The sequence below is a fragment of the Desmodus rotundus genome, chromosome 9 (genome assembly GCF_022682495.2).
Source record: "Desmodus rotundus isolate HL8 chromosome 9, HLdesRot8A.1, whole genome shotgun sequence".
NCBI classification, from domain to species: Eukaryota; Metazoa; Chordata; class Mammalia; order Chiroptera; family Phyllostomidae; genus Desmodus; species Desmodus rotundus.
Window position 1 is genome coordinate 35898490 of NC_071395.1, and position 128016 is coordinate 36026505.

General features: G+C 49.5%; 1 protein-coding gene across 2 annotated transcripts; it reads left to right on the forward strand.

The window, feature by feature from the left end:
• The first annotated feature begins 519 nt into the window (after window positions 1-519).
• On the forward strand, window positions 520-104249 carry SCARA5 (scavenger receptor class A member 5). Of its 2 annotated transcripts, none has more exons than XM_053911727.1 (9): window positions 520-1565; window positions 5711-5831; window positions 28244-28372; window positions 62618-63292; window positions 72612-72692; window positions 74885-74983; window positions 76684-76740; window positions 95255-95449; window positions 102151-104249. In XM_053911727.1, exons 2-9 carry the CDS (start codon window positions 5720-5722, stop codon window positions 102285-102287), a joined length of 1485 nt encoding a protein of 494 aa, XP_053767702.1. In that variant the 5' UTR covers window positions 520-1565; window positions 5711-5719; the 3' UTR covers window positions 102288-104249. The 2 variants fall into 2 exon arrangements, with proteins under 2 accessions (XP_053767702.1, XP_053767701.1); XM_053911726.1 differs by having other exon boundaries at window positions 5714-5831.
• The last annotated feature ends 23767 nt before the right edge of the window (window positions 104250-128016 follow it).

Genomic DNA, 128016 nt, shown 5'->3' on the forward strand with positions numbered 1-128016 from the left:
CAAGTTACTGAGTTCCTTCGCCTCTGTAAAGCGGGAATAATAACAGTACCTACCTCACGGGGTTGCTGTCAAAGTTAAATGAGTTAATATGAGAAAAGCACTTGGAATTGCTAGCACGTGGTATATACCATACAGTGTTTTCTCCTCTCCATCATTTCCCTTCTTCTCCTACTGTTATTACTGTTAATATTACAAATATTATACCGTTACTGTTTTCCCCTCTGTAATGGAGAGCCTCATACTGGAGCTGCCCTCAGGGACAGTCAGGAGGCGAAGACACTGCAAATGACTAAGACATTTCTGACTCAGCTGTGGGTGGGCAGCTGGGCTGTGAAGAGGGCTGGGCCTTGGCAAACTGCTCCCCTGCACGAGACCTGACCCTCAAGTATTGAGGCTGGATTTTTAACCAACAAACAGGGGCCTATTTGTAAGTGTTACCTTCAGAGCTCTGCTCCCGGCGGGACTGTTCACAGAACTTGCCAGCGTTGCCATGGCTCAAACTGTTTTTGCAGTTTCCCTAATGCCTTCGCCCATCTTCACCGGGATCGGAATGTGATTGCTCTCCTAACATTTCGGTGAGACCCCCTTTATTGAATGTGATCGATCATGCTTAGGATTATAGTTATTTCTGCCCGAGCCCACCTCTCGTCCTGGATGGCCAGCCCCTGGAGACAGCGAGCCTGTCTTCCTCACTCCTACATCCCCCGCCCTGGTGCAATGCCGTGTTTCCCAAGTGCTGGCTTTGTTGCTGAGTTACGCTGAGGCTGACTTTGGGAGTCAGGGGGCACTCTTCTCAATATCCCCAGTGTGGCCAGTGTGTGTCATTTGGGGGCGGCTGTGACTTTAGGAAGACACAAAGAAATTTTAAGCCAAGTTTGGTGAATGCATTAAAACAACGCCAATTCCGTCCTATAGATAAGTTTACAAGGCTGGTTTCCTTGCATGGCTGGTGAGCCAGGTCTACCTGTCATTCTCCTGGAAGGTTTCCAAAAGGTACTGTGAACCCGGCTATTAGAATAGGCTTATGAAGACCAAGGCTGACTTCGCAGCTCTGGACCTAGCGGCCATTCCTGAGCGTGGCTGTAATGCCAAAACTTGCCACCAGAGGGAGAACGTGTTCCAGACCCCAAGGAGGGGTTTGCCTCCACAGCTGCTCCAAAAACTTTGTATTTAAAGACTGGCCGCCAGAGCAGCGGCAGTTCACATCTCAGTCAGTACCTAGCAGAGCTGCTGGTGCCTCCACAGAACACCTCCTGAGCATTGCCCCTGGCTGGACAAGGAGAGGCACCAAGCCGGGGACACCCCAGCCACAGGCCCCGCCTCCGGCCCAAAGCTGAGTCTTGCCTCCTGACTTGATGCTCCTGGAGAAGTGACTCCCCAAGGCGAGTCACTGCGTACCCCTACAGCCTCTTTCTATGAGTCCGTCTGGATTTGGCTGGCTGTGGGGACAGGCTCCAAGGGGCTGCCTGGGTCTCAGTACGGTGGCAGCAGCCAGCTCTCCAGCCACCGCGGTGAATGCCGGGAACTGAGGGGACAGCCTCCGCAGCCTCAGTGGAGGCACTAGGGTGAGTCTTTATCGCTTTGACACTTTGACACTGACTCTGTCCCAGCAGCTGGGCATGGTGGCCTGGAGGCAGTTGGAGGACTCTGAGACGTGGCGGATGGAGCAGGGCATGGTGTTGAGGGACCCTCAGGCTCTGGAGCATGGAGGTGCCAGCCCCAGGCCGGAAGGTCGCAGGGGCAGCCTGTGGAGATCCTGGGGGCCCTCGTCCACCTGTCTGGACTGGCGAGTGTGAATCCGCAGGTGCCACAGGAAGCTATTGCCTTAGTGACCACTATTCCCGGCTTGTGTCACTGCTTCAGAGACTACTTAGGGAGCAGATGGTACAGGTGACAGTCCCTGTACGTGTGCAGAGTGTGTGTGTCTGCATTTGGGTGCGTGTGCACACGTGCCGACTGGTGGAATATATGAAGGGAGAGCTCATTTATAAAACATCCACACCTTTCCAGCGTTGGGGTATGATTTAGGTTAACTAAGTACAGTTGCAGAAGGAAAGGCCTCAGAACCTCCTCCGAGATGCTGTCTCCAGGGAGGGCTACGTTTGTGCTGATTGGTTTTGATGAGTTTAAAGCCATCCATAGAAGAGCTATGAGCCCTGCAGAGTTAGGTGCTGGAACCCAGAGACAGCATCTTTGCAGCCACAAGCATGGCTCATGCCACCCCGTCAGTGGGGAGAACTGGTCGAGTCTTTCTGCTGCCCGGAGGGGGACTAAGAGTCAGGACCTGGGTTTCGGCTCTGGTCTGCACTCACGGCAGCCTTTTTTGCAAAGGGAGCCCCAAACAGCATTGTTTCTGGCACTGCCACAGCAGGGCGGAGGCCTCGGGAACCGGCAGACCCCCGGCCTCACTGCTTGGCAGAATCAGAAGATGCTGAGGGGGCCGCTGGGTTCTCACCAGACTCTGCTGCCAGCTTCCTGTGTGCCCTTGTCCAGGAAGCCCTTCCACGCCCACCCTCCCACATGAAGGTCTAGATAAGTGAGCGGCTGGCAGATGTGCTCCTCCCCATCACAGAAATGATGACCCAAGGCTGCATGAGCTCAGCTGATTGGGCCATGTTCCCAAGTCGTGAGAAGTGGAGCCAGGCTAGGACCCCAGGTCTGCAGGCCTCCACAGGACCGCCTGGGGAGGGGCTGTGAATGGCTGAAAGCTTTAGCTCTAAAATGCATCATCAGGATGCTTGACTGGGTCAGTGAAGTGTCCTGTCCATGGTGGCGGGGAGGTGTCAGGGAGCCCTACTCTGACTTGAAACACAGAAGCCCAGGTTCCTTGGACTCCATCCAGGGCACTTTGGTGTCCACACATTGCTCACCTTTCCATGGCCCTTGTCCCCTCCCTTCCAGCTCTCAGAGCCTTCCCTGGGCCCCACAGCCCCTGCCTGGCCCTCTTTACTGACTCGTGTGGATGCTAAAGGTGGTTGCTGAAAGGGCTGGATACATCCTTCCTGGACAAAGCAGCCGTGTGGCTGAGCCAGTGCCTTGGTTTGGAAATGTTTGCATGGCACTTCACTGCTCTCCGACATCCATTGGTTCTTGCTTCCTTGTGCCTCAGTTGTCCTGTCTTTAAAACGAGAGTGACGGACTGACAGCACCTGCCCCCTCACAGTGCTCTTGGGAGGACAGAGGGACCCTGGATGGCCAACAGTCTGTAATTTGTGGGGCGTATGCACACAGGAGGGGTTTTGCTCCATCGTCAGCATGCTCGGCAGTTAGTGGTACCTTCCCCGAGAGCACAAACTTGGCCCAAAGCCCCTAAGACCAATGATCGAAGGGTCCAAAAGAAAACCCGGGGCAGACAGAACCTTCTTAGGTTTCATTCCCAAGTTAAAAAATGTAAGCAAAGCTGGCTGAGCATTTGCAGTCTCATCTCACTCACATCTGGCCTCCTGATCGGCCAGCCCCTCTCCCCAACAGGCTCCCCAGGGCTCCTGCTCCACCAGCTGAGGGGTGGGGAAGGAGCAGAGCCGGGGCGGCCCTACAGACACATTCCAGATAACAAGCGGCACGTTCTAGCTCTGGTCCAGGAGCTGATGAGCAGAGAGGAAGACAGAAATGAAGCCCCAACGCCTGCACTCCCAGCCTGGCAGCTCTGGTTCTGTGCAACCTCTGGGCAGCACTGCCTGTTGCCTTTGGCAAAGAGGGGATTACCGCCTGCAGAGGACACTGGCCTCCTGCTTCTCAGCTCTCCAGGATCCGGTGGAGGCCAAAGGGTGGGGTGCCGCACACAGTGCTGTGAGACTAGGGAGGGTCCCCTGCAGCTTAGCAGCGGTGGAGCTGCTCAGGGCCCCACCTAGAGGCCCTTACTGGGTGGAGGACTTGGATGGACGGTGGGTTTTGAGAGACTAGCAAACCAGACACAACCGCAGCACAGAGAAGCTGGGGTGGGAGCTGTCTCCGGGAACCCCTAGGGCAGGGAGGAGAGATCATGGTAGAGCTGTGGGCTCCCCTCTGCCCCTCCCTCCCACAGGCTGGAAGAAAGGCCTGCAGAGACCACGAACACCCTGACTGTGCGTGCATGTGTATGCAGGTGTGAGAGAGCACATGTACGTGTGTGTGTGCACACATGTATGTGGGTGCACACATGTGTGTTGCAAGTGTGCACGTATATTCAGACGTGGCATCTTGTTACCTGAAAAGACAAGAGCAGAACATGCTGCCCATCCCTTCTGGCTGTCAGAAGGACAGCTGGACGGGAACTGGTCATTTATGGCCTCTTCTCCGCCCTGAAGTCAGAGGTGTCCAGAGGCAAAGGTCACGTTGTAAAAACAGGGGATTTATGTTTGCTCTGCTGTCGGGGCCAGTCAGCCAGTCTCCTCCTTCATTATCCCTGTTCATTGAAAGGGTCCTGATGCCATGTTTCCCACCCGCCTCTGAAGGGAACTTGCTAAATGGCTGCTCCTTTCAGTCAGCAGGCGCTGTCCCTCCCCCCGACCCCGTCCTCCCTCCCCCTCTGCTTGCCAGGCTGCTGTCACCTCCTTCCAGGTGGCAGACCCCTACCTAGAAGGCACTCTGGGCCTCAGAACTGAGTTTGCCCCACACTGGACCTGGGGCCCCATCCATCCTCCCAACGACTTTAATCTTCCAAGGGATTCACTTTTTACAAGTGGACTTTTCGGACTCAATATCCATATGGTCGAAGACCATCAGAACACAAGTCATTCTAAAGTGATGGCTAAAGGAGAGAGTAACTTATGAAATCATTGAGTGTATGTGCAAGAAAAGAATATCAAGTATTTTGTGTAAATAAATACGTTGTATTCTGGCCGGAAAAATGAATTCCCTCCTTATACACAGAATGCATCAGAGCAAACCCAGCAAACAGAAAGAGGCACACTTCCCCCGCTTTGCAACACATTGGAAGGACCAGGACACCGCCCCCCCCCCCCCCAGTCTTCCCCGTCACATACACAGGACGTGCGTTACTACAAAATGGGGTGGCATTGCACACACCTGTGTAAATGGGGCCGGTTCACTTCAAATAGCAGGGCGCTTCCCCAGTGCATGGGCGTGCTCCTGGGACAGCACGGGTAGGACCACAGGTTCCCATGATCCAGCCTCATGGGCCCCTCAGGCCCCAGGGCCCTTCCAGAGTGTAAGGCTGTCCAGGTCTTAGTGTCTGTGGGTCCCATGGAGGCCAGCCTGGCTGGATGGGAGTGGTGCTGGTCTTAGCTGTGTGGGCCGGTGGTCTCTGTGCCTGCCTTTGGGTCTAGTTCCCCTCAGTTCCAGCCCAGCGTAGAAACCCAAGTCTCTGACAGGCTCAGGTCTCCAGAGGCTCAGAAACTGCTCCACTTGAGTCAGAAGAATCGGCTCCTCCAGGCGCCACCCAGGATGTTTCTTGGCGGCACCCACCCCCCTCAGCTCAGGGCGCCAGCCCCACCAAGGGCTGTTGAAAGAAGAAGATGGATCCCACGATCAGAAAGGTCCGAAGGACCTTGGCCTTCCTAAGCACGGAGGAATTGGGGGAGGGGAAGTCGGAGTCCTAAGGACCCAGTAGATGCCCCCTGTTAATGAGGACAGGGTCCCAATGTTCAGACTCAGGGTCGCAGGGTGGATGCCTTGTTCTATCCATTCATTTCTGTTTCCACCTACAGTTTGTTTTCTGTCTCCCCCCCTCCCCACTCCTCTTCTCTTGTTGTCTCTCCCGCTGCTGCAGCAGGACGGGATGGAGAACAAAGCCACGTACTTGAACACCATGAGTGACCGCGACACCAGCTCCATCTTCGAGGAACCCTTTGACGGCAGGAGCCTGTCCAAGCTGAACCTGTGCGAGGATGGTGAGTGCCTCTGGCTCAGTCCCAGGGAGAGAGACCTGCCCTGAGCCCCACACCCAACCTCTGCGTTGTCCCAGGGTGGGCTGACCTTCCCCCTAACACCACGTAGGCTGAACTTCATGCTTTGAAAGGTCTTTTCCACATGTCTTCTCATTCATACATCTCAGCTCAAACTTTGTGAGCAGCAACATTTACATTGTAAAACATGAGTACCCATCTTACAGATGAGCTAGTGGAGGCTGAGAAAAGCATTAGGGGTAGTTCAGCTCATCAGGCATGGAGGGCCCCAGCACTGGGTCTCCTGACTCCTTTTGCCTCTGTCCTCCAAGTGAGTGAGGCTGGGGTCAGACAAAAGCATCCGAACGGATTAACCTGGACCCTCTCAGGTGAGGAGCCTCCAATCCATTTCCACAAACTTTTGCGAGAAGAAAACATATTTCTCCAAATGCTCAACTTCCCCCTGGGTCAGAAACCCCAGGTTCCCCAGCCCAGAGACCCAGGTGGCCCTGCATCTTAGGGGGCTGGTTATTTGCTAAAACTTTGGTGATGAACCGATGTAGCTTCCTCCAAAAACAGCCCAGAGCTTTGCCAGCAGCCTGACTCCTATGTGTCCAGCACAGAGCTTGGCAGTTAGTAGGCGCCTTTAATAAATGCGTGCCGCACGAATGCACACACTTCTCTTTGCACTGAGTGTAGGAGCGGAGAGCATTGTCTGCACTTCGAAGAGGAACAGAGGGAAGCTCATGGGAGAGTCTGGCAGAGACTTACGGTCAGCGAGATAGAGATAGTCTGTATTAGCCGAGGTTCTCCAGACAAACAGAACTGGCGTGATGTATACGTACACTCGTAAGGAGATATGTTGTGAGGAATTGGCTCACGTGATTATGGAGGCTGAGAAGCCGCACGATCTGCCGTCTGCAGCTGGAGACTCAGGAGAGCCGGGGGTGTAATTCAGTCCAAGTCGGAAGGCCTGAGCACCAGAGGAGACAATGGTAAGGGTAGGAGAGGATGAGATGAGATGTCCCAACAAAAAGCTGCTGCCTCCACCTTTTGGTCCATTCATACCCTCAACTGATTGGGTGAGGCCCACCCACACTGGGGCAAGCAATCTGCTTTACTGAGCCCACCAATTCAAAAGTTGGTCCCATCCAGAAACACCCTCCGAGACACACCCGGCAGTGACATGTAATCTGGGCGCTGTCGTGGCACGGCCGCGTCACCACCTGGAGTTAACCGCCAGGCAGGCCTTTTGTCGAGCACACGTTCAGCCTCGCTCCACTCGCTGCAGCCTCTGTTGTGAAATTACTCACAATGGGAAATGAGCTTCCCTCGTACTCCAACGGTTCCTTCTCCCACGCTGTGCTGCATGTAGGAGGGGAAGCTGGGTGGGTGGCTTAGGAAGGCAGGGACTGAGAACAGTCTCAGCGCAGAGAAGCGACAAGGTAAAATCGGACTGGTGGCCAATGTGCCCCCTCAGCTGCCCTACTAAACTGCCCACCATTACATCTTCTCCTCTGGATCCCAGTCAACACACATATTCTGCGAACCCACAATGTGTCAAGCTTTTGGTTAGGTGCCAGGGGTGTTGCAAAGAGAAACTAATCCATCCCTGCCTTCAAAGGGCTTATGATCCCAGTGGAAGGGACCGGCTGGGGACAATGGATTACCCATCATTTAAGTAGGCGAACACATGTGTGATGACTGAACTCAAGCAGGGAGCAGCCTTTCTGGAAAAGGCCTTAAAGACTGAATACAATTTGGTGAGAGAAGAGGTGGGTAGGGGAAAGTATGGCAGGCTGAGCTGTACTAATCCCGGCGAGTGTTTCTGTCAGATTAATGCCACCTGGGAAGAGAGGAAGGCCCCCTGGGGCACTCGGTACCTGGCCAGGGCTCAGCCCATCCCCGCCAGCACATCAGCAAAGGCCCAGTTAGCTTTCGTATCCTTCTCCCAGCCTCCTTCCCTCCGGCCCATACATGGGAGCCCTGGTTTAGCAAAAAAGAACAAGGGCTCAGCCCAGGAGGGGTGACTGAAGAACCACCAGGCCCAGCCTGGGTGCCAGTGTGGGAATTACAGGGTGGGGGGCCCACAGGGTGAGGAGAAGCGTTATTGGATCACCATACCCTTTTCCTTTTACCTTATCTTACTGTCTATTTTATGAACCCCAAATTTAAAAAGAGAGAGATTATTGGGACCAGAAGGACTGAAAAGTAACAGTAACCCCAGCCACTGTGCTTCCCAGGCCCCCAGACGTGGGGCGATATGATCAGAGCAAGCATCCTCGGGGGGGCACGTGAGGCCCAGTGCCCCATGGACTGTGGACAGTAGGTCGGAAGATGCGGGACAGAGGTTGACTCACCCCTCCCAGAGTGTGTGGCCTGACCAGGGTACGTCCCATCTCTGGGCCTCAGTGTCTGCATCCACCAAATGGGGGCAGAGGGGTGACTATGAGGTCCGTCCAGTTTTAAAAGTCTGTACATAGAAACGGATTTGGTCACTGCATTGGGGGTGTGGGCCTTTTAGTCGGGACACGTCGCTACCCCAAGCAAAGCCAGGGAAAGGCTCCCACCTCAAGGAAGTAAAAACCCAGGCACCGACCTGGCAGAGGAAGTCGACTTTCACGCTGAACCTGCCAGCCCGCTGGCCAGGGGCCGCGGTCCCCTGGAGGTTGCTCCCCTGACTGGCTCAGCTCCCTCCCCTCCCCTCCTTTCGGTCTTCTTCGCTCAAACCTTCCCCAGTAGGCCTTCCTGTCCCCCCTGCACTCCTGACCCCCTTCCCTGCTTCTCTTTCTTTTTCCCCGTAGTCCTACGTCCTTCTAAAATTACACATGTAATTTCCGTATGATGTTTATTGTTCACTGCCTCTTCCTCATAGGAAGAACAGACTGGACAAGGGCAGCATCTCTGTTTTGTTCACTGATGTCTCCCAGCCGGGCACGTAGTAAGTGCTCACTAAGTGTATGTTGAATGAATGAATGAATGAACAAATGAATGAACACAGGTGTCCTTGAAATTTAAAGGGCGCAACACAAATTCATTCCAAGTCCGGTTTCCAAATCATCTGGATGTCCCCTGGTCTTCACGCCTGGATCCCAGGAACAGGGGTTGGGAGGGGGAGGGGAAGGAACGCAAAAAAGACTAGATTGCTGAGATGCAGCCCGCTACCCCAACGTTCTTGGGTTTCTGGTTGGTTTTTCCCTTCTCCTTCATTTCTAAGAGGAACGTGACCTCTGACTTGGGGAAATTCCAGCCAGGTTTGATTTGTGTCCCCAAGACTTAGCTTTTTCTTGACCCTAATCTCTGGAGAGTATAACAGGACAGGGAAAGAAAGGGTGGGGCTGGCAGTAAGGTGGGTAGAAATTGATAGAAAGGAGGACAGAGGGCAGCGGTGGGGGCAGGAAGGGAGACCCGAGCCACTCATGGCCCTGAGTGAATTAAAACAGCATCTGGAGGGCCTCACAGTGGCTCCAAGTCCTTTCCAGACTTTTCCCTTAAAGGCAGGAAGACAGGGAGGAGAGGGGGTACCTCCCCTTGGCTCTGGTGATACTGGGACCTGGGGAGACAGAGTCACAGGAACGCAGCCCAGACATGAGGGGTGGCCGGGGCTATAGGGGTAACACGGAGTTTCACAGGTGGTGCTTCTCCGACAGCTTCCCCGCCCCTCTCCTCTGCTCTCCCTTCCCTTCTGGTCTTTTCTCCTCCCACCCTGCCTTTATCCCTTCCTTCTTTTCACTTACTAGGTGAGAAGGGGAGGTGAGGTCTGTTAAGTGCCTTGGTTCCTCTGTCCCCTCCATGAGAAGCCATCTTGCCAATGCCTGCCTCCTTCAAAGCTCACTCCCACGCCCCACTGTGTGACATCATTGGGACCTCTCCCTCCTCTGCACCTGCGGCTGGGGCACCTCTCAGGACTGGTATCCTCATTGGAGCCCCCTGTTGATGGGAAGGCCCCAAGGGCAGGGTCTCCACCTGGCAAAAGCATTGGTTCTACCTGTTTTGCTGGACTACCATGGAAGGAGAAACTGCAGAATTCAGCCTCCAAGGTCCTTTAGCCAAGTCTCCTCTACCCCCGATGCCCACCAAACACCTCCCTTTGAACAGAAACCCAAAGAGGGGCTGGCTGGGCCTGCTCGCCCCTCTCCCCTTCTTCTCCTCTTTTCCTTCCTCTTCCTCCCCTCTCACCTTTCCTGGTCCTTTCTTTTCTCGCCTATGCAGCTGTAGGCCTCTCCAGTCTGGGCGCCAGGATGCAGAGGTGGAGGGCTGGGTGTGGGTGGTGTTTGGCTGGGCCCCGCTCCTCCGCGGCCCTTTCCGAGGGTCAGAGAGAGGTGTTAGTGTCAGAAAAACATTGCAGTCAGCTCACCCAGCAGCCTCGGGCCCTCCACCACACTGGTGGCGTCATCCACCAGCCACAAATGGGAGGCTCGCAGAGGTAATGAGTTACACATGTCCCTGGCTGCGCCGGGACTCCTGCTTGCAGAGTTCAGGGCCCAAGCTCTCTGTTCCCGCGTTCCTTCCCTATAAAATTAAATTTTCTCCTAGGGGAACCCCCACATCTACTTTTTCATCAATCAAGTCTTCCCAGTTCATCTGGCGTCGCTGAGCGCTGCTGGGCAGCTGCCCAAGGGGAGGAGTGGATTTCCTGGGAGGGTCTGTCTGGGGCCTCAGTGGGGGTCACCACCCTCTACAGGTTGGAGACCAGCAGAGACTTTAACTCGTGCAGCACCAAGATGCTCTCGCGGGTCTGTCCCTGTTAAACCAGAGCAGAGAGCAAAGTACTGCTACATGAAGGTGTGGTCCCTGGGGGTGGAGGCCAGGCTGGGTCCTGGATCTCCCCTGCCCAAAGGACTGTCCTACCACAAGATGGGGAGCAGCCTGGGGAGGTGACAAAAGCCTGGGCTTCGGAGTCTGGTAGGTTTGGGCTTGATTCCCTTGACCACGCTGGCTGTGTGGCCTTGGGCTCCGTACAGGGCGTCTTCCGCCTGCCCCTCCAATCCTACTCACACTGTTCACCTCTCTCTCTGTGGCACTGGGGCTGACGACCGGGGAGCATCCCTGAGAGGAGGTGAGAGGATGGGAGAAAGGGGGTCTAGAGTAATTATTCGCCCAGCTCCTGCTCTGTGGAATCACCTCAGGCTGCTGTGTCCTTCCACCCAAGGTCATAGCTCCTTGTAAGCCACCCATTCCACACTGGCTTTCTCCACCCAGGTTCCAGTAACTGCTCCCCTTCCTGACCCTGGGGGCCAGGGGTCATTACAGCCCAAGGACACCACTCCAGCCCTTGTGGGCATCTTACACCCTGACCACTCCGTTTACTAGATCCTGTGAAGTTTCCTAGTTTAAGTGGGCTGTTTCCCTGCCCCTCATCCTCAGTGCCCCCACCTGCAAAATGGGAACAGTGTTACTCACTTCATGGGAGTGGTGGGGAAATCAGGTGGCATACCTGCATAAAGCACCCCACACGCAGCCAACCCACAGTGTGCATGGGTTTCACCTCCCTGACCTTTGGGGAGTCCATGCAAATCTTGGGAACAAGGGGGGGTGGCGGGGAAGAGGGAGACACCCATGCTACTTCTCAGGGACCTCCAGCCTGGAGAGCATTTTAAGGCTGGTTCTTACCTTCTGCTAAAAAAGCAGAGTTTCAGTTGGTGGAATTCCTCATTAAGCTTAGATACTCAAAGAAAATGAGCAAGTTCTTTTAGACCTGTTTCCAAAATAGTAGAATCCTTAAGAGATATGCAGGGTCCCAAGGGCTGCTGGTTTGGTGGTTTGCATGAGGCTGCCCATTCCTCCACCCTGATTAGAGCGACTGGCTTCCAGAGACCTTCCTGAATGAGGTTTGCTGCCAGAAGGGTTGAGAGATGCACTTTGTTGTCCCGGGTGGGTGGAGGCTGTAGTCTTGCAGGGGTCAGGGGACAATGAGAGGAGCCCAGACACCCGAGGGCTTCTTCCCACATTGATGGTGTGAAAGGAGCCACTGCCTCCTTCCTTCACCCAAGCCCCCATCGCCCCCATCGCCAAATTACGCCATGTCCTATGGGGCGTTACTCCAGGACGTGTGGGCTGTGAGGATGGCTCTGAGGGGAATCTACCAGCCCGGAACACTCTGGGGTGGGTGGGCTGGAGGGGGACCTACAGTGTGACAGCCCAGCCATAAGTGGGAAGGGGGCTTCAGGAGATAGCCTGAGTGGAGTGCGGTGAGCTGCTTCATTGTATCACCTGTTTCTCCCCACCCAAGGACCTTGCTCTTCTGGTTCCCGCCCTTCATTCCCCTACTCATTCATTCCTTCATTTTTTCATCTTCGTCTCTCAACAGAAAAGATGATTTTCAAGCACGCTGCAGGTGCTACGCACTGGCTAGGGCAGCGAGGGCTGCAAGGAGGCATGAGACAAGGCCCTGCCCTCCACTGTGTTACCCCTTCGCTAGCTGGCCTGCCCCGCTCTCCTCCTGCCCTCCCCACTGCTGACCAGCTTGGTCCAAACGCAAAGCTGACCTGAATGAAGGTGGTCCAGCGGGAAGGACATTCCGGGCGTGGACCACATGGTTGGTGCAGATCACAGACAGCCTCACTCACCCCCGGGCACCTGTGTCCAACTTAACCCCTGAACAGTCTCGCCCTCTCCATGGCGGGGATGGCACTGTACGGTGGCAAAAAGCCCAGACCTCTGAGCCGACAGGCTGGCCTCCAACTCTGGCTGGCCACTTGTTCTCTCACTGTGGACCCTGAGCAAGTTCTTGGCCTCAGCTTCCCCTGCTCTATGAGATGGGGTGCTCATAGCTCCCCAGGGAGCTATGACAGTGGGTTATTGCAAGGGCTACGTGCATTACTCTACATTAAGTCCTCCCCACAGTGCCTGGTATATACACTGAGCACTCACGAATGTTAGATCTTAGAGTGAGAATTGCTGCAGCCCTTCAGTCTGTCTGGTTCTACCCCGGGGCACACCCACGGCGGTCTAGCTCCTCCACACTCTCTGTATTCGGTCTGCAGGACAGCGAGCTCCTCTCCTACCTCCTGCCCAGGCTCACCCAGTGTCCATTCCTCGTGTCAGAGGCTGAGCAGCTTGACTGATGCCCCTTGAGTTCAGAAGCCCTGGCTTCCTCTGCCTCTTTCCCAGGCCTTCTGCTCAGGCCCCCCGGCCCTTGTCAGCTGTCCACTCACACGTAGGCTGCAGCGTGTACACCCAAGTCTCCTCCGGACCCTAAGTCCTTGAGGGCAAATGCTGTCCACCTTGGGTTCATCTTCATGTCCCCAACACCTAGCACTGTCTTGCACATGACTGAACACATTCTTGTTCACCAGGCATAGAGATACAAGCTTAAGACAAATTAAAGGAACTGTGACTTCATTTATCCAGACTGCAGGGCTTCCCTGTGCTGCTGGTGCACGCAGAACCAAAAGGTCCTGGTTCCTGCCCACAGCGGGCTTGAAGTCCCCTGAAGGCACAGACATGTAAACAGACATTGCGTTATAATTGGATTAACACTGGGTGAAGTACAAGCAAAGTGCAGTTAGAGGGGAGAAGGAGGAGCCCTTCCTTCTTCCTCGGGGAGAGAGGAAGGCATCCTGCAGGGACAGACAAGGGAGGAAAATATTGAAGGGCAGGCTGAGGCGTGCCTGTTAGAAAGGGCAGGGAAAGATTTTCCAAGCCAAGGGGAGGAACACTCAGGCTGAGGAAGCATAGCAGTGGGAGGAGGTAATAAACACTCACTTATCAAGCTCTGCCAGGCCAGGCACTGTTCTAAGCATTTTACAAGTATGAGTTCATTTGATCCTCACATCCACCCAGTGAAATGAGACTCATTATTATACCCAAGTGCCATATGAAGAAACCGAGGCACAGATTGCTGATAACTTGCCCAAGATCACAGCGTTAGGAAGGATTGGTGTCTCAGTCCATTCAGGCGGCTATAACAGGATAGCAATGACTAGATGGCTGATAAATTTATTTCTCACAGTTGCGGAGGCTGGGAAGTTCAAGGTCAAGGTGCCGGAAGATTTGGTGTCTGGTGAGAGCCTGCTTCCAGGTTCATAGAAAGCTGTCTTCTCACTGTGTGCTCAGGGGGAGAAGGAGCTCTCTGGGGTCTCTTTTATAAAGGGACTAATCCCATTCATGGGGGCTCCACCCTCATGACCTAATCACTCTGCAGAAACCCCACCCCCTAATACCATCACACCGGGTGTTAGGTTTCAACTATGAATTTGGTGAGGCATAAACATTCAATCTATAGCAGCTGATGTCAGATTCACTGGCTCTACAGCCCACACTCTTAATTATGTGAAGCTAAAGCCAAATCATGGAAGGTCTCCTGTCCCGGATTCTGTAGGAATCCGGGCTTCTGGAGGAACTGGGAAGCCAGCAAATGGTTGCAGAGCAGTGAAAGCATATGGTCCAATTTCTTTTTAGAACGGTCACTCTAGCTGCAGCAAGACGGTAGATTTCCCAGCAGGAAGGTCACCAGTGACCTCTGCACGTCACGTCAGTGGAGTGGGTGAGGAGAAGCCTGAGTGCAATGGATTAAGTCTGACTTGGAAGAGAAGGAGAGGACCCTTGTGTTTGAATGCAGAGTCTGGTTTTGAGGCACCTGGCTGTGAGGCTGGGAAATAATCAGTGGGGTGGTAAGGGGAGTATGGGGTCGAGTCTAGGTAGGATAGTCCAGGTGAGAAAGGCTGGTGCCTCAGAAGGAGTGGAGGAGGGAGAGGTGACCCAGTTCCCATGGTACACTTGTAGCTGAGAGCTGCCAGGTTGGTGGGGAGCGTGAAAACGAGAAGAGGTCTAGGAAAGAGCTCTGGCTCATGCCATGACGGGCTAGGAGACACGGAGGAGCAGCACAGGAGACTGAGAGGGAGCAACCAGCGAAAGAAAAAGCAGGAGTGTTGAGCCCCAGAAGTGCATTGAGGAGGAAGGGGTGACCAACCATGCCGATGCAGCTCAAAGGTCAAGCTGGAAGAGCAGGGAGCATTGGTCATTGGACTGAGCCATTGGAGGTCAGTGGTGACCTGGTGTATTAGCTCAGGCAGTGTAACAAAATACCACACAGACAGTGTGGCCTCAACGACAGATATTTCTTTTCTCATCGTTCAGAGGGCTGGACGGCCAATATCAATGGACTTTCAGGGCTGGGTTCTCTGGAGGCCTCTCTTCCTGGCTTGCAGAGGCTGCCTCCTGGCTGTGTCCTCACATGGCCTTTTCTCTGTGCCGATGTGCCCCTGCTGTCTCTCTGTGTGTCCAAGTGTCCTCTTCTGTTAACGACACAGTGAGATCAGACCAGAGCCCGCTCATTTTAACGTAGTCACCCCTTTAAAGGCCCCATCTCTGAACTCGGCCACATTCTGAGCTGATGGGAGTCAGGGCTTCAACGTAGGAGGACATTTGGAGCAACGCGATTCAGCCCGTGACACCCGGCAAGAGCAGTTTCAGTGACGTCGGGTGGGAGGAGGCTGATGGCAGTGGGTACAGGAGAGGACGTGAGGAAGGAATTGGATGTGGTGCCAACCTGCGATTCTTTTGGGAAATTCTGTACAAGAAGACAAACATGGAGGGGAAGGAAGGTCAGAGAGATTTTTGTTTTGTTGTTTAAGGTGGAAGAAACAGCGGTGTGGTGTCCATTGGTGGAGGGACACCACGCAGGGGGCGACGTGGGCTAAGCGGAATTGCTGGAGTGACATCCCTGAATAAGTGGGAGACGAAGGAATCTGATGTGCACGTGGGGGTGTTGGTCAGCCAAGGGCACAGACAGTTCGACTGCAGCCATCAGACTGTGAAGTCAACGGTTACGTTGTGGTGGGAACGTAAGGAAGCTCTTTCCTCTTTGCTTAAACTGCAGGTGGAGCAGGAGGAGGAGGTCTGGAACAGGCAGCTCAGAGATGAGTGTGTACTGGACTAGGAGCAGGTAGCAAGCCTGCTGGACAGCCTGCCAGGCTCGCTTGGGTTTAGTGATCATGAGCTTAAAGCCGGACCAATCAACGTGTGCTCAGCTCCGTGATGGAGGTGCAGAGAGGCAAAGTTAAATCTAGCCAGGGCGAGAGTGTAGCCAAGGGGTATGAGGAAACCAGAGAGGGACAAGGCAGTGAAGGGCGGGTGTAGAGAATGAATAACGTAGATTACAGAGTGTAGGTCAAATAGGAGGGGAAGGAAGGACGTGAGGGGGAGAGATGGTGGAAAGGCAGCGAGCCGTGGTTTGCAGGTGCTGGTGAGGTCAGGCAGCGCCAGAGGCAGAGCCCTGGAAGGAGTGCGGCAGGACAGGCTGGCTGTAACATGGGACTTTGGAGTCGGGATTATAAAAGGGTCCCGTTATTGGTAAAGCCAATAGGAATGTAATGTGAGCCCCTCAGGCAACATTAAATGTGCTAGTAGCCATGTAAAAGGCTGAGCAGGCACAGATGAAACTAATTTAAAGACAGTAATACATTTTATTTAATCTGATATATCCCAAATATTATCTTTTTGATATGTAATCACTACGGTATTTATATATTTTTTTCTCATGCTGAGCCTTCAAAATCCAGTGTGTATTTTGTATTTGGAGCCCAGGGTAACCCACGGCGTCCACAGTAGGCAGAAGAAGGACTGTCTGCAGAAAGTCCTGTTAAGATGTACTAGACCTGTTGTGGTGACCACACTGTAAGGCATATAAATGTAAAATTACTACGTCAAACACCTGTAATTAACATAATATTGTTTGTCAACCATACTTTAATAAAATAAAAAAATTAAATACATTTTTAAAATACATTAAATACATTTTTCTGTTAAGAGAGGAGGCTGCAGGGAGGGGTGAACTGCTTGCCCCCTCCCCTGACACCTCACCGAGGGCTCGGGCTTCTGGTGTCACCGCCATCATCATCCACACATCTCCATGGGGAGCACAAAGACTCTAACTGATGGAGGAGGGACTAGGAGATGAGACCCACTGGACACCCGAGGGGGGCAGATGGCAGCAATCGTGTAAGGAGGGTCAGATCGAAGACTAATGAGGAGAAGGGGAAACCGAGGACAAGCGTCCCCAGGGGCAGCCACACCTCCCTGTTTGGGAGAACCGTCTGGGTTTATGCCTGCTCTCCCTGCGTGTTGCTTAATCAAGCACGACTCCCTCTTAAAAGTGTCTCTGTTTGCAAGTGATCTCATAGTATGTCCTTGAGTAAAAATGAGGTTGACCTTGTCCCCTCCCTGGGGAGGTTTATCTCAGCAGCTTTGTTCTTCAGCCATGAGGGCCTCGGTGGACTCTTCCAGGACTCTTCCAGCTGTAGGAATTCATTCGGTCCTTCCTGCGTGATGAGGATCACCTAGCCCTGACTTCCATTAACATGCAAATGCAATGTCATAAGTATTCTAAGCATTTCCAAGGTGTCCAGGGGAGTTGCCTTAAAGATGTAGGATTATGTCTGGGATCCCTGAAGGGTGTTTACAGACTAAAGGCAATAAGGGGCTGTCTTGCCAGGGGGTGGAGCTGAGAAGAGCCTGCCTGCTTCATGGATGCCTAGGGGCAGCCTCAGGGACCCTTGACTTGCTGGTGTGTTCTCCCCCCACCTTCTGTGAATGTCCTCTTCATAGGGCAGTTCTGTTTTGTGATCAGAAATATGAAGATGGTTGTTCTTGCTGCTCTATTCCTGGATGTTTTCAACATTCCAAAGTCTTATTCAGGGCCTAGATTCTGGGAGGTGGTGAATCTTTTTTGATGAAATTCCATCACCAAAAGAAACCCAGAAATGCAACAGCACCTAGATCCAATGGTAAACTGTGGTTAAGAGGAGGAAGCTTCTTACCCCATGCTACCTGGCTGCAGTTCCTGTCTTGCGAGAAAGCAGAGACAAAGCAAAGAGCCTTGGGTTCTCTCCCAGGTGTGCCCGCAGCAGCTGGTCTTGGGACTGGGTGCCTGAACAAGAGGGGGCCGCCCTTTTCTTGGCTGCGCTGAATGGGCAGGAGGGATGGACTCTGGAAGTCAGCACTTATAACCATGACATCTTGCTCATGAAGAAATGGCTGCTGGATGAATCTGCGGCATTTCTTCCCCTGGCTTTCCCATTATCACACCACTGTCCCTCCTCCTGACCTCAGGTCTCCTCTGCCTGCAAGGCTGAGCCTCCCAGCTCTGCCACCTGCTTTGGGCAAACCACCTCACCTCCCGAGGCTCAGCTTCGCCCTCTGAAAACAGGAGGAGCAGCACCGCGCATGACGGTCGTCCTTAGAATTAATGTGCCTGAGTGTTCAGCCAGACCGAGTGGTCGGGAAGTGGCGGCTGTTATTCTGTTGTGTCGCACCGTTGGCGATTCCGCAGCTGTTTTAAAGTGTAGGTTTTATGGTTTTTTAGATCTCGTGAGGCCAACAGATCAAGAGTAACTGCCATTGAAAAGATGGTTGGTTACCCGCGGAGGCAGGGGAGTGAGGGGAAACCATAGGCAGGAGTGTTCGTTGTGGTTTCCTTGGGAAGGACCAGGGGAGGATGGATAAACGGGCTTGGGATTGGCTCGTTTGCATCACTTCAGGGCTGTCCCCTTTTGTCTGGTACCTGGTGGCCCTAGGGCAGGTAGATAGAGGCCCCAAGTGTGAGAGCTGATGAAGGAGGTGATGGCGTGAGAGCTCTGGATTGGTTGCTCTGCGTGTGAAAGGCTTGGTTGTGGGAAGAGTCCTTTATGTCTGGCAAGCCTGGGAGCAGCAGTCTCCCCAGTCAGCAAGGCCACAGCGCGTGGAAGCATCACACAGAAGCCAGAAAAAGAGGTTATTGCAAAAGCCTAAGCAATGCCTTGGAGTGTCCAGTCAATCTATATTTAGTTATTAGTCTCATTTACCTACAAATAGCTAACAGATGTTAATTCAGCACCTACTATATGCCAGGACCTGTGGGATCCAGAGAGGAGGCACAGACCCTGCCCTCTGGGAGCTGACCCTCAACAAATCTGTATTCTCATTGATTTGTGGGTTCAGTTCTACTCACGTTATTAGCTACACCATCATTGCCACGTTTTTCCCAACAAAGACCCATGCATAAGAAGCGTTGGTTCCAGGCCTTACCAGGTGACAGACATCCATCGTCTTCTCTCAGATTCACTTAAATCCTGTCTGTGGCTCAGCCTGCTCTGCTTTCTGTGCCGAGGCTGCCAAGCTGGGGGCTTCTGAGCCTGTAAGCTTCAGGGACATTTCCAGCTCGTTCCCATACAGGTGGCACGGGTTGGGACCTCAGACTTCCTGTCTTCAAAACCAGATATGCAAATAGCCCTTCCAACTCAGTGGGTAGCAGAGCCAGAGGAGTGAGGCAGAGGGTGTGTCACCCATTCCTGCCCTGAGGCTGGACTGATTCATCAAACCAAGGGGCCAGGAGAGAAATTGGGACTCTTTTTCAGGGGGACCCAGGCCACTCTGTAGGAGGAGGGTCTGTTGGTCTGAATTTAGGCAGAACCCTTAGCCTGCTGTTGTTTGAGTCTTCCTGCATTGAGACAGCATTTCTTCCTATTCCCGCATGGCCCATGGTGGGCAAGTGCAGGCATCTTCTGACAACCCCAAGATCTATTTCTTCTTCCTGGGGACTCCCTGGCTCCTCTCTTCCTTTCACGAGGGAAGACAGGACCAGCTCACCTTGACTGCCCTCCCCTCCCCTCCCACCTGGCCTTCCCGCCATCCCTCAGCCCCAGCTGCGACATATTCTGCATGCCACCCAGAGCCCCTCCTCCTCCTGCTTCCTCCTGCAGAAAATAAGCACTCAAGCCCTTGGTTGTTGTCAAGAATTTTTATGCAGAGTAACTTGGGAAATCCATAGGGGTTGATAAAAATAACAAATATTGCAGGGAAGCCACAGAAGTATAAGATATCTCTAGAAATACTAGGAGAAACTGTTCTAGGATATCATAGCATCTAAAATGAATGAGCTTTGGCCATCCTCCCACCTTCTCCCCCCTCCCTTTCTTAGGTGTGGATGTGGAAGGCTCAGACTCATCCAGTCTTACATAAGACTACTGTCTCCTTTGTCTGGCACCCTCACTGGGCATCTGCCTGGAAGACTCAGGTCTGTGGTCCAACTAGGCAGAGAAGACTGGTGTTCACTGAACCCCAGTGGGTGGGTCAGGGCCCTCCCACACTCAGGTCAGAAGAAACTGCAGGTGGATGACTGTCCTCTGCAGTGTCCCTACCACACACCCCCCTCTTCCATTTACCAAGTGAAAGAAAACAGAGGTCCCCAACAAAGCCAGAAAGGGATGGCAACTTCGAAGACAGAGGTTATTTGGGGCTGCCTATTACAATGGACAATGTGAGTGGTGAGTAACCAGAGTGAGGATAATGAAGTCAGTCTTCAGGGCTTAAGAAGATCCTTGGATGTGATGAGGTCTGTGGTCCCTTCCAGAAATAAAAACTTCTCTCCACCTGCTGTTTACCAGCTGTGGGACCAAAGAGAACAAAAAGAAAAGGACTGTTGGTGATGCGGATCCCGGCCTGCAGGATCTGTGTGTTGTGGCTGAGATGAGACAAATTCACACGGACGAGTCCTGTGGAGGAAAAGGGACAGCACGGCCACTCTCTCAAGAGAAGAGCGCCTTGACCCTTGCCTCCACAGGCTTTTGTTGCTTTTCTGGGCACATGACATTGAGGATGATCCTCGTTTACTATGCACGGGTTAGCTGTAGGTGGTTACAGAAAACAAAGGAGAGTGTGTTGCTAATTACATCAAAGAGGAAGGATATTTGCAAATGTAAAGGGCAAAGTGGTTAAGCTGGTTACACTGGTCCTTGGAAGGTTTAGCATAGACTTTAGGAAGTTACTTTAGAGATATGCAGTAAACGTTTGCTGCCTCCATTCAGGGTGAGGGAATTTTAGCAAAAGCAAGCCTCATAGTGGCCTAGGTACAATGCAGGCCTGATTCCACACGGGAGAACCTATCCGTGGGTGTGCTGGACCTCGCTCCCCACTGGCCTTTCTGAGCAGGAGCAGGGCCCATGCCACGTGGAACGGTCTCCTGTATGTTTGTCCTTGGTAAAACTCGTTAGGTGACAATGGAGTCATTGCATCCTGTTTTTTATGTTGTTCGTAGGCGCAGGTTCTTGGAATGTGACAAAGGAGGCTTTGAATCTGCCTCCACAGAGCCCCGACCCCATGCTGTCCCCCTGTGGGGGTGTTAGGGAAATGGCCCCAGAGCTTCGAAGGCTCCCAACTTAGTGTGGCATTGATATTGAGGGAGGGGGGAGTGTCTCCTGATTCATCCCCAGCTCAACTGTCTGGGGTTGCGTGGTTTTCAGGTCAACTTTCTTTTTCTGATCTTTAATCCTTGATCCCAAGCACCTCCCCACCCTCTGCAGACAATATTTTAACCAAAGCTCTTGAGGGCAGGACTCTCATTCATTCCCATGATCTAAAGGAACCCTTCGCAATGCTATCCTCCTGCAATAATAAAATGGTTTGAGACAACCCCATTTTGACTGTGTCCTATTAAGAAGAAATCAAAATTCAAAAAAATAAACCAAGCTCACATAACAGCAAGCCTTTTCATTGATTTTCCAGGAATGTGTCTTCACATTCTTTTGATATGACAAATGCCTTACTCCAGAACTGTGCCATAGATGTGGGGTTTCCTCACCGAACAAGCTCAGAACGCCCAGGGGTGGGGCCCAGGCCTCCAGATGTGAGATTATGCTACTCGGCCAGGATGCAAGTGTCAATTCAGTTCCAAGAAATTGCTCCCGGGGGTTACCTGTTTGAGCACCCAGTGGCCGGCAATCCAAAGTCATGGGTGAACAAGTGAAGCCAAGGTTTTGTCTCTTTTTTTCAGACCAAAATTTTGCTCAAAAGCATGTTTTTACAGCCAACAAAAATGTGTCAACTATTTGCATAAGACAAATGTAAGAGATGATCTTTGCAGCAAACAGTAAGTGCCATTCACTGGTCTTTGTTCTGGCAAAGAACTCACTGGGGTGCTGCTGTGTGCTGGTTGATGGGGTGAGAGGTCAACGAGGTACACCCTGCCCTAGAGGACCTTTGAGAGCCCTGGGCAGGTGGGGACGGGGACAGGGAGCTGGAGGTGTGTTCAAGGTGCCAATGTTCTTTCAGTGGCACTTAATCCTTAGTGTCCTGTCTTCTAGCACACTCTAAATCTTGAACACGTAAAAAGTCTGCTTTTGCTTCTCTAGAAACAAAATCTCCTTGGAGCACACCAACTTTTTTCTTGCAATTTGTCACCGAGCTGACATTTAATTACTTTGACTAAAGTCGGTGTTTCTCAGAAGTGACTGTATACAATACAGTGGTACTCAAGAGGATGTGAAGTGATGGATGGGGGTCAATTTGTTGTTTTAATGGTTAGGTATTTATTTTAACGTGTAATAGGGAGATGCTAAGTTTCCACTTGTGATGAGGCTATCACATTTCCTTCTCAAATAAATCAAGTTTTAAAAGTGTGGAGTGACAAAGAAAATAACCGCCTAGGGATACACAGCCATGGTAAAACTGCACGGGCCAGATGCAGACGGGATGGCCAAAGGCGGGAACACCATGCATCTGACAGCTCCCAGCCCACAGGCAGCCTGTGCTCCACGCTGAGATAAACAACATCTTCCCAGCCCAGCATGGGGGACTTGTTCTAGACGTCACTTTGCTTTTTTTTTCTTTTTTTTATGTTCCATTTCCTTTCTTGGAGCCACTGGCTTTGCCCTCTCCAGGCCCCGCCAGCCCCCTTCTCTCGGCTTTCTGATCTCCTGAGATGCCACCCTCATTTCTGGAGGCCACTGCCAGATGGAAAAACCTTTTCCCTTGATTCTCCCACATCATGGAAGAGCTTTGTTTTTGTTTCGTATTTTTGGGCCGTGATCTCCCTTGATCCGGTCTTGTGTGTGACCATGTCTACAAACAACTATATTTAATAACTAACAGATTTGTCTTGTATCTTCTCCGGGACTGTTCTCACAGGAAGGAAGTCTTCTTCTTAAAGTCACAGCTTTCCGTATATAGCTGTCAATCAGATGATAACACAAAGAGGAAAGACAATGAGTTTCAGCCTATCTAGAAAGGCCTAGCCTGTCACTCCCTCCTCGATGCAGGCCCTGGGACCACCTCCCAACACAATGAGTCACAGGTTCTGCAATTCCACGTTCTGCTTGTGCCTTATCTCTCTTAACACATACATCATTTACACCTGTGTAATAGTTACCTGCTCACATGTTTTCTCCTGCTCCGATGTGAGCATCTGAGGGGCAGTGGCCGCATTTTAATTTCTTGATCAACAAATAGTTTCTGAGTGCCTACTATGAGCCAGGCACTGGGCAGTTGCAAGTAACAAGGCTGACAAAGTCTCTCCTGCATGTGGTTTTTTACCTTTGCATGTCCTATTGTTTAACCTAAGTGTGTTAGTCATCAATTGCCATATAACAAATTACCCCAAAACTAAGCAGCTTAACACAACAAAAATTTGGTCTCACCTAGTTTCTGAGGAGGCCATGGGTGTGCAAGGAAAGCCGAGATTTTGTTTATTTTTTCACATCAAAATTTGGCTCAGAAACATATTTATGTATAACACAGTCTGGCAGGAACCTGGGTGGCTTCACTAGGTGATTCTGGCTCAGCGCCTGTCACGACACCGCTGTCGAGACCTTGGCCAGGGTGCTGTCATCAGAAAGCTTCGTTTGGCTGGAGCATCTGCTTCCAGGCTCGCTCCCATGGCTGGCTGAGGGCCTCTGCTCCTTATCATGTAGGCTCCCCATGCAGTGTTCATTGACACAGCAGCCGGCTTCCTTCCAAGTAATCGTTCCGAGAAAGAGTGAGCAAAAAGGAAGAGGCAGTGTCTTTTGTCTAATCTCAGAAGTAGCACACCATCACTTCCGCCATAGTCCATTCGTCACACAAACTTCCCTGGTGCAACTCGGAAGGAGACTACACAGGGGTCAGGGATCATCCGGGGCCACCCTGAAGGCCGTCTTCCACAATAGGGTGCTCAATGGTGGGTGCTCAATAAACGCTTGTTGAAGTATTACCCAAACATTTCATAGGTCAAAGTGTCTTCTTTTTAAAAAATTTACTTTATTTTTAATGCAGTTTAGCTTACACAAAAATTAGTGGAAAGTGCAGAAAGTTCCCATATACTCTATGCACACCCACCTCACCCTCCCGCCACCACCATGCACAGCCTCCCCCACTATCAGAGTCTTGCAGCACAGTGGTATATTTGTTACAATTTATGAACCTACATCGACATATCGTTATCATCCAAAGTCCATGACTTACATAAGGATTCACTCACGGCATTGTACATTCTGTGGGTTTGGACAAACTTATAGTGACGTGTATGTGTCATTACAGTATCACACAGAATAGTTTCACTGCACAAAAAGTCCTCTGTGCTCCCCCCGTTGATCCCTCTCCCCTCCCAACCCCTGGCAACCACTATCTTATTGTCTTCATGGTTTTGCCTTTTCCAGAATGTCATAGAGTTGGACTCAAACAGTATACAGCCTTTTCTGATTGACTGCTTTTACTTAGTAATACGCATTCAAGGTTCCTCCGTGTTCTTTTCACGGCTGATAGCTCATTTCTTTTATTTTTTTAAGAAAAAAGTGAGCATGCTTATACCCTGGCGTTACTGATTGTATCATTCTAGAGTGTTTTCAATCTTCCACTCAGTTTAAATAATTTGAATGGTTTACCCAGCTAACCTGCTGCTGCCATGTTAGATTAAAAAGTCAATGAACTTGGGGAGAAACATTTTCAGGAACTACTATAAGGACACATGGACAAAACCAAGGGGGAGGGTGGAGGCAGGGGAGGGAGGTGGGTTTGGCTGGGGTGGGGTAGAGGGGTGGGGAGAAAATGCAGACAACTGTAATTGAGCAACAATAAAATAATTTTTTAAAAAAGAACCAGAAAAGAAAGTCAGTAAGTGTGTTTCGAGCAGACTAAATACCTTGTCTTTCCCCTCAATTGTCTTCTTTCCCTTGTGGTCATATTCTCTAGCCATCTTGCCAGCACCATTCATGGTCTGCTTGTCTAACAGTTTGTGGAAAATCTCTGTTTGAAACCCTTACTATGTTCTACTTAAAATAGATTTTGTTGTGTGTGCAAAGTGATCGAGTCTTGCTAAAAGAACTAAGCTCTCTCAGAGAAAGGTGTATGTTCTGTGTGTTTGTTGATGAAAGGACCTCGCACCAGAGGTTCTTTCTACTAAATTGAAGTCTCAGGTAGAGGGGAAGGGAGGCACTCCTTTCTGATGGGAAAAAGCAGAGCTACATCATTGCACTGGCCTCTTACAGCAAGCTAGCAACACGCATGCAAAGGATGAAGGCAAGATTCAAGTCAGCAGTACTGTTGGGCCGTGTGATTTTCCTCTTCCTGTTCTGCCAAGATTGAAAGTCAGTGTAGACTCTATTTCTTATCCTCTGCTGAGGACATGCTTATTAATTTTAGAAAGAGTGGGAGGAAGAGAGAGAGAGAGAGGGAGAGAAACCTTGATGTGAGAGAGAGACATCAATCGGTTTTCTCTTGGAGGCGCCTTGACCAGGACCTTACACCCAACCTAGGCATGTGTCCTGACTGGGAATCGAACCCATGACCTTTCAGTTTATGGGATGTCACTTCAACCGACTGAGCCAAGGTGACAGTCAGTACAGACTTTAAATAAAAGTTGCTGTTCTAATGAGCGGGATTAAAGAAAAAAAAAAAAAGTCCTTACCCTTGTGACTGATTGGTTTAGGAAAATGTTTTCATTCCTAGAGGAATGAAGAAAGACTTACTTTTTTGTTTTCCTCCACAAGTGAAAAAATTTCAAGCTGAATGACAATTAGCACTAATCTGGCACTTTATAAATTGTGATGTAGTCAGTCTGTGAATGTATATTGTTTGCACTCAACCCTTAATTGTATTAACATTGAGCTTACTAAATGGATCGCCTTAAATTCAGGCAAATTATGTGCCTTGTGCCTCAGTAAAAATGTTGCGTGCAAGAAAAAAAGTATCAACTTTTTTTCTTGAGAGAGAGAAAAGGATTTCTTGTTGTAATGAAACAGTAAAACAAGATTCCATTGGAACTGAAATAGTTAAAAGAATATAGTTTAACTTAATTAAACCTCCAAAGGAAGTAAGAAGGGTCAAGGGTCAAGTAAGAAGGGTCAAGGAAAGCCAGTGAGTGGAGAAGCTGAGGATGGGCTGGGATAAATCTTTGGATAAGAGCATTTGGGCACGGGTGTCTCCTGACCCACCCCAGCAGGTGGTCTGCCCTCATTCTCATCATTATTAGAGGGGAAGCTGGGCTCAGAGCAGGGAGACTGGAGAGACACCACGACCGTGACAGTGAGAACTCCTGTTTGTACCATACGCAATGCTATGTCTACCACTCGGACTCTCGAAGGAAACAGACTTTCATGCTTTGCAACAGACAGCCAGTAACTCTCACAAAAATAAGAAAAGATGAAACGATGCAAGAAGCCTACATAGTTGGGAGCAAAGCCTTTTCGTCCTTTGCCTAGTGTGTGGCAAAGGATGAAAAATTCTGGCAAAGGAGACTTAGGGGGAGTTAGAAAGATACACTTTGGGTGAGTCTTAGTGGAAAATCAGGTTAACTCTTCAAAACTTGCTAATATTTAAGGGCTGATGAGAATTTGTCTTTCTGGACAACTTTCTCCACATTTTGCCCAATGTTTTATGAAAATATTATGTGATAGTTTTCTCCTCAGCTGCTTTAACAGCAGTACTGTCGATACAATGAGGTAAAGGAGTGAGAAACTCTCCCTCACCTGACCATACCTCTGGGGACCCAGGGCCCCGACATCGTCACCACCATTTCCCTCACGGTCACCAAACCTTCTGAAGGCCACAGAGGAGCTGGTGACACCCAAGAGGTGATAAGTAGCCCCCCAGGTGGTGCCCTTGTAAACCCAGAATTACCAAGGAATTGTAAACACCACACCATCTTTAAAAACATTTTCGGAACATCAGTTATTCCAGCCTCTTGGGGTCAGGCTTTCTCTGCTCCCACCCCGTCCTCCAGGTGCAATGCGCTCCAGCTGCTGCCTGTGAGAACGGGCACACTAGGGGTGTGCACGTTTTGAAAAATGCCCTCCAGTGCTTCTTACTTGCTGTGCTGGGGATCAAGGTGGGTGAGCATCCCTTCCTTTCCGCTGTCATTTGACGTCGCAGGTGAAGGTCAGTGAGCTTCCGGCCTCAGCATGGCTGCAGAGAAGGGTGACTCAAAGGAGGAGTCCAGCTGAAAGATGAGCAGCAGCCAGAGCACCTGGGTCCCACCTACAGTCTGCCGCCAGTATGTGACATCTGTGTTGAAGGGGTTGGACCGAACTATCCATAAGGCCCAGTAGAGCGCTGTTATTCTGCGGTTCCGTTTGGGCAGAAGCTGGTGAGCCTGGACATAGTTTCACAGAAGAAAGTCACTGCGTTTTCCTGTAAATCTAAACCCGAGGGTGCAAGCCAGTGGTCAGATCCAGCACACACACGTGCTTGGCTTATACTCTGTAGCGGCTTTTGCTTTTTACCTTGTTTGTTGTTGTTTTAAATTAGGTGTTAACACTTAAAAACAGGGAGATTTCTCAAAACCCCTTCTGGCTTGCCTTAAAATTTTTGGATCTGGCAACACCCGGCCTTCATAGCTACACTGCAACCTCTTCCAGACAGGGGGTGAGCTGTTGGGGTCCCCAGGCCCACCTGGATCGCTCGGCTCATTTCCATTCCTTCCTGGGGTTTGTGACCCCTGTTTTCAATTCTCTCCATATTCTCCAGGTCACGTGGGACAAGGATGTTTTTATAAAGAACACATATCCCAGGCTATTTGTGCTTTCCCCGCTGCTTGGACTAACTCCAGGAGGAGGGGGGTTGTGTGGGCACGTGAGCAGTAAACATGCCTGGAGGGCTCGTTCAAGAGCTCAAAGGGTGGCCATATGATTTCACTTATATGTGGAATCTAGAGACCAAAATAAGGGAACAACCCAGATTGAAACAGACTCATAGATCCAGAGAGCAGACTGACGGATGCCAGAGAGGGCTGGGGGACTGGGTGAAAAAGGTGAAGGGATTAGGAAGTACAAATTGGTAGTTACAAAATAGTCACGGGGATGTAAAGTACAGCATAGGGAGTATAGTCCGCAACATTGTAATAACTATGTGGGGTGCTTAGCAGGTACTAGAAATAGCAGGGGGAACACTTTGTAAACGGTATGATTGTCTGACCCCTATGCTGCATACCTAAAACTAATACACAATAATATTGAATGTCAACTGTAATAAAAAAATAATTTAGAAATTTTTTAAAAGACTGCAGAGGATGGGAGGAGAGGTAGAAGCTGAAAAGCTCCGCCTCGGTACGGCTGCATCACAGACGTGCGGGAGGCTTGATGCATGTGAGCATCCGCATGCGTCAGGGAGAGGTGAGACCAAAGACGGGAAAAGCTAGTGAGGTTTTCAAGTGTCTTCTTCCTTTTCCTCCTCTTCTTACCCTTACTGTATAGATCCATGCCAGAGAAGACGGGCAGGCGGCTGCTGCACCCAGCTTGGCTCCCTGTCGGCCCTGAAGCACGCTGTCCTCGGGCTCTACCTGCTGGTCTTCCTGATTCTCGTGGGCATGTTCATCTTAGCAGGTAAGAGCACCCTTTTCTGTCCTGGCCTTTAAGGATGTGGCAGGAGCTATGTAGGACATGAGGAACTGCCAGAAAGGAACTGGAGAGCTGAGGCCTCCGCCCTGTTCCCACAGTTGTGAGCCTCAATGCTGCCCATCTCACCACGGAAACGTGAAGGAGGAAGCTTTCCCACCGGGCACCACTGTTAGCAGAAGTGCCTGTTTCATTTGCAGTGAGTCATTGGCAGGGGCTATGGGAACTTGGGACATCTCTGAGTCCAGGAACAGGGACCTAGTTCCCCCAAGTGGCTTCTGACCTTTCCCAAATCATTGTGTGGCACTGTGTGTTGTACTGAGCCTCCCTGGAGCTCTGAACTGTGGTTTGCACAAAGCAGGCTGGGCCCCTCGTCCTGGGCTGTGATGAAAATAGTCATGAGAGACTTTGCTGCTGAGCTTAATCAGGGTCACAGTCAGCCTGCTGTCCTTTTGCTGTCACTGGGGGTGGGATGGGTTTGCCCCAATTCATTTGGACTCTTCTCCCCAGTTTCTGTCTGGGGGACAGGCTGGTGGTGATGGGCTGGAGTTTAGAACACATACTGTAGGCAGGAAGGAGCAGAACACGGACGAGGGAAGGGAGCAAAGGGAGGACTCCATGCTCTGAGCAGCCCTGTTCACAGCCATGGCTCATCCCACTGTGACGGAGGTAGTGAAGGCGTAGAGGCTTGGTGGTCTCTCCTGACTCCCACCAAAAGGGAGAGACGCTCAGTGCCCACCTTTCTCAATGCAGGGATGTATGTAAGGCTTGCCAAAGTGAGTCAACAGGTCAGTTTATTCCAACCTCACTTGTCTTACATGAGTGCCTACTTTGTGCCAGGTTCCCGCTAAGACTGAAGACACAGCTAAATAAGAGCCAGGGGCTTCCTGCAAGGAACCCAGTGTAAGGGACGAGGCAGGGGCACCCAGATGGAGCCCTGCAATAGGGGCTGTGGTGGGGGCTGCATTAGAGGATGCACACACAGTGGAGGTGTGGGTGTGGCGGGTGGGGGGTGCGGTCAGAGCAAGGCTGCAGGCTGGGCAGAGCTGACTGGGAGTGCTGAGGGCGGGGTCCCGGGTTAACTCTAGGGAAGGAATCTGGAGGTTAAGCCCTTGCAGATGACCCTTCGCTAGAAATTCTGAGGCAGATGCTTAGGACCTCCCTGGTCTGGTCTCACCTTCTGGGAAGTGGAAAGGGTCACCTGGGCCTCGTGACCGGATGTTCAATGCTGCCTTTGCTCTCGGGTTTCCGCACTCAGGGAAAAGGGCATCCTCAGGGGTGGTGTCCGTCCACCAACCATAGACCTGAAGGGCAGCCAACAGCAACAAGGAGGGAAACTCATGATTCATCCCAGGAATGATGTGCAGCTGGAGGATGATTTGAACATGTTCTTGGGCTGTTCAGAAAGAGATTGGGATCTGGGTTTTGTGGGCTTAGCGGCCACAACCATAACAAATTTCCAGAATTTTTGGGAAGTTTTTCAGCCCATCAGGAAAGTGGAGCGATGGTATTACAACTTCTCTGCTGAACGGGAAATTTTAGGTAACAGAAGAGGGTCTCGAGGAGAGTCAGGCTGGAGGGGACCCAGGGGCAGGTCTCTGGAGGTCCTGCGGGCCTGGAAGGGCGTCAACTCTTGGGAAGAGAAGACTTGCAGGGGACGAAGTTTCTCTCTCAAGAGCTGCCATGTTGGAAAGAGCCAATATATTCTATGTGGCCTCAGAGGGATTTTATCAAGAGACAGATTTCCATTCAAACGAGAGGAGAGCTAGTGGAGCTGTCCAGAATGGTGAAGGAAGACCTCTCTCTTGGCTTGGGGTCTGGATGGAATGTACGATGACGTCCTGAGAGTTTCAGGAAGGAGGGTGGGACACAGCTTCTCAATCTAATGAAAATACTTCCATTCTTCCTTGGTTGTTCCATGTGGAACCCGGGGGAGAACTTTGATCATTACCACCTTTGAACCTGAAGTTCCTGGGTACCAGATTGCCTGTGTGGGATAAAAAGTTCGGTTGGATTGGAACGGATCTGAAGAGACAAAGCATCATACTTTACCTCTCAGCTCATTGCCACGGCCACAGTCACCTCCCCAGGTTCTCGTCTGAAAAATCAGGTTGGCCTCTGGGAAAGACTTGGTGAGGAGTCATCAGTGGACAATATAGTCACCAGCTGTCTCTCTGTTAAGGAAGGCACTTGGGAATTCAGTGGATAAGTCTGGGGATTTTGAAGGCACCCTACCTAGCCTTAGGTAGAAAGGAAGTTTTCTCAGCTTACTCTGACTGAAGACCTCCAGTGATGCTTCCTTTCAGAAAATACCAAGAGGATGGGGAGATCCATGGTTCAGAGTGAGCCAGACCTTGCCTGGCCTTCCGTTAGGTGTCCTGCTGAGGCCATTTCCCTATCTTGGGCAGGACATGCTCTCCAGTGCCCTGCTGGGGTCACCTTGCACAGCATGCGCTAGGGGCTGAACTGTGTCTGCCCCCTGAATTTACATATCAAAGCCCTAACCTTCAGTGGTACGCCATTTGGAGGGGGGGGCCTTTGGGAGATAATTAGGTTCTGAAGGTTGGGCCCTAATGATGGGATTAGTGCCCTTCTGAGAAGAGAGGAGAGAGAGATCACATGAGGAGGTAGTGAGAAGGGGCCATCTGCAAGGCGGGAGGAGCGCCCTCACCAATAATCAAATCTCCCTGCCTCTTGATCTTTGACTTGCCAGCCTCCACTGCGATGAAAAATGTCTGCTGTTTAAGCCACCTTGAAGGTCTGTGGTGCCCTAGCTGAGACAGGAGGAGTTCTGTTTGAACCACTCTTAGACTTTGAAATCCGTTCATCAATAAAAAGCTCATACATGTCACCACTGGAGGACAAACCTATCCCCCGCAGCCCAGCGGCATGTCTGAGGACCCGATGGTGACGCGACTGGCGTGCAAATGCTTGCACTTACTGTTTGTCAATGTTACGAAATTATAATCTAATCGTACAAAGTCTTACTCTATAAAACCTCACATGGAACTTCTCTCAATTCACCTTTCTATCTCAACATTGTTCCAGATTCATTTTTGAACAGTACAGAAGTCCTAACTTCACCAACAAGAGGCTTGAGATTGAATGGTAATGTGGTCAGGTGGTCCTCAGTCTAGCACTTGAGACAAGATGTTCTCTGACGGAGTTCAAGGGTTAGAGGAGGCTCCATCTTATCCATGACTACTTTGGGACTTCACCGTGGTCATCAGAAATCACCTCTTCCTTCCCTCTCTTCTCATCAAGGAACTTGAACTCCCACAGTGAACATGAAACAGCAGAAAGGGGGAGTGCAAACATCTCAGGGCCTAACTGGTGGGAAGCTGGAGCATCGCAGCAATGTAGGCCACAGAACGGGACGGGGGAGAGTTCCTCGGTGAGGCGTGGGCTCCTCTCACATCTTAATTTACTTCTGGCTTTACAGCAGTAGTCAGACGTAACCATCATTATCCTTAATAAAGGCGCCCTTGTTTATGAGTCCCCAGTGTGTGCAGGGCAATGGAATAAAACCCTGGTTTTTAGTTCATTCGGGCTGCTATAGCAAGTTGCCATAGACTGGGGCATTTATTTCTCTCGGTTCTGAGGCTGAGAAGGCTGAGATCAAGTGCTGGCAGATTTGGTGTCTGGTGAGGGCTCTCTGGCTGGTTCATGAAGAGCCATCTTCTCGCTGTGCCCTTGCATGGTGGAAGGGGCCAGGGTTCTCTCTGGAGTCTCTTTTACAAGGTTGCTAATTCCATAATGAAGGCTCCACCCTCCTGACTTAATCACATCCCAAAGTCTCCAGGTCTTAATTCTATCCTTTGTGGGTCAGGATTTGAACACATGAATTTGGGTGGGGCGTGAACATTCAGTCTATGGCATGAACCATGAGATAGATGTGGTTCCTGTTTGGGGAGCATATGAAGGTATAAACACAGACACACATCAGGGCAGTGTGATGTCACTGATGTTACAGGCCTAATTATGCAAAGGAAAGGCTGGTTCCTGAGAGCTGAGTGCTTGGGGCGGGCTCCGCCTGGGGAGAGCTGAGCACCGAGTGATCCATCCACATGCTGTTCGAACTGAGCACCGCCCCCCCTCTTTTTTGATCACCTTGTTTCAGGCAGGTGTGTCCATGACTCCACGATCGGAGCTCAGTGGGCCAGAGCCCATACCCCTTTATCCGGCAGATCACTGATGCCGTCAGGCATCTTGCAATTAGGAACACGGCGCCCTCAGCCTTTCTTGGGACACTGTCGGAAGCAGTGCTTGTTGTGGTGGTGAGGGTGCTTGGCGGACATTGCTCGTTCGTCACAGGTTAGAGGGCCCGTGGAGAAGTTATTCTCTGTCTTAGAAGGAGGTGTGCTGTCCTTGAGGAATTGGTTTCCACCCTCGGGAGACTGTGAATCTGAGAGTAATTAAAATTGCTTTCAAGGAGGTAATTAATGCAAAGTGGGTGTTAGCTTTCCTCCCATTGTAAGACATGTGAATTTGAAGGTGATTAAAATGAAAACCTGGGGACAGATGAGTGGTCCACCCACAGCCACTTAGAGACTTTGGGGGAAGCAGTTTCCTGTTGGTCTCACTCCTCCCCCAGTTTCCGTGTTCCCACTTGTTTTCCCTGTGTCTCATTCTCATCTACTGTCACCTTGGTGTAGTTTAGGTCTCCGCATAAACTGCCTTAATCCCTTCCGGAACGAGAAAGGCTGTTATGCGTAGTTTTGTCTTTGAAAAAAATTCTGCCTCTTCTATTTAATTCTGCCAGTGTATGATTTCTCACATATATGAACAGATAAGTGAATGAAAGAGACAAGGAACCTTGGAAGGGATCTTATCTGTGGGAAAAAGATGATAATTTCAGCCTTAGCCAAGTATCTAGATATAGGGAAGTGCAGAATCACGGGACACGTGCTAGGAGAAGTAGGCGTGTAGTTAATTGTATCAATACGCACGCTGTCATATGCACTGCATTGGCATTAGGGCATTTACGGACTCTGTTAACACGAGCAGGACCATGTACTACCCCGCACTGCTCAACACCATGGGCTTTCAGATCAGCCCGTCTGGGTTTGAATTCCCTCCCTGGCCCCTCTGTTTCCAGCTGTGTGTCATTGGCCACATTACTTGACCTTTCTGGACCTGAGTGTCCTCATCTGAAAATGTAAGGAATGGGTATGTCTGCCTCACTGGGTTGTTTTCACAGTAAGCATGATAAAAATAGTAGCTGTTGTTGTTATCATGGTATTAGTTCTAGCACTACTATTAGTATTATCACTTGTTTTCTCTTGGCTTTCTTTGCAGTCAATTAAGTTTGATGATGTTGTGAACCGAGAGTTAGAAAAACTTGGGTTTGGTCCCAGCTCACCCATTAACACTCTGTAACTTTGGGGAAAATCACTTTGCTGTCCGAACCTTAGTACACTCACTTTGTAAAGTGAGCAGGTTGTACTGGGTTACTGTTTCTCAAACTCTTTGGTCATGACCTACAATAAGAAATATGTTTTAGACCTGGCTGGTGTGGCTCAGTTGGTTGGGCATCGTTCTGCTAAGCAAAAGGTCACAGGTTCGATTCCAGTCAGGGCACATGCCTGAGTTGCAGGTTTGGTCCCCAGCTGGGGTGTATAGGAGAGGCAACCAATTGATGTTTCTGTCCCTCTTTTTCTCCCTCCCTTTCCCTCTCTCTAAAAATAAATAAATGAAATCTTTTTCTAAAAAAGAAATATACTTTACATCACATCAGTTCACACATGTTCACACGTATGCACAATAAATAGTCTTAAATGTGTGATACATGCTAATGACTTTTTATTCTATCCTATTCTATTTTTTACAAAAATGGTCACAGCCCATACATTTATTTCATGATTCATGAAAGGGGTACAAGCCATAGTCTGAAAAACAATGGGCTAAAGGATAGTTCTATCATTCTATGTGTCCTTAAATTCTGAGGGAATAGCCAAATTGTCTTTAGGATATGGGTTTTAAGGGTAAACTTCTGGATTCAGATCTGGGCAGAACCACTGAATGGTTCTATAATCATGGGGCAAATTGTTTAACTTCTCAAATTCTAGTTTCCTCATCTATCAAATGGAATTATAATGGCACCTACCCCATAGGGTTGTTGTGAGGACTAAGTTAACACACAAAAACTCGTAGTGCCTGGCACATAAAAATAATCCATATTAGATGCTATCACCATCATCATCATTATTGGAATAATCAGAGGGATTTTGCTCTCAGAATAGCGGAAAGTTAGAAACCTATTCAGTTAGCCTCAGCACCTGGTGGGTTTGCGTATAAACGGGGGCTCCCAGCGTGCTCTGTGCGGAGGGAGGATACGGCCCCACACGTTGCTAATAAACACAGGGCGGCCTGGCTAGAGACTCTGTCCAAGGGGCCCTGGGCTTGCGGTGCCGGTGCAGGGCCCGGTGTGTCAGAAGCAGGACAGGGTTTTCAGCACCGTGGCTCCTCAGTGGAGAGAGTGAGTGAGGGAGCCCGCTCTGCGGCGCTGGTGCAGCTCCTGACACCCGGGAGCACGACCCTTGCTCCCACTGTCCCAGACAGATGAGGTTTTGTGCTTCTATCGAAAAGAACAAGGAGAACCAAGATGGCGGCGTAGGTAGACACACTGCGCCTCCTCGCACAACCAGAACTGACAGAGAATCGAACAGCAAGGGGGACCAACACCAAGGAAACAGAAAATAATCATTCATCCAGACTGGTAGGAGGGGCGGAGACGGCACTGGGGTGGAGAGGACTCGCATGGCTGTGGCGGGACTGAGACTGGCGGAGTGTGGGACAAATGGCGCAGGCAGTCCGAGCACTAGTAGACCCTGCGGTCCCACATTTGCACAGATAAACCCAGAGGGCCGGACTCAGAGTGGCGGAGAGTGGGGCAGGCAGAGTGGCGGATAGCACATTGCGGCACCACATTCGCCCACAGATAAACCGGACGAACGGCGGGCAGAGAAGCAGACGTCTGCGCAACCCAGGGCTCCAGCTCGGGGAAATAAAGCCTCAAACCTCTGATTGAAAGCGCCCCTGGGGGTTGGGGCGGCAGGAGAGACTCCCAGCCTCACAGGAGAGGTTGTTGGAGAGACCCACAGGGGCCTGGAGTGTGCACAGGCCCACTTACTCGGGAACCAGCACCAGAGGGGCCCAGTTTGATTGTGGGTAGCGGAGTGAAAGACTGAAATCCGGAGGAGAGTGAAGCGGGCGCCATTGCTCCCTCTCGGCCCCGCCCCCACGTACAGCATCACAGCCCAGTGACCAGCGTTACCCCGCCCTGGTGAACACCTAAGGCTCCGCCCCTTAAAGTAACAGACGCGCCAAGACAAACAAACAAAAAAAATGGCCCAAATAACAGAACACTTCAAAGCTCCAGAAAAAATACAACTAAGCGACGAAGAGATAGCCAACCTATCGGATGCACAGTTCAAAGCACTGGTTATCAATATGCTCACAGACTTGGTTGAATCTATTCGAAAAACAGATGAAAAAATGAAGCCTATGCTAAGAGAAACAAAGGAAAATGTACAGGGAACCAATAGTGATGAGAAGGAAACTGGGACTCAAATCAATGGTATGGACCAGAAGGAAGAAACAAACATTCAACCAGAAAAGAATGAAGAAACAAGAACTTGGAAAAATGAGGAGAGGCTTAGGAATCTCCAGGACACCTTGAAACGTTCCAACATCCGAATTATAGGGGTGCCAGAAGGAGAAGAGGAAGAACAAAAAATTGAAAACTTATTTGAACAAATAATGGAGAACTTCCCCGATCTGGCAAAGGAAATAGACTTCCGGGAAGTCCAGGAAGCTCAGAGAGTCCCAAAGAAGCTGGACCCAAGGAGGAACACAACAAGACACATTATAATTACATTACCCAAGATTAAACGCAAGGACCTACGTCCAAGATTACTGTATCCAGCAAAGCTATCATTTAGAATGGAAGGGAGGATAAAGTGCTTCTCAGATAAGGTCAAGTTGAAGAGGCTCATCATCACCAAGCCCTTATTATATGAAATGTTAAAGGGAATTACCTAAGAAAAAGATCAAAAATAGGAACAGTAAAAATGACAGCAAACTCACAGTTATTAACGACCACACATAAAACAAAAACGAGAGCAAACTAGGCAAACAACTAGAACACGAGGGTTGTCAATAAGGGAGTGGGAGGGGGAGAGGGGGGTAAAGGTACAGAGAATAAGTAGCATAGATGATAGGTGGAAAATAGACAGGGGGAGGGTAAAAATAGTGTAGGAAATGTAGAAGCCAAAGAACTTATAAGTATGACCCATGGACATGAACTATGTGGGGGGGAATGTGGGAGGGAGGGGGTTGGGCAGGATGGAGTGGAGTGGGGGGGGAAATGGGACAACTGTAATAGCATAATCAATAAATATATTAAAAAAAAAAAAGAATATGCTAATCACAGTGAAGATCCAAGACAGCCCAACTTTGTAGAAAGAGGTTCTCCATCAAGTCCAATATCAATCATATCCATTCATTCTGAAGAATGTCCAGTTTTAAGATTACTTGGACCAGGTATAGAAGATTGAGGCATAGAAATTTTTTTGTCCAGAGATAAATTCAGCAATGACAACAACAAAAATATTTTTTCCTTTTCTGATACATGATATATTTGTCATAATTCAGAAAAAAAAATCAAGAACTTGTGTACTAAAGGGAAGTGAAGAATTTTTATGGTTGTTATTGTCTTTTTTCTTTTTAAATTTTTTTTCTGCTGGCTCAAAAAAACATTTGCAAAGAGTGTCAAAAAATTCAAAACAAATATTTCAAACCCTCAGGGATAGTTAAGAGGAGGAAGAGATTACACGTAAACAGGAAAAATACCCATAGGATGACAAGTCATGGATTTCCAAATTGACATGTGTTATCATGCAGTTTTTAACTAGGCATTAAGGAAAATTGCAAAAATGTAGAACAAATTATATTCTTATCACTGCTTTGTTTTGTTTTTGGTAATGTAGTTATTTGGACATTAAAATATATTTTTGTTAATGTGTAATAGGTTTATTATCCATTATAGTAAGTGTATTAATAAATACATAGTTTAATTTCTCAGTTTAAAAAAAAAAAGAAAAAAAAAAAAAAAAAAAAAGAAAAGAACAGCCGCAAATGACGGAAACTTTTGCCTAATCTTCCTTGACCATCCCAGACACCTGGTTTCTAGTTCCCCTTGCAGGAACAGCTCATAATTAGGCTTTCTCCCCATCCTCATCTTCTTCAGTGATGTGAAAACACCAGTAGCTACTTCAACAGTAGCTCATCGGCCTGGTCTGGAGACCCCTGGGTGTGTGTGCCCGTCTGACACTTGCTTCGTGACACTGAAAGTGTCCGTGTATGGGCGTGCTCCTCTTCTAGTCCAAAAGGCAGCTCTTCCGTGGTAATATGGTGCTGTGCCTTGTTCGCCTGTGGGCTCCCGATGCCTAGCTAATGCCCTGCACATCGTAGGTGCTCAGCTAATGGTCAGCCTAACCTGAACACCTCAACATAATGGCCGCCCCCGCCGCCATCCTCACCCGACAAGCTCCAGGCTTGCGCGGCAGGTAAGCAGAATGAGAGACCGTAAAGCTGGTGTGGCCTGGCCAGGGCGGGGTGTGCCGGCCTCTGGCCCACTTTGATCTCGGCACCCACGTGTGCCGATGTCACCTGACTCTGCACGAGCCTTTCTAGCGCCAACTCACGGCAATGCATGAGACCACTTCCAAAGGATGGCACACTGCGTGGCCATTTAATAATCACGTCCATCCACCCCGCCCGCACACCAGACCTCTTTCAGAGGAAACCCTGCTCAGTGAGCGCCCTTCCTCCTGTGTCAGTGTAACTGGCTTTTGTTGGCGTTGGTGTTGCTTTAGCTTCAATGCGGATCTTATTAGTAACGTCAGTTAGACGTCATCGCTCTGGTTGCTGCCAAGTACTGCAGCCTGTTGCACCAGTTTGAGTCTGGATTTGGACATCTGTCATGTAGCCTTCCAGACATCTGTCCTTCATTGAGACATCTGTCCTTTCAGCCTGTGTCAACAGGTCTGAACACATCCGAGACAGTATCCCAACCCAGTCCCCATTCCACAGCATGCAGACTTCTGTAGGCTTCCTAGGAGGATGTGACCAAAGGCACGTGAGCCCAGGCACACACTTTACTGTCCTGTGAGGTGCTGTGGGGCCACCTCGAAGACCCTCCACCCGCATTCTTCCTTAAACCTTGACCTCACTCACCTGAGAAACTACCTTCCCCCCTGCCTCCCATTTGGCTGGGTGGACCTTTCTGAGCTCTCAGAGTTTCCCCAGCAGAAGGTGATCCAGCCTCACCTTAGCTCCAGGGCAGTGAGAGGAAAAAGGAAGAGAGTTTTGACACCTTAAGTTCCCCATGAAAGATTCCACTGCCCTATCTCTCTGACTTGGATGGATGCCTCCAAGCACGCCCCAGGTAAGAAAAATGGGCATGGCAGGAAGCTCACCTGCAAACTTGACAATAAGCTCTCTGAGTCTTCCTTCAGTCAAATCGTTACAATAACTAGATAGGACAGGGCAGAGGCCCCACCTCAGCTACTTCCTGCAGGAATCCTTCCTCCAGACAAAGAGTCAAATCTGGCCACTGCCTGTTTTTGTCAATAAAGCTTTATTGGCACATAGCCATGCTCGTCCATGTGTTGTCTGTGGCTGCTTTTGTGCTACAGTGGCAGAGTTGAGTAGTTATAGCAGAGACTGTATGATCTGCAGAGCTGAAAATAGTTATTCCTGGCTCTTCACAGCAAATGTTTGCCAACCCCCTCCCCTCCACTAGGCTTATATTGACCATTAATTAGCCCTGTATCTTTTACCTCTGGCTCAACCTTCAGAGTTTTCAAAGAATTTTCACATACGTTACACCATCTAATTCTCCCAGCAACCGAGGGAATCCAGGAAAGAGTTCCCAGTGAGAGGGTGAGGAAACAGGCTCGGAGGGGTTGCCGGTTTGGGTCCCGCAGCCGGGGCTTCCCTTAGCCCAGGCTTCCATTGGAAACAGTATCTAGCGCCCAGGGGCAAAGGGAATGGGCACTGTCAGACTGCCAAGGTCCAAACCTTGGCTTTGCCACTGACTGCATGACCTTGGGTGAGTTACTCAAGCTACCCGAGCCTTAGTGGACACAGTCCCATCAAAGCGCTGCGGTGAGGATTAGGTTAACTCATCCAGGTAAAGTGCCGACAGCATCCGTGGCACGTGGTTGAGGATCATCGGTGGTGGTAGGTGGCTATCACTGAGCACAGCTTCCACCGACCGTACCACAACCCAGCCCTCATCTAACCATGCCACTCAGGAAACAAGAGAGACTTGTCAGCTGCCCCAATTTCCACCCCAGGAGCCAGGACCGGAGGGAACTTTGGGGGCACTGTGAACGCAGCAGCCAGATCTTGCTAAGAAAAGGGGCTTTCTTATTAAGCCAAACACACACACACAAAAGATGGGAATGGGCTAAAGTTAGTCTCTTTTTTTCTTCTGTAGCTTGTATTTCCCTCTTCATGGCTCAGCCCTTGTACCTTCTAAACCTACCTTTCCTTCTGCTTTCTGGTTCTACCTTCTGCTGCGTGGGCCAGAGGTATCAAGTAGATTCTGTCGCTAACAAACGGATGGTTTTGAGTTTGGACTGTGATTGAAGCTGAGCAACTCATAAGCTCTTGTCCTTCATCCTTTGGGATAAAAGGAGTTATACACCCTTGGAATTTCTGCGACCCTCCCTCCAGCATCATGCCTTGTCTGCCCCCACCCAAGGGCCTGGCACTGTGTTAGACACAGCGAGACAGGAGGAGGGATGAAGAGGGGCCCCTGCTGTGAAGACTGCACCAACTAGAGAGCAGATATGCAAAAACTGAACCATCAGACACAGTGCAGAGGAAAGAACAGACATTTGGGGACCAGGCACACCTGAGTTCAAATGTCAGTTTGTTCATTTACAAGTTGTGATCTGGGGAAATTATTTAAGCCTTATTTTATTTTATTTTATTTATTTTTTAAGTTTCTTTTTTTAACATTTTTTATTGTTGTTCAAGTACAGTTTTCTGCCTTCTCCCCCCACCCCTCCCCACCATCCCAGTCCTCCCCACCTCCCTCCCCTGTTTCCAACACCCCTTGTAATTGTCCATGTGTCCTTTATAATTGTTCCTACAAACCCTCCACCCTTTTCCCCCATTATCCCCTCCCCTCTCCCCTCTGGTCACTGTCAGCCTGTTCTCAATTTCAATGTTTTTGGCTATACTTTGCTTTCTTGTTTGTTTGTTGATTAGGTCCCACTTATAGGTGAGATCATATGGTATTTGTCCCTCACTGCCTGACTTATTTCATTTAGCATAATGCTCTCCAGTTCCATCCATGCTGTCGCAAAGGGTAGGGTTCCTTCTTCCTTTCTGCTGCGTAGAATTCCATTGGGTAAATATACCATAGTTTTTTGATCCACTCATTTGCTGATGGGCACTTAGGTTGCTTCCAGCACTTGGCTATTGTAAATTGTGCTGCTATGAACATTGGGGTGCACAGATTCTTTTGGATTGGTGTTTCAGGGTTCTTAGGGTATAATCCTAGCAGTGGAATTGCTGAGTCAAAAGGCAGTTCCATTTTTAGTTTTCTGAGGAAATTCCATACTGTTTTCCACAGTGGCTGCACCAGTCTGCAATCCCACCAACAGTGCACTAGGGTTCCCTTTTCTCCACATCCTCACCAGCACCTGTTGTTTGTTGCTTTGGTTATGATGGCCATTCTGAGTGGTGTGAGATGGTATCTCATTGTGGTTTCAATTTGCATCTCTCTGATGGCTAGTGATGCTGAGCATCTTTTCATATGTCTCTGGACCCTCTCTATGTCCTCCTTGGAGAAGTGTCTGTTCTGGTCTTTTGCCCATTTTTTAATGGGGTTGCTTATCGTCTTAGAGTGGAGTTGTATGAGCTCTTCATATATTTTGGAGATCAAACCCTTGTCTGAGGTATCATTGTTAAACCTCATTTAAAAAAACCACACACATTAAAATGGGGATAATAATGGTCACTCATCGGTATTGTAACGATTCAGTGAGATAACGGATGAACAGGTCTTGCACAATGCCTGTCTTATACCAGGGGCTCAATAAATGTTTCTCTGCAAATCTCAGAGTAGAAGCGCTACAGCATTCTGAGATACTCTGATGTGCTGTAATTCAGTGAAGCAATGGGTTGGTCTTCTTTGCTATCTCACCCCGACCCACTCCAGCTCTAAATCTTTGAGTGATTGGGAGTTCAGTCCTTGGTCTTTTTCTCTTCTTTAATTGAACTCTGTTCCTGGTGACCTTCATCAAATTCCATCATATTTCACCTCGGACTTTTGCCCTGAATTCCAGGCCAATATGTTCAACTACCAATAGGACTCTTGCTTTTCCCTTTCCCATTTTCCTCCATCTCTGTAAATGACGCCACAGTCTACCCAGTTGTATTAACCAAGAACCAAGGAGCCCTCCTAACTTTTTCTCACCCGCCTCCCACGTTCATTTCAGCAGCAAGCCCTAATGGGCTCCATCATCTCTCATGGGGACCCCTCCAGGTGCCTCCCCCCATGTAGGGTTTCCACAGCTAGCAAATAAAAATACAGGCTCCCCCGATCAAGGTGAATTTCAGATAAACAGTGAACAACCTTCTAGTAGAAGCATGCCTGCCGTATGTGGTGGGAGGGCCCAGGAGGAACAGGAGGCTGAGAGCCTTTCCCATAACTGGCCAGTCTCTGGGGCGGGGGTAAGGGTGCTGGTGATGGTGGGCAGTTCCACTGCTGTGGCCTCCAGGCATATGGCCTTCTTAGGATAATGTCCCCATGCCTTCCATCTCCAAGAAGTCCCTCAGAGACAGAAAACCCAAGTCTTATTGGCCCCAACTGCCCTTCCAGCTGGCAGCCCAGTGCGGCCTGATGGTCAGCATCCCCTGGGCTCCTGCCTTCTCTGAGCTCCTTTGTGAGAGCCCCACATTTACTGGGGCCCTCTATGGAGCAATCCAGGGGAGGCGGGAATTGGGACAGGGACCAGGGCTGGGAACTTCCTGTATTCTCGTCTTACCCTTCTGGTGCGGTTCCCAATCCACAGCCTCCCCTCCTCAGGAAATCCCAGAAGTGATATGGACCCGGGCTCTGCTCCAGCTCAGGGGACATGAGTGGCCTCTCCCAAAGGTCCTGCGCCAGGCTGCTCTCTGAGGAGAGCATCGATGTGAGCTCAGCTGTCAGCTGGTTGGGTCTGGCAGGGCTACCTGGAGCCAGCACACCCCCACCCTATGTTGCAGAGATTTTATCTGTATGAGGGATCTTTGGAGCCCCTCCCCTACTTAGCACCTGAATGGACATGGGCAGGTGTCCCAAAGTGACTTGTCAGAGGGATGGTGCCAGTTCCCAGGGTGGGAAATGGGGGAACCACAGAGCCCTGGCTGTGCTGACTCACTGAGGGAGGGTTTCCTTCTGCAAAGTGCTTTGTTTCTTCTTGCTGTTCTTAACAACAATGGGATCCGGCCAGTTGTCCTCTGTGAAACATGTTATCTGCCAGAGTTTTGGAAAAACTGCATCTTTCCGGGAGGAGTCAGGGAAAGGAGTTTCCTACCCATTAACCCTGGTCCCCTGACCATTAGCTGTGGCCACTGAGCAGGAATAAACAAGCAGAATGCCTTGAGGAAGTCCATGGCCTTTCAGCATCTATATATAAGAGCCCTTTATACCCTTGAGCTCAAAAATCCTACTCCATTGGCCTCAAGGAAATGATTGCAAAGGAGGAAGACAGGCCTGTGTACAAAACTAAACATTTTTCACAGTCACGCAAAACTGGAAAACCCATAAATGCCCAACCTTAGGGGATTGTTTAGCTAAATCACGGTCAGTCAGCACCCAGGAATATTACACAGCCTTTCCGAAGGACACGGGGAAATGTGTGTGGACCTGCGTTGAGGGAAGGAAGGCTGCCCTGCTGTGTGAACGCTCTCCGAGAGCAGTCATGCACGCCGATGTCAGCAGACCCACGGGGGAAGGGTGGGAGGGACCTTGGGCAAAGGAACACAACTGCGGTCAATTTTCCCAGTTGTTGGTGTTTTAATAAACCCGCCCTTTTAAAAAGCCACAGGCACCCGTGGGTAATGCTGAGAACACCCCATGCAGCGTGACTGCCCTGGTGCCACCAGCACACTCTCAGGTGGGCCAGCAGGTCCCCCTCACTCCCTCCCCAGACGTGTGCATGTGCTGCCCCCACCTGGTTCCGGATGCTGCGAACGGAGGCTCCCGGGAGCCCAGGCTAGAGGACATTCTTGCCGCAGGCTGGAGAAGCTGGGCAAGAACCCCAAGGGTACCCAGCAAGGGGGAGGTGGAGTGACAAAACCAGAGCTGGGAAGGATTAGTCCCGACCTCAACCACTGTAAATGGAACTGAGGCCCAGGGCGGGGGTGTGCACTGCTCAGGGTTTCCTATGCTTCTCTGGCCGAATGGGAACTTGTATTCAAGGCTCCAGGTGCCCCCAAACCCCTGATGCACCCTCCTCAGGGGACCCAGATGTCACTCAGGCTCAGGCACATGCTTTCTGGGGCCTGCCTTGGTGCTTGAAGTTCACCGCTTTGCTGATTTTTTAAAAAAATAACATCTTCCTTCTTTGAGAGTAAAGTCATTATTTAGGAGTAAAGAGAGTAAGTCAAATGCTCCAAGTTTGCCCTTAAATGGTTTTTCTTTTAGCTTTCTCCCCCCAGCTTTACTGAGGTACAATTGACAAATAAATATTGTGCTTATTTTTGGTGTACCATGTGATGTTTGATATATATCTGCATTGTGAAATGGTCACCACAATCAAGGCGTTTAACATAACCAAGACATCACGTGTCACCTTGTGTGTGTGTGTGTGTGTGTGTGTGTGTGTGTGTGTGTGTGAGTGAGAGAGAGAGAGAGAGAGAGAGAGAGAGAGAGAGTGGTGAGAATGTGTCAGGTCTACTCTCTCGGCAGGCTTCAAGCGTAGAATACAGCACAGCACAGCCATGCACCGCTTTCCGACAGGGGTCCGTTCCGAGAAATGCATCGTTAGGCAAGTTCACATGCAGACGTCGTGGAGTTCACTGACACAGACCTGGGTGGAATAGCTCCCCGCACACCAGGGTTAGATGCGCTCGCCTGTACGTAGAAAGAGAACACTAAAATAATGATGAAGGTGCGGTCTAGTAATTACATGAAGTAGTAACGTCGTCCTTTGTTGTCATTATCAAGTTTACGTGCTGTACACAATTATATGTGCTATACTTCTGTTTTGTTTTGAAATTTTTCTACTGACTTAATCGTTTCAATTACACTTGACATTCAATATTATTTTTTATTAGTTTCAGGTGCACAGCATGGTGGCTAGACATTTATATAATTTAAGAAGTGACCCCCGATAAGTGTAGTACCCTGCCCGTACCTGACATAGGTGCTGCCCTTTGACACGACTGCCAGTGCGGGAGGTTTGCTTGCACCAGCATCGCCACGGGCACGTGAGAAATGTGTTATGCTGTGACAGGTGATGTCACTGGGCAATAGAAACTTTACAGCTCCCTTGTCATCTTCTGGGACCACCGTTGTATATGCGGCCTGCTGTGAATGGTATTATTAACTATGGTCACTAGGCTGTTGGTCCCCAGAACTTATTCGTCTTGAATAACTACAACTTTGTACCCTTGGCCAGCGTCTCCCCGCTTTTCCCTCCCTGTAGCCCCTGGAGACCATCATTCTACTTTCTGACTTTACGAGTTTGACCTCCTAGAGCCCACACATACGCGAGCTCATACAGCATCTGTCTTCCTGTGTCTGGCTTATTGCACCGACACAATGTCCTCCAGGTCCATCATGCTGTCGCAAATGGCCCACCCTAATCCAGCGTGACCTGAGAGTCATTCGATTACATCTGCAAAGACACTCTTTCTGAACAAGCCGCATTCATGGGTTCTCGGTAGACATGAAATCAGCGGGGAACACTGCGCACTCTGGTATACCCGGGAGTGTAAGTGCGCTCGAAGTCCTCCCTGGGCAAAGCAGTGAAGGGAAGGAAGCATTGTGGGCCTCCTCTTATGTTGCATCTTAGGAAAGCTCCCTGTTGTGCGTTTTTTCAAGATAGGTTTAGCCAGGCGCTGCCTCAAGAGGAAAGAGGAGTGGCTCAGGTAAACAAAATGTGTTGAGACAGGGGGATGGCACACCACGCAGGGCCCAAGGAGAAGCACCAGGGTGGTCAAGAGGCAGAAGATCCGGAAGGAGGGAAGTGCTTAGGCCATGCCCTATAATGGGGTTTCTACAGGAAAGACAGTACAGAGTAGCCAGTTCAGGACTGGCTAGTATGAAGAATTTTGGTGGGCTTTGGGCTACTGGGGTGGTCTCTGGTACCTGATACTTGGCCCTGGGGTGGTTTGGACAGAGAAAACATGCCTCCTGGGGTGCACAGGCTGGATAGAAAAGGTGCAGCTCTGCGTTGGTTGGTTTGCATCATCAAAGGCAAACTAGGGGTGGGCTCTTTGTGATCTCTAAGCGTTGACTAGCCCAGGGAGGGGCAGCTTCTCCCCGGCCAGGAAGATTTGTTCAAGTTGTCAAAGCATCGTAACATACGGAACATTTGCAATATGAGTAACAGACCAACACCACCACCTACCCCCGTGGAAAGAGGGAGGGTCTGGCGTCCTCTGTTCCCGTCTCCCTCCCTCCCATCTCCCTCTGGCTGCCCAGCGGGAAGTGCTCACGTTTTAGACTGGCCTTTCTCTCCTGCCTTTCCCTGTGGTCCTGTGCAAGTCAGCAGCTGCACCAGACAGGACAGGTCGCCGCACTGGGGGTCTGGCCTTTGCCTCAAGGTCCCAGCACTAGCACTCGCCGTGTAAGAGCCTTGGGACCTGGCCTTTGGCACATCAATGGTTATCAGTTGTTCTACTTGGAAAACCCGTTTCCACTTTGGGGCTCTTTAGAGATTATATCAGGAACCCCAGGTTGATAGTTATTGGACTAGGCCTTCGAAGTCCCATCAGCTCTGAAAACTTCTAGCTCAGGACCCTGTTGGCTCCCTCAGACCTGCCCCGGCCCAGCCTGCTTGTTCACGCACAGTGGTCCCAGCAGCCCGGCCAGCTCACTGCAGCTCCAGTACTTCCCACAGGACACTTTTTCCCTGGGGCAGAGGCGGTGTCCCACCCACTGCAGCCCCAGCTCCTCTTTGGACCCACGCCGGTGTCCACCACCCCATCCTTGCCCAGGTCATGTGTAGTGCAGGATGCAGAGGGTACAGAAAGGGGTTTCCCATCCAGCTCCAGTCTCCGTGACCGTCACAGTTTCCACAGGGAAAAGCTCTTTTGTGGGATGTGGTCAAGGCCCAAGGAGGCCAGTCAGGGTTGAGTTATGTGTTACTGCTCACCCGCGCTCTTCTTGCCTCCCTCCCACTCTGACTAAGCGCGGGCACTGAGGCCTGGTTTCTGAGCTGCCCCGTTTGTAGTGCCCAAGTGCCCCCCCCCCGCCTCGCCACCAGGGGCACCGTGACATCAGAGTAGCATAGTGTTTCACATGGTCATCCCACTTGAGGTAGACATCACCAACACCATTGTAGATGAGGAGATGGAGGCCCAGGGAGACGGAGAGTTCTCACTGGCAGACAGGTGTTCGTTAAATATTAGATGGCACTTGGCAGTACGGGGCTAAGCTCGACCCCGACTCTGGTTTCCTAGTCAAGCTCATTCCACAGGTGCCCACTGCTTACACATGGTTTCCACCTGGCCCCACCGGGGTGGGGAGTAGGGGGATGCAGGTCAGATGGGAACTAGAGCTCTGGGCCAGGCAGGTGGGGCTCTGCTCACCTGTGACCAGAACAGGCCTGGGACGGGGGCTGCCCAAGTTCCCTGTTCTGTCCCCAAAACCACATGGCCTCTGGGCAAGAAGTCGATAGGAAACTGAGACACCTGGTGGTGAGGGAGCCGGAGGGTGGTTTTCCACAAAGAAGACTGGTTTGAGCCAGTTCTCTGTTTGTGTCGGTTCACACGGCCTCGCCATGTGGGGTTTTATGATGTTTGCTATTGCAGTCCCCGTCATACACAGACCTACAAGGAGGGCCTGAGACCACATTTACAAAGGGCTGTGAACTGCAATTACAAAGTAAAACACACGAACCCTCAAGGACAGAGTTTTACATTTTCTAGATAAAACTGCAGGTTATGGAGAAGTTGCCATTCCTTTTGGCAGCCATTGCTTTCGACCTAACTAGGCGTTTGGGGCTGCAATAATTTTTTTTTCCTCTCAGTCTTGGAAAGTGTCCCACAGCTGGAGCCGCCTGCTCTCAGCTGTTTGTTTTTCCTCCTCAGAGAGGGACTTGGGAACATTACCCCCAAACCCCAGAGGAGCGGGCAGTGCTAAGAGGTCTCATGTGCCCGGGACACAGACCCCAAGCACACGGGCCACAGGCTGCGCTCTTCCTCCCGGAGGCCTGAAGGTCCTGGTTGCCCCCCAGAGCCAGGCCGGCCCCCACCCCCACCTTTACAGTTGAGGGCAGAGCAGCTGGGGGAAGGGAAAGAGGATCCAGCCCAGGCCCCAGGCCAGGCCCCGAACTCCAGTTGTGAAAGCCGAGCTGGCCTGCATCGAGTGGCTCCCAGGTGGCCCATTGATCATCCGGCCGGCTGGCTGTGGGTGGGACTGGGCAGAGCCCGAGTAACACTCGCCTGCAGCGCCTGGACCCAGCCAGGCCCTCCCCTCAGTCCCGCCCTCCCCCCAGGGGGTCAGTCTCCAGACTCAAATGAGGCTCAGTTCATCTTCCTGCCCCACCCCATCCCAGGCCTTCTCTTAATTCCCCTTTGGGAATGTTTTGAACTGTGGTGGAATAGAATAACGTAACACTTACGCCACTATAGCCATCTTTAAGCGCACACCTCAGTAGCGTTAAGGGCGTTCACATTGCTGTGCGACCTTTACTGCCATCCACCTCCAGAACTGTTTCCATCTTCCCGTAGGATACTCTGTACCCTTTAAACACCCACTCCGTGTTCCCCACCCCTAGCCCCCAGAAACTACCATGTTGTGTCCTGTCTCTCTGGATTGGATTACTCTAGGACCCTCATGCAGTATTTGTCCTTCTGTGACTGCTTCTTTCCCCTGCTATAATGTCCTCAAGGTTCATCCATGTGGTGGCATGTGGTAGGATTTCCTTCCTTTTTAAGGCTGAATAACATTCCTCGGTGTGTGTTTTCCACTTTCTATTTCTCCACTCACGCATTAACGCACGCTGGGGTTGCCTCCCCCTTTCGGGCTGTGAACAGTGGCTGTGAACATGGGTGGAAGGCTATCTGAGTCCCTGCTTTCGACTGTTTTGGGTGTAGGCCCAGAAGTGGGATTGCGTGCCCTAGGGATGTTTAAGCCAGATTGGAGTTGAAGGTCGAACATGACATTCTGACCACTGGGAACTCCATTTGCTGGGGGACAGAAGAAGTTAAGGGAACATAAAGAAGAAACCCCAAAGCTAAAGGGATCGTGAACTTGCGCCATCCGCCAGCTCTCTTTGCACAACCATGTCACTCAAACAAAACTGGGGCAAAGTTGTTATTAGAAGTGCAGATTCCAGGGCCTGCCCCATTTCTAGATGAGGACGTCCAGGCTCTAATCTCAGAGTTACTCAGGTGCTCCTGATTTGCAGGTTTTAGAGCCACTCCCTGACATTCCACTCACGGGGCTGAGATGGCAAAAGGAAACTTTAGATGCTCTGTGGTCCTGGGGACACTCGGGAGCGTGGGTATTGATCGGTCCCATGCACCCAGTCTTCTGGCGGTCAGATCCTTGGGCATGGCCATTAGCCCTGCCTGGCTGGGTTGTCTGTTACAGTCTGTGTTGGTTTTCTGGGGCTGCCGTAATAAAATACCACAGACTGGGTGGCTTAAGTCATAGAGACTTAGTTTCTTATAATTCTGGAGTCTGGAAGTCCAAGATCAAGGTGCTGGCAGGGTGGGTTTCTCCTGAGGCTCTCTCCTAGGTGTGTAGATGGCTTCCCTCCTGCTGCCCTCAGTGAGATTGTCTCTCTGCGAATGCTTAGTGTCTTTTCCTGTCTTACGAGGACACCAGTCATATTCTATTAGGATCCACCCTACAGCCTCATTTTAACTTAATCATCTCTTTAAAGACCTTATCTCCACATACAATTAACATTCTAAGGTACTGGGATTGGGATTTCAACAAAGGAATTTGGGGGTAAGGGCCACAGTCCAGGGGTGACTAACCTGCGGTCCACAGGCCTCATACAGCTTGGGATGGCTGTGAATGCAGCCCAACACATAATCATAAATTGACTTAAAACGTGATGAGATATTTTTGTGGTCACATGTCACAATGTACTTAATGTGTGGTCCAAGACAACTCTTCTTCCAGTGTGGCCCAGAGACGCCAAAAGGTTGGACACCCCTGGTTAGCCCACAACACTATCCTTTTCTCCTTCTTTCAACAGATGACAATTTTAAGTTCTTTTTGTTGCTCAAACGTAATAATGCCATCAGGAAATATGACATGACTCATAATTTCAATAGTCTAAAAAATCAATTATTTTCAATAATCCCAGTTTTCTTTTATTCTTCCTATTTGTGTGTATATTTGCTTAATATTTTAGCACATGCATTTCCCGCATTGTTATGTAACAGACCTCATAGCTGTCATTTTTAGGGCTTCATCCAAGTCCATCTAGTTGATGCACCATGATTTAATTATTCCTGGATTTTTCATTCATGACGCTCCCGTTTTTCACTGCTACGAATAAGAGGGCAATGAGTTATTATCTCTGAGCTATTGTGTTTCCCTTCTCGTGGATTATTTCCTCGGGGTTAATTCCCAGGAGCGAGATTCTTGAACGGAGGATGCGGACATTTTTATGACTCTTGATACATTTTGCCAAATTGCTTTTCAAAAGTATTTTACACTGTCATCAGCAATGTATAAACACACTAGTTTCCACCAGAATCTTGCCAGCATGATGTAGCACTTACCTCATTATCTTTAGAGAGATTTTATTTTGTTTTATTTTGCATTTCTTTGATAGCTAATAATCTCACAAAGTTTTTCATACATTCGATTATTACTTCTATCACCTCTTAAGGAAACTGACCCTTTCAGCCTTTTGCCTGCTTACCTATGTGGGGCCAAATCAGATACTTATTAAGCACCTACTATATGCTCACTACCGTGGGGTGCTATGAGGTGACCAAAGAAGTAAGACCTAGTTTTTATAGTTTCCAGAAGCCTACAATAAACACTCACATTTTAGTTATTGCTGACTTTTTTGTCCTCGGGCTATTGCTTTGCACACTGTGTGTGCTTAATAAATGTTGTTAAATGCAGTTCAATCCCAGAGAGCATGTTTATGTGTTTTGTGGTTCACAGAGGTATGCATTCAGTTCAAAGGAATGCAGAACGAGTCCAGAACGAGCCTGGAATCCAGAGGAATAGCCCTGACCTGAGAATCTACTGCGAGTGGACACAAAGTCCTCTGCTCGAGCATTAGGGAAGACGCTCTGGACAGCAATTTTAAAGCCAAGTTTGGGGTCTGAGGTTGGCAGCATGAGTAACTGCATGATGTGGCTGCCCCCCCAAAGTGATTGCAATCAAAGATACATTCACAGAGGTGTCGTGTGTAGGACAATGGAGGCGACTGCGCTTTGGACTCCACGCAGACTAGACAACTCCACAGCGCTTCAGTGCTGGTCTTCATTTTTTCAATCTTTTAATTTTGAAATTATTTAAACCCACCAAGAAGTTGAAACCATTGTATAATGAGCACCCATATACCCTTCATCTTGCTTCACCAATTTTTAACATTTCTCTAGTCTCTGTCTGTCTCTCCCTCTCACCCCCTCCCCACTATAATCGCTATGTTTACTGCTGTGGAACCATTTGAGAGCCAGTTGCAAACTTCACCCCTAAATACTTTAGTATGTATTTCCAAGAACAATGACATTCTCTTATATCACCACTTACAGCTATTAACTTCAGGAAATTCCATGTTGGCACAATACAATTATAAATATATAGTCCACACTGACTCTCCTCAATTGCTCCAGTAATGTCTTTTATAGCAGTTTTCTTTTTTTTGCCCCGAGGCAGGACATAATCCAGGGTCGTGTATTCAGCTGTCCGGTGTCTTCCGTCTTCTTTGACCTAGAATGGCATCTAGCATTCATTATTTCATGACATCAATGTTTTTGAAGAACACAGGTCAGGTGCTTGGTAGAATACCCCTTAATGTGAGCTTGTTTAATTGTTTCCACATGATTACGTGTAGGTTAAGCATTTTTGGTAGAGACGCTTCGTGAGTTCTGCTCACAGCATCATGTCAGGGGCAGCCATACTGTGGCACTTTGTTCCTTTATAGGTGATGTAAAATGTGGTTACTTGGTCGAGGTCTTTACTGTGAAGGTACCTCCTGTTCCCTTTCTCATGAAGAAGTGACCTGTGGGACACACTTTCATACTGTGTAGAGACACTGTTTTCCAGCGATCTTTCTCTCAATGGTATTAGCATCTACTGATAATTCTTGGCTTGAATCAGTTATTCCAAAGCTGGTCATAAAGTGGTGTTTCCTTCTAACCCTCCTCAGGGTCCTTCCCTCTCTGAGCTCTGCAGTTGTGGATGGAGGCAAACACCAGAGGCCTGAAGTCACCCCAGTTATGTGCATCTTGTCCCAACCCCATCATTAGTGACGTCGTGTGGGCAGTTTGACACGGGCCATCGTGGGAGTATTCATACCCCAGGGACTGGCCAGCACTGCAAAGTGGGACCATAGATTTTTGTCCCGGAGAACCAGTTGTTAAACATTCACCACTGGAGGCAGAGAAGCTGAAACACATTTAAAGAAGAATGATTTGGGTAGTGAAGGGACTTGAAACCTTAAGGAAAGGGGATCCATCTTCCAATATTTAAATAACTGTCTTGTTGGGAATCTTTACTGTAGAGGAGGTAATCCCTTAACACCCCACCAGCCACGCATGTCACTGAACGAGTCCCATACCCTGCCTTGCCCCCACCACGGACCTTCCTGGGGGAGCTGGCAGGGGGTGGCAGGGAATGCAGAGGCTGTAGGTCACCTCATGAAGGGGAAGGCTTGCTTCTCACTCTGATCCTAGAGGAAACAATGTGGATGCAGACAGATGTGAGGTGCAGAGGACATGGAGTTCCTGCTAAATGGCATTCATGTTCTTGGTGAAGTGGGTCCAGAGAGTTGCTTCTAAGAATGAGAGGTTAAAGCAGGCTTAAGCAGTAAGGGGCATGAAGAAGGTTTTGAAGAGCAGCTAAGGGGATTTTTTTTTTTCCCAGCCCAGCAATTCACTCAAGGCAGTTCAGCTCCAGGTACATCCAAACAGCGTAAGAGTGAACCAAGATGGCACAAGTCTTTAGCAGGACTGTGTGGTCCAAGAGGTAAAGCAAGGAAGCGAGGTGGCTGCAGCTGCCCTGGGCTGGTCACTGATGAGTACAGAAGTAGGTAATCTGCCCAGAGGCTCGGGGCATTTGAAGCATCTCTGCATCCAGGCACAAGAGCGATTCAGGCATAGCCAGAGGAGAGCTCATGGGGAGGGTTAAGTTATAGGATCAGTCTGCCCATTGAAGACAGTGGCAGGTCCCCTTGTGGTGGCAGAGCTGATGAGCTTGGTGGCAGCGGTTGAAAAGAGAGGAGTCAGCATTCTGGATCTCTTTGGAAAGTACCAAATAATTTTCAGGTCCTAAGGAAAGTAGGGTGGGGGGTCCCCAGGGGTGAAGGGGTGGAAGAGCTATGTGTTCAGGCTGCCAGAAAGTCACTAACATGAGGCAGTTGAGGAGTAAAGGTGAGTGGAACACTCTCCATTTAGAGTTGCAAGACTGGGGGCTCTGGCTGGGTAGTACAGTTAGTTAGAGTTGCAAGACTGAATCTCGAAGCCTGGCTATCACTAGCTGGAGGTGTAAAAATCATTTCCTCTCACTGCTCTCAGTTCGTTATCCAATACAACTACAGATTGAATGCTGGTCCAGCATTTAAAATTAGGTAATGTGCATAACAGCACTAAGTAAAATGTAGAACTCTATGGAAGTGTTAGATTTATGAAGGTGAATCAAGCAAATCAGATAACGAAGAACGGAGAGGCAGCTTGAGTAGAGGATATCCATGAATACCAATGGTATGAATTTGAATAGGGCCTTGCAATATATATATATATATGTATGTATGTGTATATATATATATATATGTATGTATGTATGTATATATAGGGTTTTCCTCCCACATATTTGATTTCCTCAAATGAGATAGCACCTCCCTAAAATGTGTAACAGTGCCCGGCCTGTAGTAAGCGCTCAACTACTCTTTCCTGTAGTCCTCGCAACAACCCAAGGTACATGTTCTTAATTCTGCTTTTAGACGAATAGGGAGAGACTCATAATGATGAATTTCCTTGTCCAAGAGGAGCAAGTTAAGTGGTGGGTAAGACTTGAACCCAAGCCTTAGGATTCTAACTTCATTATTCCTTCCTTTCTAATCGATGTCTAAGGACCCATTTAATTCCCAGAGTCTATGAAGTTCTAAGGTCTGCTTTCTGTATGTAGCCTTTTGCAGTTCACACGATGCTGTAAGTGCTGTAAGAAAAATTGGAGACATGAGATACAGTTTTTATTATAGCATGTTAAAAGTTGTTGTTAAAATTTCTTCCTTTTGTAGAAACATTCCTGAACCCACAGAATACCATACTGCGGCTGATGACTATCACTGGCACGATTTCACGTTACTCTTTTGCAACACTAAATATTTGCAGTACTAAAGACAGCCAACCTCATAATGCAAGATACTCTGGGGACCAGTTAACATCTCCAAGCAACTCTCACTCCTAGTGACAGTGTTTTCAACGGGAAAAACTCTGCTTGTCGGGGTGGGGACGATCTTTGCATCATTGTCCATGGTGATTTGTGTACAAGGGTAGGTGCGTAGATTGATAGACGAATGGGTGGCTGGGTGGGTGGGTAGATGGACACCTAATCCTGGTTCCCTTGACAGCAGAGTGCGGTGGTACAAACAGAGTCGAACTGGGTTTCAAGACATATGAGCGGTAGCCCTGGTTCTGCCACCAAACTATCTAGATGACCTGGGACATTTTTCATTTTTCTCAGCCTTTGTTTCCCCATCTGAAAATGAGATCTGTATGATAATTAAGATCAACTTCGGCTCCGAGCCTCTATGATCTTATGGCACCGTGGGTCCACCCTTTGAAGAACAGCAGTGGGAGAGATCTGGCACATGAGCTGCAAACCTCGGGCCCTGAAAGAGGAAACCCGATAAGTTCCTAGATGCCTGGCAAGTCTGGCCCAGAGTTTTTACATGTTTATTAGTGAAAACAATTTCCAACCTCCTTAGAGTATTTTATGACAGGCTCAACAAGTGAAGAAAGATGGACCTGAGAAAGTTGGCCAATGGGAGAGCTCACACCGCTCCAACTCAAAGCCACATGGAGACTCTGGGGAGCGGACACTGAGCTGTTTGAAAACAAACGCTACAGAACAAAGTGTCCAGACCGAGAGCAGCAGGGAGATGTGCTTGCCTCCCTCACTGATTTTAGCCTGTGGCCTCATGTGACTGTGCCAGGAGGCACACTGGAGGGATGGGGGAGGCCCCTCTAACCCAGCCTCCTGCTCGTGGGCCCCTGCTGGAGCAGGAGGGACAGACTGGGGTTTAAGTCTGGACTTGCCATTCCCGGGTAGTGTGGTCTTGAACACACCACTCAGTCTCCCTAAGCCTCGTCTGTAAAGCCGGACACAGGAACCTGTTTTGTGTTCTTTCATGAAATGGTCAGTCAAGTGTGGCCACAGAGGAGATGGAGGAGAGGCTCAGGGACACTAAGTTTATTGTACCCCTCACAGGCCCTCGAGACAGGAGGATGGCACACCACACAGGACCAGAGGGTGGTCAAGAGGCAGAAGACGGGAGTGAGGGGAAACCCTTAGGCCACGCCCTTTACTGGAGTTTGTGGGAGAAAGGCAAGGAGAGAGGAGGGTTGGTAAATGACTTAGGGTTGGCTAGTCTGAATTATTTTGGTGGGCTTTAGACTGTGGCCTCTAGTTGCCTGGTTCCTGGCCCTGGGATGATTAAGGTGCAGGAATATTGCCGTTGGGGGCCTGATATGGGACGTGTGGCCTCGAGTTGAATATCAAAGGCATGCTCCCTCCTGGACTGTTTGGTACCCGTAAGAATTGGCTAGCTCAGCGTGGCCCGCTGAAGCTTGGCAGGGCGACTTCAGGAGCTGCATTAGAATAACCACACAGAGACATCTTGTTTACAACACCCGATTACAGCGTCAGACCATCTGCTTTCACGGTGTGTTTGTTTGTCTTCCCTCCGTGGTGTGAAGCCGAGAGGAGGGTCTGGTGGAGAGATGCTGGAGCTGGCATCAGAACACCCGCACCCAGTTCCGGTGTGGTCCCCTCTTAATGATAAGACCTTTGAACATTTATTTAATTTCTCTGAGCTTTAGCTTTCTGCTCTTTGAAGCAGGGATAATAATGCTTACTTCCCAGGTCATTTTGAGGGTTTGGTGGTGTGAGGCACATGGGGAGTCTGAAGTATAGGTAAGAATTTGATACGCGAGAGCTAACTACAGTGGAATCCAGGGATCTCTTTCAGAGTCTGACTGTAAATGCAAAACACCACACTTGGCCCTTGCACAGGTGACCCCTTCCCTTCAGCAGAGATTTCCCATCGATACGTGTTGTTCTGAATTGTGTCATCTACGATATTGCGCTGGCCAGCGTTCCATCCGCTGTTGGTCATCAATAGCATATGATTCAACCGATCTGAGGATTTCATATCACCGGACGCCATGTCATTCAGAAGCACCAGGGCCTTCCTCTTCTTCAATCTCCAGTTCCAGGAGGCCGCGGGCTCCAGACAATGTTGCTTCTTACCGTGTCTCGTGTGTGTCCCTCCTCGCCAGCCTGCCAGGCGTGACTCTGTCCAAGGCCCTCCTCTGTCACCAGCACCACAGCTGCCTACCCCACTTCCCGCCTCCAGTTCCCATCCTTTCCAGGTCATTCTCCGTACTGCTCACAGAGGCATTGGACAGAAACGCACACAGAAGCCATCTCCCCAGGCTACTGAAGAATGGTCACTAGTTATACTACCTGTATCCAACTTCTTCCGATAATCTTGATGTTGGGTTTAGTGGTTTTTGGTTTTTTCCCCATGGAACATTTGGAAGCACATTCAAACAGAGGAGCCTTAAAACAGGTTCTTCGTGTGTGTGTGTGTGTGTGTGTAGTTTTCTCCCGAAGTAAACAGGGAGGCAAGGAATTTCTTTCAACTTCTCTATAAATCAACCCTCCTTATCCCCAGCCGACTGATTCCAGGACCCCTCAGACAGCCAGTCCCTCACGTAAAACGGCAGGGCATTTGCGTATAGCCCGTACCTGTGTACAGGCTGCAGCAGGGCACGCCTACACATCACCTCGTTTGTGCGAATTCAGTGTGGTGCTCCATGCACGGCAAATTCAAGTTGCTTTTCGGAACTTTCTGGGATTTTTTCCCCCAAATACTTTCGATCCAGGGTTGGTTGAATCCGTGGGTGTGAAACCCTGCGGTACAGAAGGCCAACCGTATTTACCAGATCCACATCGTGAGTTGGTACCTCACACATGTATTGAATAACTTGTTGCATGAATAAGCAAATGAATATCCTAGATTCAAACTTATCTGTGGCCTCGTAAGACAATGGAAAATCAAGGTGTGAAGAAGCAAAGCTGCAAAGGAGGATGGGAAGACAGTTAGCCTCTGCGCTGGGGGAGGAAGGGATGCTTCTTGTCACACCCTGGGATTTCAATGGAAGTCAGAGCTCAAGACACAGGCTTGGTAGTTTACTGTGAAAAGTGATCCTGAGAAGCAGGAGTAGGGGCTGGGGAGGTCAGAAAGGAGGAGAAGCAAAAGCAAGGACGTGTCCTTCAGCTGGTTGCCACTGTGGCCACAGGGGCTCATCCTGCCAGGACCTTCTAAGGGCCTTTGTATTAAGGGCTTGCAGAACTGTCTTCTGTGGAGAGTTTGTATCCACCAGTTCCTGCTCACATAGGTCAGGGTTTCCCGAGAGTCAAGTCCATGCATGAATGAGGTCCAGTTGAGTCCCACAATCCCGAGAAGTCCCAGAAGCCCTGGGGCAGACAGTAAGAGAGGAGCGATATAGATGAAGTGAGGGGCTGCCAGGTTATACCCACCCACAGTTGGTCAGGTAGCCCTGGCTGCAGTGGAAGCTGGGCTGAGAGAGTGGGAGGCGGGACCAAGGGCTGGCCTGTCTGTCTCTGCTAGTCCAAGTCCTTCTATTTCCAAGAAGGGATGCGGGCACTTCTGTGCCTCATAACACTTTCCATTTTCGATCATTCACTTATTCACCTATTTATTGACCACCTACCAGGGTTCAAGTTTCCTGTTGGGCACTGTGTTAGTCTAAACAGTAAGTTCCTAATTCCACTTGTGAATTCACAAAGAATTAGTCTCTTTCCTGTTGGATTTATGCACTCTACCGAAATGCGGGGTGTCCTGACATTGTTGGAAATGATTGCAGATACGCTAGCCTCTGAAATGGGAATCCTGGGGTCAGTCCCTTCAATAGCAGCCTTTTGCTTTATAATCCATCCTGGATCCCTTTTCCACAATAATCACGGTGAATTATCGGAGACTCTGTCTGCCTGGCCCCCCAAAAGGGACACTTGTGCCAGGAGCACAGAGGACCGAGCCACGCCTCTGGGGAAAGTAATAAACACAGGGCTGGGGCTTTCCTCCTCTGAGGTCGTGGCCGTCGGCTGGCCACCAGCCAGCACGCGCACTGCGCACTCCCCAGTTCACAGCTCCGCTCACCTACGCGCCGCCAGAGACAGGAGACAGGGTCGTGTGTAAAGGACAGGCACCTGGGCTGCAGCCACCCCACCGTTTCAGGGGCAGTTTCAGGGGACAGTTCCTTTGCCCGTTGGTTGGGTCCTGCCTGTAAGACCTAGAATTGACCACCTTCGCTCGCGCACTTGGAGAGCCCTGCTGTCTCTGAACTGACAAAGGCACTGCAGGTGGGCGCTCAGGATACCACACCATGCAGGCAAAACTGGCGCCCCCAGGAGCCACTGGTGGGTGAGTCTCCAGACTGACAGCGCATCAGAAAGCACAGGCTACCTGTGCAAAGACAGAGCCTGCCGGGTTCCTTTCTCAAAGGGGCCCCTTCCCATCTGAGGAGCAGGCTCCCTGCCGTGTGTGTGCTGGGCTGGCGGAGCCGCGGGCCCAGGAGCCAGTCTCCAGTTTGTAAAGGCTCATCCAGGACATACTGCTGAGCCAGGCCGGGGGCATGTGGTGCTTAAACATAAAAGCTCGCCCCAAATTCACCCATCTGCTGCCCTCCTCTTGGTCCTTATGAATGTCCCCTAATACTTCCCCTCCCCCATCTGCTTCATTTCCCCTGCTTCAGCCCTTCACTTACAAAACACAAATTCAAATGTAAAAGTATCAAAAATTTCCGGAGAAAGACACCAGGACATTAAGCCCCAAGCCCAGGGCCCTGTGAGCGTGGAGCCCTGGGATTGTGCTGGTCGCACCCCGTGAGGCCGGCTCTGTCTTTTCCTATATCTGGGGTGAGGGGAACCCTCATGAAAAAATGCGATCACCTTAAGTGCTAAAGATGTACTGATAACCTCTGCATTAGGCCATCCTGAATGAATATTATGATCCCCTTTTTCATTAACTTTTTGTTAAAGTCACACTTGTCCAGATCCCAGTAAAGCCCACCCAGTTTTGCAGACCACCTGAAAGAAGGCCCCCCTGTCTTTTTCTCAGTGTTTATGTTGAAGTGCTGGCTTTGCGGTTCATATCAGCCCCACCGTCCCCACACTCTGCCCTCAGTGTGACGTTCTGTGGGTTCCGAGACTCACCTTCCTTCCGGCAGCATCGCTGGCCTGCATGAAGCAAGGAAATGAGCCTGGACTTGGAACCAGGCGGGTCCACCTCCTTCTGGCAGGATGGCCTTGAGCTAGTTAATTGCTCTAGTTTCTTTTTTTCCTTCTGTCAACTGGTGATACCATCTGTCTGCGGGCTTGGGGGGACCACGTGAGAACTGTGAGGCACTCAGCAGGGTTCTAGTCGCTGCATTCCCATGGGCACCTCTGGGAGACTCCTCAGATGCCACTTCTTCATGCTCTCCCAAACCTCTGACACGACCCTCCCGCTTGGGCTTCTGGGACTGGTACAGGGCCTCTGCTCGGCAGCTGCTGGTGCATGCCACCAGTGCCCCCCGCCCAGGAAGGAAGGGGAGGGAGGAAAAGCATGGGGCCAGCAGGGCCTTCAGATACTCTGTGGCCTGAGCCTACTTTCATGCTCTGCCTGAGCTTTTTCATCTGAAAATGGGCCTTAAAATGCCACTTCACAAGGTGGTCGGGAAGACGCAACTTCTGGTAAGAGACTAGGACCAAGTATGGCATACAGTAGGCACTTAAACAAGTCACCTCCTGCCCTGCTTCCCGCTATGGATTTTGGAGTTCAGCATGTGGCTGACTGCCCCAGCAGCAGGTGCAGAGGACAGAGTGGGATTGAGGGGTGAATGACCCTTATTTTATGCTTATGGCCACCTCTAGACTTCTCTGTTTTCGCCCTTAATTGGGATTATGAATATGTACCTGCCCTGCCTGCTTCCCAAGGTTATTTAGGTTGAAAAGTGAGGCAATAGATGTGAACCTGTATACGAATATGAAGGGCTGTTAACATCAATGCCCCAGGTTTATGTCACTGAGCATCAAACAGAGTTCTTTGCTTTCTTTCTCCCAATGCACACACAGATCTGCCTGCGGGCATTATGGGTGTGCTCAGGGAAGATGGCCTCTCTGGTCAGTCACATTAGGCACCGTGACTTCACCAGCACATGGTTGTTTTTCTCATGAACGTAAAGGATGCTTATGGAACGGGAAGCTGACTTGGGACTGGGGTGTGCGTGGGAAGGGGATGCTGTGCAGACAAGGAGGCTGCCAGAGAAACTTTTGTACCAGCCACTTAGCCCAGGGCACAGCCTGAGGCCAATATTAATACATTACTCATATACTATTGCAAATTCTATATTAATGCATTAATTAGTGGTCAGCAATTAACACTGAATCAGAATCTACATTTGAATCTCTATATGATTCCCGCCAAACAGCCTGACTCCAGCTTAAGTTTATGATGGGGACTCACTGCCTTCATAGCTCCTTAGGAATTTGCGTGTCTCTTAAAAAGTTTGTTCTGTGCCTTCCGCCCTTTCAGCAGTATCCCAAAGTGGTCAAGAGCTGGGAGCTCTGGAACCAGACTGCCGGGCTCAGTCTGTCTCCTTCACCTACTGGCTGTGTGATCTTGTCAGCCACTTAACCTCTGCATGCCTCAGTTTCCTCATTTGGAATAGGAGGATAATAATAATAGTTATCTCACAGGGTGGCTGTGGGATTGAGTGTATGGGCAGTGCCTGGCACATAGTAAGGACTCTGGAAACGCCAGTCAGTATTGTTATCTCTGGTTTATTTTCCCCTTTGCGAAAGCATGAAAGTTGAAGAATAATTAAAGCACATGAAAAGTAAACGCACCAGGCAGAGAGATAAATGAACTGTCTGCAGAAACACGAATTAAGAGAGTTGCACTCAAAAGGAATTGTTCCCTGTTGACAACAGCAAGCATCTGGAAGAAATTAAATGGGGGAGACGATGGGTGGTGTGGCGTGTGGGCTGAGAACACACTGTGGCTGTTAGAAGGAGAGACTCCATTTCTGGGGTGGGCAAGTGATCCCCCCAAAGGGAGGCTGCTCTGGGCTTAAACAGCACGACTGGATGCCCAAGGAGTATTTACCCCTGAAGATAATTTCTGTTCTGATTAGCACGGGTACCTGAAATGTCTGTATCGTTCCTTTGAGCTAATGCATTGCCTTAAAAAGGCCACTTCCAAAATGCAAATACACTTACTACAATAACATTTCATATCTGTGAAATTATAATATGAAAATTATAATAGTGCACCGAGGTTTCACCAAAACCGGCACAGTTCAAAATCTATAATGTACGTATAACTTCTATCATGTAGGCAAAACTTTTGGGAAGTGATTTGGCTGGAATTTTTGAGCCCTAAAAATGTCTATACCTTTTGATAGTTGATTGGTAGATCCAACTTCTGGAAATCTATTGTTAGGAAACATTTCAAAAGAAGGGAGACCTTGCTGCATTTCTGTTCCATGATAGGAAAAAAATTAATAGTGAGGGAATGGGTGAGTTACAACACATCCCCCAGCCCCCAGCCCCGGTGTGCCTGAGTCCGTGCAGCCCACGAGCTTCCGGGAGCCCCCGGAAGCCAGATGCTAATGGTTAAGGTGCACACGCCTCCCCTTAGCACTGTGAGGTAGCTGCTTATAACCAGGGAAAGGAAGCTCTCCACGAGGAAGAGGGGAAGTCACTGAGGAGAGGGTTTGCCTGAGGAAGGAAACACGGGATCGGAAGAAGGGTCGGAGGAGGCAGAGAAGGGAGGGTATCAATATAAAACGTGCACCCATCCAGAGGGGCCCTTGACACAGTAGGTGGGCAAGAGGGAAAGGGACCCTGAACTCGGGAGGCTAGAAAGTGTTGCCTAGGGCCTGGCTGAGTCTGCTGCAGGCGTGGCTCCCGCGAGCAGCTCTGGGGCGGGTTTATGGGGAAGCACCGGGTTCCAGAGCCTGCAAGTCATCTGGCTCCATATGACTGACTTGCTGGCTACCCAGCGCCACTTTAACAGCTCTGATCATGAAAGAGGACAATAATGGTACCTGCCTCCTTGACCTGAGAGGAGAACGACACACAGTATCATAGGGTGAATCTCATGAAACTACTGGTATTCAACCATTGTCAACATATAGAAATGACCACTTCATGTGGATGGACCTCATGCATATGAGGTTCCCGGCAGTTCCCAAACTAGTCTGCACCTTGGAATTATCTCTGGCTTAAAAAATCTCACAGCACAGGTCACACCCAGACCAATTCAATCAGAATTTCTGCAGATGGGACACTTGGCCAGGTTATGCTAATGGGCAGACAAGTTTGGGGACCACTGGCTTAGCACAATGCTTGGTTACTGTTAAGGCGCGCAGCCACAGCCCCTCTGCTTTCCCTTCATCCATCGTTTATGAGCAACTATTGCACTCCAGGTTCTGGCAGGGCCTGCCTCTTGGGACCCAAGGACCTCCCTAGCGGCACTCATTTCTCGCCTTCTTCATCCGCAGTGTCCAGGCCCCGAAGCTCCCCCGACGACCTGAAGGTGCTGACACGCAACGTGAACCGGCTGAATGAGAGCTTCAGGGACCTGCAACTGAGGCTACTCCAGGCTCCGCTGCAGGTGGATCTGAGCGAGCAGGTGTGGAAGGTGCAGGATGCGCTCCAGAACCAGTCGGACTCGCTGCTGGCGCTGGCGGGAGCCGTGCAGCGGCTGGAGGGCGCGCTGTGGGGGCTGCAGGCGCAGGCGGTTCAGACGGAGCAGGCGGTGGCTCTGCTGCGGGATCGCACGGGCCAGCAGAGCGACTCTGCGCAGCTGGAGCTCTACCAGCTGCAGGTGGAGAGCAACCAAAGCCAGCTGCTGCTGCGGCGCCACGCAGGCCTGCTGGACGGGCTGGCGCGCAGGGTAGGCGTCCTGGGCGAGGAGCTGGCCGACGTGGGCGGTGCGCTGCGTGGCCTCAACTACAGCCTGTCCTATGACGTGGCCCTTCACAGCACGCGGCTGCAGGACCTGCAGGTGCTGGTGAGCAACGCCAGCGAGGACACGCGCCGCATGCGCCTGGCGCACGTGGGCATGGAGCTGCAGCTTAAGCAGGAGCTGGCTATGCTCAACACCGTCACAGAGGACCTGCGCCTCAAGGACTGGGAGCATTCCATAGCTCTGAGGAACATCTCCCTGGCCAAAGGTAGGGAGCCCACAGTGTCCGCCTGTTCAGGACTTTTCCCTGTGCACCCTCCCCAAAGGCCCTCTCCAAGCTGACTTGACATCGGAAGCCCATACCTCCTTTATTAAGGCTTGCTCTACAGGGCCCTGGGAATTTCTGCCCAAATGGCCTATGCCCATTTTCAGGCCTGTACACACGCCTGCGCGACCCCACCCTCAGAGAGTGCACTCGGTGTCCAGGCCCCTAGGCATGACGATGGCCAAGGGTGGCGATGGGGGAACTGGGTAGTCAGAGCTTGGATGTGCCAGCTGGAGTCTCCAGGAGTTTGGGGCGGGGGTCAGGCTGCAGGCCCAGGCTGGGAGGAGCGAAGTGCCCCTCTAGTGAGATGGTGTTCCGATGGTAGAGCTCCAAGGAGTTGGAACTCCAAGTTTGAACCTGGCCTTCCAGACTGTAGAGAGCAACACAGGGTGGGGCAAAAGTAGGTTTCCAATTGAGAGTCAACAAAACGCAGGGTTTATTCTTGTATTATTTATTAAGTATTGTATTATTTTCCATGGGAACAATTGGAAATTTGCCCTACTCTGTATTTATCAAGGTAGAAGAACATATTTAATTTAACAGATTGTCAGCTTCATTTATAACTCTTACATATAATGGCAAAAAATGCGCAGGCCTCCATTTGCACCCCAGCTCAGGGCCCACAAATAGTAGAGCCTTTGAACCAACCCCCCCATCTTCCACCCCCCTGTCACTGGTCCCCACACCCCTCTCTCCCGCTCCTTTCTTCTTCTCTCTGCCCTGCACATCACTGTCAGAGGAAGCTTTCAGGAAATGCACTTTTCCTGCATCACCCTCTCTCCCAACTCAGAACTCACCATGGACCCCCCAAGTTCTGCCGCATTCATTACAAACTCCTTAGCTTCACAGTAGACAATAATAACACCATTTTGAACACAAGCGGTGTCAGATACGGTGCCAAGGGCATCCTCTGACGGTGTCTTTTTAAAACAACACGTGCACTGGGATTCCGAAAGCCGCTCCCAGTTGCCGGCTAGGAGGAGATGGTGCCAGGTGTCTCTGATCCCAGCGCTGGCAAGCTTTCCATTGCATGCGTGTCCCCAGCCTATCTTTCCTGCCTCCTCCTGCAGCTGTTCCCCTAATGCAGCGGCTGCAAACAGAACTGTCTGCCAGGCCAGGGGAGCAGCGTCAGTAAGTAAAGTGACCTCAGTGTCGGGCGAGTAGTGGGAGATACGGCAGGTCCAGCCTGTTTCGGCCAGGCATTGACAAGGTCTTCCTATTTTTCAAGAGAAACCCAAAATGTGGAATGTTCTAGAAAATTTTAATTGTTTAACACTGTGAGCCAAAGGCAACACATCTGGGGGCCACATATGGTTCATGGACAGCCAGCTTGCATCCCCTGGCCTCTGTGGAGCATCCAGTCCAGTGGAACGTATCTTGTCACTGGCCCAGAGACAGAGCCCGCCTTGCTGACTGCCATAGCTTTACTCCAGCTGTGCCTCCTACTGCAGTGCCTCCTTCTTCCTCTTCCTCTTCAACATCCAAATCCTTCTGATCTCACTCCAGCCCTTGTCCTCCGAGAACCTCGCCGGCCTCTCTAGCTCACCCAAGTCTCCCTCTTGTAAGCTCCTGCGCTTACCAGAGCAGAAAATGGTAATGATGGAGCCTCCCGTTCACATAGTACTTCCCGGTTCACAGTGTTCGGGGTATGTTATTTTGTTTTAAAGTGGGTCCCCATGACTAGCTGTGAGGCTGATGGAAGGCAGGTTTCATTATGGAGGGCGGGGTAGGGTTCCTGCAGAAAAACAACTGAGGCTCCAGGAGGAAATAGCTGATTTACTCAGGGCTGCACAGCTGGTAATGATCCGACCATGGACTTTGGTTTTCAACAGCTTTAATAAGGCATAATTTACATGCTGTAAGATCCCCCCATTTAAGTGTACAGTTCAATGACCAGGCCAGGACTTTTAGCCCAGTGTCCAGCGCTCATTCTGCTACACCAGAGTCTACCCCCAGCTCTGCATCCCTGCGTCCCCCGGTGCCTGACAGTGCGGCACATGTAACTGGGACTCAGTAAAGGTTTGGGGAACAGCCATTACGTCTTGAGCCTGGGCAATCAGAGGACTGGTTTGCTGGTCCTGGGTCATTTTGTGTTTTACCTGTCAGAAATCAAAGGAGGGCTAGAAGTAGAATTTCTTCTTTCAGATCCACACCACTGGGATCTTAGCTTTTCCCATCGTCTCTTTCCTGTGACCTCTCCTCCCCACAGCAGGTGCTTAGTAGTAATAGCAGCTACACCAAATCATGACCTACTATGAACCAGACATTTTGTCAGCATTAATTCTCTAAATTCTCATTAATTCTCTAAGATATTCAGGACCCCCAATCCTCCCATTCTGCAAAAAGGTATTATTGTCCCAATTTTATAGATGAAATAACTTTCCCACTGTTTCTTATGCAATTGGCAAGTGGCAAAGGTCAGAAAGTGGGTCGTTCTGGCTCAGAAACTATATTCTTGTCACTGACCATCGCATTTTCCAGGTGGAGAGAAGGGAGCATGGTCCCTTGGACTCCATTCCTGTACTTGGGGGGTAGTCTCTCCCAGGCCCTGCTCCCTTTCTTCCTCTTCTAGTCAACAGGCATCACCATGCTTCCTTCTGTGATCCTCCTGGGCCTCTCTGAATATTTCACATCCTGGTTCTTTCATTTCCAAGCCCAGGTCATTTATTTGCCAAGGTCCTTCCAGTGGAAACCTCCAAGTGGTCTTTCTTTGGTTCTTAAACTAAGTCTCGCACTCCATTCTGTTGAAATAAAAGTTTCATCTCAGCCCTGCCCAGGCCTGCCTTCCAGTCTCCACGCTTTGCATTCTTGATGAGCTGATGGCTCCTCAGAGGGAATCCCCACTCGGCCCCTCTGGCTCTCAGGATCACCCCTGCATCTGGTATCACCCTTTCCCATGTCCCTCTCTCATGGTTGTCAGGGACCCAATTGGTATGAGTAGAGAATTCTGTTGGGCATTTCTGAATGTACTTACCATTCAACTTTAATGAGACAAAACTCTACCCAGGTCTTTGATAAGGGTGCTTTGTCAGATAAGCTTCCCTGCATTTCTAGACTGCTGTCCGAGTGGCCTTTCTGCCCTAGCTTTGTCCAATTCCTCTCTTAGTCTTTACACACACACACACACACACACACACACACACACACACACACATTTTCTCCTTCCTCGCTCGGGATCCACAAATATTCAGCTATGTATATTTTTCAAATACGAGCTTATTTATGTTATTCTTGAGCTTGACCCCAAAAGGTTCTCATTCTCTTCCTGTGTTATAGTTTTCCCTGAATCTCCTCTCCAGTTTGTCTTTTGTGTATATTCACCGCGGTGCTGTTTTCTGCTTTGGGTTTTCAGCACTAATCAGGTCTGTTGAAATCTGCCTGTGGCCTTGAAAGCAGCAGAGAACCTACTAAACAATCAGAAGAGGAGGCACGCGGTTGTGGTGGGGAGGGAGCAGCAACCAGAGGGAGGAGGCACTCCTGCAGGGGGAAGGCAAGAGCAAAGGCCTGGAGGCAGAACTCTCCCCCACATTCAGGTGGCTAGTTGCTAGCTGGTCATTTTATAGAATCACAGAACATGAGCGTAATAATAGGTCTCTGAAATCATCCAGTCCACTCTTCTCCTTGAGGACCCTGAGGCTCAGAGAGGATAAATGACTTGCCCAAGTCAAATCCCGAGGCAGTGGCCCAGCTGGTAGTAGAAAATAACATCTCTTGAGTCATGAAAACAAGCTGGCAAAGCAAATTTACCTGTGGGCCGCTTTTTCGAGAAAAAAAAACAAAACACCATCTGGTAGAGAGTCCAGTTCAACCAATGTTTATAAAGGGATGGCGTGATGTTGAGGAGCCTCGGATCCCAGGCTCGCACGCTGGGTCTGGGGCCACCAGTGAACAGAGATGGGTCAGAGGTGCTGCGTGTCTCTGATCAGAGCAACGTGGAAATAGTGCTTCTCCTCCACTAAGGACAGGGAAGCATGGGCTGGCGACTCCCTGGGAGGGTTGTGAGGCGCTCTGTCATTTCCCCTTCCATGTCTAGCTCAGCTGGGAAGGAAGTGGAGAGCATGCTGTGAAAATTAGCAGTTGCACCCAGCCCCGCCCACCTCCCCATTTTCCCTTGAGGCTCAGGGGATAGCTGGCCTTGCAGGCCAGGACCGCAACACTTCTGGGTCCAGGTTTCCTCATTGGTGAAATGGGGCTGACAGTCCCTGCCCCGTGTGCCTGTTCAGGGTGGTGGAGAGATGCGGGAATGAGGGAAGTGAGAGAGCTCTCGAAAGTGTCCCTGTAATGGCACTCAGAACCCAGTGCCCCGGTGACATCAGGGAAGTGGGAGCAGAGTGAGTGACTGAGGAGCTCCGCCCCTGTCAGCTGCCCCCAATTTAGCATGTTCTGGAGGTGGCGTTTACGTCATGATTTTGGTCACTGCTGTGCTGGCGTCAGGCCCACTCTATCAGCTGTCGTGAGAACTTGTTCTTGGCAGGTTTCGGTCCAGATTCCGGCACACACAGGCCCCCCACCCATGGCTACTCCCAGGATCCGGGAAGGGAGAACAGCTTGCGTTTCCCTCCCTGTGGGCTGGTTCCCAGAAGAATCCTGGTGTTTCTCCCACATGCTGGGTCACATATTCTTTGTTTTGTTCTGGAGACACTCCAGCTGGAGCGCCTCACAGGCGGCCAGGCGAGGGCAGAACGGCCCTGGGGGCAGTGTGGGCAAGCGGGCCAGACTGGTGGGCAGGCTCCGAGAGGGGACCCCAGGCACCAGGGTCCTACTCTCCACGCCCCTCTAGGAGGTAGGCAGGAAGAAGAAGCTGGCATACCAGACCAGAAGCACCATGGAGGGGGTTTGGGGGCTGCTTTCATGGTTGAAGAGAGATAGACCCCGCTCCTCCTTATCTGAGCCCACCTCCATGCTCTGGACTCTCCAGTGGTGGAAAAGATAAGAAAGTGACATTGTGCAAAGTTGAGAAGTTAAAAAGCCTATCTGGGTACTACTGGGGCCACTGATGCCATGATGGCTTCTAGGACTGGCCAGAAGCTGTTTTTTCAGTCGCTACCATGTGCCAGGGACTATGTGAGGCACAGGGCCACAGAGAGAGGAGCTCTGGCCCTTCAGAGAGGCCTGTCCTCTTTGGGGACCGTAGGGGACCACTCTTGAGGTGAGTGGCCATGCCCAGCAAGTGGGCACAGAGTGACCTGACCAGGCTCAGGGGTGCACCCCATGGGGAGTTTGCACATAGTAATGTCTGAGGCCCTTTCCAGCTCTGAGATGTGGGGGCTCTGCTCTGGGGCCCTGAGAGATCAGAAGGGTGTGCATGAAGGTGAGCTCCAAGGGCTCTTTGAAAGGAAGGGGTTTGGGGACACCCTGAGGAGAATGTTTTTGCTGAGGTGGGAGACAGTTTGTGTCCAGAAGCATTAAGTGTGCAGAAGAATGGGTCAGTTAGGAATGACCTGCAGGGGTCTCCCCCAGAAGGGGCCATGGCACATCGTCCTGTGAGGGGCCTCCAAAGGTACTGAGTTCGCTTGATTCTGATGAGATTAATTAACAGAAGGAGCAGGGTGGGTTGAAGAGAGAAACTGGAGACAAGGAGCAAGGCCATGAGGACCACAATGAGCTTGGTGCCAGTGAGGAAGGAGGTAGAGACACAACATGGGTGTGTCCTCGATGACAAGCCTTGAAGAGTGACAGCCTGGGCAGCGGAGCAAAGGGAGGAGAGATGAAGCAGCTCAAGTTGTTTAGCCTGGATTCCTGATAAAATGGTAAAATGTCAGATCCCAGGACTGCATCACACATGGGCATCAATGACTGAAGAAATACTTGGTCCTCAGAGCACTAAGCAGCCTGGCCCCACGAGACCCGGACTGGCCACATTTTAGTCCCCTTTGAGTTTGCTGGGCCAGTACTGCCTAAGGAGGTCACTAAATCTTTACTGTCCACCCTGACTTCTTCCCAACTAATCTCTAGTACAGGCCCTTAGGAACCACTGTTTGTGTCTTAAAAACTATGTCCCCGTGAAGGATGTTTTTCAGACTTCTCTCTGGATGACCAGCCAAGCCTGGCAGGGTGATTTCGGGTGCAGGTTAGAGCCCTCACGCACTGCCATCTCAGAACCATTCTGATGAGGCATTATGAAAGGTGGGGTGCAGATCGGCAAGGATGGCCTTGCCACTCAAGGGTTACCAAGCCCCTGTACACCCCGTGTGTCGCTGAATCCACTCACTCCTCACTACACACACCTGAGAAAAGAATTTTTACTCAGATTTTGTAGAACCAAGATCTGGAACCCAAGATGCTCTGGACCCATAGCCAACCCCTCCCTTCTGAACAGTCTCTGCTGCCCTGGTGCCCCACCATCAGTGCCACTCTGCTGGGCAGCGCCCTCCCTTTGTGAGAATGACTCCAGGGAAGAGCCATTCATTGAGTCACACATAGAGCAAAGAGAACACACTGGAGCATCTGGCTCATTGCATCCTTGACCTGCTCGATTCCTGGAGCTCTGGGTTCCACACTGGGAGGGGTGGAGTGGGCAGAGGAGAGTGAAAAGGGAGGGGTGCCGGGGGCAGGGGAAGGCAAGTCCACCACCCGTGTGGCAGCTCATGGAGTGCAGAGATCCAGAGACCACTCTCAGTGCCCCCTTTCAGCCCTTCCCTGGACAGAGATGGCTGGAAGGGGAGTTGGGAAGCTGGTTTGATTCTTCACTATGTCTTTCCTTTGCTATATAATCTTGGCTGTGTTCTAAACAGGTTCTGTGTCTCAACTCTGTCACCAGAAAACTGGGATCAGTATGGCCTGTCTGACTTTGATTTTCTTCATAGAAAGGAGGAAGATGTCTCCAAACCCAGTCCACCTTAAATGATTTGTGTAACTCGTGCATTTTAAAATTGTTGATTACTTTTTCTCTGTGCATGTGCCATTGAATTATTAAACAGCTGTCTACTTTCATTAGTGTCTAAAAATAGTGCCAACTTCTGGAATGTTATCAGTACATCTTGATCTTGGCCTTCTGGTTGTTTTGGGTGTATGAACACCCTCTGACCTCATATACTCATTCATTCATCAAATATTTATTGTGCAAGACATTACTGCTATGCTGTGAGCATACATGTTTTGGTTTCCTAGGGCTGCCATAAAAAAGTACTGCAAACTTGGTAGCTTGAAACAACAGAAATTGATTCTCTCACAGTTGTGGAGGCTGGAGGGCTGAAATCAAGGGGTCCACAGGGCCACACTCCTTCCGAAACCTCGAGGATACTTCTTGGCCTCTTCCTAACTTCTGATGTTGCCAGAATCCTTGGCATTCCTTGGCTTGGAGACGCATCACTGCAATATCCGCCTCCATCATCCCGTGGCGTTCTCCCCATGCACCTGTCTGCGCTTTTTCTTCTGAGAAGGACACCGGTCCCATATTGGAGTGAGGGCCTGCCCTATTCCAATTATGACCTTATATTAACTGATTCCACCCACAAAGACCCTATTTCCAAATAAGGTCGTATTCCGAGGTTCTGGGTAGATGTGAATTTTCAGGGGATACTCTTCAACTCAGTGCAGTATGGTTTGGGTTCTCGTCGGTTCTCTGTTTTTCTCACAAAGCAGCAGGGGCGGGAGCTTAGAGCCTGGATCTTCATAGCTGGAACAGGGATGTCAAGGATGCAGTTCTGTCTCAGGGAGCCGGCCACTTGTTGGGAAAAAGAGAGCACACACCCCTATGATTGTAGGAGAAGGTGGTGTGAGGTAAATGTGAACGGCACCGAGTCCATGCATTCACACAGGCCGTGCCCCCTTTCAGCAGCAATGGCGGAGCAGAGAAGGTTTGGCCAAGAAGGCAAGGAGCAGCCTCTGGAGTGTGGAAAGGCAGGTAGTGACAGCAGAGGGACAGGGAGGGCTCCCAGGGTTGCCAGCCTGGGAGCAGCAGGCCACCGTGGTGGGAAGGCTCAGCTGTGGTCTGGGAATGGCGAGATGTCTGGCACAGAGAGTGAGGCCAAGTGGGTGGGGGCCAGACAGGCCCAAGTTAAAACCATGGCTCCTTCACTCACCAGCTAGCTGTGTGGCCTGACAAGTAACTTCAACACCCAGCTTTCTTGTGGGAATTGAGTCCAATCACAGACACTAGAATTCCCGCCACGCTGGAGTGTTGCCCTGGAAGGAAGCCCTGCTCAGGAACAATCAGAAACCCCTTCTTCCATCCAGGTGTTTCCGCCAGCAATCTGAACATGATCCTGACTGCCTCCCCTGCCTTCACCTACGTTTAGCCAAGCTCTGTCTCCTCTACTTCAACCAGCTGCTCACATCCCTCCCAACCACCACTCCCCTGATTCAGGGTAGCCCCACCCCCACCTGTCTGGGGTATAGCCTCCTCCTCCTCCTCCCCATCCTCCCCGCCTCTGCTTTCCCTCCTGTTCCGAACCATTTTCCAACACCTTGTGTGCAGATCTGGTCACACTCTTCTCTCAGGCTCCTCTGGTTGGGTCTGGTGCCTCCAGGGTCAAGTCCAGCACTTAGGCCAGGCCTCCTGGGCCTTCTACCTTCTCACCCTTCTTAACCCATCATGTGTTCCCCCCACCCCCGCTTCTAATCCCATCCTGGCTCACCTATCTTTAAGCTCTCAGAGGAACTGTTCCCTCTTCCTGGCACTCTGACTTGGTCTGTTCAGGCTGCTCTAACAATGTGCCACAGATTTAAACAGCAGACATTTACTTTCTCACAGTTCTGGGGGCTAGATGTCCGAGATCAGAGTGCTGGCAGGGATGGTTCTGATGAAAGCCCTCTTCCTGGCTGGCAGAGGGACGCCTTCTTGCTGTATGCCAGAGAAAGCATGCTCACCAGCAAGAGAGAAGGAGGGAGCCAGAGAATATCTGGTGTCTCTTCTTACAAGGGCACTAATCCCATCATGAGGGCTCTACCCGAATGACGTCATCTAACCCTAATCCCTCCCCAAAGGCACCATCTCCTGACACCAGCACACTGAGGGTCAGGGCTTCAGCATATGCCTTTCATGGCCGCAGACATTCAGTTCATCTCACACTGCCTCTCCTCCCTTTACTTAGTCACTTTCTGTTCCACCTTGAAGTTTCACTTTGGATATTACTTCTTCCAGGAAGCTGTCCCTGATTTCCTCACCCACACCCACAAGACTGGGCAGGGTGGTACCCTGGGTGCTTCTAAAGCACCATGCTGACCCTTCCTCTCTTTAGGAGGGAGTTTTGTTTCCTCTGCAGGTGGCCTGTCCCAGAAAGCCACCCTCTAACCTTGGTGCTGTTTGTAACCCTTTCAGGACCACCGGGCCCCAAAGGTGATCAGGGCGATGAAGGGAAGGAAGGCGAGCCTGGACTCCCTGGACTACCTGGACTTCGAGGTAATGGGGAAGCCCCCAGCAGGGACCTGGGCAGACCAGGAAGGGGAGGGGCTCCCAATCCATTCCCAGCCCTGTGCTTTCTCATTGGTATTGGTCATGGGGCTCCCTGGGACAGTGCTCCATCAACTCAGCCTCAAATGCCCTGTTCTGTGAAGAGACTGATGGGTTATACTGGTGTAACAGTAGGGTGGAGTGAATACTTCTTCATAGCAAGTACCAGGATTTGAAGGACAAGGGTACATGAGAGGCTCGCAGCTCCCTGAAGCCACCTTCCGCCCCGGGAGTCAGGGTCTGTGTGACCAGGGCCTTCAGAAGGAATTGTGGGTGTTCTGCAATCCAGACAGCCCTCCGCTTATGCCGTGCCCCCCTCAATGAATCACCAGGCACCTGACGCCCCCACCTCCTGCTGAACCTGCACAGGTCAATAAACACCAGCCCCTCTCCTGCCTCTCTGTCCCATTGCACACTGGCAACAGCCCTGCAGATCCGGTGGCTGGAAGGGAGGGTACTTTCTGGCTTCTAAAAAGATACAGTACGTCCTCACGTAACATTGTTGACAGGTTCCGTGATTTGAAGTGAAACAACATATAATGAAATCAACTTGCCATAGGCTAATTGATATAAACCATTGAAGTTCCTACAACACCTCAGTATTACACTGGAATGACTTTGAATGAGACAACGTTACTCAAGGACATGCTGTGTGTTCTTCTTAGTCTCATTGGCTCAGAAGCTCGTGTTCCGATACCTTATCAAACTTTGTACCCCAGTCTGTCCATGCCTGAGCCTCTGCTGGGAGCAACATTTTTCTAGGAGAGTATAAAATGTTTTCTGAATAATGTAAGAGAAGGAGAAGTTTATCAGGGGAAATGTGTCTTCTTACTTATATCAGGAACCATCCCTCCAAACCACCTTCTTTCTAAATCTCTAAGGAGGTTGCCAGGAGCAGAGGCAGAGGCTGGTGGAGGGAGAGCCCATGGCCTGGTCTCACTCCCTGCCTCCCCCTCTCAGGGAAGCTCCCTAAGCTGGGGATGCCCAGGGACTCTCAGTGCTGCGCAACCCCTTTGCCTGCTTTAGTAAATTGTAGGACGGGCGCCCTGGGCATATTCTGCCCTCGATTCACAGTTCTGTGGTGTCAGAGCTGTTGGACTCTAGGAGCGTTGTGTTAGGAAGGAGAAAACAAACAGCCCTTCACTGAGGTCCTGCCACCCTCTTGGGGCCATCTGTCCTATCCCAGCCATTTGACATTAGCTCTGGAGGAATAATAAGTGGGAGACAGGTTTCAAAGCCCAAAGAAAACCAACTAACATCCAAATTAGCAAAGAATTAATCAGTTAATTAAGGCCACTCCACTTTGCAGAGATAACTGTGGGCTTCGGCCAGGCCCCTGGGGGCCGAGGGCTGCCACAGGGTGAAAGCATTTGTTGATTCTGGCTCTTGCTGTTGACACGCAGGAGGGCCTGTGGGGCTTCCTGGTCAGGAGCCCCGGGGCCTGATCTAGTAGCAGGCCCCTCCTCTCAGCCTACAACCCCCACCTGTATGCTTCCCTGTTTGCCACAAGGCAGGGACCTTTCGGTTTTTTTCTTAAATATGATGGGGAACTGTTTCATCTTCTTCCCACCCTAAGTACCAGTAAACCCTCTTCATCGGTGTGAAATGAAGCCGACCAACCCTGAGCTTTTAGCTCAGAAAGGCCAGGTCTCAGAGCCTGCCTCCAGCACTCTGCCCTGTGACCGTGGGGGGGTTGCTCAATCTCTCTGGCCATCCATTTCCTCACTGGTAACACAGGTAAAGTGAGACTTACCTTAGTTTATTGTGAGGGTTAAATAAGATACTTTATACAAAGCATCCAGAACAGTGCCTGGCACATTAAAAAGAAAATCTTGCCAAATCTAAATCTCCAGCACAGTTGGAGGCCAAGAGACATCTCCCACAGAGGACCGCCACCACCACCATCACTCACAGTAGAACTGGATTTTCCCTGGGTGGGGGGGTACAGTGTCCAGCCCAACTGGATAAAAGGTGTCGATGAGGCAGGTTTGCACCGTCCTTTGGGACACTGCCTTTGCAGCACCTTTAAATTACCTGAGAGGAATCAGAGAGCAGAAGCAATGGGAGGATTAATGGTTGAAGTCAACTGCTGGGCCAGACAATGACCTCTAAGGGCCCCAACTTGTCTCTTGTCTCCCTAGGTCAACCAGGGGAAAAAGGAACCCCCGGACGGCCTGGCCCCAAGGGTGATGATGGGAGGCCGGGAGCCACAGGAGTGATGGGCATGCGCGGGTTCAAAGGTAATAATGGATCTCAGAGCACCCTGGCTCCCCGCTAGCCCCTGGGCACCAGCCCGGGTGTTGGAGTGGGTGGACCGGCTCTGAATTCTGGCTCTGCCACTGACCAGCTGAGTGATGTTGAGAAAGTCACTTAATCTCATCATTCAACATTAGTTTCTTCATCCCCAAACTGGAAATCCTCATGAAGCCATAGTTCACAGAGCTGTCATGAGGATTAAATCGGATGTGTTGAATATGTGTGTGAAAACACTTTGTAAACTCTGAAGTGCTGTCGAAATGCCTGGGAGAACCAGTATTACTAGTGGTTGCAGCCCAGGGGAAACCAAGCCAGGAGAGTGGGGCCCCAGGAGGGACAGAGGCTGCAGACCAGGACCTGCTCTCCCAGACTGCCACATTCCTCACAGTCTGTCACAGTCTTTGTATTCCCCAAACATGCCAAACTTTAACCAGTTCTCAGCTTTACATGACAATAGTGTTTATTCTGATTGTTTTCTCTTCCTACCGATAGTCACCTGGTTCGTTTTTAGAGGAGTCCACTTTCCACACTTATTTCAAAAGTGTCCAGACCTCCTTTTATCCTTGCAGAAGAAGACGATGAAATATGATGCTTTTTCCCCAGGCTCAGCCTCTTCACTTCCTAAGATGAAATCTAAGAAAAACATGCTGTTAATCATTCCCACCCCATGTCTAGAGTGGTCTCTTAATCTTGCATCACTAGGGACTTTTATTCTACTTTCTGGTTGGCGGTTAAACAGGCTGAGGCTTCCCCCCCTTTTATGATCCACATTTTTAAAAATTGACTTTGAAACAGGGTACAAAAGCAAACATGCTTGTTGAAAAAATTAAGCAATACAGAAATGTAGAGTAGAAAGTCAAAAGTCAGTCCCCTCCCCCTTGGTCCCTTAAGCTTTTACTCTTTAGAGTGACTACTATAAACAGTTTGGAGCATATCCTGCCAGAACTTTTTCTAACCACATTCATATTTACATATATGGTTCCCTTTGCTTTTTTCAGAACTTGGATCATACTTAGTATCCTCCCTTAGAACTTGCTAGTTTTCTTTTCTTCACCAGACACCATGCCATGGACTTTTGATCTGTAGATAGCTTTCTGAAGTTACTAGGAATAGAATTGCCTGGTCATTTGAATGCCTGCTTGGGTGGTGCCAGGACCTCCTACTTCTTCATAGAGTGAGATGCTAGCTGGGAAAAGAGCTCTGTTCTTTCGACCATATTTTGGGAAGGAAGTTCTACAATTCCCTGGGGACTCTCCCTCATGTTTTATAGCCTCCCCCACTGGTACATCGCCTGACACAGAACCTCGGGTCTCTCTCTCTATGGAACTGAAGACTGGCCCTCTTTCCTCTTCCTACGCTCATTAGAGCAAACTTGGATGTGGACTTTTAAAACCTTGACTATTTAATATGAATATCTTTGCTTTGTCTTCCTTCTACTGAATACCACATACTCCTTCAGGCTTTAATAAGGAGGAAATTAAACTTCTCAGCCGGGTGCCTTCTCTACTCCAGGGTGGGACGACCAGAATGGGCAGCTCTTTGCTGGACACTGTGCCCTGCAGTGCTGCGGGCTCCTGCCGGAGGTCCTCCCTGGTCTGGGGTTAATAAGTCTGCAGCAGATGGTGCTTTATTTACCATCAGGAGTCATTTCCATTTCTAATGCCAGTTTTCTCCTCTGTTTCAGGTGACCGAGGCCCAAAAGGAGAGAAAGGAGAGAAAGGAGACAGAGCAGGGGATACCAGTAAGGAAGTTTTGTTGGGGTCACTGGGGTCACTGTGTCAGTGCAAGAGTAGCTGTCTCCCAGAAAGCCCCACAAGTTTGGGGGTCCAGAGGCTGCATCCATGGGCCAAGGAGTCCATGGATGCAGTGTCAAAGGAGCCCCCTACTGGTTCAGGGCTCCAGCGAGGGAGGTATTCTCCAGGGGTGCAGGCCAGACACCCAGACGTGGAACAAGCCCAGTGGTGTGTGGCAGGGTCTGGAGGCAGACTGCCTGGGCTCCCTCCCGCTGCCTCACTGGCTCACTAGGTAATCTCTGTGTCTCAGTTTTTCTCATCTATAGATTGGGGATAAAAGAGCCCAGACCTCACAGGGGCACTGTGAGCACTAAAGGAGTTAATCCACATAGTCCTCATTACAGTGCTGGGACGCGGGGTTAGGACTCAGGAAGGGACCATTATTGTTGTTATTCTATGTAACACGCCAATTCAGACACAGTTCCTAAAGTCATCGAAGTTGCTTGCTAAAACTCAGTTACTGACCTCGTTAAACATTCACGACTTCCCTGGGTATTTACATGGGGAAAGGCATGGAGGCAAAGCAGAATCCTTTTTGTTTTCCCCCTTTGCAACTAACTGAGCAGAGGTGAGAGGGAGCTCAGTATCAGGCAGCCCACCAAGTCTAGGAAAGGGCGTCTTTCTGACGAGGGTCCTCCCTAAAATGTTTACAAAGCAAGTTAGCTTATCTAGTTGACACTCTTTTCTAGGGTTTATTCCCACCCCACCCCCAAAGGGCTACATGTAGAACCTTGGAGAGATTGCCAGAGGAGAATGAGTCTCCTAGCCAAGTCACAATGAGTAGCGTCTCCTCGCCAAGTTGCTAAAAAATACCAACATCTAGTATGTGTTGGGTTCTGAAATGCTGCCACCCTGTGTGAGGCAGAAGCAGAGGACCCCCTTCCAGGGCATCTGTAACCCTGCCTTGGCTCTCTAGGGAAGACAGGGCTGGGAAGAGCGCCTGCCTCCAGGTGAGACACCCAGGGACAGACAGCTCTGCAGATTCACACTTTGGACCCAGATCGAGGATTTCCCCAAGGGCTGGGATGACAATTTCATCCCAGTCATGTGTGACCAGAAGAAAACCTCTCTCCTTAATAGCGCCCTTGCCCCAGGTATCCTGGAACTTCAGCCTACCTCCTGCTGCCTTGGCCTTTCCCTTTCCCAGGGCAGCGATAAGGATCAAACAGGAAAAACGTTTGTGACAGCCCTTTGTCACTAAAGTGATGGACATACCTGTAGACAGGGTATGCCTACGCTTACTCTGAACTTCACACACCCACCTCATTTTAGATGCAAAACCCACAAAGCGATATACATGCTTCACAGTCTTTCTAGCATTATCTAGAGTCCCTTTCAAGGGCAGCCAAAGGCTGAATTAGGAGTGGCCTGGCTAGATGAGATCTGCTGGACCCTACAGGAGCCAAAAGGAAAGTTTTGATGGCAAAGGAAGGGGGTCTGGATATGATCTAGGACATCTGTGACATATCTGAGTTGCAATTATGAATTGGGCTGGGCACTGTACTTTGTCTTTGGGTGGCTGCCTTCCCCGGCTCTCTTTGTTGACTGTGCCGAGAAGGAGCGTGGCATTTAGCTGTATGAAATAAACAACTCCTGATGGGGTGCAGGAAGGGAGGGACTGTGGAAAGATGACCTTTAAAGGGAGATCAGAAACGCTGCCCACATACGAGAGGGATGCTTGTCAGGAACTGTTTGGCAGCTCTTCTTCAGTGGGCTTGTGAGTGGAGAGAGGGGGTCTGCACTAGCCAAGCCTGGGGAGAGGTGGCGGTCATCTGTCCCCACGAATCCCAAGGATGCTTTTGTCACCGTTTAACTCACCTCTGTGGGCCCTGCTGGCTGGTCTCTGTGCTTGGGTTGGGGCTCTGAGGCTGGGGGAGCAGTATGGGAAGTGGGGGCTGAGCCACAGTGGTAGAGGGCCCCACCCACCCCTGAGCCTGGGTGGGGAGTTTGGGGGAAGGACGTCTAATTCACTTGGCCCTGGAGCCTATTGACAACACCAAGAGAGGCTGATGTAAGCTCTGGACAGCCCATCCTCGGGGACTGCTGGCATTCTTTCCTGCCCTGAGGAGCCCAGAGGTCAGACCACAGCCCTTGCACAAAGCTCTACGCCTCTCCTTCCTGCCCCTGATGAGACCCCAAAATGTGATGGGCCAGGGAAGTGAGGTGGCTCAGCAGAGACAGCTCCATCAATGGGAGCCTTTCCACAGCAGGCCGAGGAAGGTAGGAGACATACAGGAACTGTGAGCAACAAAATCAAAGGCCATTCATCCATCTCCCTGTTCTCAGAGGCCCCGAGTGGAGAGCCGACTCCCCCAAGGCAAGGGCAGGGGCAGAATCCCAAACCTAGGCCTCTGACTTCTCTGACTCTGGAATGACAGCTTAGGCCCCTGGGCCTGAAGAGCTGGGCTGGGCTCCTTAAAACCCCCAGTGGTTCCCTCACCTGGACATAAGGATTTGAGGGCCTTAGGCCGAAGGGGGCCACCGCAGCAATTCAGAGCTGAGATCTGTGCCTTCCCACGGCCTGCTCCCCCTGCTCCCGGCCTGCCTCTGACCACATAAAACCCACGATGGGATGAGACTCCCTGTAAGGTTTCCAAGGACTCCGATCCCAGAGGCATTAACTCGATCCCTGGCACTGAGACTCTGAGGAGGAAGCCAAGGATCATCTTTCAGAAAAGTGCAGAAATTCTGACCCACACGGAGTACCCACTTCTCAGGGCTGTTAGTCATTCTCTGGGCCCAGGGCAGCCCCACCATGAGATCTCAGGGGTGGGAAGAAGGAGTCTCAGCTTCAGAGCTCTGCCCTCCTGCAGAAAGGAACAGCGTGGAGGGGGACCCAGCTCCTCTGGGACCCAGCTTGCTCTGAGGCCGCAGAACCTTTACTGAACACCTCACTTCAGCAGCACAAACCTCAAGTTCCAGCAGGTGGGGATGTTACTGCACGAAAAGAATGGGTGAGAAAAGTGAGATTGACAGCTTAAAATGGGAAATTGGGGGTTTCCTCTGAAGAGGGCACTATAGAGAGGACTGCCCTGTACCCATGTTGTAAGTCAGTTCCACAACGTATTTATGCAAGATCTCGCAATCGTCTCCTCATGTTGTGATCTAGTCATAGGATTTTAGGGTGGGGTGGGGTTTCAGATCAACTCTCCTCTCACACCCAAGCCCACCCCAGCTTCGAGTTCACTAAACAGGGAGCAAGAGCGGGAGCTGGAGAGACTTGCCACAATCCCCAGGTTAGGGTATGGCCCAGCGGGGTCTAGAATCCAGATCTCCTGTTTTCTGCTTGATGAGAGGTAGAGGGGTTTTTTGTTTTGTGTGTGTGTGGGGGGGGTTGTTTTGGTTTGGTTTTTTTCCAGGCAAGGGTAATATTAGTCATTCTGTTAGATGTTTGGCTTTGGGTGGGGAGTTTGGCCAGGAAAAAAAAAGTTACATATATACATCTCAAAACAGAAAGACATCTGTTTTACCCTTGTATACGGTCCATTTGCAAGAAAAAGAAATAGTAGTTTTGCACTTAGGGGGTGGGAAAGGGTCCAGTTTTATCTCAACCCCACAGCAGGAATGGAAAGCAGGATGTAAGTTCAGATTGTTTTCAATGTTTTCCTCAATTTGGTTTCATATGGAAAATAGATGCAGAACAACCCAAGGGTTAATGCTAATCCAGCATGTGTTGATAGTTATCAGTGGCATCTCAGAAAACTTGAAGAATGTCCAACATCTCGTGTGTGTTTTTAATATGTAGGGAGGTCAGTTTTGGGGAGGGGGCAGTGGGCACTCCAGTGTGCGGTATAAGCTCAGAAGAAAGGGTTGGGGTGGTGGCTTCTAGACAGTTTTTGCCCCCTGGCTGCTGAGATGTTTCTATCTCTGGTTTTGCTCTTAATTTATTTTTTATTGTCTTTTTTCCATTACCATTTATCCCCCTTATACCTCCCTCCCCCACCCTGCAATCACCACACTGTGGTCCATGTCCATGAGTCCTTTTTCCTTTTTGCTCCATCCCTCCACCCCCAGAGCTGTCATCCTGCTCTCCCTCTATGAGTCTGTCCCCATTTTCCTTGTTAGTTCAGTTGGTTCATTAGAGTCCATATGAGTGGAATCATATGGTATTTGTCTTTCTCTGACTGGCTTATTTCACTCAGCATAATGATCTCTAGGTCTATCCATGCTGTCACAAAGGGTAAAACTTTCTTCTTTTTTTTTTTACAGCCAAGTAGTATTCCATTGTGTAAATGTTGCATAGTTGTTTTACCTGCTCATCTACTGATGATGAATAGTCTATCTGTGTTTTAGAATAAGGGATGCAAGGATAGTCCTTTGGAGTCTGTGAATTCTCCTTCTCCCCTCCCCGCCCCTACAGCTGGCTGTAAGGAATCTGTTTAGGATAAGGCAGCTCTGGAAATTAGCGTGTTTTTCAGGCAAGGAGAGACAGAGCTACTGGACCTTTTACATACAATTACATTTCTTTATTCACTTAGCATCTCGACATCCTCTTTTCTTCACTCACCTTGAATCCCCAACAACAACATGATTTAAAAGTAAACTCCTAGAAAAAGGAACCATTCACATACTACTACCAACGAACTCGTGCCTGTCACTATGGGGAGGACAGCACCTGTGCCTAGTACTTCACTTAGTTCTCACGGTGAGGTTCAGGAGGCACGATCAGGCGAGCGTGGGAGAGGCGTGGAGGCTGAGGAAAGGGAAAGGACCCTGCCCTAAGTCACCTGAGTTCACGCGGAGTGGAGCCAGCACACAGGTCGGTCTGCTGGCCCAGAGCCCCTCTGCTACCACCCTGAGTCATCTCTCATTGCCCTGGCCTCTGACAGCACGGGGTCCTCATGGGGGGCCACTCTGCCTGTTCTTGCTGCTTTAGTGGGGAGGTGCTAATTCCCACCCCAATGGTGCTCAGTTACCTTTAAGGTACTCTTCCCTGTCTTCCTGCTTGCTCGTCACTTCCCCAAGCATGGCTGCCTGACCTGCCTTGCCGGTCTGCACTTGCTGGTGAAGCCCTTCCCCTGTCACTGGTTCCCCAGTTCTTTGGGATTGTGCGAACTGAGCACAGTAGCCTTCCTGAGATACCTGTGCAGACGCCCCTGGCATGTACCTGGCAGTGTTGATTCCCCCACACATGGGTTGCATTGATACATTCGTTCATTCCTTCTCTCTCCCTGGGTAGATGCCGACACCAAAGGATGCGTAGAGATAGAAAGGTGTTTTTCAAAAGTCTCCTCCTCAAGCTTCTCCTCCCCTAAGTTTATAGGTCTAGTCACACTGAAAATAAGCAAGGACACAACATTCACTCCGAAAAATTGCCCTGCAGCAAACATCGCTTCCGGTCCTGGCTGACCCAGAGCAGGAGACATCAGAGAGAGAGAAACAAGGGCAAGGACATGGCATATGAGGTGACGGTGGGAACCGAATGAAAACTGGGCGGGGACAGCCAAGGGCAGAGGTCCATGGATCAGAAAGCCAGGGGACATGGAGCTGGCTTCAAAGGGAACAGAGGAGAGATAGGTGAGGCAGGGCCCCCGGGAAGGGAGGTCCCAGCTCCCTCACTTCCATCATAAAGAAAAGGTGGATGAGTGGAAGGAAGGAAAACATTTAGGAAACAGGGCATGGGCTTATTCACTTCTCTAGCAAACATTTATTGAGTATTTGCTAGGCACCAGGCACTGGCTGAGGCCTGGGGAACCAAAGGTGGCTAAGGCCTGGCCAGCCTCACCTGCAGCAGCTCACAGTCTGGCAGGTGGGAAGGACACAAAACCAGGGTAGAGAGTGCTGGGTGCTACGGTTGATGTTCACACAAAGGCTAGTATGCCTTCTGCTGGGCGGGGGGTGGGGGGGGGGTGTCCGTTGGGAAGGTGTCTCCAACCCAAGTCTTGAAGGGCAAGTAGGTGTCCAACAGGTGGTTGTGGAAGTGAAGTGTTCCAGGTAAAGAGAACCATGTGCGAACTGGCAGAGTGTTGGCTGATAGATCCAAATAGTTTGCACGATGACAGTTTGGGATGTAAGAAAAATAAAATAAGGCCAGAGAGGTATGCGGGGATCCATGGTCAGGAGTTCGGCCTTGACCTTCGGGCTCTGGGCAGCCAGTATGGGCTATAAACAGGGAGTGGCATGCCAGCAACTGACCAGGGAACAAACCAGTGCCATGACCAGTGCTGGGCACAGGGTGGACAGACCTTCCTCCCCATGGACAGGTCCACATCCCAAGTTCATGCTTCTCTGAGGCTCCTGCTCCTTCTCTCATCTGAGTCGCTTCCCCTTTTAGAAAGTCCTGCTTGTCAGAAACAGCTCCTGAGAAGACATGTGAGCTCTGGGGAGCAGCACAGGCCTTGGGTGGCAATCTGGGGATCCGAGGCCCCTTCTGACCCAGCCCTGAGGCTAGTCCCTCAGCCTCCCACCCCACCCCTACCCCCTCACCCCCCACCCCCGCCCGCTGCAATTTCCTCTTCCCGGGTTCTGTGCGGAGAATGCGATCTGGCCTTCCAGATGTTCTGGTTTGCCAAAAGCCTGTCTTAAGCCTTCCAAAAACAAATCCTGAGACTCTTCCTGAAAGCTTCCTAGTGACCCCTTCCAGGAGAGCTTTTACACAGCCGTGTGCAGAAAACAGTTCCGTTCCGATTAATCCATGCTGCCCTTGGTTTGATGGCTTCAAATAGATTCAAGAGGGGCTGGAAAAATCGAAGGCCTGGCTCCTTTAAGAAGCCAAGTGATAAAATGTGGGGGTGTGGTAGGGGAGCCTGAGAAAAAGTGTTGAACCCAATATAAGAAAGAGCGTTCCATTTCTAGGAACAGCTGAGCTAGCGAGCCCTGTTCCTTATGCCTTATAAAAGGCAAGAGAGAAGAGCTGCAGCGCAGGCCCCAGCAAGGAAAAACAGCTTAGGCAGGAGGAACGGAGCCCCTCTGGGCAGTCGTGGCTCTGGCAGTGGTGCTGAGAGGGGCTAAGAGGTCATTAACAGGACCTGAATGCTTTCTCTAAATATATGCAAAGTGAAAGCAGGGACCAACTGAGAGCCGAAACTGAGGGCTAACTGGAAGGAAATACGCATGCCAGGGTTTGGAGGTTATGTTAAGAATTAGCAGCCAAGTATGTCAGTGCAACTTGAGAAGGTTTGCTCTTTTCACTGTTAGTGTAGCAGGGTATTTCACACGTGTGAGCAGAGGTAACCACTTTGACCCTTCCCCAACACCTCTCTTTTCTACGGTGAGTGAGCAAGGGGCCTGTCACGGGCTATGTCTCCGTGTCCCTCCTTACCCGTGTTTAGCTGACACCACCGTGCCCATCCTTCAGGAAGGGCCCAGAGGCGGTTCCGCTAAGACTGCTGCTGCTGTCTCCCTGGCCAACAGGCGGCGGTCTCCGGGCTTTGCCCTGCCAGAGAACTCCTTTAGAAACACAGACTTTCAGACTGAAGGTGATCGAGGAATTTTGTCCAAAAACAATGCCTTGGCACCACTGACGATTTGAAGTTTGGGTCTTTGATGTGGGTTTACAAAGAAAAGTTTTAAGTTGAGATGTACTGTAAAACCAGGAATGGTTAAACAGTTTACGTAGAAAGCAATTCAGACAAACTGGGGAATTGTTCAGTTCCCTTGACCCTGCACCCTCTCCCCTTTGGGGTGCTGCAGGGACACAGATTAAATCCGGGAGGTGCCCCGCAGCGACTCTCTGATGTCACTGAATAAGCTTTAGCTGCATTAACCAGCAGCCCCACTTCGACAGTGGGGAATGACCTCGGGCTGTACTTGGAACCAGTTATCTAGATGGATTTACCTTGCCTGGCACTGGACTTCAGTCTCTCTTCCAAAGAGCCTCTTGTAGAATTCTGGTGAACAAAGAAGATAAAAGACAGAGGCCAAGCCTGTGGACACCCCGGGGGTCTTGTGGGTGCTGTGATAGGAGGGGGTCACAGCTGGTTTCCTCACTGACTGGAAAGCCAGGTGAGTCCCTCACCACAGTGCCTCTGTCCCCCAGCACGATCCTTGGGCCTTATATTGAGTTCAACACTACTTGCTGAGAACCGACCACCCCAATCACTGAGCTCATGTATATTTCAGAGAAACTCTCTAAGGTCTGTGTGGTTATCCCAGATGAGAAAACTATTCTGAGAGGTCGACTTACTTGCCCAATGTCATAGAGCAAGAAAGTGGTCACCAAGGTGCTAAAGGCAGATTCTGTTTCCAAGGATTGAAACTATGGGGATGGGGAAGCATTCCAGCCAGGGGTGTCTCAGGCTTTGAACTTGAAGGAGAGCAAAACTGAGAGAAGAAACAGGGCAGGGTGGGGACAGCATGTGAGTGAAGGGAGAAGGCATGGAAGAGCCTTCTTAGGCAAGGCCCCTAGTTCTAGACATGGGGTTCAGAGGTCAAGGAGGTGGGCCCATGAAGCCTTTAGAGGGCTGCCGTACGAGCATCCCATCTCCTCACAGCTATACATGAAATGAGAGTTCAGCATCACTGACTTTCTCCTGGCCCCACGGCATTCCTTTCTAGTCCTAAAGGCCTGGCTACTCTCACTGCCCTTTGAGAGGCCCTGGGAACAAAAGCAAGACAAAGGACTCACCTCTGCACCGGGTCACACGGGAACTTCCTACAAATCAGCTCCAAGCACGACTTCTGGGCCTTGGAGACATCCCCCCACTGTGGTGGGGAGAGCTCCCGGCTGGCGGCTGGGCAGACAAAGTGCCTCATTTCCTGTTTGACCGACAGTTTTCCCTGCACACCTACTAGAGGCCAGGCAACCATGAGCAGGGCATGGGAGAAACAAAAGCAGCCAAGGCAAACTCCTCATTTCCAAAGGACGTGCATGAGAATGAGGAAGACCAACAGGCGAGTCAGCAGTTAAAACCAATCCAGCATGACCAGTGGAGTGTTAACTTGAGAGATATTTCTGCTACTCCTTTTACCAGTGGAGCCCGAGCACCCAGTGTGACCTCTAAAGACACAGAACCTTGGCCCCGACAGGCTGTGAGACTCAGGTACGGCCACTTTATTATGTGGCCTTAAGAAAGTCACTTTCCATGCTGGTCCGTGCAGCTCAGTTGGTTGGGCGTCATCCCATAAACCTAAACGCCCCAGATTCATTTCCCAGGCAAGACACTAACTAGCCTAAGTTGTGGGTTCGGTTTCCGGTCAGGGAACCTATGAAAGGCAACTAGTCGTTTCTCCCTCACATTGATGTTTCTCTCCCTCTCTTTCTCTCTCCTCCGAGTCTCTAAAATCAATAAGCTTGTGCGGGTGAGGTCAAAAACACATACAACAGAAAGAAAATCACTTTCCTTCTCTGAGTCTCAGCCGCCTCACCTGCTACGTGCATGTGATACCACCACCCTGGAGGAGGGCCAAAGATCAAATGAGACCATCTAACAAAAGTGCTTTGAGGAGGCACAAAGCACCACGTTAAGAGCATATTAAGTTTCCTAATTACCATTAGGAAATAGCATTTTATAAAGCACACCCACAGGCCAGACCACATTTTGAAAGCAATGCCCTCCAGCAGAGCCTGACCAGAAATTCCTTAGTTTCCTTGAGGGACGGCTCCTGCCCTCCCACAGGAACCACATTTCCCGCGGATGTCGGGAAAAAAGAAAAGTCACGCGTGCAGAAGGACGGAGCCTGACTTTCTCCACCTCGGGGAGGCGGGGCTCCAAGGCCCCGGGGGGCTGTGGGCACGGGGCATTCTTTCTTCACAGGAGAATAAAAGTTCAACTTCCTTCACAGGCAGCTGGTCCAGATTATGCCCTGGGCTCTATTCTGCAGCTGCAGAAGATCAGAGCCTATTTTCCCAGCCGCATGTGTTTATTTCTATTCTCCACAACCTCGGGCCTGGAAGTCAGGATAAACAAACCTAACGGAGCTTCGGTGTTGCAGGCTCAGGCTGGGTTTCCCTCCTGTCCTTTTCTGTAGAGGCCGAGTTCTCTGGGCTTTGGGGCCCTCCTGATGCACAGCCAGGCAGGTTCTAGGTCATTTAGGGATCAGTTCTGTTCTCAGAGCCCCTCGAAAGGGCTGGGAATCCCATTCACCCGTTCGATGCGATGTGTTGAGCACTGCCGTGTGCCCGGCTCTCCGCCCACACATGGGGCTGCGGTAGGGAAGCATGGGGGTGCCATGGCCCTGGCTTTCACAGAGCTCTCCCTGGCCAGGGCAGAGAGACTTGGGAAAGGAAGTGGCAGCGCAACTTTTCTCAAGTGTGGAGAGCGCATCCTGGGGCCACCAGTCAGGGAACCCCTCCTGGAGGAGGTGACGGCCGTGGGCCTTCCTCACAGGGCCTGACAGCTGTGTAGCTGGGACTTGACCCCAGATCCATCCCTTCAAACAGTGCTCTCAACCCTGGCAGTGCATTTACATCACCTCTGAACTATTGGAAACTGCCCCCCTTCTGCTGGTAGATGTTAAAGCGCCGCAGGAGATTCTTCCATGCAGCCTGGGGCTGAGAACCACTGCTTTAATCCAAGGCTCTTTTCCTTCCTTTTAAAGACACTAGTTACTGCAGCCCCCGTAGGGCTGTTTGGAGATAGATGAAAGGTATTTTATGTACGGAGAGGGATGTTATTAAATATTTGTCTTAAGTATTCAGTCTAACAGCATCTCTGTGGTTTGAAAATGAAAGGACTTTGCACCCCAGTGGGTGGCTCAGTTGGTTGGAGCATCATCCCATACACCAAAAAGTCACAGGTTCAATTCCTGGTCAGGGCACAAACAGAGATTGTGGGTTTCAGCCCCAGTTTGGTTGTGTACGGGAGGCAACCAGTCAATGTTTCTCTCTTTCCTTCTCTCTCCCCCTTCCTCTCTCTCTAAAATCAATAATTAAAAAAATCCTCGGATGAGGATTATGAAGGAAGGATGGAAGGATGGAAGGAAGGAAAGAAAGAAGGAAGGAAGGAAGGAAGGAAGGAAGGAAGGAAGGGAAGAAATAAGGAAGAAAAAAACTTTGCTCTTCTGCCAGGCTCTACCTTGCAGCAGCTGTGTGACCATCAGCAAATTACTTGACTTTTCTGGGCTCATTTTCTTTCCTGTTACATAAGAGCCATAATGACTAACTCATGGAGCTGTTGCAAAGAGTAAACGAGCAAACAAATGCATGTATGAAGCACTCTGCACAGTGCCTGACATGTCGTGGGCACTGACTACACATGAGTTCCTTTCGCCGTCCGTCCTTGACTTGAAACCTCTCCCGGGAGCACCCAGAGCTTGGCTTTCTTGTAGTTGGGTTTGAGGAGGGCTCTGAGCCAGGTATGGACAAGCCCTGCAGGTAGTAAGTAGTTCTAAGGCTACCACAGCCCTGGAAACTGGTTCTGAGATGGTAGCCACTGGCTGTTAAGCTGTCCTCCCAGACCTACTGAGGTGCGGAGTAATGGAGCCACTGCCTCTCGGTGGCGCTCCCGCCAGATGCTGGAGAAAGAGGAAGATATTCCACACCTCTCTCCCCACTTACAAGCACAAAACCCAAAGCTTGGAGAATAAGACAAAGGTAGGAAATAATTACATGAAGAAACGTTGGAGCCATTTGGAGATGCCAGTTCCTGTGAATAAAACCAGATGCTGGTTTAGAAATCCTGGAATGGATTCCTGAGAGATCCTGTCAGGCTCCCTTCCATTCCCAGAGGCAGGATGAGCCGCTGTCAGGTGTGGTAGGAGTGGAGAGGATTCTCGTGTTTGAAGTGGGAGAGGGTTGCACAAGCCCTGGCTCTGGGGCTCAGTAGTCAAAGCCAGGGCAGTCTGGGGGTAGACCCAGCCTGCTTTGTCTGGGACCTTGCTCTTCCTATGTAAGTATTTAGAAGGCAAAGAGAACAACAACTACAACAAAAACCATTCATTTTGAGGAGAGACTCCCCACGTATGAGATTTGTAAGGTCTGTGCTAGGCCCCTCGGTGACCTCAAGCCTAGCGCCACACTCCTGGACCATTCCAGAGCTGCTTTGCTTTAAGGAATCACATCCAGCTCACATCAGAGAGCAGAAAGTTGCTGACAGCAGGAGCCGCAGGAGCCCCTGTCCCTATCCCCTGGAATGCTAAGGAGCCAGGAACTGTGCCCTGGGGGGCGGAGGAAGTTAGGAGGAATGAATCCAGTTGGAGGGATGCCCCCCAACCCAGCGCCCCCTCCCCATGCAGGGGGGTTGCTTTGCAAAGAGGGTTTTAAGGATACGTCCTGCTCTGGTCAGTGTGTCCAAGCAATCCTCAGCAAAGCATGAAAATGCCTCAGAGCTGACCCACGTGTTGCTGGGCAAAGTGCTGACTGGCTGGGGAGGGAGCTCACAGTGAGAGGTGTCCATAACTTGCCACGTGCTCTTGCTCCTGACCACCACCATGACGCCCATTTTAAGAAGAAGGTAGGTGTAGAGAGGTCACATCTGGCCAGGAGTGGAGCCAGAATTCAAACCCAGTGCCTAAGTCCACGTCCAGCCTCTTTCCACTCTCTCCTTCCACTGCCTCCCCGCAGCAATCACCGCCGCCTCGTTTTCCTCCATCCAAATTCCTGAACACACCCAGGGCCCAGGAGGCAAGTAGCTAAGCAGCCCTTGGATTGGTGTGTTGGATTCACAGAGGCTCCCTTTGGGTATTTTTGGTGGCAAGGACCAGGGACTCGTTGGGTCGCTGCAAGTAAGAGGGGCTTATAGAGAGGGCGCCTCCTGTAGAAGATTAGGACTCGTGACCGAGGTGGGTCTTGCAGAGCCTGGAATGGGAAGGCCATTCAGATGCGAGGCAGTTCTGGGGCCACGGCATCGGGGGTTCATGTCCGCACACTCGTGTCTCACTTTCAACATGGCTCCTTAATTTCTGTCCCTGTCTCTTTTTGCTTCTGCTTCTGCTCAGCTCTCCCCATTTCCCCCGGCTCAGATTCCTAAGAGAGTCTGGGTGGTCCTGCCAGTTATCATCACAGTGGTTTGGACAGATGTCCTTACCCATGTGTAGGGAAGTGCCCATGGGCTTACACCTCGATCGGCTTGTCTAATGCCGGTCTTACCGCATCTGATGTTAAAGATAAACAAAGCCAGATGATAGTTAAAGTGGACAAGACAGATTTTCATCAGTAACATACAATCGCAACAGGGAAAAGAGACCAGCACAAACTGAACGCAGTTTTGATTTGTACAGAGGAGACTGGGCATTTTAAAGAGACCATGAGGAGCCCTGGCTGGTGTGGCTCAGTGGATTGAGTGTTGGCCTGCGAACCAGGAAGTTGCCAGTTCGGTTCCCAGTCAGGGCACATGCCTGGGTTGTGGGCAGGGTCCCAGTAGTGGGTGCACGGGAGGTAACCACACATTGGTGTTTCTCTCCTTCTCTTTCTCCCTCCATTCTCCTCTCTAAAGGTGAATGAATGAAATCTTAAAAAATAAATAAATAAAATAAAGAGATGATGAGGGGATAGAAAAAGGGGTGAGTGGGGGCTCAGTAGATCAGGGATATTAAAAATTACAAAAACCGGGAAAGGGCTTGGTCCCTATGAAACCCATCTGGCACTTATCCAAGCTAGGTTCCTCCTCTCCCAAGGAGGCTGGGAGCTACAGCCCTATCTTCAGGAGTCGGCTGGACAAACAGTAAATTCTTTTGATAACCTTGAGTTTTCCCAGGCAGGCACTTTAAGGCTAGGGCCAGCCAAGAGATGCGGCTTCGAGCTGTTAGTGTTTTGTTCAAGTCTAAGCCAAGGTGGAGGCTAGGGTTTGGTCGAGGAGAGAATCTTTGTCACTGATCCCCTTACCAGCCCTGGGAAGTGAGTGTGACTGGTGAAGGAATGAGGAAGACAGTGTCTCAGTGCCTCCAATACTTGAGAAGAGCAGCAGCAGTGGCCTTGACCAGCCCCCAGGTAGCTCTTTCAGCTGGCTCAGCCCCCTCACCGCCCGCACCGCCTGCCTCAGACACATTCCTGTGGCCCTCGGTGGGGGGGCATCTTGGAATTGTCTTGGGCATTTTTACGTGCAGAGAAGAAGCAGGGTTGATATACCTCTGTGTCCCCATGGCTGGGTCAATACATAAAGATGAAACAACACAGAGGGAGTCTGCCGTGATCTACGGAAATGCAGCACAAATAGACGCAACCCAGAGCTGGGACCCCCAGTGACCGTGTGGACCGTGGGCACACAGTCTCCTTCCTGGAGCACCACCATTCCCGCCCGAGCTGGCAGGATCAGTGAGGGGCACAGCACCCATTCTCAACAGCCAGGCACCAACGACTGAGGCTAGAACCAGAGAGATACAGAAATTGTGAGGCATTCGGCTGGGGATTCTGGTCGGACCCACTGACAAAGTCACGTATCCATGCATCCATCTGGTCTTCATCCCTTGTAGTCATCAAACATTTACTTAGCATTTTCAGCCAGCTAAGCATAATATTAAGTATCGCAAACATCATCTCTCTCCGCAAGGAGCACTTCCCTAGGGAAAATAAGAGATGTGCATGTAGCCCTTAGAGACAGAGCTTTTCTTGAGCTCTCTCAAGCCACGCCCTCTGGTCCGAGGAGTGCCAGCCTGCCTCCACCTTGGCCCCATAGGTTGAACCTCGAACCAGCTTAACTCTGAGGCACGGCTTACGCAGGAATGAAAGTGGCTGGCGTCGGAAAGAACAGTGGTATAGAAAGAGAGGGACCCAGCATCCCAGTAACAGCCGGTCCCTTCCTCTCTCTAAACCCTCACTTTCCTCATTTCTAGATGAGGGCTTTCCCTGGGCAGTCCCTGCTCTGCCACCAGCTCTGCCATTCTGTGCTCTTGTCTAGAATGCCTCAAGGACAAATGCATGCATCCTCAGCGCCTGGCGCAGTGTTGGAATGTGGCGGGGATTCCCTAAGCGTACCTGGATGGATAAAGTAAATGAGTAATAGAAAGAGAAATACATACATTGATAGATAGCTATGAAGAATGAATACACATAAAGCATCTTCAGCACCCCAAATCTGTGCACAGGAAGCAGAATGACCCTGGACTTCAATGAATATTGTCATGTTCCTCAAAAGCTGAGGCTGGTTTATCTTTCCCTGACGCCTTCATTTTCAATACAAACTCAGCAGTTCACAAGGGCATCCTACCATCTTGGTCCTCCGGTAACACTTAGGAGAAGCCAAGCTGTTTCTGTGAGCTTGGGGTAGAAGCGTTATAGTTCAAGGGTTAATGTAGCTCAGATCAAAGTCGTGAAGCCCAGAGATCTCATGAAAAATAAAGACACTGGGAGAAAACAGAAGGTATAGACAGAATTGCCCGAGAGTTAAGTCTCAAGTCCAGGCCCCAGCTCTTCTACTACTAACTGTGGGATGACCTTGGACAAGACACATCACCCCTCGGGGCCTGTTCTCTTGTGTATCACATGAAGAGTTTAGACTAGGTGACCTCCAAGTATCTGCCAGCTGGACGATTCAAGGCTTCTCCATCATCTGCGATGATTAGGGAAGCCCAAAGACTACGGGACTATTACCTAAAGCGGCTCCATGCCCTAAGTGATGATGGCATCTGTAGCCCACAACTAAGTGTAAGAAAGTTGTCACTAGAGATAACCCCAGAAAATGCAAGGCTTCCTGGTCCAGACACCATGTCTGTTCTTCTCCGTGATCTGACCCCATTTAGCCTCAGCTAAACCCTCTTTACTGAGGGGCCAGGTCAGGACTGAGCCGGAGCTGCGATCCTGTTTCAGGAGGGTGGAGGAAGCCTTTGCCGTTGGTACCTGGAATGGCTTGCGTAATGGGAGGGGTAGGTAGAGCAGGTCCGGGAATGAGGAGATGGGTCCTGTGCTCTGGCGCGGCAGCTAGGCGGACAGCTCCAAGCAGTGTTGGATCCACTGATGTGCCAGAAAACTCGATTGTGAGTTGATCGAACACTTTGATCTGGGAGAGAGCAAGAAGGCAGACCAGCTAGAATGAGCCAATTCCCTGGGCTCTTTTCTTTTTTTTTTCTTTTAAGATTTTATTTATTTATTGTTCGAGGGGAAGGGAGGGAGAAAGAGAGGAAGAGAAACATCGATCAGTTGCCTCTCGCACATCCCCCAACTGGGGGCCTGGCTGGCAACCCAGGCATGTGCTCTGACCGCAGTTCCCTGGGTTCTTTACATCCGCATCTGGTCTGAGCTTGGAATTTGAAGGAATTCTTCTCTGTCCGCTTCTCTGTGTAGAAGCAGGGAACCCCTGACCCTAAATCTGGGGCAACTGGAAAAAAACAACAGAGGCCCTGCCCTGTGAACATCTGGGTGTCCCCCCTCTGGGGGGTCCAAGGAGAAGCTCTGCCCAGGTCTCCTCATCCAAGACGGCGCCTCCACTCACTCTCCATTCCCTTTCTGTGCTTCCGTGTCCATCGATGCTCACTCATCAAAACTTCACCAGAGTTATATTTGTATTTGATTTTCAGCTTCATTGTTCATCTTTCCCACTAAAAAAGCCGTCTATGAAGACAGAGACTGTGTTCCTGGATGTGCCCACAGCTCCTACAACAGGACCCCTAGAGGTGGTCAGTCACTTATTTCACTAAACAGAAGCGATCGGAGTGAGTTCAGGCTGGCCAGAGCGGAGAGGATAAGGGACTCTCTGAACGGCAGTCTCAGCTGCCCAGCACCGCCACCCCCAACCCAGCCTCTTCCTGTTATTTTGACTTGACACCCTGAGCTCAGCGTGGGCTGCTCAGGCCCACAGAGCCCTCCCACCACTTCCCCTACTTAATCCCCACACTGGGGCTCCCATGGAGGCCTCCTGGCCTGAGGCAGCCCATGGCTACTGTGACAGGGCACTGGCAGAGACAAGGCAGGCCTGTGAGAAATCAAGGCTGACATCTCAGCCTCAGCCAGCCCACCCAGGGCCAAGCCCCCAGCCAGGGGTCAGGCTTCGTTGGCTGCCACCAACTCTGGGTTAGCACGCATGGGCGCCTCTGTCTCAAGCCCGGCCTCTGCATTCCAGCTCCTCTTCAGGTGTTCCTGCTCCAGCTTTGCTGTGTCCTCTTGCTCATCCTCTGCCGTTTTTGACAACCTAGTGGGAGCTTGTGTTTTCAGTAAATCTGTATGGGGAGAACGGTGAGAGGTACAGGGTGCAGAGAAAATGGCCTAGGAGATTTCGGGGTGCCTGTGCAAGCTGTCGCCTGTACTTGTTCAGCATCTTGGAAACGGTGTGGTTTCCTGGTGACTTCTCTGGTTCCCCTGTGCAGAATGTGCTGGGGTTGCCCCAGCTGGGGCAAGATGTCACAGACACGTGGCCAGTCTTGGCTCCTCTCCTTTCTCACGTGGGGCAGATGTGGGGTTAATCAATTCTGCCATCTCCCCCAGGGGTCTACGAAGGTCTTTGCCAAGTCACAGTCATTGGAAGCAGGAATCCCCAGCCCATCTGGCCAAAAAAGGAAAGAAAAAAAGTAGTCCAAGGCTGCAGCACTTATTGGGAGCAGAGCCCCATCGGGTTTGCTGCTGTCTCTAGCAGTTCACGTAGGGGTTTCCCCGCATTGCGCCACCCACTTGTCACTGTGTCACAGCACCGTGTCCCCACCTCCACCCTACGCAGCCCAGCTGATTTCTGGCTGCAAACAAAAGAAACTTTGACATCTTCCTTGGCCTTGGAATCCCGAACATTGGAGCCGAAAGGAACATTGTAGAACATCGAAGCCTGTCCCTCCCGGTGCCAGCCAATAAAATCATTTGGGACACTTGTGAAAAATACAGATCCCTGATTGCCGCCACCAAGATTCGGACGCAGTAGGTCTCAGTGGGCCTGGGAGCCTGCATTTTCACAGGCAGAGCACAGTGGATTTGGGGGCAGTGGAACTAATCTCTATGATACTATACAGGTGGATCCGTTTGTCCAAACGTACACTCCCAGTGATAGTGATGTGTCAGTGTAGGTTCATCAATTGCAACTAACACGCCCCTTTGGTGGGGGATGTTGAAAGTGGGGGAGGCTGTGCCTGTGCAGGGGGGCGGGGAACCTCCATACCCTCCTGTCAACTTTGCTGTGAACCTACACCTGCTCCAAGAAAGTCAAGTCTATTCTCATAGACACAGAGAAGGGACTGATGGTCACCGGAGGGGAGAGGAGTTGAGGGACCGGATGGACAAGGTGGAGGGATTGAGAAGCACAAACTGGTAGTTACAGGAGAGTCACGGGGAGGTGTAGTCGATCATATGGTACCAGCTCTGCATGGTGTCAGGAGGGGGCTGGAATACCCGGGGAGCACTCTGAGAAGCGTACGACTGTTCGACTGCTATGCCGTGCACATGAAACGAATACAAAGTAATATTGAATGTAAACTGTGACTTAAAAAAGAAAGAAAATAAAGTCTCATGAAAGGAAGTAAGAGGTGGAGAACAGAAGGCCGACGAAGGGCCGTGGAGGCACCGTGACTTGCACTGGCCGCAGTTTTGGCTGCGGTGGTAGCCCCAGGCCCCTCTCCCCTACCAGGAGGGGGTTGGTGGAGGGGAGTCAGGGAAGATCCCTGCTGGGTGTGGGGGGGGGGGGCGCCCTGTGTATCCAGAGCAGAGTGGTGACTGTGGGCTGCCGCCAACAGGTGGCTTGGAGGCGCTGATGATCCGGCTGGTGAACGGCTCGGGCCCACACGAGGGCCGAGTGGAGGTGTACCACGACCGGCGCTGGGGCACCGTGTGTGACGACGGCTGGGACAAGAAGGACGGGGACGTGGTGTGCCGCATGCTGGGCTTCCATGGCGCAGAGGAGGTGTCCCGCACAGCTCGATTCGGGCAAGGTAAGGGGCTTCAGAGGAAAAGGACACAAGGAAGAGGCCCAGGAATCCTAGGACTGGTCTCCTCTCCAAAGCTCGAGTCCCCTCTGAAGCAATCCTGCCATGTGTCACCTGGCCTCTGTCCAGGTACTTCCTGCAAAGGGAAGCTCATGGCCCCCCAGGCAAGCCTGCCTGTCTTCGGCCAGTTCTGATCATCAGAACATTGTTTCTCTGCCCAACCCACTGTGCTGAATGGCTACAGGGTCCTGGGGCCAGCCTGAGAGGAGGGGCCGTGCATCCTGCCCAGAGAGGGAAATGGAACAGGGTCACATCCAGACTGGCCATGGAGCCCCCCACTCCTCACAGCTGCCTTTCTCCCGCTCCTCACAACAGGCTGCTGTAGTTCTTTGCACAGAACCTTGTCCCTTAGACCTCAGTCACTATCACAGACTGAATATTTGTATCTGCCCCAAATTCCTATGTTGAAACCCTAATACCCCACGTAGTATCAGGAGACAGGGCCTTTGGGAGGTGATTAGGTTATGAGTTGAGCCCTCATGCTGGGATTGGCACCTTTATAAAAGGTACCCCTATGCCCTGGCCAGGTGGCTCAGTTGGTTGGAGCATCATCCTGTACACCAACAAGTTGCGGGTTCGATTCCTGGTCAGGGCACATACCTAGGCTGCAGGTTTGATCCCCAGTCAGGATGTGTACAAAAGGCAACTGACCGATGTTTCTCTCTCTCATCAGTGTTTCTCTCTCTCTCTCCCTCTCTCTTCCTCTGCTCTAAAATCAATAACTAGGGTGAGGATTTTTTAAAAAAAGGAACTCCCTGAGAACCCCCTTACTCTCCTTCTGTGAGGACATAGAGAGAAGTCTAAACCCAAAGGGGGGCCCTCACCACATCCTGACAGTGCTGGCAGCCTGGCCTCGACTTCCAGTATCTCGGAATGTGAGAAATGTCCTGGGCCACCCGGTCTCTGCTACTTCGTTACAGCAGCCTGAGCAGACTAAGCATTGCGTTGACCAAAAGTGACTCCTGGTGCGATCTGTTGTGACAGCTGGCGGAGAGCAGCCGCTTGCCCCACGCCCCCCCCACGCCCCCCCCACGCCCCGCCCCGTACTAGCCTCTCCACTTGAAAGGCCAGAGTGCACGGGGAGTTCAGAGGGCCCCGCTCCGCAGAGGCAGCCCACCGGGACAGAGCACTTGCCTCCCACTTAAAGTTGGGGCTAGATTTCTGTCAGTTTTCTTCAAGAAAAATTGCCATTTGTGTTTGCATGAGGAACAGGAACAGTAGGAACAAGTTCTTGCTTTTCAATGTCTCAGTCTAACAAGGACTTCTTCCAAATAAGTGGAAGTAAAACCTTTCTGGGGGAAGAAACCCTCAAAAACTCTTTTAGAGAAGCCACAATAGGCCACTTGAAAGCCATGGGCTGCGTTAGCCCCAAACTGAGACTTTGTGGCCTTTTCAGCCCCCGGGATGTTTACATCAGATGACCCGTGGGGAAGTTCTCAAACTGCAACCCGATTCTTTCAGCCGGTCATTGGGAAGCTTGCTTCCATGTGCACATCAGATCTGTGCCATTCTTTTTCCCTGTCACGGGCCAATAACTTATGTCCTGTGACATTGAAGACCTTGACAGGTGGGCAGGCCAGGCCTTGTGAGCAGGTGCACAGAGGGAAATGGGGGCCTGGGGAGGGGCAGGCACCTGCCCAGCCAAGCCTCATCCAGCGCCCTTTCTCCTAGCCCAGCCGCACTCCCATCTTTCCACAGCAGTTTCTCGGCACCATCCGTGGTCCCGGTGCCGGGCTCAGTGTGGCAGCACTGAGACAAGCCAACCGAGACTCTGACCTCAACGTGCTCCGTTTAGAAGTGAAGGCAGACACGGTTACAGATCCCAAACTACATTGCCAGGGCGATCACACCAGAGCAGCCCTGAGGGAAGAGAGAGGGGGATGCTTGCCCATTCTGGCGCAGGCAGGGCTGTGCATCAGTCCGGACACCCCTCTGACCACAGCCCCCACCCCCACTGGCCCCCCTGACTCTCAGTCCCAGGATGCCGTCTGCTCAGTCTCACAGGGTCTCCCACGCCTGCAGCCCCTCCCTCCTGCCACTCTCACCCACTCCTCTTCCCCTTATCTGGTCCCTTTATCTCTGTGGGTCCCACACATTCCCCCAGTGTCTACCTTTCTGGTGTCCCTGGAGTCTGTCCCCTCCTCTTTGTCCTCACTACTCCTGTCTCAGGAGCTCGGGCAGAGTAGAACAGTGGTTAGGAGCTCAGGTTCAGGGGTCAACCCGACTTAGAATCTGATGTCTGCCACTTGCTAGCTGGTGACCTCGAGCAGATTTGTTAACCTCCCCCAGCTTCAGTCCTTCCATTTTTGAAAGATGATTACAAGGGCCAGGTTTGGTCTCCTTAGCTTGGTCCCTCAGGCCCTGCCCTCATCTGCCTCCTCCCTCCTTCTCACTGTCAGCCACACGAACCTACTCCCATTCTCTGGGCTCGAGTAGCTGTTCCATGTCTCTTCGGTCTGGAACGCCTTTCCCTTTTCTCCTTCTGGCTAATTCCTACTCGGCGTGTACAGTCAGCTCAGTTGTCACCTCCTAAAGGCCCCTTCCATCCCCCTGTCCACCTCCACCCCATTTGATACTTTGCTCCCAGAGCGATTTTTGTACGTATCTCTACCACAGCACCTCTCACGCTCCCTGATCTCTGACATATGTGTGAGCATCTCGTGGGCTTTACCTTTACAGCTCCAACCCCAGAACTGTGCCAGGGCATAAAAAGTACTGGATAAACGTGAGAGGGAAAGAGCAGAAGGGAGGAGGAAGAAACGGAGGAAGGGACTCCTGTGCCCGCCTCCTCTGAATCCTCCCCAGGGTTCTACAAGAAACTGCCGATCCCTGGCAGTTCTCTCAGTGGTCCGGCACCTCAACAACTTTCCTAGACAAGGCTCAATAATCAAATGATCAGCCTCTCTGGGAAGACCCAAATGAGAGAGACTCAAAGATGTTTAATTTTACATTGGTCCAAGAGCTGCTGCAGAGGAAGCGAATGTGGTTAGAGAAGATGGAGGGGCGAGGCTGGAACGAGGTCTAGGAGGAGATGGACGGGACTAGAATCCAGCACAGCTGGGAACTATGGTTGGACCTGCAGAGGAAACCTTTCTGTGAGACAGACAGACAGACAAAACGGAGGTGGGGATGGGTACAAATGCAGACAGACTTGCAGGAGGGAGAAGGTGCATTAGGAGTGCTCACTTCTAATCATATCATTATTACCATTTTTTTGCCCCTTTTTTTCCTGTGAAAAAATTCAAACACTGGGAGATGGCTTAGTGCAAGGCTCAGCAAACAACGGAAGGCCAGGCAGTAAATATTTCAGGCTTTGTGGGCCAGATGGTCGCTCTTACCACTCAACTCTGCAGTTGTAGCACGAAAGCAACCTTTGACAAAACACAATCAAGTGATGAAGCTGTGTTCCGATAAAACTTTATTTACAAAAGCAGGGAGTGGGCTGCACTGGCGCAGGGTTTCCCACCCTCTGGCTTAGTGTTTGTGCGCAGACTGTGTCCTGTGGTTCTATAAGGAACAAGGACCAGATAAGCTGGATGTCAGAGGCCTGGGTCATGGCCTCTTACCCTTGAAAGTTATGGGACAAATTACTTGATCTTTCTGGGGCCTCTGTTTTCCTGTGTCTTAAACATTTGTTCAGTAGCCATCCTGCTACCCTCTGTGTGAAGCCCCCACGGAAGCCTAGAGGGTTCAGTGTAACTCATTCTGTCTTTTAATATTACTCTAAATAAACGTACAGAAGCTCAAATGTTAGCTCCATGAAGCAGAGAGATTTTTGTCATTGTTATTGTAGCTTTTCTGTTCAATGATGTGGTCCAAACACCCAGAATAGTGCTGAGCACAAAGAAGGCCCTTAAGTAAGTGTTGAACGAATGAATGACAAGGATCAAATAAAATCTCGACTGACTCACCCCTACAGTATCCCCTTCCAGCGGCCCCTAGTGCTCCACCTGTCGGGAGACCTGGCCTCTAGTCCCGGTGCTGCCTCCTCAAGATAAAACGTCAGCCCGCTGCTCCATCATCCCGATCTGTGAAGTGGGGAGCAGAGGGCCCAGCCTGCTCACCTGCTAGGGCTTCGTTAGGGAGCTCCAAGAGGGAAGCCGGGTGGGAGTGCACGCCTGACGTGGCCAGGGCTTCCCAGACCTGGACACCTGCATGCATGGCGCAGACCGGGTTAAAACCCAGGCTGGGACTCAGGTCTGGGCGGGCCTGAGACTGCATTTCCAGCAAGCTCCCAGGTGAGGTTGCTACTCCTGGTCCTCAGGCCACACTCGGAGTAACCAGAGGTCAGTTCTGAGGCTAATGCGAGCCTTGGTGCAGGGAGTCAAGGGAGTGTCCGCCTCTCTAATGTGGGAGGAACAGAGGTGTTTTGCAGGCTCATTGGCCCTTCACCCCGGGGCTGTGTAATAACTGCAGATACTCAGCGCCACCAATTTAACAACCCTACTCTCATTTTATCAGCTCTTGCTCGATGAACGTTAGCCAGGACTCCCTGGCCAAACACCAGCTAGAGTTTGGAGCTTTGTGATCCTCTGTTCACATTTGGGCCCCTAACCTTAGGCCTCTTCAGTATTCATCAGCCCCCTTTACTTGCTTCTTTATTTGTTTTGGGTGTAACTCATCCCACATTGCTTTTGGGCCTGCAGCCTCTTCCCGGGCAATTTGTAAACCAATGTGTTTTCCAGGAGACATTTAATCTGCGAATCATTGCTCGGCCTCAAAGGGTTTATTGTGTAAGAGCACAGGGTATGCGGCCAGGGAAGAGGTTCTGGGGAAGAAATAGCATCCAAGACAGCGGAAGGAGGCCTCTGCTCCCACCTCGGCCCCGAGTTCACTCTGCAGTCCCGCTGACAACAGATGCTGCAAAGCTCCGCACAACAAAAGTATTAGTTCACGTGATTAGTCCTAGAGTGAGTGACAGTTTTAGGGTTTACAGTCAGCGCTGACAAGCCCTCTAAAAGGAGAGGTTGTCTGGCTGCTGAGAGACGGGGCGGTGGGGGTGGCAGGCATCAGAATATAGGGACTATTTATGATCTCATTTGACCCACTCAGGTTGACACAGCCAGTAATGTTGAAACCCATTTTATGACCTTTAACTCCATGCTTTTTGGTGCCAGTTCATAGACCTGATGAGTTAGGGTGCTGGAGTGACCAACCATCCCAGTTTACCTAGAACTTACCCAGTTTTAGTACCAAAAGCCTCACATCCCAGGAATTCCCTCCCCGTTTCAAAGTGGAAATGGTCCCCTAGGTGGCACCAGGACTTGAATCAAGGTCCGCCCTACTTTGCAAAGCCCCACTTCTTCTGCTGTGCTAGTGCCTCCCACCCTCGAATGCATAACCACTTGGTTCAAAGGTAGATCCTAGTTCAGTGGGTCCAGGGTGGGCCCCAAGGCTTTGCATTGCTCATGGGCTCCGGGCGATGCCCATGCTGCGGCCCAGGACCACACTTCGGATGATGAAGCTCTACACATTGCTTCCATGGGAGCCCTGAAGCTCAGCCATTCTTGCCAGGGGCCCCAAAAAGGGCTTCCACCGCGTAGGGCCTGGCATGGCCATCAGCCCGGAGAGCCCACCAGAACCATGGGTAATGGCCCTGCCAGTTCATCAGTGGGGACTCCAGGTGACTCCTGGTGCAGCCTGCTCCCATCTCCACCAACCCCTCTGAGCTCAGGCCAGCCCTCTCCATTCCCTCTTGGAGCCTCACCCAGCTGCCCCATTCCCCTGACATTTATTGAGAGACCTTAATGCCAAACGTATGTCCCTCGAGGCTCAGGTACAATCCTGGAAAAGCCATCTAAAGGCTCCCCTGCATGGGCACCAGCAGACCAGTAGGCTGGTCCCCTTAGGGCCTGGGTAAACAGAGCTGACTGCAGGCAAAACTCAAATAGACTGTCTTAGGGACCCTGTATGTTGGGAACTGAACGAATTACTATGGTTAGGGATGCTTCTGCCTGCCATCAAGTATATGTCCGGTTATAATGTTAACTTCTGGGGTCCTCTGCCATTCCAGCACCAATATTTGGGGCTCATAGAATAGGAACCACATAGGTTAAACTTCTAAATATTGCAGATAATGTTGGCACTGAAATACTTGGTAATGGGGCACTGGGTCTGTCTAATCCAGCACCTGTCTGACACTGTCCCTCTGACGTGGCCCTGCCTGAGCATTCGTCAACAAAGACTACAATATGTCTTATCTCAAAAGCTATGCAGCGTCTCGATATAAAGCGTAGGCCTGGAGCATGGGAAGACTTGGGCTCAAGTTAAGACCCTGCCACTTGCAAGCTGAGCAGCCTCGCATCGGTGGCTCTGTGTGCCTCAGTTTTCCCATCTGTAAAGTGGGTTTCTTAATACCCATCTCACAGCACCATCGTGAGAATGGAGGAAGCTCCTATGTGTAAGATGCCTGACGCAGGGAACAGTCGGTAAATACTACCATCACCACTATCAATTATTGTTTTTCTGCCCTCAAAAAACGGAGCCCAGGAAATAGGTGTTTGAACTTGGTGGGGTGGAGAGGGCAGGTGGGAGCCACTGGATTTGCCAGGACAGCCTAGAACGGCCTGGCCGAGCGCCACTCCCTTTTCTCTGAGGTCCCGGTCCCTGCATGTCTGCTAAGAAGCTGTGTTGACTTGTCTCCACAGGCACAGGGCAGATTTGGATGGATGATGTCGCCTGCAAAGGCACAGAGAATTCCATCTTCCGCTGCACCTTCTCCAAGTGGGGGGTGACAAACTGCGGACATGCTGAGGATGCTGGGGTGACGTGCATCAGCCAGTGAAAGTGGACACAGCCGAGGTCCGGACCCTACTGACCAGCCTCCTTCCTGCATTTCTGGGATGGGGGCCTTGTTTTGGGCTCCCCTGACCATGCCTCTGCCCTGCCCAGCCCAGCATCTCCCTAGCCCTCGTCCCCATCCCAGGACTGCAGTGGCCTGTCACCATCCTCCTCCTGGACATCTGCTCCAAACTATAACTCTGGGACCTACTACCTTCTTCTCCCTTCCACCAGAATTCCTGAATGTGGAGTCCTGGTCAGCTGGATCGCCATTTTCCCCAGCCTTCCTGCGCCGTGCATCACGCCTCAATATGCATGTTCCCTTCCTCCTGTTAGTTACAGGTGAATGCTGAGATGGTGTTGGAGACCAATGTCACAGTGGGGATGGGAGGGAGGTATAACAGCACTCACGCTTCGGATAATTCCCAAACCTTGGTTCAGCCAAGAGCCTTGACATCTTCCTTCCCAGCAAGAGACAATACTGAACGATTCCTTTTCCCTTCTGTACGCCGCCTCTGCATCCTTCTGTTAGTTTGGGGAAGTGACAGCCATAGGAGTGAGAGGGAAATGCAAGTCACGTGCAGGAATTCAGTTTATTTGGAGAAGGGGAGTGAAACTAACATTTACTGAGTGACCCCCATCTGTGCTACATAGTATCTTGAGTGCGAAATGTATTTATCCACTTCGCAGCATTTCTATATGGCATGTTAACTTAGGTAGGACCTTACCTCCATCCACCTGGCCTAGGAATTGGAATGGAGAACGACTGAGACCACTGTTTCTGCCTGAACCTTGGTGTGTCTTTGCTAGGCTTGAGCAAGGAGCTCTTGGTGCACGACCTGTGTATCTAGAAGGTTACAAAGGCCAAAACCTATGGAGTGTGAGTGCAAGATCAGACATGGCTGGCTTCCAGGCCCACCATCCATGCAAGAGGAAAGGGGGTTTGGAGGGTGACACGTGGCTGTCGGGGTTAAACCGAGACCAGCGCTCTCAGTCATCCGGCAGTCAGGGTTAAAGCCACGGCTCCTGTGTCTCAGAGCTGTCTGGAGGGGATACCATCGAACCTCCCAGGCCCCTTGGGGTGTGCTCCTGTGCTCAGGAGCACATGTGCCCTGATGGGTCCTAGAGGAGTCGAAGGAAATGAGGATTTCTTATAACCTCCAGGGGAAGAAGGGGCCCTGGTCTTCTGCACATCCTCAATCTGCACCTGTCTCCTTAACACCAGGGGGAGGTCAAACTGGGCCACCTGTGTGTTCCAGGACTAGGGGAGCTACATGGTACTGAGGGAGCACAGACTCACAGTCAGGCCTCGGACGCACAGCCACCTGTCGTGTGGTATCAGGTGAGCTTCAGCCTGCCTGGGGAAAGTGGCGCCTGGGACCCTGCAGGGGTGGGGCCGAGAAAGTTCCTGTCTGACGAGTAAATCAGTCTGTGCTATGGGCTGTTCTTTGCTTTCGATATGCTTGTTATTCACTAACGTCCCGACGATCAGAGACTCTCCTTCGGACCAGCCGCTGTGTGTGCACACCTCGTGTGCACTCGTGCGTTTTTCCCCAGAGCCGATACATGTATGCACATATACACATGGCACTCTTTACTGCATAGCTCAGCATGCTGCAAAGCTTGTGTTAAAAAATGCTAAAGGTGGAAAGATGTCACGTTGGGTGAGATAGATTCCGGAGCTGGTTCTGGCAAAGAACCCAGCCGCCCGCCTCTGAAGACCCGCGTGACATTCTCACTTGGTCTTTTCATTTGGGAAACCATAAGTCTTGTTGTACATCCAATAAAAATGATGGTGATAAGTGTTTGAACCTTAAAATGAAAGTCTACTAGTTTACATACCTACTTAAGAGGACATGGAGATCCCCATGGACCTACATTTCAGGGACTAAAGGAAATTAGGCTTGGCCTAAAGTACATCAGATCTTTTGTAAGAAAGAATTTCAATAAAGCTTAAAATATGTCACTGACAGGCTTCGCGTCACATTTTTTTTCTCATGAAAACCCAGCGAGCGTGGGGAGGACTGGTAAGAATTGGACGATCGGATCATTTCTCAGTGGGGATTGTGAATGGACACCTTCTGAGAAGGAGCCTTAATACGCCTGGAGGACGATCAACAACGTAGACCAAGGACATGGCGGGACATGGTGTCTCAAGCCTTGCTTGGTCACCTAAGGAAAGGGTCCCAAGCAACAGGACAGTAACCGAGGCCCGGCTTGTAAGAGAATTGCCTTTGTCGTCAACAAAGGAAGCAACACTTGCCTGTCTCCTCACATCTCTGGAGGTTTTACTCAGAGATGTGCTTCCATCTGGAGTTCTAGTCACACATGAGACGATCGTCCAGCTTTAGGTATGAGGTCTGTGCGGTCACTGAGCCTCAGCACCTGACAAGAGGCAGGACCTGGGCGGTGCGTGGGCCCGGGCCACTGCATCGTCCTGGCCACGTGCTCATAGCTGGCACCTCTGGGAACATCTACCTACTGGCCCCAAGCTTGCTGTGCGCTATGATAATTTGGTAAAGGAAGTCAGCAGAGAAAAGCTGACTTCTGGAACTCCATGGAAGGGGCACCCTGTTTTTCTCCTCCAAAGAACCTGGTGACACCCTTCCCCACATCACTGCGTTTCCCACTGTGTGGACAGCCCCCATGGGGGAGGGCAGCAGCCTCCCCCCCTGCCCTCTCTCATGTCTACAAGGCACAGCTAACACCCTCACCTCAAGTGCCCGCGAAGAACCACTTTGGGGCCTGTATGTGCTGGAGTTACACCAGGCACTGTCGGGGACGTGATGTGAGGAAAGGGTGCTAGAACTTTCTCCACCATCGGCCCCTTAGTTTCTTCAGCCACATTGTTTTATGGCAGTTATTCAAAACGTTTCCATAAAATGTCAAATGTGCGAATCACTTGTCTTTATCTTTTCTAACTAGCTCTCCCTTCAGCCCTTCATAGAGTGCCCCTCTCTTCCCTCTTCTCTGCTCCTTCCCTTCCGCCTGCAGCACTTTGGAGCTGAGAAGGGGTTCCGGCCACCTGCTCATAATGTCAAATGACCTGGAGCCTTGTCATTTATCTCTCTGCACCAGCACACCCCCCAGTTAGAAAAGGCCGAGGAGCTTCTGCGGAGGACTTGCGGCTCCCCAGTTTGCTCTCCCACCCCGGTGGAGGGAACTTGAACTAGTCTCAGCTCTGCGTGAACTCTGCTAATGGTGCTTCCTCAGAAGTCGTGCTAAGCAGCCTCATGGGGTTCACACAGGTGGCTGTCCAGCTGACAACTCAAGGCATCTTTCTGGAATTTTCTCTGTGTAGCTCCTTACTTTCAGATACCGTGCCCTGCAAATTCCAGCCACCTTGGCCTCCCTGCGCCCCAATCTTTGGCTCTTCACCTTGGTGAGGTGGCCAGACTCTGGGTCACAAATGGACAGAAAGCCTGGCCAGGATGGACTCACCGTACTTGCTGTCTTTTCTCAGGGATCACGGTCTTGTGCTACCTGTGGGCCAATGTCTGAAATTATGTTTCAAGTATTTTGGACAATTTTCGGGTTGAGACAAAGGAAGGATAATTTTGGTAGGTACTGTCTCATGGTTCCTGTGGGTATTTTCCCGTCAGACAGAACTGTAAGAGAAGGGTCTGCATTGTTAAAACACAGCACCACCTGAGGATTCGGCAGAGATGAGCTCTGGAAAGAGTGCCTCCTTGTGGGGAGGGGGCTCCCCCTCACACTCTCATGGCCCCCACCCACTCAGACTCCTCCCAAAGGCCAGCCCCAGACGCTTGCTTGGTTTTCCTTAGTACTGGCTGAGTTAACCTACGGATGAGCAACAAGGAAACGATATCAGAAAAATATAAACAGCTTTAGCTGTGGCCAGGTGGCTCAGCTGGTTGGAGCGTCATCCCGTACACCAAATGTTGAAGGTTTAATTTCAGTCAGGGCACAGGCCAAGGTTGAAGGTTTAATCCCCAGTCGGGCATGTCGGGGAGGCAACCGACCAATGTTTCTCTCGCGCGTCGCTGTTTCTCTCTCTCTCTCAGATCAATGAAAGCATGTCCTCAGATCAGTGAAAGCCTGTCCTCAGGTAAGGATTAAAAAAGAAAAGAAAAACACAAACAGCTTTAAAACAGGTAAGTCTCCAAAATATAAGTCTTGCACTCTTCAAATAACTACTTGACGTGTGGTCCCAAAGAGCTGGTAAAAATGTCCTGGCTCCTTGCCTGCCTGACCCACTTGCCTCTCAGCTCCACCTACATCCACATGATGGGTGCTTTCTTATTTCCCATCTCGTGTTCTCAAGTAGAAAAGCGTGTGCTGGCTCTGTTGTCCGCCAGGGCTGCAGTCACCGAGAGCACATCCCAGGTCTGAGGGACAGACCTCGTCCTTCTGCACCTGGCTGACTCAGGTCCGTTTCAATGACACAGTGACTTGCCTTCCTCTCCCTGTGGAAGCTCATGCCCTGTCCCCAAAAGGGAGTGGTTTTGACAAAATTCTTGCCCTTCTTTCATTTACATGGTCATGTAATGAGTGTCACTGGGTGTCTGTTCTATGGAAGGCCCCATCTTGCTACAGGAGGTGCAGTGGCGGACCAGCCCGCTTCGGTTCCTGCCCTCCTGGAGCTTACATGCTAGCTCTTATCCTCTTCATGGGTTTTCAGCATAACGTTAAGCACACAAGGAAAATATTATATAACAACAGAAAATACACAGGTGAAGGGGACAGTGGGTAGCGGCTGCTTGCTAACGTACTCATGCAAAACACAAATAACTCAGTTGTTTAAAAAAAAAACTAAACACCATCTTTATTGCTGGGCCAACAATAGCACAGGCGGCTCTGGTTTTGCAGATAATCAACAATAGGAAACGGGAATGATCAAACACTAAGACGAAGTCCATTCATTCAAAACGGCAGTAGTTGCTTGTGTAAAAAGCAGTAGCTAACATCCCCTGAGCATTTACAAGACTGAACCCCCTGAATCTTTATAACCGCTGGTTCTGTTCTGATCTTCCCAGTTTTGCGGGGGTGCAGGGAAGACTCAGGACGGTGAAGATCCCACACTAAACAGGGAAATTAGGACCAAGAAATCTCAAACACTGCACTCTTGTAACACAAGTAGTGATAACACCAGGATTCTCAAAGGTTAACGCTGGGGAAAGTGGAAATGGAGACTGTAGATCACTTGTAGAATACAAAATATTTGAGCCCTTGAGTCCTGTTAAGGTGCTTACAGAAATAAATAACTGTGCCTTCAGTTGCCTCCCTTCAAGCGACCCAGGCACCGCGTGCAGATTGAACCCGAGGCGGTCTCCTACAGTAGGACCAACCCACAAGTGGCCGAGGAGCAGTAGCTGTGCCATGTGGTCTGGGTGTGTCGTAGGCTGTACCTCCTGGGTCTGTGTGAGGGCACGCTGTACACTTCGAGCAACAACAGAATCACCTAATGTCGCACTTCTCAGAAGGTATCCCCATGGTTAAGCGACACAGGACCGCACTACTGCAAAACCCGTCTTCACTCTTCTTGTCAGGCTTTCTTTGGGACAACGCAGAGCCCAACCTAGATGAGCATCCGGAAGCCTCTCTTTTCAGGTCTGCTTCTTTTCTCCTTCCTTACCCCTTCTCCCAGCTTCCAGGGTCCCCGCTCCACAGGCCAAGACTCTGTCCTGGATGGCCATGGTCAGCCCTTATGTCCTGCAGGGAGTGCCCGTGCAACACCAACAAACCTCTGTTATTTCTCCTGATTGCGTCTCAGCCTAACGTTGGTGTGAAGATCAGTGATGCTCGCCCCTCCAGAAGGGAGGACAAGGAGGAACGAAGGGGATGGAGGTACTGAAAACCCCACCTGCTATAGAGAAAGATTTCTGAATGATGACATGCTTTTAGTTTTCTTAATGTGTACAATGACAGGACGTAACCCATTTCAATGTTTATTGAGCCCTTTCCTTCCACCAGGCACACTGCCGCATGCTGGAGAAGCAGGCTGCAAAAGACAGTCTGCTCAAGCCCCAGATGACTGCAAAGAAGAGAGCCACTCAGACTGGCTCGCCTAAAAGATTTTGTGCAAGCCACTCACTACCTGGTCTAAGGGTAGTCGCCCATCTAGAGGAGCCAGTGAGAGAACACAGTCACATGGTAGAGACACCCCTGCGTTTGTGTGAGGGGGTGTGGGAGGTGTGTTCATCTCAGGAGCCATGGGAAGCGAGCAATATTAGCATCTCTGCACACAGGGCCTGCGCTCAAGGTGCTCTCAACTTAATGGAAAGAAGGACAACGAACGTGGCTATAACCAAGTTTGTTAAGTGGAATGGCCAAGTTAGGCATCGAAATGACAAAAGCACAGACAAGGCACATCTAACTCAGATGGAGGGCTGAAAGAAAGTTTTCAAAGAGTGCTAACCCCTGAGATGAACCTTGGTGAGCTCAAATAGCTACATCAGAAGGGCAAAAACTAAAAATGTGGACGATACCAAGTATAGATGAAGCTATGGAAGACAGGAACTTCTGTGCCCTGCTGGTACTCTTCTGATTAACATCCTGAGAGTATTTAGTAAAATGAAATATGGTTAAGCCTACGACCAAGCCATCCCACGCAGGAATGCGTGTCAGAGGAATTTATGTCAACGAACCAGGTAAGTAACATGCGGTAGGTGCATACTTTTGAATGTCATGTAATGGAGACAGTGAAATATATATGTGTGTATGTAAGTATATCTACATGCATACATGTAGCAACGTGGGAAGAACTCAAAACAGTACTGAATGAAAAAGATACAAAATGAAAATTATTATATTTCTGCTTCACCCAAGATGGTCAGACATGGATAAATATAACCAGCATTTTCCTTGGCATTTAAATCTCTTTGAAAGATAATAAACTGTTCAAAACAAAAATAATAACAGTGCTTTGTGTTGGAAGAACGTGAAGCAAAGGAGCCCTCATATGCCGCTGATGGGAATACAAAATGATGAAATCACTTTGGAACACAATCGGGCAGTTTCTTAAAAAGTTAAATGTCAATCCTAGGTAGTACCAAAGAGAAATAAAAGCACAGGTTTGTACAGTCTCGTATACAAATGCTCATAGCGGCTTTATTGGCAACACAGGCATTTTGGAACAACCTAAAAGCCCACCAACAGGTGGAGATGGGTAGACGAAGTGTGGTGTATCCATACAACGGACAGAATTGTGGATGGGCAAAGCCAAAAGTTGAAAACTTAAGAGGACAAATAATACTGACAGATACAAAGTAAAATTGATCAAGAAGAAAAAGAGAAGACAAAGCATCTTAGGAATGTAAATGAGGACAAAGTGGAGACGTGGCAGAGAATAAAAGAAAGTTAGAGAATATTGTAAACGACTTTATGCCAATGTATTTTTTAAAGCCGTAGATAAAATTTAGATAAACATTGAAATGAGACGAGAGGCCCCCTGTCCGGAAGGGTGGACCCGGGCAATCCGTAGTGTGGACAGCTTCACTCTACGCTCCATAGTGCATGTTTCTGTAGCTCTACTGGGTAACCGGCCAAAGAGCTTAAGGAACTTGAAGGGCAGGAGAGAAGAGTAGACATGAAGCAAATGGGAAGAGAAAAGGTTTCTGTACTATTGTATTTCCCTCCTCTGCAGTAAGGCCACTGTTGGCTCTCTGGTGACACCTACAGGCTAATGAGAGAATGAATGGTAACGGAGGGCCCTGGGGAAGGAACAAAATGGGGCCAAAACGGAGGAGATTTGTGAAGCCGGCTATAACGTGCATATGAATCACAGGAAATTTTATTCAAATGCAGATTCCAATTCAGTTGGTCTAGGACCCCAGATTCTGCAGCGTCCAGGTGACGCCGTGAGGCTGCTTGGTCACAACCACGTGTTGAGCAGCAAGGCTGTAAGGGATCAGAGGTGGGAAGCATATTAGAAGTCATTGTGTCCAACCTCCTCATTCTGCCTGTGAGGAAGCCGAGAACAGAGAAAGCAGGGACCACCACAAATGTAAATGATGTAAGATGTTTCATTTCTCTAAACCTGGCTTTCTTGTCTTTAATAGCAAACTACATGAGTGCAGAAAGGCTTCCCACCTCTAATATTTAGTGATGACATCACTTGCCCAGACCCCACCACCTGGACCTAACAGCACGGGTCTAGCTTAGTCTCCTCGGATGGACTCAAGAGATCAGGTTGGATGGCAGAGGCTACCAAAGATTAATCAGATCACCAAATGCCTGGGGCATGAAAACGGCTGGTTTGTATAATGGATGATTGTTTTTTCCCCGTTTCTCCTTCACATGCTGCTGGCTGGGGAAGTAACCAGCTCTAGATGAGGTAGAAGATGCTCCTGGTTTCCAAATGAAATTTCTACTTTCCGGAGGGTAAGAGCCCCGTCCAGATGGCTGAAGGGGAGTCACAGTCAGAAATAACCACCGGTTCTTCCTCCTGTCATCTCTAGTTGCAAAACCACAAAAAGGCCAACTCCCCAAACTGTGGCTCCAGCCCATCATCCACCAGGTGCAGCAGGGTGGCCTCAGGCCTGACCCTTACGTGTCCCCGAGTGTCCACTTCCTCAGTTTCCTTGGAAAGCCCCTGTCCCACGCCACAGCTACTCCCTGTAGCAAGGCTATGGGGGAAACAAACAGGACTACTGATTTCTGATTCAAGGACATTTGGAGACAAATTCAGCTAACTCTCAACTACATTAGGTGTCATTGGCCCAAGATTTGGAATGAATTACCTTGAAAAAGCAGCTGACACTGTACTTTATAATCCAGGGCCTTGGGATGAACTACTTTTCCAAACCACAATTAATTGGCAGAATATGGAAATAAGCACTGACTCATGGAAGTCATTAACATTACCATTTAAAGCAATGGTTAAACTGTATGAACTTAGAAATGCAGAAATTGACACCTACATGTATGATCTGGTGTGGGGTGTGGAAAATTCCCTGCACAGGGAAGCAGAAGATAAGGGCTTTATCCCTGAGTCTGCCACTTGCTACATGTGTGTCCTTGGGCAAGCTGGCCCCCCTGGGACTCAGATTTCTACGTTTGTTAGATGAAGGGCTACATGAGATGACTTCTCAGTTCCCTTCCAGCTCCAAAATTTAAGACCTTTTTTTTTTTTACATGATAAATGTTTTTGTTTTAAAAAACTGATTGTACATTTTTTTGTATAAAAGATGAGATTTTAGCCTGTGTTTGTGGTTTTGTTTTTTTTTTTAAATAAATACACATGCCAATACTAGCCTAGGAGAAAATTCACAATTCCTACAGAAGAAAAATGTTGCCAGTAAGATGCCTCTTGCACCTACTGGCGTGCCCAGAAGTGCCTGTTCTGCCTGGGAACTGCACACACAGCGAGGTGCTGGTCACCCGGGACCTCGGTCACGTCCTGTGCCGTTCCCTCAGCAAGTGCCACCGTGTTTGGCACATAGCAGGACCTCCTCAATGTTGAGTAAGTGAACAAAAAGTGTCAAGTGATAACTTAGAAACTGTAAAATACTGGCAAGGCTTAAGAACAGTTTCCTTGATCCTATTTTGAGTTACTGTCCTATCTGTCTCCTCTTTAAAGCCAAATCTCAAGAGATGACCTACTGACTCCATCTCCTCACTTCCCACTCCCTGTTCCTCATGTCACAATCTGACATCCACCCTTTTAGGGGCACCGACATAGTTGCCAGCTTACCAGTGGCGTCTGCATTGCTACGGTAATGGGAAATGTGTGTATACAGCTAACTTACCCGTACTGTCAGAAAATAGCTTTTACTCTTTTCAAGGGGCTTGATCTATTTTCTGTCTTTTTAAATTTGCCTATTCTAGACATTTCATATAAATGGCATCATGCAGCATGCGGCCTCTTGTGACTGGCTTCTTTCACTTACACTTATGTTTTCGAGATTTACCCACATTGTAGCATGTGTGAGAACGCACTTCATTTTTAAAAACTGGTGAGTAATACTCCCCTGTACGGATATACCATACCTGGCTCTCATTTGGCAGATGTTTGGGTGTTTCTCCCTTCTGGCTGTTATGAATAATGCCGCTATGAATATTTGTGTACCAGTTTTCATGCGGACGTGTTTTCATTTCTCTTGGGTATATACACATGCGTGGAATAGCTGGGTCAAATGGTAAATCTATGATTAAACTTTTGAGGAACTGACAAACTGTTTCCCCAGGCAGCTGTGCCATTTTACATTTCTACCAGCAGTGTATGAGGGTTCATATTTCTCCACGTCCTGGCCAACACAGAGCTGGGGCTGATGACAAATTCTGCTTGCCTGTCCCTCCCAGGAAGGCCCCGTATCCCTTACGGGAGAGCTGGGAGAAGACGAAGCCCTGTGTTCCCGGCTTCACCTGCCTGGAATGGGATTTCTGTCACTTTGAGCAGGAAGTGGGGAAGGAGGGAATGAGTCATAGTGTAAATGCTACAGACCCCCACTGTTCTTACCAAGTTTTACTAGGTTCTCTTGAATAAACATTTCTTTATTTGCTATATGCCTTCAGGAGGCTTGCCAGAGATTTCAAAAAATAATTCTCAGCAGGAATGCTTGTTTGCTGGAGACGACAGAGCTCCCGATGCTATCTTTACAAAAGTGGAAATCTAAATGTCCGGTGTTTAAAGCTGCTGAGATGGTGGTCCTTTGTGACACAGCATAGAAAACTCCTACCCGGGGAACAAGAGTTCTATAAAATGTACTTTGAGAAACGCTAATGTAGACTAATCAAGAATACATTGAGAATTCGATTAGTAGAAAGTGATACTATTTCATAATTAATGAAAATATATTGGCTGCACCTGTTTCAACAGTGGGATGATAGTTTCATGTATGATTATAAAAGGAAGAGCATGTTTTTCTCATTTGATAAATTGTGCAGGACCAAAGCCCCACCACCTCCTCATGCCAGTATATATGAAGTACAAGCAAATACGTTTTAGAAGGTTAAGTGGGCCAGTGGGTTCCATGCTTTTCAGTTTCACTGACCAAATAATTTACAAAAAAATATTTGAAGACTGTTGTAAGGTTGCCCACTTTCAATATTTTTCATTTAAGGACGTTGTTAAAAACCCAACTGCACAAGCCATCACCGTTTCGGACCTGTGAGGGTGTTTCAGCATCAGGAAAGAAAGAAGGCCATAATCTCAGGGTTATGAAGGGTAACCTTTTTAATCAAATGCATTTACCCTTCTAAAATGTCACTTATTCCCCTTATTTTACTCCTTTTATAGCAGACCTGTGATACAGACTGATCAGAAAGTTGGCATTTTGGAACCACTGAAATTTGCAAGCAAAACAAATAAAATGGCAAACTTAATGCGCTCCTTTGTTTTGGCAAGGTGCCTCGCCCCCATTTGTACATTCTGGATGAAGCCAAGACTTAATTTCTGTGAACATATAAAAATCAAAATATGGAGTGAATATTGACCTTGCCAAAACATTTAATAAACACGTCTCTGAATACATAGCTATCATCATATACTATATTTACATTTTTATACTCAAGTATTTGTTAAAGAAACCTGGAGAAGTAGAGGAATTGATAAGGCAACAATGTGGACGTTGACATTCAGCCGTACGTGGAGATGAAGCATTTTTGAAATTAAAATGTATTGAATGGGGAAGTGGGATGCAGTATGAAATGTCAGCTTTACACAACATTTTTCAGGAACACAGCTATTTTGTAAAATAAGGAACACTTGGGTTCATTATTAACATAATTTACGTTAAGCCCCCCAGGATACTTTCCTGTTATCATAACATATCTCTGAGCGCATCTCCTGTACTTGGAGAGCAGTGCAGCTGCCCTGGGCTTCCTCCAACGCAGGCTAATTTCTCTATAATTCTTTATGTAGCCAATAAAGTCTCCGGAGCCTTCTTACTGTGATTAAACACTAGCAAAGGCCTTGCCAAAGCCACTTAGCAAAGAATTGGCATTGTTGGTTTCCAGAAAAGATCAGAATCAAATTCTGTGGAAAATATGTCACTTTTGAAAAAAATGGGTCAGCATTCATTTCTGGCAACGTGGAGTCTGTGGTCAAGGCGTCCCCTCCGCAGTGCTTGCTGGAAGTAATGGAATGCATCGCCGCTGCCTCCTTTTCCATTTTTAATCCCATGTTGCTCCTCCAGAGAGTTATAAGAGTTATTTTTCTCCTCCTTTTTTCCTCTTCACGAGAAAAGTCAGGTAATGTACTCCTGCCGCAAATCATCTGGAAGATGAGGAGTAACTGGCGCAAAGCAAAATATATTCCAAACAATAATGTAAATGTCTTTTCCTCCCTCTTCCTTGCAATATAACATGCTTTGAAATAAATAATAATTCTGGCCAGAAGTCTCCCCTCTGGACTTAAGGTGGGGAGAAAAGCCCAGATTCCATCAAGCCAAAGGGAACTCTGGGTTGATGACACTCTGGGCTTCATAGACAGATCAGGATGGTCCTTCCCTCACACCGGGCTTGCTCAGCTGTAAGGGTTTCTGTGCAGCTTACAGCTGATAGTGAAGTCACCTGGGAATCAGAGCCCTGGGTCAAGCATTGGCGGGTCGGTCGGTAGCAAGGTTAATAACCAAGACAGGACCCAAACCCCGACAGAATTGGAAAGTCTAGATCAATCCGACATGTGTTGAAACCAGGGGTCCTCAGAGTTGCGCGAGTTTAAGATTTAAAACCTAAATGATGAGGCAATTGACAGAGAATATGTGTGGCCGAGTCAGGGACTGGGGTGAAAGGAAGAGCGTCGTCCCAGGGTGCGCTGGTCTGACCCATCTGTCACAAGCAAGACCACGAGAGGGGAGTTCTCTTCCGTAAATACTTACTAAGAAATAACAAAGTCTGCACTTGGGAAAGTCACACAAAGATAAAGGAAAGACTTTCAGAGCTACAAATGGTACATTGGACATATGCATCTTCTTTCACTCCCTCCCAAAACCCTGGTGAAACAAGAAAAAAGTGATTTTGCCTTTTAAAGACATAAACGTACAAGAATGGGCTAACAGAAGGAAAGAAAAAAAAGCAATGTTTTTGAAACCGGAAGGCTGGTGGACAGGTGGTGAATGAGTGACTTAGAATGAAAAGGCTGCATGCTGAGCATGAAGGGAAGGGGGTTAGAGAAGTCCCAAAAAGCTTGGGACTCAGAGGCAGTGGCTGCTTTTGGAAAAAAGGATGAAGCTGTGGCTAAAACTAGATGACGAGTTGAAAGTCTGTTTAAGCAACAGCAACCAAACCAGAAGCGATGACCCTCCCTGGCACCTAGACTGCGGACTCACAGTGAAACGCTAGAGCTTTTTGAAGAAATCGCTGATACCAGCTCCGGAGTGAGGAATGTGCAAGACGAGACTGAAATATTTTCTCATATCAATTAAAAATGAAGCTATCTAAAACTATTAAGATCATGTAAACAAGATTCAGGAGCCAGCTTGAGGAGGCTCCCACTGGCTAGTAAGGACAATAGTTGCAATGAATTAAAATCCATCAAATCTGTTGGAATGTTATAAAAATGTTTTTATAATGATATTTTTTAAAAAATTTAAGTAGTCACCTGTGGAGGATGATTGGTAGCTAATTTATTATTTTAAAAACTGGTAAATGAGTGGAAAGAATACAGCATTTATTTACTCCACCATTTCTTCTAAATATTTTAACTGATTGATTGATTGACTGATTTTAGAGAGAGAGGAAAGTGGGACAGAGAGAGAAACATCAATTTGTCGTTCTACTCATTCATGCAGTTACTGGTTGGTTCTTACATGTGCCCCGATCAGGAAGGGAACCTGCAGTGTTGGCACATGGGACAACCTGAGCTACCCAGCCAGGGCTACTCCAGCTTTTAAAATATAATTGGTATAACTGGATAACAAAATAGCGTTTACTGATAAATGAACAATGACTGATAGAGTTACAATAGCACCATTTTATTTATACCATGGAATACTACATGGCTGTGAAGAAGAAGGAAATCTTAATGAACAAACTAAACAAACAAACAAAACAGAAACAGACTCGTAGATACAGAAAACAGACTGATAGCTGCCACAGAGGCAAGGGGGCTGGGGGGCTGGGTGAAAAAGATCAAGGGATTGAGCAAAAATAAAAAAACCCAAACTCAGACACAGACAATAGTATGGTGATTACCAGAGGGAAAGGGGGACCGGGGGAAGTAGAAGAGAGTAAAGGGGGATAAATGAAGACCGAAGGAGACTTGACTTTGGGTGGTGAACACACAATACACTATACAGATGATGTGTTATAGAATTGTACACCTGACACTTACATAATTTTATTAACCAATGTTACCCCAATAAATTCCGTAAGAACAAACAAACAGTCACCTTTTTGTAACCCAAATAAATTAATGGATCTGGGAACTGAGCATCCATAACTACTAATACCATAGAAAGACAGACAACCAGATATGTGCCTCCTGGTAAAAAAAACACACCACCAATTAGGATTTAAAACACATGAAACAAAAACTAACAACTACAAGAAGAGAACTCTACAATCGTAATTAAAGATTTTAGCACCTTCTTTAAATAATCAGTAGTACAAGTAGAGAGAAAATCAGTAAGGATATAGAAGACATTGTACATGTAGAATATATGTTGTTCTATATGTAGAATAACTTCACTGGGCAACTTGATCTTATAGGCATTTGTCAGCCAACCTACTCCAAACCGTAGAATATAGCTTTTCTGTGCATGCACGTGGAAAGTTCCCTAATACAGACCAGTGTTGGGTCATAAAAACAAGTCTCAATAAGTTTAAAAATAAACCTCAAACATAAGGCTTACAGAGTATTTTCTCTGACTAAATGGAATTAAATTAGAAAGTAATAATACTAAGATATCAAAAACTCCAAATGTTTGGAAATTAAAAATCATCCTTCATTAAAGAATAAATTACTGGAAAAATTTGACAATATTCTGAACTGAAATGTAATGAAAATGCAATATATCACAACCGGTGTGATGCCGCTAAGGCAGTGTTTAGAGGGAATGTACAGCTCTAAATAGTTATAAAAGGGAAAAAGGCTTAAAATCAATGATCTAAATCTCTACCTTAAGAAGTTCAGAGGGAAAAAGAAATTAAGTTCAAGGCAAGTAGAAGGAAGGAAATAAAATGATAAGTGTAGTAATTAATGAAACAAAATATAGACAAGCAATAGAGAAATTAAGCAAAGCCAAATGTTCATTCTTTGAAAAGATTTATAAAATCAATTATATCCTAGCAAGACTGGTTCCCCCCAAAAAGAGGGAAACACAAATTACTAAAATCAGGAATGAAAGAGGATCACTACAGATACTACAAAGATAAAATGGCAACAGGTTAATATAATTAACGACTTTATATTAATAAATTTGAGGACTTAGATAAAATAGGCAAATTCTTTGAAAGACATACTTATCAAACCTGACTCAGAAAGAAAAAGAAAATGTGAATAGCTCATATCTATTAAAGTAATTAAATTTGTAAGTCACAGAGGAATTCCATTAAATGTTTATGGAAAAATAGTACTAACTTTAAACAAAGAAAATAGAAAATAAAAAAGGAAGAAATATTTTCCCAATATTTTGCAAATTCAGCTTAACTTTGATATCAAAACCTAATATGGATGTTATGAGGAAAGAGAATTACAGGCCAGAATTCTTCATAAATATAGATCCAAAAACCCTCAATAAATATTGACAAATTAAATCCAAAAACTCACGTGTATGATTATTTATATAAAGTCCAAAAAATCAACTACAACTAATAAATAAAGTAAATGGCAGGACATAAGCTCAACATGCAAAAATCACTTGCATTGTTTATACTAAAAATAAAAAAATGGAAACTAAAATGGAAAATAAGACTATTTACAATAGTATCAAAAAACATAAAATACTGAGAATATATTTAACAAAACATATGCAAAACACCTTCACAAAAAAACTATAAAACCATTGCTAAGAAGACCTAAATACATGAGGGATATATTTGTCTATGAATGTGAACACTCAATATTGCTGACATGTCAAATTGCAAAGATAGTTCAGAAAATTGTATGGAAAATCAAAAAACCTAAAATAGTCAAAACATCGTTGGAAACAAAACCTCAGCTGGAAGTCTTCTGCTACCTGAGTTAGAGAAGTGCGGTACCAGCACACTAAGCAAGACAGTGTGACTTTGGGATAAGAACAAATAGACGGATGGAATACAAATGTGAAACTTCAGAGATAGGTCCACATATATATAGTTCATCGATTTTCAACAAAGTCACCAAAGTAATTCAGTGGGGTAAAGTCTTTCCAATAAGCGGTGCTGGAAGAAAAGGATAGATGTGTGGGGAAAATGAACCTTGACCCTCCACTCCACGCCACACACAAAAATTGAGATAACCATCAATCTAAATTAAAAGCTAAAACTGTCAAGCTTCTAGAAGAAAATGGCGTTACACCCTTGTATTAGGCAGAAATGACATAAAAAGCCCTAACTGTGAAAAACTGTTAAACTAGATTTCACCAAAAAGTTAAAAATCTGTTCATAACAAGATGTCAAAAAAGCAATAGGCAAGTAAGTCAAAGACTGAGTAAAAATATTTGCAATATAAACACCCAACGAAGGATTTGTTTTCAGCGTGTATAAACAACTCATGCAACTCAGTAATAAAAAGCCACACAACCCAATTGAAAATGGGCTAAACACTTTAACGGACGCTTATAGAAGAGGTGACATGAACGACCCACGGGAACGTGAAGCATTGCTCGACAGCGTTGGCGTCAGGAAACAGAAATTACAGCCACAGTAAGGTGCCACTTTGCACCCACTCGAAATAAAAGCACGCATTGTTAGTGGAATGTAAAATGGCACAGTTTGGGGAAAGCGGTTTGGCAGTTTCTTTTGAAGTTAAATACATACCTACCCCATGACCTAGAAAGTCCACTTTTAGTATCTACCCATAACTAATGAAGAAATATATCCACAAAAAGACTTGTACAAGAGTATTTATAGCAGTTATGTTCATAATATCCCCAATTTGGAAACAGCTGTAATATTTGGAAGGACAGCTGTGCTCCCACCACCAGAAGGAGAGAGAAACAAACTGTGGTGTGCACATTCGGGCACAAAAAGTGCACACTGCATGGTTTCTTTGATATGCAGTTGAAAGACAGGTGAGTCACATGACAGAAATCAGAGCAATGATGATCCTCCGGCGGTAGGGGTTACCTGGAAGGGGATGAGAGGAAACTTGCTGCATGATGGAAACGTGTATTATCTTGATTGTAGTGTTTGTCACCTCGTTATATATTTGTGCATTTTGTGTGAGACAAGTCAGCCTTATCACTGTGTACTTAACACCTACGCATTTCAGTTTATGGGAATTTTGATCTGATACGAATTAAAATAAATACATTTTAAAGTAGTTTTCTTTAAAAAAAAAAAGAAATTTAAGATGCAAAAAAACATGACTTCAGTCTTGATTCAACCTGGACTTTTTCACTATATCCTATTTGGAATTTTAGGCCAAAACCACATGTGAATTCAATGTGACGTCAGCTCAGCCGGGTGGATGCCTTTCCTCGCTTCCCTTCCTTGCCTCGCCCGGTGGCTGGGGAGCAATACATCCAGGAAAGCCCTTTTGGCCTTCCTCTTCGACCATGTTCCAACACTCTTCTTGAGGGACTAACCTCCTTTTGTTTTGGTAATGGGTCTCTAATGGCCCCACAGGTCCTGCAAGTTGATTCTACCCCATAAACACTGCCCACATTAATTTTGTCCTTCCCAGCCTGTGGCTACTGGCCGGTTAATCCTACTTGCTTTCTCACCTGGACTTTCACAACGCTCTCCATCGTCTGCCTCCCCTGCCCCCCATCCCGCCCCCAATACAGACCAAGGAGGTGTCTCCTCTAACACGTGATTCTGGTTCTGTCACTCCCCTGCTTGAAGTCCTTGCATGGACTTCAAACTCCTACTATTGGAAAAGCCTGCGACCTGGCCTCTACCTATTTTCCCAGTCATTTTCCTCCACTATTTGTTGCTCTAAACAATGCACCCTTTTCTTTCTCTTGCCTCTGCACATTCTACCCTTGGGAGAGCCCTGACTCTCTCCCTGCCCCCCAGTCAGGATGGTTGCGGAAACTTATCCATCAAGCCCCACGTCAGTGAAATCTTTCTCACACCCGAAGCACAGTCAGGCTCTCATAACCTACTCACCACATTGTATTGTATCAATTTGTTAACTTCCCTGTCTACTCCCTGAAATCAGGCTGGGTTTATTATATATACATATCTCGTCACCTTTTTAACCTTCGGCCTCTAGCTCAGGATCACTTGTTCAATGAATAAGTGAACGAATAAGAGAAGGAGGGAAGGAGTGAGTAGATGAGTTCACCCACCTTTGGTGATTTCGAGAGCAATTCTTAAAGTGCAATCCCTCTTCCCATACACAGGGAAGAATCTTATTAAAGTCCACTTAGTTCAGGTTTACATTTCTTCCTATCTATCTATCTATCTATCTATCTATCTATCTATCTATCACCTCTCTCCCATCCATTCTAATAAGCTACATACCTAGCTCAGGACTGATCTTTGATTCAAGATTGCTAAATACGTGCTGATAGTACTAATAGATATGCATAGGTATTGGGCCCTTGGTGGGGGACCTTTCCCTTCTGATACCCACCTATCTCTTCAGGGTGCCTGGGAGCAATTACTCAGAAAACTGGGTGCATCATGTCAGTGAAAACGTGATCTCTGGTTAAGGGCGGTCTGGTGGTAACAAGCTCAGGCTTGGGCGTCAGGTACGTGTATGTACAGCTTCCCCACTTAACTACCTTCTTGGAGAAAAGGGCCTGAACCTATGATTTCCATATGCCTCGAGGATATCCGGCTTACTTCCCTTCACACCTGTGTTCAGTAGGTGCTGTTTCTAACTGGCAGGATTATTTCCAACAGCATGCAGTAAACAGGACTTCCATTCTCCCTAAACCCTCTGGCCTCCTTATACATTCCACGTGGGTGTTAAGTAGTTAAAAGGTAAGCCATCAAAACCCCTTTCCTATTGCTCACTGTACTGATTCCACTAAGAAGTATATGCGTGGCCCAGGGACATGGACAATGGTGTGGTAATGGCCTGAGGGAGGGGGGGCAGGGGCTGGGTGGAGGGGAAAAGTGGGGACAACTGTAATAGCGCAAACAATAAAAAAAAATTTTTTTAAAGAGAGCACTTAAAAAAAGAAAAATATCATCTGGCTGGATTAGAAAGCAAAGAACGTAGGGGAACACAACGCCAAGGCCCTGAGGCGGTGGCCAGAGGTCAGGGCCAGCTCAGAAGGCTTGCACAATCGCGGAAGATGAAATACTCATCTTTGTGCGGCAGTGCGTAGGCGTCCTCCCCGAGGGAGGGTTACAATTCCCTGTCACATCTTCTTAGCTCGCTGGACGGCGGTGGAGGAAGGAACTCATTAATTACAGGCCACTCAGATCCCAGCACATTTTCCAAAGCACTTTTGTTTCTCAAGCCCCATATGCCCAGAACCAGCAAAAGTTCCCTTCTTATTGGGAGGTAGGAAACGTCAGAGAGCTGCAAGTGGAAATCTTTAGCTGCTGAGGATGAAGAGTAGTAACAACTAGTGGAGTCCAGCCTGCCGAACAGGCAGCTGCGGGGAGAGCCTCCCAGCTCCTGCTTTGCTCCGAGGCTGCGCTGCCGGGCGTTAGGAATCCACTCCGGGCAAGAGGGGTACCGGTTAGAGCTCACCCGCGTTTCCAGTCCTGTTTCCGCCTCGTGATCACCGCCCACCTGAACTGTCCCTAGGGAGGAAGGAGCAGTGTAAAGCCAAAAGTAATTAAACTATAATGAGCATTATGTTTGCCCCGTGTTTTACTATTCCCCACCTCACTTAGGTGCACCCACGAAGAGGAAGACAAAAAGAAGGCCATACAAAAAGAGGTGGTTCCCATGTGAGGCTAAGCGGAAACGGCGAACAGGACAGTCCCACTGTCTGACAGGCCGAGGCGCGTTTTGCTTTATGGCCACAGGCCGTGTCCTCAAGGCCAGGATCTTCAAGTCTCTCTCAGCTCATCGTCACATTGCCTTTTCCGTTGTGTGTCCGCGTCAAATCTCCTCTGTTGCCTCTTAATAGGACACCTGTGATTGCTTGGAGGGCTGGCTGGGTGGCCCAGGATGATGGCCCCATCTCCACATCCCTTCACTTACTCCCATCTGCAAAGACTCTATTTCCACGTGAGCCCCCATCTACAGATTCCAAAGATTAGAACCTCAAGTCTCTGGGGGCCAGCATTCAGCCCGTTTGCTTTTGCCCATTTTCTGCCTGGATTGTTTTTTCTAATGCTGCATTTTGAGAGTTTTCCATAGAATAGTCTAGATACAAGTCCTTTGCGGATATGTGGCTCACAAATATTTTCTCCCGGGCAGCAGCAGCTTGCCTTTTCGCCCTCTTCCCAGGGTTCTCTGCAGAACAGAAGTTTTTCATTGCGATGAGGTTAGTGTATCAATTTTTCTTCTTTATAAAGCATGCTTTTAGCATCGAGTCTATGAACTCTTCACCTAGCCCTTGGTTCTGAAGTTTGTCTCCAAGCAATACCAGTCTGTTTCTAGAAGTTTTATAGCTTTATGTTTTCCATTTTTTCTACAAGTTTTATGGTTTGATATTTGAATCCACGATTTTTCTTTGTTGTTTGCCATGATGAGCTTTTTTACATAGTTATGAAAATTTCTGGGATACTGTGGTAGACTGTATTTCTGTTGCATTATTCACTCTCTCTCTTCCCTTTATGAAGATTATATATCTGTGACCATTGCCGGGCAGGAGGCTGAGACTGAAAATGTCAAGTCCAAGGATATACACTATAGCTGTGATCCAGGAGTCAAGACACCATCACTACCACTTTAGATGTCTTTCAACACCCACGAAGTGAGTGACTAGGCAATGGAACACAGCTGTAGAAACCCCCAAACCCACACACAACTCTTCTCGCCAGGGGACATAGGTGAAGGGGCAGGAAGGTGGCTCCATGCCACGTCTGCCTTCCAAACTGCACCAAGCACCTCTCATCGGCAGAGTCAAATTCTCAACAGAAGAGCCTATTCACTATGTCCACCGTACAGGTCACTAAACGTCCCAGGTGCACTTTTCATCACATACTTTCTCCTCCTTCCTTTCCTTTTTAAAAATAAAGCTCGTTTATTATCAAATAGAACAAAAATACAGAAACCACTGAGAACAAAATGTTCAGCTCAACGATTCATCGAGGCGAACCCTGCTGTTGTGCAGGCTGAAAGCCAGACTGCCAGCGGTCCGGGGGCAATCCTGCCTGTCTTCCCCCCATCTCTTCCCGCTCCCGTCCTCCTAAGGGGCAACAAACCTGATTTTTAGGGTCATCACTTTGGGGGGTTTAAAAAAATCTTGCCAGTTAAATACACCCCCCTAAACACTACAGTTTCATTTGCCTGTTTATGAGCTTTCTATGCATAGAAGTGTGCAGTATTATACTTTTGTGTCTAGCTTCTTTGCCCAACATCGTAAGGTGAACCCCACTTGGTGCAGGCAGCGACAGTGCACTGTGGCATTCCACTGTATAAATATACCACCATTCATGCAGCCTTTCTGCTGTGGATGGGCATTGGGGTGCTTTGCCAGTTTGGCTGTTACAGATAATGCTGCTATAAACCATTAAGTGCATGTCTTTTGGTATACATATGTGTATTTCATTTAGGTATCTATGTAGATGAAGATGATGTTATGTTTTGAGCTAATTTTTGTATGAGATGAGGTGTAAGTAAAGATTCTTTTCTCCTCCCCCTCCTCTGCCTCCTCCTCCTTCTGTTGCCTGTGGATGTCCAGTTGCTCCAGCATCATTTGTTGAAAAGGCATGACAGGTCTTGGGGGGTGGTTATGTTCCAGCCAGAGTAAACCCTACATGAAAAATCAGACCATGTCATTCTCTGGTTGAAATTCTTCAATGGCTTCTTATTGCACTAAGAAGACACCTACTCTCCAACCTCATCCTGGGCCACTTTCGCCCACTTCCCACTATGTCCAGCCATCCTGCCTTCTCCCCCAAACACTTCAATGCCTTTGCACTTGCCTTTCCCTCTACTTGGGAGGCTCTTCTTCCACTCGCTCCCCATGAGAGTGGTTCTTCTGATCCCTGAAGTTCCAGTTTAAAATTACCTGCTCAGATAAAGCTTCTCTGACTACCCTATGAGAGGAGACCCCCCGTTCTCTGCCATAGCAGCCTGCATGTGCCCTCCACAGCCTTGGTTGCCGTTTGCAAGTGCTTTAATCACTTATTTATCGTCTACCTTCCCCAGAAGATGGTAAGCTCTATAAAAAGGGGGGCAAATTTTTTATCTTGCCCGCTGTTGATTCTGCAGTGTGTACCCCTGTGCCTGGCATACAGTAGTCCCATCAAAAATACTAGTTAAAATATTATTGCTAGGCTACGGTTTGTAATATGTCCAGTTTTGTCCCAATATTAGGGAGACTGTCCTGTGAACTAGAGCTGTATGAAAAGAAACGGGCTGCTTGGCATGTCAGAAGTCCTCCCGCTGGAACGAGATGACAGGGAGGCATTTCCGTATCTTGTGAAGTCTGACTACCAGCATCTGTAGTTCCTCTCAACTCCGAGACCGCGGTTCTGGAAGTGGTGGGGGAGGAGAAGTGAATAGTTGCATTACTGATGAGTTCATATTTTAGATAAATCCGCTGAATGACAAGGGAATGGAGTCTGGTTTGGAGAATCGTGCATTTTTAGTCATCAAATGAGAAGCTATTAGGAAACAGGTAAATACAATAATGAGGAGGTATGCGGGAACCAGAACTCAACTTCCTTGTGATTCTTTTCTTTCCCTTCCCCTGTGCTGGAGCTGACTACTCTCAGAGCTGGTCAGTGACTTAGTCTGCTCAAGTTGCCGTAACAAAATAAGGCAGGCAGGGTTGCTTAAAGAACAATGCAGTTCTGGGGGCTAGAAGTCCAAGATCAGGGTGTGGCAAGGTTGGGTCCCGAAGAGAGCTCTCTTCCTACCTTGCAGATATGCGCCTTCTCACTGATCCTCACAGGGCAGGGAGAGATGGGTGGGGAGAGTGCTGTTTCTGGTGTCTCTTCCTCTGAGGACACTAATCCCATTGGACTAGGGCCCCGCCCTCATGACCTCATCTAAACCTAATTATCTGCCAAAGGCCCCCACCTCCAAAAGCCAACACAGTGCGGGGTTAGGATTTCAATATAGGAGTGTGGGGGTGGGGCACAAATATTCAGTCCATAGCAGTCAGCAAACTGTTTCAGGGAACATTGTTAAGACATTAAGTTATTCCAGACCAACTTCCCAGACCAACAGGCATATTCCTTGTCACGGAATGGTGGATGGAATTCTATAGACAAAAATGTTTATCCATCTTGTCATTCACTCACATATTCACCCAACAGTCCTGAGCGCTCACCTAGGCGTGTGGGGGAGGGTACAGAGCGGACACTCCAGGGGGCAGATGGAAGTAGAGAGAAAATTCCAGTGTACTGGGATGTATGCTGGGACAGGAAGAATGGGAAGGCATTCTAAGATCTTGGTGGAGGAATAACCTAGACTGGGGGTATCCGGGGGTATCTGCCCAGAGAGAATGTGGGGCAGGCAGCAAACTACCTGATGGCATGAAGGACAAAGTTCTCGTATATTTACAGTTCAGCACACAGACTTGGTGCCGAAGGCTGAGGAGATGCTAATCCCGGCAGAAGGAAGGTCAAGGGCTTTGCTGCCTGAGGGGGAAATGTGTGCCTGTGCTGGAGACGTGAGAAAACATGAGTGCTGGGAGCTATCATTAATTCAGTGTGACTGGAGACCAGATTTGGAGCTGCAGGGACCCAAGCTAGAGACACTCAGGGTCAAACACTAAGAATTATTTTCTCCTGAAGTTAATGAGGAACACTGAAGGATTTCCAGCAGGGGAGTGACCTGACCGGCTTACAGGTCAGACAGATTAACCAGGCAGCAGTGTGGCAATCACTGAAAGAGAGGAGTGACCAGGGGCAGATTAGGAGGCTATTGAAGTCTTCAATAGTGAAATGTGAGAATTTACGGTCCAAAGCAGAGGAAGATGGGTACGGTCCAAAGCAGAGGAAGATGGGACGGGGAGGAGGAAAGGATTTTAGAGATGCGTGAGGAAGAACTCTGGATGGGTGAAGGAAAGGGAAGCTCGTAGATCATGCGCTGGAACAGATGGAGGTTCCATTCACTAAACCTGAGACCTGGAAGAGAAGCGCGGTTGGCGGAGGGGAGGTGGGGGGTGTACTCAGGCAGCCTCGGCGGTGGACCCAATGGTTTCAGGACACCTGAGCAGCACCCTACGGATGTGTTGAGTTGACTGGTTGGATGTGCAGATGTAACAAGATGAGATTTTGAAATTTTAATTTTTTCTTCCTCTTCCCTAAAGGTTCCCACCGTTCTTCTAGCCAATCAGCGACATAGATATGGCCTCAAAGAGAATTTAAATGTAACAGCAGGAGAAAAGAGGGGAAATATTAACATTCTTTTTCCCTCTTCAAACTAGAGTTCTGAAAGTCAAAAGGGGAAGCCCTAAGTGGAAGAGCAGTTGGAGTTTATGCCAGAAGAAGGTGATGGTGCAGATGTTCCTTGGATGCACAACCAGCCAAGAGTGAAATGAGGAGTTTGGGGCTTAAGCCAAGGAATCCAGGCCCTTTACAGGCTGAGAGAAATAACTGATTCAGGTTGGAAGCTATTTCCCATGACGGCTAACTGGTATGCAAGATTTTGAGATTAATGATCACATTTCGCTAACACTGAGCTTGTGGAGTTGTGATGTTTCTACGAATAATCTCTGGAGATACTTTTATGGTTACAAGGTGGGGAACAGAATGGTTATGAGTATGTTTTTACCCAAGGGCCTTCATTCTCGTGAATATTTTCTGCCTCATCTCACACCTGTGTCAATATCCTCATCTCCTTGGAGTTTCTTTTCACGAGCAGTGGTTAATTAAGAAGCTCTCAATTTCTGGCTTTAGGTAGGGTTTTAGTAGCCAGTAAAAATAGAAACTAGAAGGTTTGTAAAAAATGTAGGACTTAATAAAAAGCATAGAAAATTATAAATATTTTTTACAAGGTGGTGAGGTCTGTGTTATGCCTCCACAAAAAATTAGAATGCGAATAGAGTGAAGGCGCACTGGGACCATCCGCACGTAGGAGAGGGTGACCAAAAAGGGGAAGAAGGCCCTGGAGATGGGAAGGGTTGTGTGTGTGTGTGTGCCTGCCTGTCGCTGTGTGTGTATAAGGTGGAAGAGATTTTGAACACATTTGTGAAAGAGGAAGTCTAAGCTCCACAGGGGTTCAAATTCTGACTCTACTATTTATTAGCTCTGTGACTTCAGGCAAATTAGTTAACCTCTCTGTGCCATCGTTTCCTCCTTTTGAAAGTGAGGTCTATGATCACAGCAACATACATCCAGGCCCGTTTTGTATTGCGAAGTGTGTGTGTGTTTCTTAAGGCACTTCCGGGACCCTCCCCACTGCCCCACCCCCACAGAGTCTAAGCTCCTCCTAAGCGGGAGGGAGCTCTGTGACTTAATCACTGTTGAGTTCCTTGTATGAATTGATACAGTATTTCCTATGCAGTGGCATTCAATGCACACCCGGAACATAGTGGGTGCTCTATAAATACTTGTTGAGTAAATGAACAACTGTTGAACTGAATGTGGTAATTACAAGTTAGCAGAATTTCCAAATATCTTCTTTTTCTTGTCAGCCAAAAATGACTGCT

Excerpts from the sequence above, each read along its gene's own strand:
- SCARA5 (XM_053911727.1), top strand. The coding sequence starts at position 5,720 with ATGGAGAACAAAGCCACGTACTTGAACACCATGAGTGACCGCGACACC. Across the intron at positions 5,832-28,243 it reads GCTGAACCTGTGCGAGGATG|ATCCATGCCAGAGAAGACGG; the intron begins GTGAGTGCCTCT and ends CTTACTGTATAG. Across the intron at positions 72,693-74,884 it reads TGGACTACCTGGACTTCGAG|GTCAACCAGGGGAAAAAGGA; the intron begins GTAATGGGGAAG and ends TTGTCTCCCTAG.